Here is a 128,946-nt window from a genome sequence, read left to right as displayed (position 1 = left end):
GATATGATAATCTACAACAAGAGTTTACTTGCATTTGGAGAAATGCTATGTTCTTTCCAGAACATTGGTTAAACTAAAGCTCAGGTTGGATGCATGGAGTATGCATCGGAAGGGACCGATATTGAACTTTGACTTAGATTTATTAAACTCACCGTAAAATCTATTCAAGTCAATATCGTCTAGTTGATCCTAGATCAAATGTTCTTAATCCTGTTACGATTAGGCTCAATCTTGAAAGGCTATTCGTGTTCTTTGATTTGTTAGTTAAGCCTACTTTTAGGTCAGGGTGATACGTACATTTTGGGAACACGGTAGTGCAATTGAGTGGCAGCGCTAAGATAAACATGGAATCTATAGCTTCTATCTGGCGAATAGTAAGCAAAGGATGATCTCTTTCGAGCTTGACCAAACGAACATAAATGGTGGAGTACTCATTTCACATAAGGTGAAATATCATTTATACGGGGTCAAGTGTTTTAAGGATAAAATACATAGTAGGGTGTTACGGTAATCTAATCCCTTTACAGTGTAGATCATTCATATAGAGGACCATTGATCAAATTAGGATTATAACAATGGATAACTAATGATGCGTCTATATGGTGGAACATATAGAGCATTCTATATACTGAGAGTGCAATTCTAAGTTCTATGCGTGGATTCAACGAAGAATTAATAAGTTAGTGAATTTTAGTGCTAAATTCTTGATCTACTTATTGGAAGCTCGGTTATATAGACCCATGGTCCCCGCACTAGTTGAGATAATATTGTTTGTAAGACTCATGTAATTGGTTTTCATTAATCAATTATAATTCTCAAATTAGACTATGTCTATTTGTGAAATTTTCACTAAGTAAGGGCGAAATTGTAAAGAAAGAGTTTTAGGGGCATATTTGTTAATTATGATACTTTGTATGGTTCAATTAATAAATATGATAAATGACAATATTATTTAATAATTATTTATAGTTATTAAATAATTAGAATTGGCATTTAAATGGTTGAATTAGAAAATTAACGTTTTTGTGAAAATCAGATACAAAAGTGTTAAAACTGCAAAATTGCAAAAAGTGAGGCCCAAACCCAATAAGCCATGGCCGGCCACTTTTATAGGAGTTTTACCTCTGATATTTTCATTATTTTAATGCCAAATAATTCAAACCTAACCCTAGCGGAATGCTATAAATAGGTAGTGAAGGCTTCAGGAAAAATACACTTTTCATTCAGAAAAACCTGAGCCTCTCTCTCTACCTTGGCCGCCACCCTCTCTCTCTCTTCTTCCTTGATAATTTCGAAACCCCTTAGTGATTAGAGTAGTGCCCACACACAGCAAGCAATACCTCAATCATAGTGAGGAAGATCGTGAAGAAAGATCATCAGCAGAAGGAGTTTCAGCATCAAAGATTCAGAGAAAGAGATCCAGGTTCAGATCTTGATAATACTCTGCGACAGAAAGGATACAAGGGTTAGAGATCTGAACGGAATGAGTCATTTAATTCCGCTGCACCCAATGTAAGGTTTCCTAAACTTTATATGTGTTTATTTCATCGTTTTAGAAAGTTCATATTTAGGGTGTTAATCAACATACTTGTGAGTAGATCTAAGATCCTGGTAAAATAATTTCCAACAACTGGCCTCAAAGCCATGTTAATTGATTTGCTTGCAAGAAATTTGGACTTTAAAACGATTGTTTGATGTTTTAGATGGTATCATGTTGTATTGAGTGTTATTTGATGATTGATTGATGTTTGTGAATTTTCGTGAAAAATAATTGAATATCTGTTTCTGGAATTATTTTTATTGGATAGTATGGAAAAAATTAAGCAAGTTACTTTTTTACAGAACTCAATTTCGATTTAATTTGAATTAGTTATGATTTTTTGAAGATTTGAAAAAATATAAGGTTGCTGAATTTCCCCTGAGCGCGCGAAAATCATGCGTGAAGATTTTTCGTTTTTCTTCGTTTTTTCATGCTTTTTCATGGAATTAACTTCCGATTTTTTGTGTAGTTCTGTATTTATATATTTACTATTCCTAATTCAACTCTAATTATCATAATGAATTAATTTAATATTTTTTAAATTTAATTCATGATATTAGTGTAATTTGAATTTGAAATAGTCAATATCTATTTTTTTTTTGCTTAATTATCTATCTTATTTTTAAATTTGATTATATCTTATCTTATTTTGAATTTAAGGTGAGATTTTGAATATTTTAAATTAATTTTTTTTAAATAATTTGACCTTATTTAAATTTAAAATAAGATAACTATAATCCATTAATTTTAAATAGATGTAAAATATTTTGCTAACTTTTAAATTTTGTTATTTTATTTATTTAAATTACATTTAAAATATGAAAAAGATATTCATTTATCTTTTTTAATTTTTTATTTAATTTTAATTTATAAAATAACATTTAATTTTTAAGAGTAGTTAGCAAATTTTGAAATGATATTTAGGTTGGTTGAAACCTAATTTTTCAAAATTGTAGGTTTAATTTTAATTTTTTTGTTTAAATTTCGAAATTTCTTTTATTTTATTTTAAATTTCAAAAATAAATATTTTATTTATTTAATTAATTATTTCGAAATTATTTATTTATTTAAAATTAAATAAATCCTACATCCAACTATCCAGCTAACCTTGTTGCAGGAGTATGTGTTTTAGCTTGTTTGTAAGTTTTCAAAACCTATTATTACTTGATTGCAAATAGCCATTGTTACTTTTTGCCAGATCTAATGATCTGATGGCTCCCTTGGTCAAGTAAATAATTTGTAACAGGTATATTTACAATCTTCTTTCATCTGTGTATGACCTAGCAACATAATAGGACCCTTCCAAAGTGTGCCTGTGTGAGCCTATGTGTTTAATTTCATTATAGATGCATATAGGTTGTTGTTGCTAAATAAAATGTCATAGTTCTTGATAGATTTTATTTAGGCCCATTTAGTTTTTAGGCCTATTCAAATAATAACAGTTGTTCATTTTAAGGTTAAATTCCTCTCTTTTGAGCCTTGTGTGAGAGTTGGGAGCCATAGAAGTGGGTACGACATACTGAACCTAGCACCCCCTCACATGAACCACCCCAATTGTGAAGGCTCATTTGCCTGATTTGAACAACTGTACTAGATTAATTAAATTAGTTTAACCTAATAAAATTGATTAGCAACATAATTAATTTCATTTATTTTGAAATTAATTTAAGAAAATCATAGTTTAAAGAATTTTATATTCTAAGCTAAACTATATGTATTTTCTTGTATTTAATTAAATATAGAATTATAACCATCTAGATTCTTTCTGAAGCTTAATTTAAATTTTTCATTAAATATTCCTATTTAAGTTGATATTTAGTTATCTACAACTAACCAACTTAAATCTGAATATCTTTTGGATTTAAAATTTCAAAATTAAGTTGAGGAATTTTACGCATTGGTTATTAAGATTCTTTAGATATTTTTTAAGTTAATATCTTTTCGAATATTAACTTAAAATGGAATATTATAGATATTTTTTAGGTTAATATCTTTTCGAATATTAACTTAAAATGGAATATCTTCAAATTAAGTGGTTCCAACTTAATTTTAATTTAATTAAATCTGATTTGAAAGATATTTAAGTTGATTTTTTAGATTCTGCTAAAACAACTTAAACAAGATATTTTCAAATTTGTTCCAGTTATTATTCGAATTTATTTTTCGAATTTAAATTATAATTGAAATTTAATTAAAGTTGATTTTTTTTTAAACCAACTTTGATTTGTAATTTTTCATTATTATAATATGGAACTTGTTCGATATTTATTTGAATTTGTTTTGAATTAAATAATAATTGAAAATTAATTGAAGTTGATTTTTTATTTAAACCAACTTTAGTTTGTAATTTTTCATTATTATAATATCGAATAAAATGATTATACAAAATACATATATTATTTTAAGTAATGAGCTTTTAATCAAGAGACATTCGATCTCCACTGTTGGTTTTACATCGCGTTTGTTTTAGTGAGTAATCCTCCCTAACGGAGGAACGTTCATTAGCAATTTCGCACCGTTTAATCTCGAAAGATAAGTAGTTTGTAATTGTTTTGTATGGTATAGATCACCCTAATGGTGGCGACCATACTTGACTTGCAAATTATGAAACAATGGTGGAAGCTCATAAGATAGAACTGGCTTGACTCTCGCCTAAACGGGACAACGCTGAATTCCAATCTTGATCGAATAAAAGGTTGCTAGAATGGTTATCATTTTAGATGAGTTGACAACTCTATTCAATGGATGATGCTTTGAATCTCGCCTAAACGGGACACTGTATCAGTTTGTTGAAAGACCTTGGAAAATAAACTATGTTAGATTTAGTATTTCTATAACATATGTAATTACTTGTTATTTTCTGAACTGTGTATGAATTTATGAGCCAAAAGCTTACTTCTGTTTTATTGATGTGTTGTAGTGTCATTATGAATAACCCTCACCCCGATCCTCTCCTAGTTAATATCTTAGCAAAAGAACACTATAGTGTGATAATGCATCCTGGTAGTTGCATAAACTCGCACCTGTTGATGATGAATCTGAAGTTCCAAAAGGAAAATCTACTGGGAATTGATTTATCAAGAGAACAATGGGTCCAACTCATCCTTAATAGTCTTCCTCCGGAGTATAATGAATTTGTTATCTCTTACATGATCAACAATTTCAACTCCTCCGACATGGATAAGCTCGAAGCAGAATTACGAGCCCATGAACGGAATCTGATTGCAATAGGTCCCCCTGGGTTTGCAATTCATAATCAGAGGAAAAGGACTAGGTATGAAGGATCTAGCAAAGCTGCTTATTCAAGTACAATTATCAGACATAATCTTCTATGTTCGAATTGTAATGAAAAGGGACATCATGAAGAACGATGTCTCAGGCTTCTAAACAATTCAAACGAAGGTAATGCTTTTGTTTTTGAATCATGTGTTTTAGAGAACGACAAATCCGTCTGGATTGTTGATTCTGGGTCTACTAACCATGTTTGTTCTTCACTGCAGTTGCTTGAAACTTGGGAAAATATGCTTCCAGGAGAGTTAAAGCTTAAAGTTGGCAATGGCGAGTTAGTATCGGTCAAAGCTAGAGGAAAAGCTCGCATCAAGTTTCAACAAAGATTTTTAATTTTAGAAAATGTTTTATTTATTCCAAACTTTAGTAGAAACTTGATTAGTGTCTCATGTTTGCAAACACAATCTTATATATTGAATTTTTTGAGTACAAATTGTAGAATTTCTCGTAATGGATTTTAAATATGTGTTGCTACATTGGAACAAGGGCTATATGTTTTAAGACCGAATACTCAAATCTCACTAAGTAGTGAACTTTTCAATGTAGCTAAACCTAGAAACCTCAAAAGAAAAGAGATTGAAAATGATGATCAAACTTATCTATGGCATTTACGTTTAGGTCATATAGGCTTTGATAGACTCAATAGGCTAACCAAAGACGGTCCATTGAAAAATAACGTCTTAGGTGAATTACCAGTATGCGAGTCCTGCCTAGAAGGAAAAATGACTAAACGTTCTTTCTCTGCAAAGGGAGAGCGTGCCAAAATGCCCCTAGGGTTAGTACATTCTGATGTCTGCGGACCTTTGAATGTCAAAGCCCGAGGTGGTTATGAGTATTTTGTCACTTTCATTGACGATTTCTCTAGATATAGTTTTCTTTACCTAATGCAAAAAAAATCTGAAACATTTGAAAAGTTTCAGGAGTTTCATGCTTTGGCCCAAAACCAATTAAGTAAATCATTAAAGATCTTGCGAACTGATAGGGGTGGAGATATATGGATATGTAGTTCAAAGATCATTTAATTGAACTTGGAATTGAATCCCAATACACTGTCCCAAGCACTCCACAACAAAATGGAGTTGCAGAAAGAAGAAATCGCACTCTTTTGGAAATGGTTAGGTCTATGCTGAGTTATTGAACTCTGTCTACGTCCTTCTGGGGATATGCTATTCAGATGGCAAATGACATTTTAAATGTTGTTCCATCTAAAGCAGTCCCTAAGACACCCGTCGAACTTTGGAATGGTTGTATACCTAGTTTACGCCACTACAGAATTTGGGGGTGCCTTGCTCATGTCTTAAGAAAGAAAGAAGGCAAACTTGAATCACATACCGAAGTATGCATGTTTGTCGAAAATTCTAAAGAGACTAGGGGTGGAATGTTTTATAGTCACAAGGATAACAAAGTGTTTGCTTCTACAAATGCTACTTTCCTTGAAGAGAACTATATTAAAGACTACAAACCGAAAAGTAAAGTTGTTCTAGAGGAATTGCTATCAAATTTAAGTCCTTCCAATGTTCCGTCCTCCTCCACACGTGAAGAGGACAATCCCACTCACTCAGTTGAACCAACTGAGAAATCTACTACTAAAGTTTCTGTTCAGAAGATCACCGCACCTCGTTGTAGTGGGAGGGTTTCAACAAAACCAGCTCGTTATGGCTTGGATGGTGAAATCAATAGGGTCGTAGGTGACGGTATTGATGACGATCCATTAACCTACAAACAGGCAATGGCTAGTCCTCAACGGAAACGATGGTCGACCGGCATGGATTGAGAAATGGATTCCATGAAAAAGAACAAAGTCTGGGAATATGTAGATGCACCTGGCGACTATCATCTGATAGGATGCAAGTGGGTTTACAAGAAGAAAAGAGGAGCTGGAGGCGAAGTCGAAACTTTTAAAGCTAGACTTGTAGCCAAGGGTTATACCCAAAGAGAAGGTGTGGACTATGAGGAAACTTTTAGTCCTGTTGCCATGCTCAAATCCATCCGAATTCTTCTCTCCATAGCTGCTGCTTTCGATTATGAAATCTGGCAAATGGATGTCAAGACTGCCTTCCTTAATGGGCTACTTGAAGAAACCATCTATATGGAGCAACCAGAAGGTTATGTTCTTCCTGGGCAGGAAAAGAAAGTTTGCAAATTAAATAGGTCTATCTATGGACTTAAGCAAGCTTCTCGCTCATGGAACAAAAGGTTTGATGAAATCATCAAGACCTACGGCTTTCTTCAGAATGAAGATGAACCTTGTGTTTACCAACTCAAGGAAGACCAAATAGTAGTATTCCTGGTCCTTTATGTTGATGACATTTTGATTATTGGAAACAATGTCAAGAAAATGACTCACATCAAGGTATGGCTCAACACTCAATTCGATATGAAAGATTTGGGTGAAGCAGCCTATGTTCTTGGTATTCAGATTATTAGAAACTGGAAGAACAGATCTCTTGCTCTCTCTCAAATAACCTACATATGGAAGAACAGATCTCTTGCTCTCTCTCAAATAACCTACATAGACAAAGTCTTAGAGAGATTCTCCATGAATAACACCAATGGGGCAAACATGCCTTCTAGATATGGTATTCGTCTATCTAAGGAACAGTCTTCGACTGATCCCCAAGAGATAGAGGACATGGCGAAAATTCCCTATGCCTCTGCAGTTGGAAGTCTAATGTATGCAATGTTATGCACTAGACCTGACATATGCTATGCAGTGGGAATCATGAGCAGGTATCAGTCTAATCCAGGACATGAACATTGGAATGCAGTTAAGTATATTCTGAAATACTTGAAGAGTACAAGGAATCTTGTGTTAGTCTACAAGGGTGGTGCTTTAAATCCCATAGGCTACACTAATTCAGATTTCTAGGCAAGTCTAGAAGACAGGAAATCTACATCTGGGATGGTGTTTACTCTTGGGGGTGGAGCAGTGGTGTAAAGACCGCTTTGTTTAATTTGGAAATTAGCAGTTAATCATGTTTAATTATGAAATTATTTATAGCTATTTAAATAATTATTTATACTGTTATTATTGAATTCTGAGATGCATTCTTATGTCATTTAGTAGTTTTCATAATTTTGCATTTTCGGTGCCCGGTATCATGGAACTCAGTGTTTGGCTCAGTAAAATCACAACTTAGTATGTTAGTAGATTGGGACGGTTTATTAGACATTGGGAATGTCGGGAATGGCCGGGAATTTAGAATTTCCCAAAAATACCCCTTTAGTGTTATTTATGTGATTTTAGTGTGAGGGGACAAAATGGTCATTTTGCCCCATTGTTAGTTTGTCTTTTTGTGGCTTAATAAATTGGAAAATATATGTTTAATTAATGCTTTTGTTGGCTGAAGTAAAGGGTTATGTGGCATTTCTTTCATTTTTCCAAACTTAGTAAAATTAGAAAAAATTTCAAAAGGAAAACTCTCTCTCTTTTCCTCTCTCTTTTTCGGCCATTTGAGGCAGCAAGAAAGTGGATTTTCTCTTGTGATTCTAGTGATTTTCAGCAAGTCTAGTGTGATCCTTGAAGAGGTATTTCTTGTCTAGCTTTTCTTCCTTTGTTTTCTTGAAAAAAGATGAAAAAGATGTGGTTGCATGCATAGTTTAAGTGGTTGTTGCTGCTGTGATTTTATTGTTGTTTGCAGAGAATTAAGCATGTTTAATTGAAGTTATTTGAGCTGCTAGTAATGCATGATGGTTAGGTTGAGCGAGTTATGGTTTTTCTATGCAAAAGCTTGAGTTTTCAAAGTAAAATTGTGAGTTTTGTTGCTGTGTTTGTTGAGGTCGATTTCTTGTGTTTTCAGAGGTTATTATATGCATGTTTAGGTAGGTTTGGACTGGTTTGATTGCATGTTGGTAGTGTTTGATCAAGTTTGAGTTTAAAACTCAAAGCTTGATGCTTTAATGATGATTTTTGATTCTGTGAGTTCTGGGTGGTTTTGTTGCTTTAGAACTGTTATTTGGGACCTATAGAACATGTCTGGAAGGTTTGAGGTTGTTTGGATTTGTTTTGGTTGAGTTATAAATTTTTGAAATTCTGCCTGCGAGGAACCGGAATTCCGGTTGTGCATCCGGAATTCCGGATGGGTTTTGAAAATTCCCAGAACCGGAATTTCGGTTGGACAACCGGTCTACCGGTTGGGGAAATTTCAGGAACCCTAGATTTCCTCGTTTTTATGTTATTTGGGGTATTACCATGTTTTTTATCGATAGGGAAACTTTTAGTTCCTAGTTTAAGTCCCCGGGAAGTGATTTAGCGTATCACTTATAATGTTGTGATTTTTATGGTTTAGGAGCCTGTAATCCGCCGCGCAGATAGTTCCAGTCGGGTTGACCGGCACACCTGAATTTTGAATTGAGGTAAGATTAGTATAACAGTATGCATATGTAGATTACATGTTTAGCGTGCATGTAGGAAGCCTGTTAGATTACATTAGATATGTATGTTGGCTTCTAACCATCCGACTGTGTCACATTGGTATAGGCTGGAGTATGACCAGCAGCTGGAGTATGACCAGTATGACCGAGTATAGGCTAACACTGTATCACATCGGTATAGGCTAGAGTATGACTAGCAGCTGGAGTATGACCAGTATGACTGAGTATAGGCAGATACTTAGGTTGGTGGTTCCGTACTATTTGACGTATCACGTCGGTACAGGCTGGAGTATGACCAGCAGCTGGAGTATGACCAGTTCGACTGATTAGGCTGATACTGTAACACGTCGGTACAGGCTGGAGTATGACCAGCAGCTGGAGTATGACCAGTTCGACTGTTTAGGCTGTTACTTGTCAATAGTACCGTCCCTATGAACGTTCAGAACTCAGTACCGTGTTGGACACGATAGTTAGGGGGACTCAGTATCGTGCTGGACACGACAGTTAGGGTTATGGTCAGGGGTATGGGCGTCTGATCATGACCGGGATTTATTTATGAGTATTATTATGCTTTTCTTACTGAGTCTGTCGACTCACAGTGCTATGTTTATGTGTAGGTAAGGGCAAGGCTAGAGCTGGTGGACCATGAGCGAGCCGGTGAAGATTGTACATGTCGAGGCAGTTAGGCCTGAAGCGTGCGATCATCGGGACAGCGAGGCTATTTTTGTAATTAGTCGCTAGGCGACAAGTATTTTGTATAGACAGTAAACTTTTGTAAATAATTTTGTAATCGGGATCCCGAGTATTTTGTATAAATATTTTACAAGTTTAATTAAAAAGCAAAAATTTTAATTAATCACGTTTTTCCATAAACCTCGTTGATTAGCAACGAGCTGCACAGTATGTTTAAAGTCATGTAATACGCCTATGCTAGTTAGGGTGTTACAATTTGGTATCAGAGCCGCCAGGTTGTCTTCCGAAGATCGTCACGACATGTATAATTATCATCAGCAGTTAGCTCGCTCTACGGTTCAGTAAGCTTTTATTGCTTTAGTAGCTTATTATTTATTTTGAAATAAGAAAAGCCTGATAGGAAGCATGTTAGTAGCCTGATAGTAGAATAGGCGCATGTTTCGTTTTTAATTTCCAAATTAAGCGGCATTAGTGAGCTCTCCTTGAACACGACCTGATATGCCAACTCTTGGTTTTGCAGGCGGTTCCGACTAGATGGACGCCAGGCGGACTACCAGGAGCCAGGGCAATTCAGTGGGGTCGAATCAAGGTCAGGGAGCTCAGTTTCCCCCGCCAGCTAGAGGCCGAGGTAGAGGTCCCAGGGGCAGGGCTCGTGGTCGGGGTGTTGAGAACCCGCCACAGGCTGCCCAGGCTCCCCAAGCCGATCAGGGAGCCCAGAATTGGGAGGTTAGGTTTGCTGAAATGCAAGCCAGAATTGAAGCACAAGACCTCGAGTTACAGAGATTGAGGCAGTAGGGTGCTCCTGCAGTGCCTGTGCCACAAGTTCCAGTGGCACCCGCCCTTGCTGCACAGGCCGAAATAGTTGTGGCGACCAACAGAATGGAACCTTTGTATGAACGGTTCTGGAAGCAAGCACCTCCGGTCTTTCTGGGAGGTCCAGATGTGATGAAGGCCGAACAGTGGCTGACGGTGATCACCAAAATTCTGAATTTTATGGGTGTCACCGGGAACGACAGAGTGGTGTGTGCCACCTTCCAGTTCCAGGAAGACGCTCTTGTATGGTGGGACATGGTGTCTCAGATCCATGACGTCACTACTATGACCTAAGAAAGGTTCCAGGAACTCTTCAACGCCAAGTATTATAACGAGGCGGTCAGAAGCGCCAAGAGGAAAGAGTTCACCCACCTGACCCAGCGAGAGAGTATGAGCGTGACCGAGTATACTACTCAGTTCGACCGGTTGGCAAGGTTAGCCTCGGGAATAGTGCCAACCGACTTCAGCAAGAAAGAGAAGTACCTGGACGGGTTAAATGCGAAGATTAAGCATGACTTGATGATCACCACTGACGACAAGACCACCTATGCTGAGATGGTGGAGAAGGCACTGCGAGCTGAGGGCGCAGTTGGGTGTATGTCGGAGTCAGCTAGTATTCCGGCGAGTGGCGGGGCTCCTACCCCTCCTGCATCAGGCTTTAGCAGGGGGAGTAGTGGTTCGGCCATGGACCAGAAGAGGAGAGCATCCACTGCATCCGGTGGCTCGAGTCAGAACAAGAGGTTCCGGGGGAACCAGAATAGAGGTAGTCGTTCTAGTGGTGCAGAGACCCGGTTCTCCTATCCCGAGTGCCCCAGCTGTAAAAGGCACCATCGGGGTGAGTGCAAAGGTCAGGGATGCTTTCACTGTGGCATGCCCGGACACTTCAAGAGGGATTGTCCCCAGCTCCGCTCAGAGGCACCGAGGGCTCCGACGATACCCACTCCAGCTAGGGTGTTCGCCATCACTCAGGCTGATGCAAATGCCAGCCCCTCAGTTGTAACAGGTCAGCTTTCTGTTAATAACTCGTATTACTCAGTACTGTTTGATTCTGGGGCTACACAATCTTATGTGGTAGTCAGAGTCTTTAGTAAATTGGATAGACCGTATGATAGATATGAATCAGGGTTTGGAACCCTATTACCTGGCGGAGAGTTAGTTATCTCCAAAAGGTGGATTAGGTCTATGCCGATCAGGATAGATGGTAGAGAGTTAAGTGCTGACTTGATAGAGATGAGCCTAGTAGAGTTCGATATTATTTTAGGAATGGATTTCCTATCTAAATATTCGGCGAGTATTGATTGCAAAAGGAAGATGGTGATCTTCCAACCGGAAAATGAAGAACCTTTTGTGTTTGTTGGTTCAGTTCGGGGATCTCAGATTTCGGTGATTTCGGCCATGTCAGCTAGGGATTTATTGCATGGTGGATGTTTAGGGTTTCTGGCCGTGTTGGTGGACACCACTCGGCCAGATACCATTCGGCTAGAGGACATCAAGGTGGTTCGGGAATTTTTAGATGTTTTTCCCGAAGAACTTCCAGGGTTACCACCTCAGCGGGAGATTGACTTCGTGATAGATTTGGCACCAGGGGTGGAACCGGTTTCCAAGGCTCCATATAGAATGGCTCCAGCTGAACTTAAGGAATTAAAGATTCAACTCCAGGGGTTGCTTGACATAGGGTTTATTCGGCCTAGTGTGTCACCCTGGGGAGCCCCGGTTTTATTCGTTAAGAAGAAAGATGGAACTATGAGGATGTGCATCGATTACAGAGAATTGAACAAGCTGACAGTGAAGTATAAATATCCATTACCTAGGATCGATGATTTGTTCGATCAGCTTCAGGGGAAGACGGTCTTTTCCAAGATTGACCTTCGCTCGGGTTATCATCAGTTGAAAATCCGAGAGGAGGACATTCCAAAGACAGCTTTCCGTACTAGGTATGGACATTATGAATTTCTGGTTATGTCGTTTGGACTAACCAATGCTCCTGCAGCGTTTATGGATTTTATGAATAGAGTATTCAAGGATTTCCTCGATATCTGTGTGATTGTGTTTATCGACGACATCCTTGTGTACTCTCAGTCAGAAGAGGAGCATGAGTTACATCTTCAGATGGTACTGCAACGACTTCGGGAACACAAGCTTTATGCCAAGTTCAAGAAATGTGAATTTTGGCTGTCTCAGGTGTCCTTCTTAGGGCACATTGTTAGCAAAGATGGGATCAAGGTGGATCCCGGGAAGATAGAATCCGTCAGGGATTGGCCGAGACCGAAGACAGTGACAGAAATAAGAAGCTTCTTGGGTTCCGCTGGGTACTATCGTAGGTTCGTGGAAGGGTTTTCAAAAATTTCAATGCCCTTAACCGAACTTACAAAGAAGAATCAGCGGTTTGTCTAGTCAGACAAGTGCGAAGCTAGTTTTCAGGAGCTGAAACAGAGGTTGATTACCGCTCCAGTGCTAGCTTTGCCTTCAGACAACGAGAAATGTGTTGTTTATTGCGATGCATCCAGACAGGGTCTGGGGTGTGTGTTGATGCAAGCCGATCGGGTTATCGCTTATGCCTCCCGTCAGTTAAAGGATTACGAACAGCGATACCCGACCCATGATCTAGAGTTGGCCGCGGTGGTTTTTGCATTGAAGATTTGGCGACATTACCTTTACGGAGAAAGGTGTGAAATCTATACCGACCATAAAAGTCTCAAGTATTTCTTTACTCAAAAAGATTTGAACATGAGACAGAGACGTTGGTTGGAATTAGTGAATGATTATGACTGTGAGATTCTTTATCACCCTGGGAAGGCCAATGTAGTGGCTGATGCCCTGAGCAAAAAGGGTCCCGGGCAGGTAGCTAGCATGGTTCAGATCTCGCCTCAGCTAGCAGAGGACATGGTTAGATCCAGCATTGAGTTTGTGGTAGGCCAGCTTCATAACTTAACGCTGCAATCTGATCTATTAGAAAGAATTAAAGCCGCTCAGATGACCGATCCAAAGTTAGTGAAAATCAGAGAGGAGGTTTTGGCTGGTCAAGCCATGGACTTTTCAGTGTCAGCCAACGGGATGCTTCTGTATAAAGCTAGGGTTTGTGTTCCGAATAGTGTGGAACTCAGGAATGAGATCTTTGAGGAGGCTCATTCTACCCCGTATTCTCTGCATCCTGGCACCACTAAGATGTACCAAGATCTTAAACCGTACTTCTGGTGGAGCGGTATGAAGAAGAATTTGGTAGAATTTGTGTCGAGATGCCTCACTTGTCAGCAGATTAAGGCTGAACATCAGAGACCAGCAGGGTTGTTGCAGCCTCTAACCCTACCTGAATGGAAGTGGGAAGATATCACGATGGATTTCGTGGTCGGGTTACCTAGGACCACGGGTTTGTTTGATTCCATCTGGGTAGTGGTGGATCGATTCACGAAATCTGCTCATTATCTGCCTGTTAGAACAACATTTACAGTGGATCAGTTGGCAGAATTGTATGTCAGAGAGATTGTAAGACTTCACGGGGTACCGAAGTCTAGAGTTTCGGATAGAGATCCGAAGTTCACCTCCAAATTTTGGCAGAGTTTGCAACGAGCAATGGGTACAAAGCTGAAATTCAGTACAGCATTCCATCCTTAGACAGATGGTCAGTCCGAAAGGACAATTCAGATATTGGAGGACATGTTGCGAGCCTATGTTATGGATTTCGAAGGCTCTTGGAATAAATATCTACCGTTGATAGAATTTTCTTACAACAACAGTTATCAGAGTACGATAGGGATGGCTCCTTATGAACTGTTATACGGTAGGAAGTGTAGGTCTCCCATCCACTGGGATGAGACAGGGGAGAGGAAGTACTTAGGTCCGTAGTCAGTGCAGCGGACAAATGAGGCAATAGAGAAGATAAAAGCTAGAATGCTTGCCTCACAGAGTAGACAGAAGAGTTACGCAGATCCGAAACGCAGAGATGTTGAGTTCCAAGTAGGGGACCATGTGTTTTTACGAGTGTCTCCAATGAAGGGGATCAAACGTTTCGGGAAAAGAGGCAAGTTATGCCCTAGATTTACAGGACCTTTCGAGATTCCCGAGAAGATAGGTCAAGTGGCATACCGGTTAGCATTGCCTCCAGCTTTATCAGCAGTTCACAACGTATTCCATGTCTCGATGTTGAGAAAATACGTTTCAGATCCCTCTCATATACTCAGTTATGAGAGCCTTGAACTGCAGCCAGATAAGCCATATGAAGAACAACCAGTGCAGATCCTGGATAGGAAGGATAAAGTCCTTCGGAATAAGACCATATCATTGGTCAAAGTTCTCTGGAGAAACAGCAAAGTGGAGGAAGCCACCTGGGAACTAGAATCAGATATGAGAGCTCAATATCCAGAGTTATTCAGGTTAGATTTCGGGGACGAAATCCTTTTAAGGGGGGAATAGTTGTAAAGACCGCTTTGTTTAATTTGGAAATTAGCAATTAATCATGTTTAATTATGAAATCATATATAGCTATTTAAATAATTATTTATACTGTTATTATTGAATTCTGAGATGCATTCTTATGTCATTTAGTAGTTTTCATAATTTTGCATTTCCGGTGTCCGGTATCATGGAACTCGGTGTTTGGCTCAGTAAAATCACAACTTAGTATGTTAGTAGATTGGGACGGTTTATTAGACAATGGGAATGTCGGGAATGGCTGGGAATTTAGAATTTCCCAAAAATACCCCTTTAGTGTTATTTATGTGATTTTAGTGTGAGGGGGAAAATGGTCATTTTGCCCCATTGTTAGTTTGTCTTTTTGTGGCTTAATAAATTAGAAAATATATGTTTAATTAATGCTTTTGTTGGCTGAAGTAAAGGGTTATGTGGCATTTCTTTCATTTTTCCAAACTTAGTAAAATTAGAAAAAATTTCAAAAGGAAAACTCTCTCTCTTTTCCTCTCTCTTTTTCGGCCATTTGAGGCAGCAAGAAAGTGGATTTTCTCTTGTGATTCTAGTGATTTTCAGCAAGTCTAGTGTGATCCTTGAAGAGGTATTTCTTGTCTAGCTTTTCTTCCTTCGTTTTCTTGAAAAATGATGAAAAAGATGTGGTTGCATGCATAGTTTAAGTGGTTGTTGCTGCTGTGATTTTATTGTTGTTTGCAGAGAATTAAGCATGTTTAATTGAAGTTATTTGAGCTGCTAGTAATGCATGATGGTTAGGTTGAGTGAGTTATGGTTTTTCTATGCAAAAGCTTGAGTTTTCAAAGTAAAATTGTGAGTTTTGTTGCTGTGTTTGTTGAGGTCGGTTTCTTGTGTTTTTAGAGGTTATTATATGCATGTTTAGGTAGGTTTGGACTGGTTTGATTGCATGTTGGTAGTGTTTGATCAAGTTTGAGTTTAAAACTCAAAGCTTGATGCTTTAATGGTGATTTTTGATTCTGTGAGTTCTGGGTTGTTTTATTGCTTTAGAACTGTTATTTGGGACCTATAGAATAGGTCTGGAAGGTTTGAGGTTGTTTGGATTTGTTTTGGTTGAGTTATGAATTTTTGAAATTCTGCCTGCGAGGAACGGGAATTCCGGTTGTGCATCCGGAATTCCGGATGGGTTTTGAAAATTCCCAGAACCGGAATTTCAGTTGGACAACCGGTCTACCGGTTGGGGAAATTTCAGGAACCCTAAATTTCCTCGTTTTTATGTTCTTTGGGGTATTGCAATGTTTTTTATCGATAGGGAAACTTTTAGTTCCTAGTTTAAGTCCCCGGGAAGTGATTTAGCGTATCACTTATAATGTTGTGATTTTTATGGTTTAGGAGCCTGTAATCCGCCGCGCAGATAGTTCCAGTCGGGTTGACCGGCACACCTGAATTTTGAATTGAGGTAAGATTAGTATAACAGTATGTATATGTAGATTACATGTTTAGCGTGCATGTAGGAAGCCTGTTAGATTACATTAGATATGTATGTTGGCTTCGAACCATCCGACTGTGTCACATAGGTATAGGCTGGAGTATGACCAGCAGCTGGAGTATGACCAGTATGACCGAGTATAGGCTAACACTGTATCACATCGGTATAGGCTAGAGTATGACTAGCAGCTGGAGTATGACCAGTATGACTGAGTATAGGCTGATACTTAGGTTGGTGGTTCCGTACTATTTGACGTATCACGTCGGTACAGGCTGGAGTATGACCAGCAGCTGGAGTATGACCAGTTCGACCGATTAGGCTGATACTGTAACACGTCGGTACAGGCTGGAGTATGACCAGCAGCTGGAGTATGACCAGTTCGACCGATTAGGCTGTTACTTGTCAATAGTACCGTCCCTATGAACGTTCAGAACTCAGTACCGTGTTGGACACGACAGTTAGGGGGACTTAGTATCGTGCTGGACACGGCAGTTAGGGTTATGGTCAGGGGTATGGGCGTCTGATCATGACCGGGATTTATGTATAAGTATTATTATGCTTTTCTTACTGAGTCTGTCGACTCACAGTGCTATGTTTATGTGTAGGTAAGGGCAAGGCTAGAGCTGGTGGACCGTGAGCGAGCCGGTGAAGATTGTACATGTCGGGGCGGTTAGGCCTGGAGCGTGCGATCATCGGGACAGCGAGGCTATTTTTGTAATTAGTCGCTAGGCGACAAGTATTTTGTATAGACAGTAAACTTTTGTAAATGATTTTGTAATCGGGATCCCGAGTATTTTGTATAAATATTTTACAAGTTTAATTAAAAAGCAAAATTTTTAATTAATCACGTTTTTCCATAAACCTCGTTGATTAGCAACAAGCTGGACAGTATGTTTAAAGTCACGTAATACGCCTATGCTAGTTAGGGTGTTACAAGTGGTTTGGAGAAGTGCAAAATAAACCGCGATATCGGACTCAACTATGGAAGCTGAATAGATAGCTGCAGCCGAAGCTGCTAAAGAACTTGTCTGGCTTAGAAAGTTCTTCACCAGTATAGGTGTTGTACCGGGAATGGAAAAACCTCTGGTCCTACTTTGTGATAACAATGGAGCAATAGCAAACAGTAAAGAACCGCGAAGCCACAAGAGAAGCAAACACATTGAAAGGAAGTATGACATTATCAGAGAATACGTGGCAAGAGGGGATGTACTAGTTGAGAAAATTGACACAGAGGACAACCTAGCTGATCCATTTACCAAAGTCTTGGCCGTGACAGCCTTTGAAAAGCACCGTCAGAATTTTAGATTAATTGATATGTACTAATTAGTTTTATATTAGTGCAAGTGGGAGTTTGTTGGCTTTTATGCCCTAAATAAAACTCCATTTTAATGTAATCTATTTTATTCAACATCAATAAAGAAACAGAAGTATTTTTCATCCATTTGTGTATGTTTTGGTTCACTTTTTCAATTGCCTGTCTATTTGATTTATAAATTCATCTTAAACCCTTTTCACATACTTGATCCTGTTTATTGTGTTGTCATCACTTTGGAAAGTAAACATGACTATGTGAATAAAGTCTCCTAGATTTATCAGACACAGGGTTTTACTGATATGATAATCTACAACAAGAGTTTAATTGCATTTGGAGAAATGCTATGTTCTTTCCAGAACATTGGTTAAAGTAAAGCTCAGGTTGGATGCATGGAGTATGCATCGGAAGGGACCGATATTGAACTTTGACTTAGATTTATTAAACTTACCGTAAAATCTATTCAAGTCAATATCGCCTAGTTGATCCTAGATCAAATGTTCTTAATCCTGTTATGATTAGGCTCAATCTTGAAAGGCTATTCGTGTTCTTTGATTTGTTAGTTAAGCCTACTTTTAGGTCAGGGTGATACGTACATTTTGGGAAGACGGTAGTGCAATCGAGTGGGAGCGCTAACATAAACATGGAATCTATAGCTTTTATCTGGCGAATAGTAAGCAAAGGATGAACTCCTTCGAGCTTGACCAAACGAACATAAATGGTGGAGTACTCAGTTCACATAAGCTGAAATATCATTTATACGGGGTCAAGTGTTTTAAGGATAAAATACATAGTAGGGTGTTGCGGTAATTTAATCCCTTTACAGTGTAGATCATTCATATAGAGGACCATTGATCAAATTAGGATTATAACAATGGATAACTAATGATGCGTCTATATGGTGGAACATATAAAGCATTCTATATACTGAGAGTGCAATTCTAAGTTCTATGCGTGGATTCAACGCAGAATTAATAAGTTAGTGAATTTTAGTGCTAAATTCTTTATCTACTTATTGGAAGCTCGGTTATATAGACCCATGGTCCCCGCACTAGTTGAGATAATATTGTTTGTAAGACTCATGTAATTGGTTTTCATTAATCAATTATAATTCTCAAATTAGACTATGTCTATTTGTGAAATTTTCACTAAGTAAGGGCGAAATTGTAAAGAAAGAGTTTTAGGGGCATATTTGTTAATTATGATACTTTGTATGGTTCAATTAATAAATATGATAAATGACAATATTATTTAATAATTATTTATAGTTATTAAATAATTAGAATTGGCATTTAAATGGTTGAATTAGAAAATTGGCGTTTTTGTGAAAATCAGATACAAAAGTGTTAAAACTGCAAAATTGCAAAAAGTGAGGCCCAAACCCAATAAGCCATGGCCGGCCACTTTTATAGGAGTTTTACCTCTGATATTTTCATTATTTTAATGCCAAATAATTCAAACCTAACCCTAGTAGAATGCTATAAATAGGTAGTGAAGGCTTCAAGAAAATTACACTTTTCATTCAGAAAAACCTGAGCCTCTCTCTCTACCTTGGTCGCCACCCTCTCTCTCTTCTTCCTTGATAATTTCAAAACCCCTTAGTGATTAGAGTAGTGCCCACACACAGCAAGCAATACCTCAATCATAGTGAGGAAGATCGTGAAGAAAGATCATCAGCAAAAGGAGTTTCAGCATCAAAGATTAAGAGAAAGAGATCCATGTTCAGATCTTGATAATACTCTGCGACAGAAAGAATACAAGGGTTAGAGATCTGAGCGGAAGGAGTCATTTAATTCCGCTGCACCCAATGTAAGGTTTCCTAAACTTTATATGTGTTTATTTCATCGTTTTAGAAAGTTCATATTTAGGGTGTTAATCAACATACTTGTAAGTAGATCTATGATCCTGGTAAAATAATTTCCAACACTAATTTTATTAAATAATAAAATAAGTAAATAAATTTAAATATTTCAAACAATATAACTAATAAATTTGTTATAAAGTATCACTACTAAAACTATAATTCCGGCTGGTTCTTAAATTGTTTTTTTAGGACCATCGCTAATGAAAATTGAGTGTTTAAAAGTGTCGGCTATAGTAGACTATTCTCGATGTTTTTAGACACTCGTGTACTTTTCTTAACGGTTTAAAAGAGTTACAAGCTAAGAAAGGAAATAGGGTTTTAAAGGGCACCCCGATGGTTTAAAATCGTAAGCAAGGCGATAGTGTTATAGCCGACGATTTTAAACTGTCGACCATAGTATCTCCTACGGTTTTAAACCGTCAGGAAATGTGGTTTAAAAATCCTATCAATTTTTCAATTTAAACTCCCATTTAAGCCCTCATTTGATTCATTCGCTCAATTTTTAAATTTAAACCAGTTCTTCTGCTCTCTCTCTCTCTCTCTCTCTCTCTCTCTCTCTCTCTCTCTCTCTCTCTCTCTCTCTCTCTCTCTCTCTCTCTCGCTCCCTTTCCTCCAATCCACCACCACCATGTTGAAAACTTATTTTTATCAAGATCTAGATTTACTAACATGTATGCTGATTATAATTCTATAATCTAACATCCTAAATATAAAATTTCTAAAAACGATAAATAAAACATATAAGAGATTAAGAAATCCTTGCAGTGGTGGCGGTGGAATTTTATCTCATTCCATTTAGATTTCTAACCCTTGATTCCTATTTGTAGCAGAACATAATCAAAATCTGAACCTGGATCTTCTCATCCTTTGATTGTGTTCATCACAGTCTTCCACAAAGGCATAAGTATGACCTTGAATAGCGTGGGTTGATACTGTTTACCAAGATTTTTGGTAACCAATTATATTTAGATCTTAAGAAAATAAAAGATAATAAACAATAAACAAATAATTTTTTACGTGGTTCAGGCGTTAATGATCCTTAGTCTACGAGTCAATAGTATTGGCCTCTTTGGGAAAGTACTTAGGTATTACAGGTGTTTACATTAAGGGTTTCTCTACTCCTCTTGTTTCTCTTGGGAGAAAGCTCTCTAGGAATTTTAGCAAAGTATCTGTAAATGAAAAATTGTTCATCCTTTGCTCAAAGAAAGTAGGAGTATTTATAGGCACACATGCGGTAAAGGGCACATACCCTTTACCTACCTAGGGTTTCATACCCCACATGCTGCTAAGGCCGGTACTGCTAAAAGATGACCTGACCATTGGCTTATAAGAACCTTCTCCATCGTGTGGCGTACAACTTGCAATGAGGGTTTTCGTACAAAACCAGGACACGTGTCATCCAAAGGTCTCTCTTTTGTAAAATACTCTCCAACCAGGCTGTTGGGCGGGAAAAAAGCATGTCCAAAGGTGCGTACGCGCACTACCATGGTGTAACGTCATCGCTTCAAGCCTCCATTGGGCCCTTACACCCACGGAATGAATGACTCTTATACACGAGTACGTCACTTTGGCTGCTTCATGGACTGACGACTGACCCTACAGACCAACACGAGTGTTTCCAGCGTGCTTTGTCCTCACTCACACGCTTCTGGGAAGACTTCCCAGGAGGTCACCCATCCTAAAATTGCTCCAAGCCAAGCACGCTTAACTGTGGAGTTCTTTCGAAATGGGCTACCGAAAAACAAGATGCACCTTGTTGATATAGGTAGTACCAATCAATCCATTTAAGCCCTCTTCAACTGTGTAGTCCCATACCTACACAGTCTCAGAATCATCCCACTTGACCTTCCCCAGGCGGTGTGGGATTGCACAGCTTACCCGGTGTTTCCCCTTACGGATCACGGGACTACTAACTGTCACAATCACCCCCACTTACGGGGTCCGACGTCCTCATTGACCACACTTCCGGCTGGGTCAAGGCTCTGATACCATTTGTAACGTCCTTGCTTCAAGCCTCCATTGGGCCCTTACACCCACGGAATGAATGACTCTTATACACGAGTACGTCACTTTGGCTGCTTCATGGACTGACGACTGACCCTACAGACCAACACGAGTGTTTCCAGCGTGCTTTGTCCTCGCTCACACGCTTCCTAGGAAGACTTCCCAGGAGGTCACCCATCCTAAAATTGCTCCAAGCCAAGCACGCTTAACTGTGGAGTTCTTTCGAGATGGGCTACCGAAAAACAAGATGCACCTTGTTGATATAGGTAGTACCAATCAATCCATTTAAGCCCTCTTCAACTGTGTAGTCTCATACCTACACAGTCTCAGAATCATCCCACTTGACCTTCCCCAGGCGGTGTGGGATTGCACAGCTTACCCGGTGTTTCCCCTTACGGATCACGGGACTACTAACTGTCACACATGGCCTGACACGAGGGACAAGATCTGATCCTGTGTCAAATAAAGGTGTAACTGTCTATTGAGCAACTCTTGTATAACGCTAACATGTCCATCATCTACAAGACTGCTATCGCGCTCCAACTTTATCACTAATGGAAGTTCCGCCCGAGAGTCATCTGTCCCAACTACCTTCCAGGCAAGGCCGACCCTGAAACAAAGTGGGCCATAGGGAAAAAAAATTTTGGGCCCTTATGTTAGAAAAAATGTGGTATTTTTCAAAATCGGTAAAAAAAAATGTATAATTTTAAAAGAGAAAAAAAAATTTGGGCCCCTGGGCTGGGTGGGCCCTAGGCACAGGCCTAGCCCGCCTATGCCCAAGGCCGGGCCTGCTTCCAGGTCTGAGAGACATTCCTTGACTCATAGGTAATTTTGACTAATCTTTGCCGCTGCTATATTTTTCCCTCCAATCGTGCCACATGTCTTATGCATGAAAACTTGGATAACATTTACCCTTAAGCTTTTGAGACTCTTTAAATCGCAGGAGCTTGCTATCTTTCCCAATACTGACCGTTGACACGTGCCGATGATTTCAGTCGCGGATACATCTGTGAATGAGTTAAACTCTACCTAGGGCAAATACGACATTTACAAAGATCTGAATGCACTATTCCTAGTGGTTCTTTGGCACACTCTCCCTTTGTAGAGAAAGAATATTTTGTCATTTTTATTTCTAGGCAAGACTCGCAAACTGGTAATTCACCTAAAGTGACATTTTTTAATGGACTACCTTTGGTTAACCTGTGAAGTCTATCATAGCCTATATGACCAAGACGTAAGTGCCGTAAATATATTTTGTCTTCATTATCGATCTTTTAGTTTTTGTGGTTTCTAGGTTTGGCTATCTTAAACAGTGCGTTATTAAGCGCAAATGGTTCATCTGGTTTAAGAACATAAAGCTTTTATTCTATAGATGCAACACAAATTTGAATATCATTACGAGAAATGATAGAACCAGAACTCAAAAAATTCAATTTATACTGTTGCAACTGTAAACATATATCTACACACATACCTATATATATACACACATACATATACAGACATATCCATATACACAAAAATATACATATACATACATACATACATACATACATACAAATGTGGATATATTCATACCCGTATAAATAAAAATAATTAAAAATAAATATATATAACATTAAAATTCAATTTAAAGTTACCTTAAATTAGAGATGAGGATGGTGACTCCGATTTCGGCGGCTACAGTAGTGGTGGAGATGATTCGGGATTTAATTTTTTTTTTTTTAAGAAAAAAATTTAAAAGAGAGAGAGAAAATGGTAGTGGTGGAGATAGAGAGGATGGTGGTGAAGATGATTGGGAATGGTGGAGGTGGTGGAGGTGGGTGGTTATGGCGGATTTGGGTAGTTATGGTAGTGACGACGAAGTGGAAAAGAGGAAGAAGAAAAGAAAATGGGAAGAAAGGATTTGGTTTGAGTTTTATTTAGCTTCAATTTTCGCTAGAAAAGTTAGGCTCGCATGTTTTAAAACAAATAAAATATTAAAATAAGTGTTTAATTAACGTAAAAAGTTTTCTCAACAAGCTTAATTGCTCCGGCAAAACTGTTTCACTTAATTTTTATTCTCACATTTTTACTGTGCGAAAAATTAACCGTCTTTTTCTTTGGACTTTTGTCGATACACCTCTACGCCAACAAGTCTTTTTACTCGCCAAAAAATCGTACCTTTTGGCGCTTAGTTTCCTAACTTATGTTGGCAAATTATTCTCGTTTAAACAACTCACTAACAAAGGTGATTAAAGGGAAATTCCCTTATTTTAGCCGGCAAAACTAAAATTCGCCGGGTGATGACAAAAATTATTTTTGTTGTGGTGATGGTTTTGTTTTTTTTAATAAAAATATAATTTAAATAATATTTTTTTGGTAAAAATATTAAAAAAAAAAACAAACAGATAAATAGAAATGATGACTTATATATATAAAAAGATAGAATTAAGGAGTTAAAAGAAAAACAAATTTGAATTGATTTTAAAAAGCCAATATTACAAACTTATACCTTACCATTCTGTATATACATAATATAATATAATATAATAAATATGCAAAATATGATGAAGTCCCACAGTTGATGTTTCTTGACTGATAAAGATGCATGTGTCTGTATGTGTTTAGAATGAATTTCATGCCGCGTGTTTTACTTGGGAATATTATTACAAATGGATCCACGTAAAGAGACCTCCCGTTTCTTTAATTAGTTTCCTATCAAATATCGTTTTCTTTTTGTATACTTTTCCTTTGGCGGTAGGTTTACTTTCTTCTCTTTAATTATAATTGGACCAATTAAATAAGAAGTTGTATTCAAACTTTGACACATTGTAACAAGCTAGATTCCTAATAAAATACAAATCAACCATCCAAGAATAAAACTTAAAACTCATTCCATTTATACATTAATCACTTTGATGATCAATAAAGTATATATATACTTTTCAATGAGAAATATTTGCTCATTTTTTCAAAAATAAATCCCAGATATACACTCTCTGGCTTAATTACTGATAATCAAAACCAATCTAGTCACAAATAACAAAATCTGACTAATATACATGATACAGAATTGTCGACTAAGTCTATTTATATAATATATGTTTTCTAATTAAAAAGGATAAACCAATTTATATATATGTATATGAAGGAAAAGAAAAAGAAGTAACAAAATCATGAAATTAAATTTTAATTCCTACCAATTAATAGAGTTGGAAAATAATTTTTATCTTAAACGAATTGGCTCTTCTTTTATGGTCTCCAGCATAGGTTTCCTGGATCTGCATGCAGCTAATCTGTACTTAAATTCCGGCACAATTTGATCGAACGCTTCAAGTCCGTCAAAACTCAATGACGACGTCGTTTGCCCCTTCTCCTGATCTTCATCGCCGCCGCTCTGCTCAACAAAATTACCTACTTTTCCATTGCCGGCGCCGGACTCAGGTAAAATTCTAACTTTTCCGCCCGATATCCTTTTGGCGGCGGAGTTGGCAGCCATGAAAAACACAGCCAAGTCGGCGGCGGTGACGATGGAGTTGACTCTTCTCATCGGGAACATGACGTAGACATTACCGAATTCCAATTCCTCGTCTGCGGCTAGGGCGGAGAATCGTCTGCCGATGTGAAGAGACTTTGAATTGGCTAAGAAGAAATTGGGACATTCCAACATGAGCTCCGCCGCCTTGACGATCTGATCCCGGAGCTGTCGCACTTCGCCGCCTGGGAAAACCACTCTCACTGCTTTGGAATTTTTCATCAAAGGCGTCGCCAAACTGCACGAAACATAGTTCCCCATAATGATAATTAATAATAATCTTTCTTCTTCTTCTTTCTCCTCTTCTTCCAGTAAAATGTTTTGACAGAAAAACTAAGAAATAGATAAGAGAGAATACAAAAAGTGGTTTGGTTTTTAAGTTTGAGGAAATTTACGTATGAGAAAACAATTATATATAGGAAGAGAGAGAAAGAGAGATAGTCAAATAGAGCCGGAATATTTGAGATGTGGTTAAAATAATAATAAAAATCATGTGGGTGTGTGTGTAACGAGTTAAAAAAAATAAAGTGGTAGTTATATTTTGTGGGGTATGTTTTCGTTAATTAATTTGGTATAATATTTATTATTATAATAATATTTTCAAAAGATATTTAAATATTTTTAATTTTATTTGAATATTATAATAAATGGAATGCGCGTTATATATTTTTTTTGTTTGATTTGGTTGAAAATTAAAGTCAATTAAGCGAAATATTAAAGGATAGATAAATAGGAAAAGGAGAAAAAGAATTTGCATGTGTTTGATGCCCTATTGTCACGCCATTTTTAGCTGTAAATGCGTGTGGGACCACCGTGATGACTCTTCCAGCTATGGCTAGTGGTGTGTCTCTGTTTGGAAGCTCGGAAAGTTTCCTTTTCAATTTTCCCAGAAACTTTATATATTTTATTAAAAAGAAAAGACAGACAGATCCAAGTTTATCTGTTTTATATGTTTATCAATATGTATTGTTTGCTTCGTGTGACAAGTGGGGTTTGATAGTTTTGTTGTCCCTTTATTATATGATCTATCCCGTAAAGAGATTATCATGAGAGCCTATATCTTTTTTCTTTTGTCATATTTTGTAGTTTCTTTCTTCTGAGACGTTACAAGAAAAAGAAAAAAAAAAAATGAATAAAGAAATAAAGAAAGAAATTTCCTTAAAAAAAATAATAAAGAAAGAAATGACTAGAGATAAGAGACTAATTAATAGCCTTCAAGCTTCTCATATATCAAATCAATTGTTTGTGTGCATTGTTTTTTCGCAAGAAAAAATAAAAAATTGTTGTGTCGTGTGTACATATACATGTATAACATATGTTTCAAAAATATGTCATATATGTAACGATATATTTGTATTGTACACATATATTTATATTAATATAAAAATATAATTAAATTCTATTGATTTGCAATTAGTTATATATGCAAAATTATAATATATATAGTTTGATTGGACTCGAATCTAGGACTCAAAGTTGAAACCAGACACGGTACTACCTAATAAGTGCAAAACGACACCAAATTAAATATTATTTTCAGCATAAATAATAATAATAAGTTCGCCATAATTGCAATTTCTAGTTTAATTTGGTTCTCAATTCTCATCATATCATATATAGACATATTACCTAATTAAATATTCACCACGTGTATACACTATCTATGGCTAGCTCTTGGGCTTCACTCACATATCCACTGGCAAGGTGTATTTTATTTGTTCATACACAAGTTAAATTAACTTTACCCAAATTTATTAAAAAAAAAAAAACTTTATTGAAATTATGTTACTTTATTACAAATATATATGTTATTTTATTAGAATGTTTACACTAGATATACTAAAATTTTTAATTTATTTATTTTTATAAGCATTTTTTTATTCTGTATATTTTATATTGTGTACTATATTAAATTTTTACAGTTATTTTACATTTATTTTTTAGTTGTTTCACTATTTTTTTAATTATTTTGTTTTATTATTTACAATTGTTTTATATTTTTATAAAAAATTCTGTGTGACAGTAAAATTATTAACATTTGTTTAAAATTCAATATTTTTATAAAAACCCTATTTTATATATAGTTGTACGTAGATCACTTTGTTTTTTTTTTTGGAAGATATATATATTGCAACCACAAAGAAAGAGATACAAATAAAAGTACCGGTTACAATATAATTAGATAATCTCTGGAACTTTGCCATTCCAAAGAACCTCCCTCTCAAGCCTTATAGCAGCTTTAACCAGATTAAGAGACATTACATTATGATCCCTCAGCACTTGAATAACAGCTGCAGAAGGGAAAAAAAAAAGAGAGACACGATAGTATTTGTTCAACCACATCAGATAAAGCTGACTTATCCTTCCAACGATGCTTCACTCTATGCATAAGAAGCTGACAATCACTTGCAATGCAATGCAATCCAAAGGGAACCTTACGACCATGCACCGACGAAGAGCCCAAAGCAAAACTTTTGCTTCAGCAAATAAGGGGGATAGAATACCATCAAAAGGAGAGGACATAGAAGCCACAATATCACCCTTACTGTTAGTAAATACTGCTCCAATTCCAACCTTATGCTCGTGATCATTCAAGGCAACATCTACATATAATTTTAAATAACCTAGTTTGGGGATTACTGGTATAGAATTGTCAGGGCTGCAACCTAAAAACACTTTAGGAAGAGGGTGAGCATGAAAATCCTGGGCATCATCAAAATCTTGCAGCAGACCTGAAATATGTAAATCAGCAGAGGAAAAAGAAATCTTGCTTTTGTTAAACCGGCTGATATTACGACGGTTCCAAATTTCCCAAATAATTCTGAGGAAGAATCTGAGATCATTCTTAGATAAGTCTTGAAAACCTCTTAAAAGAAACTCACAAATATCACAATTCCTATTAAGCAAATATAAACCTTTAAATCTAGAGTCTTTCCACTCTCTTGAAGCTCTGGAACACTCTAATAGAGCATGGGTAACAGATTCAGGACACCTAGAGCAAAGAGAACACAAAGGGTTTGACAAGATTTGTTGTGTGGAAAAGATTTAAGGCAGTAGGAAGACTATGATGAAAGGTCTTCTAAATAAAATGTTTTATTTTTAGGGGCATTTTCAAATTCCAAAGAGTCGTCCACCATCTAACAAGGGTAGCATTACTAGAAGAAGTCGGTAAAGAACTAACAGATTTGGCCAAATGGTAAGCTGAACTCACAGTGAACAAGCCAGAGGAGTGATATTCCCAAATGAGAGTATCCTCCATAGAAACATGGACCACCTCATCATCAAAGTACGAAAATAATCTATCCCTATTCCAACAATATATCATCAAAGTTAGTTTTCTTCTGTATCATGTGATTCGTTTCTTGAATCTTGTTCTTGCAAAACTATTTTGGTAAAATTACAATATCTCTCTGAATATAATTTCAATTTCAAAGATTTTGGTATCATTGGAAATGGAATTTAATTTTTCTAAAACTTTCATGAGATATTATCTTCTAGTTCTGAACCATTCAATGCCAAAAGTTTATATTTTTGTTGAGTTGTGTAATTCGTTACTCCATATTCCTTCTCAAAAATAGTTTCGGTAAAACTATCATAACTCCCTCAATTTTTAATCCATTTTTTATGACCTTTATGTCATTGGAAAGATAATTGAATTTCCTATAATTTTTATGAAGACATCTTTCACTGAATTCGTGTAGTTTTTGGTCAAAAAGAGTGTTCTTTTTGCTGTACTGTAAGAGTGTAAATTTTAATATTAGGGCCCTGACCCATGTCTTATATTAGAGGTAGTAGTGACGAGATAACAAGTCTTAAGCAGTGAGATTTGAGGTAAGGAAAATAGATAGTTTTGTATGTATTTATCTGCCTAAATTTAAATTCTTTATGTATTGGAATGTGATTTATGATTTATTATTATGAATATATATATATGGTACTGAGAATGCGTGGTATGGACACAATATGAGTTTGTGAATTGTTATATAGATAATGGTTTTTTGACTTGTATATGTTGTATGTTGTATTTGTATATTGTAAGTTATATGTTATATATTGTATACTAACGTCTCAAGTAAAATGAGGGACCATGGTGGGGTATGATACGGGGTAAGGCTGTTGAATGTAGAGATACCCTACCCTGTATTTTTTTAAGTCGTGTATGAGATTGTTATGGTGGGATATGATACAAGATAAGGCGTTGAATGTAGAGATACCCTATCCTACATTTGTCTGATTCGTTTATGACATCATTATGGTAAGGTATGATATGACGACAGTGCTGTTGAATGTAGAGATACCTTATTCCATAACAATGGTAGGGCTAAATGTGCCCAGGTTATTATAGGGCCAGGTTAGGCCCAGGTTATGTATGTAGTGGCTATGATACGCCACATCATGGTACAAACATGATATGATTGAAATAGTTATTATATGTTATTACTATGATTGTGCTATAAGTATGATGCTAGGGTTATGATCTCTACATATATGTAATAGTTTCGTTCAGCACATATGTATATGATATAAATTTCTATATCTAGAGTTATTTAACTTATGGTTATGAGCTAAGGTATATGATATTGCTAAAACTGGAAACGTTAATACTGTAAGAAATAGTATTGTTGTGAATTTTAAAGTGTGTATGGTGTATTGAATGCTATTGTATGTGAAGTATTTCCTTACTTGGCTGTTAGCTCACCTCCTTACTTTTCCCCTACAAATATTAGATAGGGAGGTACGTATAGTGAGAAGGGTAAGTTTTGGTATGTATACTGTGAACGACTATGGACGGGCAAACGATCTAGAATGTCGGTGGTGTCTTAATTTTATTTTAAGCAGTTGATAAATCTAAACACAGTGGAAATGTATTATTTAAAATCATTTACTTATTGTATCTTGTTTTACAAATTAAGGATCCTTCTCAGTTGCATTTTGATTTCTAAAACCTACTATTGTATTTCAAGTATTTTTTTTTATCTTTTTAAATTATGCATTAAAATAGTATTTTTGTAAAGTAAGGTAAAATATCGAGACGTCACAACTTGTCTGCTGACTATTACAACCTTCTGAAGTGTTGTGGATGGAGTTGGATCACATTCCATCCTTCTATGCTCATTTCTTCCGTCTTGACTAAAGTATTTTTGGAATACTTGCACTGTAGTTGCAACATTGGCTGATTTTGGTGCAAAATTGTTACTTTCATTTGCTTTTACTATCCTCCTTACTTCGTCCAAAATTTATTTTCCTCTTTATACTGTCGCTATTGATTTCTCATTTGTTTAGAGTTCTGTGGTAATGCTACAGGCTGCATTTGATCAGATGTTTGCTGAGAATCTGACCCACTCGCATGCCCATGGTCATAATGAATTTGAGTTCTATTCATTTTAGCTTGCATATTAGCCATTTCAGGCATAAATTTTTTCATAGTGCGATTAACATCCTCTCGATACTGCCTGCTTTAGTCCTGATCCTATTTACGCTTTTCTTCAGCATCACATTGTTCCTGTTGGAATCTTTCCTCCGCAAGATGTCACATCTCTTCGTTGTGCTTGTCTCTTGCGGCCATTCTCTGATTCATTTCTCTCATCTGTAGTGCGAATGTTGTAGTTGGATCTAGGACTGGATTCAATGTATCTCCTTCACTCTGAGCTGTTTCTTTCTCTGATACCTTTCCCATCTTAGTTCATATTCTTAACTTTAACTTTTTGTTCAAGAGGTTCCCGCGGACAGCGCTAGCTGTTGAAAATTAGCTAAACAAATTCTTATTAAGACTTTGAATTCTTTATACCAAGTTCTATCTAGTCGAATTATATTCTCATTTGGTTTATAAAATTTTCCTCTCAATTCTCTCGATTGGGTATGAGTTGTCAGCTCTCTGAATTCAAGTATGAATTTGAGGGTGTATTATAAGAATTTCAGCTAGTTTGGTGTGATCAAGAATTCATCGTCTCCCTTTTTTAAATAATAGGGTCTTCTATTTATAGGTGGAAGGAATGCTCGATTCATTCTTCTTTCCTATTTTGATTTGCTCACGTGCGCTTATTTTCATCTGCTGCTCATTGCACCTTCTCTTCCTTTCTAAGCTTTGCTCCACATTTCTTCTTATGTAGAGCTCTGCTCTTCCACCTCGAGTTTCCTGCTCTATTTTCTTTTAATGAAAGGACGTGTTTCTCTTTATGAACTATGATACTATAAGATCAGCTTTTTCTTCTTAAATTTATTTTCTAAAATTATTTATTGACCATTAGGATTATTTTTATTCTTTATATATATGAAACATTTTTCAATGTATAGTACCTATTAATCCTTATTAAATAAATTTAACTATAAATATTAATTTTAAAAATATTAAACCATAAGATTTTAATCTATTGAAGAAGAAGAAAAGAGAAATTTATTTTTATATGCTTAATTTGACTAATTAATTAAAAAATATATAAAAAATATCTTTTTTTATACTATAACAAAAATATATTTATATACAATATATTTAAGTCAAACTTAATTATTTTTTTTATTTTTTCTTTAGGAAAAAACATTTTTTTTCTGCCAATAAAACAACTTCAACCAATATAATATAAAAATGAAATATTTTTCTATTTAAATAAAAAAAAATTAAACATAAAAACTTAAATTTTCTTTATACTACTTGCTTGTAATAATCATGGAGAGTCTTATATAATATGCTGACAGGGTTAAATAGTAAGAGATTGATCGTAAGTCGTAATTAGATAATAGACCAATTATTTAGTGAAAAATTAAAAGATGATTATTAGATTATTACCTAATCAGATGAAATTAAATGAAATATAGGTATTTAGAAATGTTGTTTTTGTCGGTGGGTTATGACACAATACACATGCCATTTAGCAGAGCTATGTAGTTGGGTTTGGCCTGAAGACAATATTGAAAATAAATAATGAGTACGTTTTTCAGAATTGAATAATGAAGTGCACGGTGTAGAGGACGGTCCAATATGGTTTACTACCTCCTTCAGGACACGTACCTTTGTCCTTAATAAGTCCTATCCTAATAAATAATATATAATTCACAATAATTGTGGCCCTCTCTTATACTCCTTTACTAGACACAACAATTATATACAGCAAAATGTATTTAGCTAATTCTAGTGGGTCTACTTCTTAATTATCAATAAAAGTGACTTTATTAGCCAAATTCAACAGAAATACCAACACCCAACCAATATGGTAAACCCAAGTATAAATATATGTTAGTAGGATGTCCTAATCAAGTATTAATGTCCTATATTTAATATACTCTTTATTTTCTTTTAGAAAAAATAAATAAAGAGTATGTTAAGTGCATATATACATTTAATATACTCTTATTTGATCAAGATATATATATATATATATATATATATATATTCAGTAAAATTAAGTGCATATAATATATGCTTTGGTTCGGCAATAAAAAAGATAAAAAAAAATTAAATTTGATTTAAATATTTTTTATATAAATATATTTTTTATTTGTGAAATGAAATATTTTTTAATTTTTTAGGGGAATAACCCTATATACTATTTTTTAATTTTTTTTTTAAAAAAAAAAATTATAGTTTGGATTGCTTCGGTAGTTGTTTTGGTGACTTCCATGTAGGTTGCTATATAGATTTTTGTTACGATTTATGTTGTTTCGTTGGTTGATGTGCGGATGTCCGTATAAATACAAAAAAAAAAAAAAAAAAACTACTTTTGAAGTGTAACAATAAAAAAAATATTTTTTTAATTAAATAACTAAATTAAGCATAAAAGTTCAAATTTTACTTTTATTATTCTCCATGGATCAAAATATAACGATTTAATATTTATAAATAAATTTATTTAATAACTATAAATAGGTAATACCGATTGACAAATATTTCATATACGTTGTTAAGCAAAAAATTGTACGTTTAAAGTATTAAAACAAATACAAAACACAATTTCATATATGCGAAATTTATAGCATAAAATTTTATTAATTTAAGTTCTATCCATCTAAAATTATAAGAGTAATCTCTTAATTACAAATTCTTTTATTTAATGAAAATACCTTTTGATTACAATTACGATGATATTAAATGTTTTGAAATAATTTGGAGAAATTGAAGGTGAATTTGGAATTGCGGCTAAACTCAATAATTTTGGCTAACTGAGCTGCCTACATACTTTTTTTGTGAAAGATCAAGCCACTTTTAGTTCGGAATATGATATTTTTAGAATTTGAATATAAGAATTTCGGTATGTGACTCTTTTTAGGAATTCTTTGCTATTTAAAAATTTAGAAAAACTCATCGGTGAATGACCTTTTATTGAGTTTTGAGATTTTTGTTTCATATCATTTTGTGGTACTGACGACTACACTTAGTCTTAGCATCTAAGTTGGCTACGTATCTATTTTTAGGAATCAAGTCAAACGTAGTTCCGAGAGTGTTAAAAGATTTTGTATCTTCGATAATTTTGTGGAGAATTAACTCACTTTGAGATTTTGAGATAAATGACTACACTTGAAATTTTTTTTGAGGTAAAAGATCTTACTCGGGATTTTTAAGGTGAATGATCTTATTTGGAATTTAATAAGGTGAATGACTTTATTTGGGATTTAATAAGGTGAATGACCTCATTTGAGAATTTGAGGATTTGTAGTTGTAGCTAATCTTTACAATTAGGTTGCTTACGTATCCTTTGGGAGGAATCAAATCGAACGTAGTTCATATAACTTTGTAAGAAATGAATTCTTTGGAGAAAATGAGTTTGTTTTTAATAAAACTAATATCACTTAAATAGATTTAGAGATCATTTGAATTACAATACTATTTTGATGGGAATTATAAAATGATTCAAATTAATTAGGAGATTTTGTATTTTTATAAAAGTAATTTGAATATTCTATTACGAAATTAAATCCCACAATATTTGAGAATGATATTTTGACAAGAATTATGACTATATTTTTTTCTATCATTTTGTATTTTGTCAGATATTAAAATTTTTATTTGACACATATAATTATAATTTTTTCTTATTGAATTAATTGTGCAATTCATACTTTAATGGCATAGCTTATATGTCCTTATTTGTTAGGGTTATTTATAAATATATATATATATATATATGTATGGAACATTTTTTAATGGGTATTATCCATGAATGATTACTAAACAAATTTAACTATAAATATTAATTTTAAAAATATAAAACCATCGAATTTTGATCTAATAACGAATAATGAAATCACAAATTTGAATTTCTATGCTTAATTTAACTACTTAATTAAAAAAAATATCAAAAAATATCTCTTTTTACACTATATCAAAAATATTTTAATACAAAAATATTTAACTCAAACTCAACTTTTTCTTTTCTTATTTTTCTTGCTTAAAAACTTTTTTTTAAAAATTTTTTTTACCGATGGAACAATCTCAGCCCATATGATATAAAAATGAGAGATTTTTTTAATTAGATAAAAAAAAAAATTAAGCATAAAAACTCAAAATTTTCTAATTTTACCCATTCATGGATAATACTCATTAAAAGTGCACCCTTATATATATAAATATATATATATATATATATATATACTTGACACATTAAACATTTTAAACAATATAAATTTATTTAATGGCTAATTGAATTTATACACAAACAGAATTAGTTAGTAGGCTAACTCTCTTTAAATATGTATACATATACACTACAACATTAAGGACCAATAGCGGCGGGCCCCTCGGCCGCTATTGGTCCCCAATCTGGCCGCTAAAGGGCAATAGCGGCGGACCTCGGCCGCTATTGGTCCGCCGCTATTGCTTGGCAGCTATTACTAGTATTAGCGGCCAAAAACAGGGTCCGCCGCTAATACTATTAGTAGCGGCGGAGCAATAGCGGCGGGACCCCGCCGCTATTGCCCCGTGTCGGTTTCGTGTTTCGAGATCGACACGGGGCAACAGCGGCGGGTCCCGCCGCTATTGCCCCGCCGCTAATACCCATTAAAATAAAAAAAAATAATAAATATTTATAAATAATAAATAATAAATAATAATAAATATATATTAATCTTATATATAAATAAATAATTAATTAATATACGAATATTTAAAAAATAAATCTAATTAATATAATTAAAACAATTTAATAAAATTTATTAATAATTTAAAATTGTCTCCAAAGTAATTAACTTTAACATAATAATCCTAATAAAATATTGTCTCAAAATTAAACTAAATTATTACAAAACATAAATAAATTATTCATTAACATCTTCATTCAAGTCTCTAATTATGAAGTCTTGATCTGGATTATTTTCGGTACGAGTCCCCGAAGCCCGTGGCGGAGAAGGCACATACGCTTGGTCTGATGATAAACCCAGCGTTAAATTACCGAGCTCAGCTTGGTTGAAAATGGGAGTTGAAAAAAATTGGTTCTCCTGCGATGAACTCCCAAATAATCCAAAATCAGCAAAGTTTGAGCCGAGCGGAGGAGACTCTGACGGTGTTCGGTATAAGAACTGATTTCCCATTGGCGGAGCAGACTGTTGTTGCTGCTGAGGAAATTGCTGAGGAAAAGATTGGGGTTGTTGCTGCTGCAAAAAATTTTCAAACCTATTATTTATACATCTTACACAAGGACATCGAATTCTTCCATCACAATCCTTGTGTTCTGATGCCATTGCTAAAAAGGCTTGTAGACCATTCCAAAATTCATGACAACCACGATTTCTGATTTTGGTCCAAGATTTATCGATTGTCGCCATCTACAATTTAGGCGACAATTAAAGTGTTACAAATTTGAATGATTTGTAAAGTGTTAAGAAATATAACAAAGCTATGGTATATATTTGTAAATATACCATAGTATTGAGATATTCTTTTCAACATTAATAAAATTTTATGAATATTTTATGAATTACACACATTTAAATAAAAATTTTATTCATTAAAATTTTTATGTTATTTATTCATTTATATAAAAAAAGTAATAAATTTAGTTTCTAGATTTAAATAATTATTTTTTTAAACAATTTACTAAAAATTTACAAAATTTAGTTTCTAGATTTAAATAATTAATTTTAAAAAAATTTATACATTTAATTGCCAATTGCTTTAAATTAAAAAAATAAAAAATTTCTTTTTACAAATTATTTATTTTTTAAAAAAATATATTATTTAAAAATTTATATAATTTATTATAATTTAAACTAATTTTTTATTTATTTTATAAAATTCAAATTTGATTTTTTTTATTTAATTTATAAAATTAAAAGTTTATTTTTTTTATTAAATTTATAAAATTAAAAGTTTATTTTTTTGTATTTAATTTAAAAAATTAAATGTTTATTTTTATAAAATATAATTAATATTAAATTATAATTTTTTAATTCTATTATTAATCTCAATTTTTAATAATAATAAAATTATCACAACATAAAATTCCATTAACAAGTTTTTTCTAAAAACCAAACATAAAAGTTTATTAATTTAATTACAATTTATATTAAAATTAAAAAATTCATTTTATATAATTTTTTAATTTTTAGTATTTATATTATTATGTTATATTATACTTTTTTATTTTTTTCATTCTTTTCATTTTTCTTTATTTAAAAAATAACAAATTTCAAAACTTACAACCTAAAATTATATTTAATAATTTTTTTCACTATTCTCACTATATTAAGATATTATTACATATTTAACATACCAAATAAACTTAATTACATCAAATAAAAATTATAATATAACAACAACAAATAAACAATAACAAATACATACAATTCCACAAAATAAATTAAAAAAGTAAAAAAAAAACATTAATAAAATATTTATATAAACTATACAAAATATAATCTTTTAGCATATATAATATTACCAAAATAATATATATATAATATACACTTACATAAACAAAAGTAATAACATTATTATATATAATATACAAACAATACACATATTATATTATATAATACCTAAATCTTATATATATACAAAATAATATATATATACCCTAATAAAATATATATATATAAATACACATTATATTATATGTATAAATATACACATTACATTATACCCTAATAAAATATATATGTATAAATATATATGTATAAATACACATTATATTATATATATATATGTTATATGAACAGTTAATAAATTATATATATAAACTATTTTTAGTAATAAATACTCATATCTAATATATATACACATATGATATTATATAATACCTAAATCTTATATATAAACACAAAATAATATATAATACTTATTTTTTATCAATTTTCGTCAAAATTAACCAATTATCTTCATGACCAAAATGTTCCTTTTTCTAAAAATAAGAAAAAAATTATAGCAGTGTAATATATATACCCAAAAATTATAGCAGTGTAATATATAACCAATTATCGTCAAAATTATCATTATTATATATTTTTTTTTCAGCAAACTAATACACAAAATTTATATATATACCCCAATGAAATATATATCTATATACACACATTATATTATATATATACTACAATCAACAATATTATACTCTTCTAACACAAAATAAAAAAAAAAAAAACCAATATACATACCACAGTAACAATAAATCACAACCAATCCAAAAAAAAATTCAAACACAAATAAAAATAAAAAAGTTTAGATGAATACCTGTATTGAAGGGCAGTGTGCGATTGTCACCAAAATACGAGCAGAGGCGGTGGGCGGAGGCGGAGGCGGAGGCGGTGGGGGCTGACGGTTCGGAGTGGGGTAGATAGTTTGGGAGTGGTCGGAGTGGGGTTTGAAAGGGGATTAGGGTTTGATTTTTTGATTTTTGAAGAAGAAAAGAAAAATGGTAAAGTTGGGGCTGATGGGGTTTTTATAGGCCTATTAGCGGCGGGGTATTAGCGGCGGACCCCGCCGCTAATAATAATTAATTAATTTTATTTTATTTTTTTTAAAAAACAAACTACTATTAGCGGCGGGGTCCGCCGCTAATACCTCGCCGCTAATACATTTAAATGTAACGGGCGGGAATTTTCCCGCCCACTCTTTAGCGGCGGGATATTAGCGGCGGACCCCGCCGCTATTACTATTAGCGGCGGGCATTAGCGGCGGAGAGCCCGCCGCTAATAATTTTTTTTTAAAAAAAATAATTCAGCCCCCCAATAGCGGCCACACATGGCCTCCGCCGCTAATACGACCATTATTAGCGGCGGAGGAGCTCCGCCGCTAATATGGCCGCCGCTAAAGACTATAATTCTTGTAGTGATATATTATTCTTGTCCATATATAAATAGGAGAGTGGCTACCATGAAACACAAACAAGATTTTCTTCAATTTATTTTAGAATTATTTTACTATGGACATATATATAAACTACTATAAACTACCATGCATATATATAGGGGTCAAGATGTAAAATGGCCTTAAATCTAACAATTAAGTTAATAAATGTCCTTTTTTATAAAAAAAATAACAAAATGTCCATTCTGTTAAAAGTTTGATGATAATATTACAATTATAACCTTGAATAATTAAGTGTTTGGTATAGTTATTTTGCACAATAATATATCATTTTTATGTGCAATAGTATATTAAAAAAAACTGAAAGGTAGTATATTGGTTTAAGATTGTGGTATATTACTTTAATGTGCTATGGTATATAATGAACGAAAGATGGAAATTAAGAAAATGTGGAATATTAGTTTAAGTTTGAGGTATAGTTATATTTCACAAGGAAATATTGTCTTTATGTTCATTAGTATATCATGAAGGAAACAAAAAAAAAGATATGTGGAATATTAAATTAAGTTTTTGGTATATATATATTTTCTACTATATTGGTGGTATATTAATTTTTCAGTGTAGTATTTATGCTTATGATTGCAGAATATAGTTTTTATATACTTGTATATTGTGGAAAAAAATTATTTAATAGTATATTAGTTTAAGTTTATGGTATATTCATATTGGTCTAAGGTATATCGTTTGTATGTAATATGGTATATCGTGAATGATAGAAAGAAAAAAAAAACTATTAAATATTAATTTAAGGTTTTTGTATTTTTTTTTTTATTTTGTACGGTATATCTTTATTATGTGCTATGATATATTAATAAATAAATAGAGTGGTATATTATTTTTATTTGCTATGGTATATCATGAAAAAAAAGAGGAAATTAGATTGTATACCCCTTTTAACTAAGCCAATTTAATTTTTAACTTCTTTTTTTTATTCATTTATATATATATCCACATTTATAAGTAATGTGCCTATTGTACCTTTCATTTATGTTAAATGAAAAAAATATTCATATATTCAATTTCTAACTAAGAACTAATTTTCATTATATGAATGAGATAAAAGATTATCTCTGTATATAAAGATTGAATGGACTCAGTTATAGGCTAGCTACGACTTCTTTGAGTTATTTAAACAAACACTTAAAATGCATTATATATTATCTACAAGCATATACAAAACAGAAGAAAATAAAAGATTGAGAGAGGGAGAACTAGAATTAAAGACAAACTAATACAACTTTAAAAAGACAATGTCAATGCACCCTCAATATCGAATAACTAGGTAACATACCCGCTCTTCGCGCGGTTATTCTTTAAAATGTTCTTAAAATATAATAGGAAAAAATTATTAATACAATTAAAATAATAATTTAAAACATTGTAATTACATGAGAACAACTCCTTAAAATTCTATAAAAAAAACTCCTTAAAGTAATTTCTATTTTCATTTTTGAAGAAAAATACGTGTTTTGATGTGAAAGAATAACTCTAAACATTAAAGCATAATATACTCAAATACAATTATTCTCGATAAATAAGTAAATAGTCAAAATTAAGAAAGAGTTTAATCTTGATAGTCTTTATTTATTCTTTGGACATTCACATTAGCTATGCTTTGTTGTTAGTCTTTTCTTTGCTGATGAAGTGCATTCCCTCGCAAAGCATCATCTCTACATCGTAATCATCTTAAAAAACTTTAATATCATCACCGTATCTCTTTTGATGTAAAGCTATTGTTGAACCCTCTATATTGCATTATCTTGTAACATATCTTTTATGGTCCATTTTGCCACAAACTTATTTATCCTTATTAATTAACCAAAAAAAAAAAACACACATACATTAAACAAATTATAAATCAAACAAATATTTTTAAAATAAATTCAAATAATCAAATCAAAATGAACCCAAATTCATATCACATTCAAATTATAAAAATATAATAAAAAAAGTTTTATCAGATTCAAATCATTGACTATTATTATTTTTTTCACAATAATTAATATGTCTTATATATTGATGATTTCAAAATTCACTATTTCTTTGAGAAAAAAGAAATAAATGATCAAATAATTCTATTTACGTATAATGTATAATTAAAATAGACAAATACTTATAAATATCTAGTTAATAAACATTTTATAAAAGATAAAAATAGAAGAAAGTTACTTAATATAAGGTATTTTTTATATGTAAAAAAAACTTATTTATTTGAGAATATGATCAAACTTATAACGTTCAAGTTATTTTTTTTATATATAAAATATTAAATATTTTTTTCTCTAACTATTTGTTCAAATAATATCATTAAGATTGATAAGTCTTTCTTTCAAAAAAAAAAGTAGGTGTAAATATATATTTATATATATATATATATATATATATGAGAAATAAAGAAAATTATAGCAAGTTTGTTCTTTTATTTTGTAATAGAAAACATGAAGAAGAAGTACAATATATGAGATAGAAATTAAATGACTTGTATTAATTTTTTTATTTTTTATTATTGTTATTATTATTATTTATTTTTTTTTTTGCAATGATAGCAACCATAATGAACTTTTCCATTTGTAGACATTACTTTTTCTTTTTTGTTGAATTTTTATTTTGTGATAATTTTGTAAAATATCATGTAAAAACAACACCAATAGATTAAATAAATAAATAAAGACAATGTTTTCAACTACAATTGATACATATATAGATATACTACTTAAATATTTTTTAATAACTTGTACTGTAAGAGAAAGAAAAATGTTCCATAAAATAAATAATAGCTAAATTATATATTCATATCTACAATAAATATATAATTAACTTGTTAGTAAAATATCATAAGATATTGTATGCTTTTAATAAAAATTAGTAAATATGAATAAATGGTATATTAAGAGAATTGGAGATGAAAAAAAAATTATATAAATAGTTGAAATTTAATATGTTTCTATTTATTAGTTAGCATATTAACATAACTAATATTTATGAAATTAAAGCTAGAAGGTCAATAATTTTTTTGTAATCTCCACTAAAATTAAAAGAAATTAAAAAAAAACATAAAAATAATAAATTTGATAGTAATGTGATATATGTATACATAGTTATTATTATGATTATTTTCTTTTAATGATGTTATTATTATGATTATTACTACTACTTCAAAGGTCACAAAATTATTATTTTAAATTTAAGTTTTAGTATAAATAGTAATAAATAATAAATTAAATATAAAGGTAAATGAAAAATTGAACAAATGAGGACTTGAAATAATTTGTTGGAAACACGCACAGGTTAATAAAGATTGCAAAGTCACATAATTGTATTTTTAATTAATAATTAGTAATGAATGATAAAAGTAAACTAATATAAAGACCTAAAACTATAAATGAAAATTTTGAAAAAATAAATAAGTATTTGTTGAAAACATGCATGGGCTAATTGAGATTTTGAAAATTTTGCATCATTATTATTTTTAATTAATAATTAATAATAAATAATAAACAATAACCTTTAACTAAATGAAAAATTGAAAGAAAGAAAAAAAATGAGAATTTAAATCAAATAGTAAAATTTATTATAACCTCACTTGCTTTGAGCTCACAAAATAATAAAATTAGTCCGTTGCTCTCTCACTTCTATTCACCTTTTGTTGGTTATCCCTACAATAATAAACATACATCAAATTTTTATATATATTTATATATATCATGAGGAGTATGAATAAAATAGTAATCCAACAAATACAAGAGTGTTAGCAAATTGAAAGAAAAAAAATAGATTTAATAACTTAATCACACAAAATTATACAATGTTGATAGATAAAAAAATATTAAAAGAACCTTATTACTAAGGAAATCTTCCTCCTTCAATTTTCTAGAGAACTCAATTTCATATATACAAATTATAATTGAAAGCAAATAAAAAATTGCTAGAACAAAACTTGGAGTATTTACAAACTCCTCATATGTGTATATATATATATATAACTCATTTGGCCATTACACATTAATCAATAAAAAAAAATATATCAAAACACAAATCAAAATATTATTACACACTCCAACAAATATATGTACATATACATATAGACATATGAAAGTAGAATGATAAATGAAATGCCATAGAAAAACCAAAAGTTGTAACTGATTTTTTATTGTCATTATTAATGTCATAAAAACTAAAAATAAAACAATATATACTCATTAGTTTTATAACTTAAAACTGAAAAATAATAAATTATAATTAAGATACAACTTTTTTTTTTCTTAGAAACTCTAAATAAATAAGAAAAATAGAGAAAATAGAAAAAATGGAACAAAACTCATACAAGATGCCATGTCACCTACCTTAACAACACAATTATATAAATATATAGATGTTGGCAGTTGCAAGTGGAGTTGTTGAACTGTATAGTGTTGATGGTGGTGGCAGAAGAGGTGGAAGGACATCGGCGGTGGCAGAAGATGCAAAGGGACGGTATCGATGGCTGACTCGTGGTAATGCTTTCGTGCGTCGGGAGGCGATGGCAAAATCTTAGTAGCGTGGGGAGTCAATGACTGATTCATATGGGAGACTTACTTAAAAGGTAATGGTATATTCAGTATTGGACTTATAAATGTGGGTATGTTTCAATGGAATCTAAAATGGAGGTATTTTTGGTTTGTTCATAAAAAAATCGGGCACTTTTCAATTTATCCCAAAAAAAACTTGTGGAAGCAAACAATAGAACAAATCGAAAAAAATGGAGTTGAGCTTCATCTATACAACCAAGGGCATTTTAGGTATTAACATTTATAAAAGGCGATTTACTTCATTTTTTTTAAAAAAAAAATGGACATTAACCTTCATTAGTGTGAGATTTAAGGCCATTTATTAAAATTATCCTATATATAAAGCTTTTTTTTTTGAGACAAGACCTGTAACCAACGAAGAACAACAAGAAAGCACCAGTTACAAGGATCTAAAAGTGACTAGAAACATAATTGTTCTAAACATGCTCATTGTCAGTTCCTAATGCAATTTGTGTTAGCTTATGCACAAGAGAATTATTACATTAGGGAGTGTAAATGATTGTTGCATTAGGAAAGGAGGACAAAGAGAGACTGATCTTCCAAATCAGACTGGAAAGGGCATTAAGATCCTTTTGCCCGTTTCAAAATTTTAGAAAAAAGAACTTGACAGCCTGTGGACACAATTTCGATAGGGAAATGAACTTCTTGGCTCAATTGCAATGCTCTAAGAAGAGCCTCTGCTTCTGGATAGATAGGAGGAAGTCTTGAGTTTGTTGAGGATAAGAAACATGCAGTTATTTTGTTTTGTGAGTCTTGGATTATGGCTCCATATCAATGCCTGTAATCCTGGCTCTTAACCGCAACATCAACACTCAATTTATACTTCCCCGGAGAAGGAGACAAGATTTTGTGACCCACTGATCAGAGTTGATATCTTGAATAGTGCTATTTAGTGATGATATAACTTTATCTTGAGCTTCTTTGTACTACTGCAAATAAGAGGTTATAGAAACTTTTATATCTATAAAGACCGCTTAACTTTAATTTGGAAATTAGCAGATAATTAGGATTTAATTATGAAACTTGCATGATATTTATGATTTATCGTTTTATGGAGATTTTTTTTAAATTCAGAATGCATTAGTTATGTCATACATGAAATTTTATGTTTTTACATGTTTCGTGCTCGGCAACATTGGAACGCGGCGTTTGGCCATTAGAATTACATTTTAGTATTTTATTAGTAGCGGGGCATTATAGTTGGACATTGGGAATGTCAGGATTAGTCGAGATTTTAGAATTGATAAAATTACCTCTAGGTGGTTTACTGACTTTTTAGCTTAAGTGAGGGCAAAATGGTCTTTTTCCCTAAATAAAAATTGTCTTTTGTGGGTTTATTCTAGGTTAGTAATTTGTATATATATCTTATTACTAATTAGATAATATCCTTTTATCTCATTTATTTTAAAAAAAGAAAACTAAGGAAAAGTCAAAGAACACACACACACACACACACACACACACACACACACACACTCTCTCTCTCTCTCTCTCTCTCTCTCTCTCTCTCTCTCTCTCTCTCTCTCTCTCTCTCTCTCTCTCTCTCTCTCTCTCTCTCTCTCCCTACATCAGCTAAGGTTTGGGATTTTTCTGCATAATTCAAGAAATTCTAGCAGGTTTCTTAGTGCCCCAACCCAAGGTAATCTCTCTAGCACTTTGTTTTATAGATTTCTTAAGCTTTAAGTTAAGGTTTTGCTTGATTTTTGTGAGTTTTGGTGTTGTAGCTTTTAGGGTTGTTTGAATTTGTTTTCTGGAGTTAAATTAAGGATATTCATGTTGTTTTGAGCTGGTTTTAGGGTGTTTGTGTTGTTTGAGCAAGGTTTGAGTTTATGAACTAAAACTTTGCTCTCCAATGGTGATCCTTGATTCTATGTATGTTGTGGTATTTTATTGCCTTTGATATGTTCATTGTGGTCTAAATAACAGGTCTGGAAGGTTTGATTAAGTTTGGGGTTGAATTGAAAGAGTAGTAAAATTTTGAAGTTTTTTTGCACTGAACCGGTCGACCGGTTCAGGGGCCCTATAGGAATTGGAATTCTGGTTAGGGAATCGGTCTACCAATTGGGGCAGTTTTGGAAACCCTAGTTTTTCCCATTTTACGATATTTAGGGGATTTCCATGTTATTTATCGATATGGAAACTTTTAGTTTCAAGTTTAAGTCCCTAGAAAGTGATTTAGCGTGTCACTCACCAGTTTTACGTATATTGTGATTTAAGGGCCTGTAATTTGTTGCGCAGCTGTTCCACACAAGTTGGCCAGCACACCTGAATTCGGAAACGAGGTAAGATTAGTATAGTGGTTGCATATGTTTATACATGTTTAGCGTACATGTTAGTTGTCGTCAGAATAGGCAAATCTATAGCCATCAGATTAGCATATCAAGCCAACAGATATATGCTAGGCTATCAGATAGTATGAGTTATCTGCTACCACATCAGTACGGCTAGGGTACTGAGTATAGGCTGGATTCGCAGTTAGTCATACTTTGTCAAGAACGTTCTTGACTCAGTTAGGGTTATGGTCGGGTGTATGGGCTCCTAATTATGACTCGAGTTATTGCTATGTTATTATTTATGCTTTTCTTACCGATTTAGTCGACTCATAGATATTGTTTGTATGTGTAGGTAAGGGTAAGGCTAAGGTTGAGCAGTCGTGAGAACGAGCAAATGGAGTGTACGATCTTTGGGACAGTAGGGCTTATTTTGTGTAGTCGCTAGGCGACAAACTTTTGTAACTTGCATTTTGAAACGGTTGTAAATATTTTGTAAAATTGGATCCCAATTTAATATAAGTATATTACTTTAGCGTTTATAATTAATTAAGTAAAGTTTTAATTAATCACGATTTTCAACAAACTCTTTGATTAGCAAAGAGCTGCACAGTTAACTTAAAAATCACGTTAACACGCCTAAACTAGTAGGGTGTTACAATTTGGTATCAGAGCCACCAAGTTTTCTTCCAAAGATCGTCACGACATGTACAATCATCATTAGCGTTCAGCTCATCTCACGGTTTAGTAAGCCTTTATTGCTTCAGTAGTTTAATTCATAGTATGTTTTAAGAAAAGTCTGCTAAGAAGCATGTTAGTAGCCTGATAGTTGAATAGGCACATGTAAAGCCCGCTTAGTTAATTTGGAAATTAGCAGTTGTTTATGATTAATTATGAAATTATTTATAGCTATTTAAATAATTTATTATATTGTTATTTATGTTATTCAGTAGCTTGCCTATTTTGTAATTCCGGTGCCCGGTATTTTGGAACTCGGCGTTTGGCTCAGTAGAAATCACAACTTAGTATGCTAGTAGTTTGGGGACGGGTTTTAGACATTGGGAATGTCGGGAATGGCCGGGAATTTAGAATTTCCCAAAAATACCCCTTTAGTGATTTTTATGTGATTTTGTGGTGGAGGGGCAAAATGGTCTTTTTGCCCCATTAGTGTTTTGTCTTATGTGATTTATTAAATGGATTAAATGTTTATTTTAAATGATTATCTTGGCTGAAATGAATAATGCTTGGTTAGTTTATTTCATTTTCATTTTTCACAAAAATACTAAGTTTAGAAAAAGAAAGAAAATTTCAAAAGAACTCTCTCATTCTCTCTCTCTATTTCGGCTGGTGCATGGGGTTTCAAAGGCTGGGTTTTTCCATCAAATTCTAGCTAGATTCTTCCTAACTTTGGGTACTCTTGATTGTGGTATGTATTTCCTAATTGTTCTCCTTTGTTTTCTTGAAAAAAATGGTGAAAAGTTGAGTAAAATGCATGCTTTTGTGGCTGTTGTTATTGCTGTGTTTGGTTGTTGATTTCTGAGGTTTAAAGCATGTTTAATTGATGTTAATTGAGCTGTTTGAAGCATGTTAGTTAGGTTGTTCAAAGCTTTGAATTTTCTATGCAAATATGTGATTTTTGAGAGAAAAGGTTATATTTTGTTGCTGTGATGTTGAGGATGTTTGCTTGAGTTTCCAGAGGTTATTTTGAGCTTGATTTTGTAGAACTAAGTTGGTTTGATTGCTTGTTAGGTGGATTTGCTCAAGTTTGAGTTTAGAACTCAAAGCTTGAGCTCCAATGGTGATTTTTGCTTCTGTGATTTCTGGGTTAGTTTGAGGACTTAGAAATGTTCTAGGGAAGGTATAGAATAGGTCTGGAAAGTTTGAGGTGATTTGGGGTTGAATTGTGCAAGTTATGAGAATTTGATGTTGCTGCCTGCGAGGAACCGGAATTCCGGTTGTGCATCCGGAATTCCGGATGAGGGTCCTGAATTTCCCAGAACCGGAATTCCGGTTGGGCAACCGGTCTACCGGTTGGGGAATTTTTCAGAACCCGTGTTTTCCTCGTTTTTATGTTTTTAGGGGTATTGCCATGCTTTTTATCGATAGGGAAACTTTTAGTTCCTAGTTTAAGTCCCCGGGAAGTGATTTAGCGTGTCACTTATAGCGTTGTGATTTTTATGGTTTAGGAGCCAGTAATCCGCCGCTCAGCTTCAGTTCTAGTCAGGTTGACCGGCACACCTGAATTCGGAATCCAGGTAAGATTAGTATAACAGTATGCATATGTAGATTACATGTTTAGCGTGCATGTAGGAAGCCTGTTAGATTACATTAGTTATGTATATAGGCTTCGAACCATCCAACCCTGTCACGTCGGTACAGGCTGGAGTATGACCGACGGCGGAGTATGACCGGCTCGACCGATCAGTCGACATTTGGTTGGTGGTTCCGTGCTATTGACCTATCCCGTCGGTACAGTGGAGTATGACCAAGCGGCGGAGTATGACCGGTTCGACCGATCAGGAGGATACTTGTCAATAGTACCGTCCCTGTGAACGTTCAAAACTCAGTACCATGTTGGACATGGCAGTATTGGCTCAGTACCATGTTGGACATGGCAGTAGCGGGACTCAGTATCGTGTTGGACACGGCAGTTAGAATCATGTATGATATTATTATGCTTTTCTTACTGAGTCTGTCGACTCACAGTTTACGTTTATGTGTAGGTAAAGGCAAGGCTATAGCTGATGGACCGTGAGCGAGCTTATGAGATTGTACATGTCGGGGCGGTTAGGCCTGGAGCGTACGATCCTCGGGACAGCAAGGCTGATTTTGTAACTGGTCGTTAGACGACCTTTATTTTTATGTAACAGTTAAACAGTTAAACTTTTTGTAAATATTTTTATAATCGGGATCCCGAGTCTTTTGTAATACTGTTTTATAAGTTTAATTAAAAAGCAAAATTTTAATTAATCACGTTTTTCCATAAACCTCGTTGATTAGCAACGAGCTGCACAGTACGTTTAAAAATCACGTAATACGCCTAAGTTAGTTAGGGTGTTACAAATTGGTATCAGAGCCGCCAGGTTGTCTTCCGAAGATCGTCACGACATGTACAATCATCATCAGCAGTTAGCTCGGTTCACGGTTCAGTAAGCCTTTATTGCTTTAGTAGTTTATTTTATTCAGTTATGAAAAAAGAAAAGCCTGTTAGGAAGCATGTTAGTAGCCTGATAGTAGAATAGGCGCATGTTTCGTTTCTAATTTCCAAATTAAGCGGCATTAGTAAGCTCTCCTTGAATACGACCTGATATGCCAACTCTTGGTTTCGCAGGCGGTTCTAATCAGATGGACGCCAGGCGGACTACCAGGAGTCAGGGCAACTCCGTAGGGTCGAACCAAGGATAGGGAGCTAAGTTTCCCCCACCTGCTAGGGGCCGAGGTAGAGGTCCCCGAGGCAGGGCTCGTGGCCGGGGTGATGAGAACCCGCCACAGGCTGCCCGAGCTCCCCAGGCTCGATCGGGGAGCCCCCGAATCGGGAGTTGCGGTTTGCGGAAATGCAAGCCCGGATCGAAGCACAAGACCTCGAGATTCAGAGGTTGAGACAGCAGGGTGCTCCTGCAGTTCCAGTGCCCATAGTTCCAGTGGCACACCGCCCTGTGCCGCCGTGCCGAGATAGTGGTGGCGGCCCATAGATTGGAACCATTGTATGAGCGGTTCCGGAAGCAAGCACCTCTGGTATTCCTGGGAGGTCCGGACGTGATGAAAGCCGAGCAATGGCTGACGGTGATCACCAAAATTCTGAATTTCATGGGTGTCACCGGTAACGACAGAGTGGTGTGCGCCACGTTTCAGTTCCAGGAGGACGCGTTGGTCTGGTGGGACATGGTGTCTCAGATCCATGACGTCACCACCATGACCTGGGAAAGGTTCCAGGAACTCTTCAACGCAAAGTATTACAATGAGGCGGTCAGAAGCGCCAAGAGGAAAGAGTTCGCTCACCTGACCCAGCGGGAGAACATGAGCGTCACTGAGTATACTACTCAGTTTGATCGGTTGGCGAGGTTAGCCTCGGGAATTGTGCCGACCGATTTCAGCAAGAAGGAGAAGTATCTAGACGGGTTGAACCCCAAGATCAGGCATGACCTGATGATCACCACAGACGACAGCACCACCTATGCTCAGATGGTGGAGAAGGCACTGCGAGCTGAGGGCGCAGTGGGGTGTATGTCAGAATCGGCCCGGTACTCGGTTAGTGGCGGGGCTCCTACCCCTCCCGCATCGGGCTATAGCGGGGAGTAGTGGTTCGGCCATTGATCGGAGGAAGAGAGCACCCACCGGCTTCGGTGGCTCGAGTCGAACAAGAGGTTCGGGGAACCGAACGTGAGGGAGTCGTCCCTGGTGGTGCGAGACCCGCTTCTCCTATCCCGAGTGCCCTAGGCCGCAAGAGGCACCATCGGGGCGAGTGCAAAGGTCGGGGATGCTTTCATTGTGGCATGCCCGGACACTTCAAGAGGGAATGTCCCCGGCTCCGACCGGAGGCACCGAGAGCTCCGGCGATACCCACTCCGACGGGGTGTTCGCTATCACGCAGCCGATGCGGATGCCGGCCCATCGGTTGTCACAGTCGGCTTTTTATTAACAACTCGCTATATTCAGTGCTGTTTGATTCTGGGGCTACACATTCTTATGTGGCGGCCAGAGTCTTTAGTAAATTGGGTAGACCCTATGATAGATATGAATCAGGGTTTGGAACCCCGTTACACAGCGGAGAATTGGTTATCTCCAATAGGTGGATTAGGTCTATGCCGATCAGGATAGATGGTAGAGAGTTAAGCGCTGATCTGATAGAGATGAGTTTAGTCGAATTCGATATTATTTTAGGAATGGATTTCCTATCTAAATATTCGCCGAGCATTGATTGTAAAAGGAAGATGGTGGTCTTCCAACCGGAAAGTGAAGAACCGTTTGTATTTGTGGGTTCAGTTCAGGGATCTCGGATCCCGGTGATCTCGGCTATGTCAGCGAGAGAATTGTTGCACGGCGGTTGCTTAGGGTTTCTGGCCGTGGTGGTGGACACCACTCGGCCAGATACCATTCGGCCAGAGGACATCAGAGTGGTTCGAGAATTTTTGGACGTTTTTCCCGAAGAACTTCCAGGGTTACCACCTCAGCGGGAGATTGATTTCGTGATTGACTTTGCACCAGGGGTGGATCCAGTTTCCAAAGCCCCGTATAGGATGGCTCTAGCTGAACTTAAGGAATTAAAGATTCAGCTCCAAGGGTTGCTTGACATAGGGTTCATTCGGCCCAGTGTGTCACCCTGGGGAGCCCCGGTTTTGTTCGTCAAGAAGAAGGATGGATCTATGAGGATGTGCATCGACTACAGGGAGTTGAACAAGTTGACGGTGAAGAATAAATATCCATTACCTAGGATCGATGACTTGTTCGATCAGCTTCAGGGGAAGACGGTCTTTTCTAAGATTGATCTCCGTTCGGGTTATCATCAGTTGAGAATCCGAGAGGAGGACATTCCGAAGACGGCTTTCCGCACTAGGTATGGACATTACGAGTTTCTGGTTATGTCATTCGGACTAACCAATGCTCCTGCAGCATTCATGGACCTGATGAATAGAGTATTCAAGGATTTCCTCGATATCTGTGTGATTGTGTTTATCGACGACATCCTCGTGTACTCTCAATCAGAAGAGGAGCATGAGTTACATCTTCAAATGGTACTGCAACGACTTCGAGAACATAAGCTTTACGCCAAGTTCAAGAAATGTGAGTTCTGGTTGTCTCAGGTGTCCTTCCTAGGGCACATTGTGAGTAAAGATGGGATCAAGGTGGATCCCGGGAAGATTGAATCCGTCAGGGATTGGCCGAGACCGAAGACAGTGACAGAGATCAGAAGCTTCTTGGGATTAGCTGGGTACTACCGTAGGTTCGTGGAGGGGTTCTCCAAAATCTCAATGCCCCTAACCGAGCTTACAAAGAAACATCAGAGATTTATTTGGTCAGATAAATGCGAAGCTAGCTTTCAGGAGCTAAAGCAGAGGTTGATTACTGCTCCGGTGCTAGCTTTGCCTTCGGACAAGGAGAAGTTCGTAGTCTACTGTGACGCATCCAAACAGGGTTTGGGGTGTGTATTGATGCAAGCCGATCGGGTCATCGCTTATGCCTCCCGTCAGTTAAAGGATTATGAACAGCGATACCCGACTCATGATTTAGAATTGTCCGCAGTGGTTTTTGCACTGAAGATTTGGCGGCATTACCTTTATGGGGAGAAGTGTGAGATCTATACCGACCATAAAAGTCTCAAGTATTTCTTTACTCAGAAAGATTTGAACATGAGACAAAGGCGTTGGTTGGAATTGGTGAAGGATTACGATTGCGAGATCCTCTATCATCCCGGAAAAGCCAATGTAGTGGCAGATGCCCTGAGCAGAAAGGGTCCCGGGCAAGTAGCTAGTATGATTCAGATCTCACCTCAGCTAGCAGAGGATATGGTTAGATCCAACATTGAGTTTGTGGTAGGTCAGCTTCACAACTTGACGCTGCAATCGGATCTGTTGAAAAGAATAAAAGTCGCTCAGATGACAGATCCGGAGTTAGTGAAAATTCGAGATGAGGTGTTGGCTGGTCAAGCCAAGGACTTTTCAGTGTCAGATAGTGAGATGCTTTTGTATAAAGCCAGAGTTTGTGTTCCAAACAGTGTGGAACTTAGAAATGAGATCTTTGAGGAGGCTCATTCTACCCCGTATTCTCTGCATCCCGGCACCACCAAGATGTACCAAGATTTGAAACCGTACTTCTGGTGGAGCGGTATGAAGAAGAATTTGGTAGAATTCGTATCGAGATGCCTCACTTGTCAGCAGATTAAGGCTGAACATCAGAGACCAGCAGGGTTGTTGCAGCCTCTAACCCTACCAGAATAGAAATGGGAAGATATTACGATGAATTTTGTGGTCGGGTTACCTAGGACCACGGGCTTATTTGATTCCATCTTGGTAGTGGTGGATCGATTTACGAAATCTGCTCATTTTCTGCCGGTTAGAACAACATTTTCAGTGGATCAGTTAGCAGAACTGTACGTCAGAGAGATAGTGAGACTTCACGGGGTACCGAAGTCTATAGTTTCGGACAGGGATCCGAAATTCACCTCCAAATTTTGGCAAAGTTTGCAACGGGCAATGGGTACAAGGCTAAAATTCAGTACAGCATTCCATCCTCAGACAGATGGTCAGTCCGAAAGGACAATTCAGATATTGGAGGATATGTTGAGAGCCTGTGTTATGGACTTTGAAGGCTCATGGAGTAAATATCTACCGTTGATAGAATTTTCGTACAACAACAGTTATCAGAGTACTATAGGGATGGCTCCCTATGAATTGTTGTACGGTAGAAAGTGTAGATCCCCTATCCACTGGGATGAGACAGGGGAGAGGAAATACCTGGGTCCAGAGTCAGTTCAGCGGACCAACGAGGCAATAGAGAAAATAAAAGCTAGAATGCTTGCCTCACGGAAAGCGGACGAAGAGTTACGCAGATCCGAAACGCAGAGATGTTGAGTTCCGAGTAGGGGACCATGTGTTTTTACGAGTATCTCCGATGAAGGGGATTAAACGTTTCGGGAAAAGAGGCAAGTTATGCCCTAGATTTACAGGACCTTTCGAGATTCTCGAAAAGATAGGTCAAGTGGCATATCGGTTAGCATTGCCTCCAGCCTTATCAGCAGTTCACAACGTATTCCATGTCTCAATGTTGAGAAAATACGTTTCAGACCCCTCTCATATACTCAGTTATGAGAGTCTTCGGCTCGACGGACATGACTTATGAGGAACAGCCAGTGCAGATCCTGGATAGAAAGGATAAAGTCCTTCGAAATAAGACCATAGCATTGGTCAAGGTTCTCTGGAGAAACAGCAAGGTGGAGGAAGCCACCTGGGAGCTAGAGTCAGATATGAGAGCTCAATATCCAGAGTTATTCAGGTTAGATTTCGGGGACGAAATCCTTTTAAAGGGGGGGATAGTTGTAAAGCCCGCTTAGTTAATTTGGAAATTAGCAGTTGTTTATGATTAATTATGAAATTATTTATAGCTATTTAAATAATTTATTATACTGTTATTTATGTTATTCAGTAGCTTGCCTATTTTGTAATTCCTAAGGCTCCGGTATTTTGGAACTCGGCGTTTGGCTCAGTAGAAATCACAACTTAGTATGCTAGTAGTTTGGGGACGGGTTTTAGACATTGGGAATGTCGGGAATGGCCGGGAATTTAGAATTTCCCAAAAATACCCCTTTAGTGATTTTTATGTGATTTTGTGGTGGAGGGGCAAAATGGTCTTTTTGCCCCATTAGTGTTTTGTCTTATGTGATTTATTAAATGGATTAAATGTTTATTTTAAATGATTATCTTGGCTGAAATGAATAATGCTTGGTTAGTTTATTTCATTTTCATTTTTCACAAAAATACTAAGTTTAGAAAAAGAAAGAAAATTTCAAAAGAACTCTCTCATTCTCTCTCTCTATTTCGGCTGGTGCATGGGGTTTCAAAGGCTGGGTTTTTCCATCAAATTCTAGCTAGATTCTTCCTAACTTTGAGTACTCTTGATTGTGGTATGTATTTCCTAATTGTTCTCCTTTGTTTTCTTGAAAAAAAATGGTGAAAAGTTGAGTAAAATGCATGCTTTTGTGGCTGTTGTTATTGCTGTGTTTGGTTGTTGATTTCTGAGGTTTAAAGCATGTTTAATTGATGTTAATTGAGCTGTTTGAAGCATGTTAGTTAGGTTGTTCAAAGCTTTGAATTTTCTATGCAAATATGTGATTTTTGAGAGAAAAGGTTATATTTTGTTGCTGTGATGTTGAGGATGTTTGCTTGAGTTTCCAGAGGTTATTTTGAGCTTGATTTTGTAGAACTAAGTTGGTTTGATTGCTTGTTAGGTGGATTTGGTCAAGTTTGAGTTTAGAACTCAAAGCTTGAGCTCCAATGGTGATTTTTGCTTCTGTGATTTCTGGGTTAGTTTGAGGCCTTAGAAATGTTCTAGGGAAGGTATAGAACAGGTCTGGAAAGTTTGAGGTGATTTGGGGTTGAATTGTGCAAGTTATGAGAATTTGATGTTGCCTTTCGCGAGGAACCGGAATTCGGTTGTGCATCCGAATTCCGGATGAGGGTCCGAATTTCCCAGAACCGGAATTCCGGTTGGGCAACCGGTCTACCGGTTGGGGAATTTTTCAGAACCCGTGTTTTCCTCGTTTTTATGTTTTTAGGGGTATTGCCATGCTTTTTATCGATAGGGAAACTTTTAGTTCCTAGTTTAAGTCCCCGGGAAGTGATTTAGCGTGTCACTTATAGCGTTATAATTTTTATGGTTTAGGAGCCAGTAATCCGCCGCTCAGCTTCAGTTCCAGTCAGGTTGACCGGCACACCTGAATTCGGAATCCGTGTAAGATTAGTATAACGGTATGCATATGTAGATTACATGTTTAGCGTGCATGTAGGAAGCCTGTTAGATTACATTAGTTATGTAGATAGGCTTCGAACCATCCAACCCTGTCACGTCGGTACAGTGGAGTATGACCAAGCGGCGGAGTATGACCGGTTCGACCGATCAGTGACATTTGGTTGGTGGTTCCGTGCTATTGACCTATCCCGTCGGTACGGCTGGAGTATGACCGGCGGCGGAGTATGACCGGTTCGACCGATCAGGAGGATACTTGTCAATAGTACCGTCCCTGTGAACGTTCAAAACTCAGTACCATGTTGGACATGGCAGTAGTGGCTCAGTACCATGTTGGACATGGCAGTAGCGGGACTCAGTATCGTGTTGGACACGGCAGTTAGAATCATGTATGATATTATTATGCTTTTCTTACTGAGTCTGTCGACTCACAGTTTACGTTTATGTGTAGGTAAAGGCAAGGCTATAGCTGATGGACCGTGAGCGAGCTTATGAGATTGTACATGTCGGGGCGGTTAGGCCTGGATCGTACGATCCTCGGGACAGCAAGGCTGATTTTGTAACTGGTCGTTAGACGACCTTTATTTTTATGTAACAGTTAAACAGTTAAACTTTTTGTAAATATTTTTATAATCGGGATCCCGAGTCTTTTGTAATACTGTTTTATAAGTTTAATTAAAAAGCAAAATTTTAATTAATCACGTTTTTCCATAAACCTCGTTGATTAGCAACGAGCTGCACAGTACGTTTAAAAATCACGTAATACGCCTAAGTTAGTTAGGGTGTTACAGCACATGTTTTAAATTTCCAATATAAGCGGTAATTAGTAAGTTATTCTTGATCGTGATCTGACCAGACTAGCTCTTGGTTACGCATGTTGTTCTAGTAGTATGGACGCCAGACGAAACACCAGGAGTCAGGGTAACTCGGTTGGATCCAGTGGCGGTCAGGGAGTTCAGATTCCTCCGAATGTTCGTGGTCAAGGCAGAGGCCCTAGAGGCAGGGCACGCGGTCAAGGTGATGTTAACTCGTCGTAGGCTGCCCAAGAATGGGAAAATAGGTTTACAAAAATGCAAGCCAGAATCAATGAGCAAGATGAAGAAATCAAACGCTTGAGACAACAGGGTGCTCCTCCGATCCCTGCTCCAGAAATGCAGGTAGCTCCTGCCCCTACTGTGCAGGTAGGACAAGTTGCTGTAGTGAACCGAATGGAACCACTGTATGAAAGGTTCCGCAAGTAGGCACCTCCAGTCTTTCTAGGAGGTCCTGATGTAATGAAAGCCAAGCAGTGGCTGACTGTTATTACAAGAATTTTGAATTTCATGGCGTCACCGGCAATGACACAGTGGCTTGTGCCACATTCTAGTTTCAAGAAGATGCTCTAGTTTGGTAGGACATGGTGTCCTTGACTTGTGATGTTACTGCTATGACCTGGGAAAAGTTCCAGGAGTTGTTTAACGTGAAGTCCTACAATGAAGTAGTTAGAAGTGCAAAAAGAAAAGAATTTACCCAGCTGACCCAAAAGGAGAATATGAGTGTCACTGAATACACAACTCAGTTTGATCGATTGGTAAGATTGGCCTCAGAAATTGTGCCAACCAATTTCAATAAGAAAGAAAAGTACTTGGATGGATTAAATTCGTAGATAAGACATGATCTTAAGATTACTACTGATGATAACACCACCTATGTTGATATGGTGGGCAAGGCACTGCCAGCTGAGGGTACAGTGGAGTGCACTCAGGAGTCTCGAGGGACTCAGGTCGTTGGTGGGGCTCCTAATCTTCCTACCTTTGGTTTAGTAGGGGTGGTAGTGGCTCGACCATTGATCATAAAAGAAAGGAACCAACTGCATCTAGTGGCTCAAGTCAGAACAAGAAGTTCTGAGGGAACCAGGGTCGAGGCAACAATTGGGATGGTTCCGAAACCCGATACACTTACCCAGAATACCCCAGTTGTAAAAAGCATTATCTGGGTGATTGTATAGGGCAAGGGTGCTTCCAGTGTGGAGTGTCAGGGCATTAGAAAAGAGACTGCCCATAGCTTAAGAAAGAAGAGCAGAAGACTGCTGAAAAACCCGCTCTAGCAAGGGTGTTTGCTTTAACTCAGGCAGATCCAGAGGCCAGTCCCTCAGTTGTAACAGGTTAGCTCTCGGTCAACAAGTGTTACCTCTCTATATTGTTTGACTCTAAGGCCACTCACTCTTATGTGGCAGCCAGAATTTTTAGTAAATTGGATAGACCGTATGATAGTTATGATAAAGGGTTTGGAAATGGTGGAGAATTAGTCATCTCAAAAAGGTGGATTAGGTCTATGCCGATCAGAATTGAGGATAGGGAGTTAAGTGCTGACTTAATTGAAATCGGTTTAGCAGATTTTGATATTATACTTGGAATGAATTTCTTATCCAAGTACTCAGTCAATATTGACCGTAAACAGAAAATGGTGATCTTCCAACCCGAGGGCGAGGAAAAAAAAAATCAATCTCTATAAAATCCACCACAAAACCCTTAAATCCATACGCATTAAAAAATCCAAACATTTTTTTATACATGAAAATAAACCTAGTTAGAAACCAAAATAAGATCTCATTCAAAGAAAAATTAAAAAAATAAGACACCCTAATCCTCATTAGCAACCTAAAATCCATAGCTGTGAGTGAAGCAATTATTTATCCGGACAGTGAGTGAAGCGCATGTAGTAACTGGAGTTCTACAATTAAAAGGCCTATACTCAACAAAAATAATTCCTCCTCTTGAATTAGTTAGTGAAGGAAGTTGATAATCTATGCAGAATAGTTATAGATGATAAATTAGTGAGAGAAGAAACCAAAAACAAAAAAGTCGAGGGAGAGAGGATGGGTGATGGAGAGAGAACTTGTAGTATGAGATAGAAAACTACATAAAACACAATTTCAAACCAAATTTTTTGGAATACAAAAGAAATATACATGTTAAAACCAATTGGAGAAGAACACACTTCCCGATTAAGCAGAAGGCGAAGAAGAGTTGAGGAGGCCGTTGGGGTTGGGTCACCGCCTGATTAAGAAGAGGAGAAAGATAATGGGTTGAAGGGTTTTTGAAGTGGATGAGATGGGGTCAAGAGGCTCGAGTGGACAGTTTCGAAGAGGGATGAAGGCTCGAGTGGATGGTTTCAAAGAGGACGAAGGGGCCGCCTGTTGATCGCTAGAGCAAGGTCAAAGAGGATGAGGGTTAGGTAAAATGGGAATAGTACATGCATTTGATTTAGGATTTAGGGATTTTACAGCTGGTTGTCTCGGTTTCTTTCTCTCTCAATTGTATTTAGCATCATTTTTAAACCTCACAAATACATTAGGCGAGTGTTACCAACAGATGCAAAGTGTAAAGTATTTTTAAAATTTTTTGCTTTATTGCGTCAGTTTTTTTTTACCATCGTTTAATCAAAAGACGTGAATCATATATTATTAGTGTCGATTTTAAATAGTCAGGTCCAATTATTTGGGCTATATTAACGTCGGTTAACGCTATGAACAGTAGTGTTGATCGACGTGAATAGTGTAATTTGTAGTAGTGGTTTCCTATTAATGTTTTAACTTTTATGACACCAATTGTTGCTTCAAAAATCCTAGTTTTATTTACTTCATGTTATGCTTGAGGTGTTAGGGTAATTATCTCATCTTGAACAAATCTTAAAATTATTATTGATGAACAACTAAATTATTTTAGGTAAAAAAATCAATCTTATAAGGTGAAAAAAAAAATATTTCCATGGTAATTTTTAATCTAAAACATAATTAAATTAAAATAAATACACCAATGTAAAACTCAATATATAATAGCACATAATTTTATGAGTTATAAGAAATTTTTCTTACCAATGTACTACGAAACATAAAGGAACGTACTCGGTACGTGATATTTTGTACACTAGTTTTACTAAACATCATGCAGAAACAATAAATGTACACGGTACATGATATACTGTACTCAACTACCATCGCACAAATACATAGAAGATATGAAGGAATGAAAAGATGAAAATAACCTCACTCTGACAACATGGACCCACTGTCTGCAGCACTTTTATACTGTTAACTACCACAAACAGTAACTTTGTTGTATCTTTTTGTACCTTAACTACCACAAATAGTAACTTGATTGTAGCTTTTCGTACATTTTTATTTTTTAATTAAAAAATCAAATTGACAATCGGTGAAGAAACCTACAACAACCGGTTGTCAAATAAATAAAAAAAATACAAAAAATAATTAAAATTTTAATAGAATGTGGGACCCTCCCTTCCGTACAACGGATTACATTCTGATATTTCAAATATTAGGCATAAAATTGGCTGCCTATGTATATATTCTTGCAAAAAAAAAAAAATATATTAGCTAATTAGTTCCATACAAATCGGTATATAAAATCATCAATTAATGAATAAGAATTGTGAAGAACCCTAATCAATATATAATATAAAGGAAAGCACAAAACATGTTAAGTGGCATCCTAATCTTCTTCTATTCTCTATTCTCTATTTTTTCCTATTTCTATTTTTTAATGCATATTTTTAGTTTTAGGTAATTAATTCATTTCAAATTCATGTCTAGCCTTAATACTATTAGCTCTTTAATTATTATGTATACTATTCTTAATTATATGTGTTATTTGAAAGGACTACCTATCATTAATTATGTAAATATTTTTTTTTTAATTATATATTATTGGTAATTTCACACTAATGTTTATAGAGGTATTCTTTATTTTTCTCATTTTTTTTAACTTTTTTAATTATTTATTAAATAATTAAATATAAAAGAGAATCAATATATATATCTGAGAATTTTAGGGAAAGTAATGTCACATCATATATGAGAGTTTTTCTATTTTTTAGTTTTTTCAAAAATTTTAATTTTTCTTATATATTTAGAGTTTTTAATGCTACTTAAAACAAAATTTTATAACTAAAAACTATTTGTATTCTTTGTATAACTCCTATATTTATGTTTATATATTAAGTCTATAATTAATTACTAAAACTATTTATATTTTTCTATTAAAAAAAAAAACTCTTTGTATTCTAGCTCTTATTCCTTTGTCTATATATATAAGTTAAAATTTTGTTGACATTCATAATTTTTAAGTTTTTCTTATGTTTTGTTTTGCTTTCTAACTTTATGCTTTATTTTTATATTTCTTAATATGGCTATTAATTTTTGAAGATTTTATTATGTTTTTCTTTTCATCTTTTTTCTAATTCTTAATGCTCTATTTTCAGGTTATTTATTGGCAAATCTCTTAAATAGATATTTTGCACCAAAAACTATTAGGTAATTTTTTTCTTGCTTTGAAAGATTATCACTAATCTTTATTTGTTTTTATTTTCATCATATATCTCTCTTTCTACTATTTTTTTTTTTTGCTCCATTCTACTCTTTCTTATAAATTTGATTTTCATAAGTTTAAATTTTTCATTTTCATCTTCTATTTTGATTTTTTGTTGTTTATATATATATATATATATAAACTATCCGAATCTCATCTCATAATAAGACATAAAACCATAATATCTTTAATTTGGATAACAATTGGAAGTAGTATTACAAATTCTATTTAGTTTATGAGGAAGATTTTCAATCTTTAAAAATAAAAAAGTCATAAAATTTAAGCAATTTATCAATATAATTAATATATAATGCCACATTACTTTTTTTAAAAATTTTCTTTACAGATATATATAGATAGATTGTAATAAAAATCTGCATACATTATTTAAATTTCTATATTCATTATATATTATATTATATAATTATATAAAAAAAGACAAATAAAAGTGACATGGCGAACTTTATGAATTTTTTTTTCTTATTTCTTGACATCTCAATTTTTCTTATTATTTAATTATTTTTTTAATAAATTTTTACTAAGTGTCCGTTTTAATTTAATTCCTTATTATTAGCCTACATAATTTACTTAATTTATAATGGGTTTATATGAAAATAAAGTTTAACATTATTTCATTATTATTAGCCTACGTTTTAATATAAATTTTCAACGTTAAATGACTAACCCTTTCTCATTCCCACTGTTTCATTTATTAAGAATGAAATATTTATGTTTTATCAATTATTATGATAAATTTTATCTAAAAAAGAAAATTATGACTGATTAATAATGAGTAATTACACATTTTGATTTAGATATATAAATATGTATAAAAATATAAACATTGTATACTTGTATATGGATATGTATGATATGGCAATGGCATCCTAAATCTTCTACAACTATTTATTTATTTCTAATTTTTAATTTTTATAGTATTGTCTTCCTTTTTTTATTATCTTCAATTTTTAATTTTTAATTATTACTTTTTATTTATTATCTTCAATTTTTTATAATAATAAATTAAAAATAATAATATTTTACTAATTCATTAAAAAAATAATAACATGATAATAATAATTTATAATAATGAACTAATGTTTTATACCAAGTTAACAATGGTAATAGTTAACTAATAAATAAAAAATTATTGACAAATAATATTAATTCATACTTTGCTATATATTAAAACATTGTCATTTGTCACTATAGAATTTATTGTCTTTCAAATTTCCTTAATTTTAATTTACATTATTTCTCACTCTTCCTCTCTCTCCCTCATTCTTATACATATTTGTAAGTCTTAACATTTTATTGCCAATTAATTTTCTAGCTTTTCTCTTTGTTTCATTTTGTTATTGTAAAACCATTTTGATGTTTATTTGTGTCATTTGTCATTTTTTTTTGTTCCCACTCCTTTTAATTAGTTTCTAAATAATAGTATTTTAATAATATTGTTCATATGTGTAAGATAGTCAATAATTTTTATTTTTTAATGTGTTTATTATAAATTATTACTTTCAACGACTTATAATTTAATATTTTCTTAGATGGATGCAAAAAAAAAAATGAATTTAGTTAATGTGATGAAGATAATAATTAATAATTTTCTAATTTTAGAGTGGAATAAAATTTCAAAAAACATATCATATATATTTTTTTATAAATACTTTACTAAATTTTGGTATTTTTATTTTTGATACTAATACTATATACACAAATGAGTCTGAATTATTTATGTTGAGAATTTCATGCATTAATTATCTATCACTCAAAAAACTTCAAATGTAATTATTATACATTAAGAAACATCATCTTCAACAAATTTTATAATTTTGTAACTCATTTGAATCATTTTACCTCTTATATCAGTACCATAATAATGAGTCATATTTTGCCAATTTTAATATGGGAGTAGATTTCAAAAGACAAATCATATATATATTTCAAATATTTGCGCTACTTTTTGGTATTTTTATTCTCTATACTAATACGATATACATAAATGACTATGAATCATTTTCATGCAATAATTCTTTCACTCAAAAAAAACTTCAAATATACTTATTCAAAATTAAGTAACATCATCTCCAACAAAATTCATAATTTGGTAATTACTCATTTGAATCATTTTTCTCTTATATCAATGCCATTTAAATCCATAACCTTTTATACTTATCTATGTTTTTTTTTCTTACAATATTTCTTTAATCTTACTTGACTTTTGAATTCCACTAACAAATTGCCAATCTCATATGATTCAAAGAAAATATTTATTGGAAGTAAAAAAATATATATTAATGACAAATATTATTACTTTTTTGTAATAATTAATATTCAGCTTAATTGAAACATAAATATAAAAGAGAAAAAAAAAAAAGACAAAGATACTGATGTTATTATATTCCAATATTTTTTCATATAACAATTAAAACAACATTAGACATATTATATATATAATATATATAAATATAACTGAATATATATATATAAATATTTCCACAAAGGTATTTTTTTTTTTAAAAAAAGAAATATAAGAATTAAAAGTGCATAAATCTCATATCATATATATTTTTAAAAATATTATTAACTAAATAAATATAATTTAATAAAAGTGAGAAGATGAGAGATACAATCAAAAAAAAAAAAAAATCAATCAATTTACATATATCCTTTAAAGAAAATAAAGATACATTTTATAATTAGTAACATAATAATTTTATATTTCAATTTTATACCTATCTATAAGTTAATACCAAACAAATATAAATAGAGTTACTATCATCTCTATTCATCATTGTCCATCATTCTCAAACTCTTGATCTTTCTACTATATATTTTTATTACATGTAAGCACAATATTTTTCTTTCCTAATTCTAAAAAAGAAAAACAAATAAAATTCAAAACATACAAGCAATTTGATTTTTGATTTTTTAGAAAGTACAAATTAATTAATAAGGTGGCATCCTACTTTTTATTTTGTGGTATTTATTTATTTTATTAAACTCTTAGTGAGTTTGTGGTTTTTTTATATAATTTTGTATACATCGAATATTAATATATCATCTTAGTAATTTGTTTAAGTAAAAATCTTACATATTTACAAATTATGTTAGGGTTATAAGTAGTATAAATCATTTCTTTATTGATCAGTTCAATTTGTCCAAAAATTAGTAGTATTTTTCTTTTATTTTATATAAGTGATTGAATACTTAAATCTTGCTCAATTAAGTGATTAAATTTAATAGATATCTAAAAAATTATTTTTACATTTTTTTTATACACTTGATAATTTTTCTTAATTATTTATAATTTTGTTATTTAATAATTAGTTTCTATATACATTAATTAGTGTATGTATATAAGTAAATAATTAAAAAAAATTGAAAAGTATTAGATTTAATTTTATTGATAATTAAGAAATAAATTTTAAAATATATAATTTCAAAAAAATTTATTAAAACCGCGCGAAGCGCGGATCCATTCCCTAGTTCTTAATAAAAAAAATTATGAAGAATCCTAAAAAAGCCTAGTAATGCTAGACTTTTTAAAATAAACTGCGCGCGCGTGTTGAATGTTTACTTTTGGAAGGGGACGTGTTGATTCATATATTTGACTAAATAACAATAATAATATAAAATGTGAGTTAATAGTTAATACTTTTCTAGTCAAACGAAAAACCATACGCAAAGCAATTAACCATAAAACTTTATTTTCGTTGACCATTCTTTATCCTTCCTATCGGCCACCAATTTGGGTACTCAATTATAGAAAAAAAAAAGAAAAAAAGAAGATAAAAGTAAAAAGTCCAACACAAGCCTCTCACTCTCTTTCTCTCTTTTTTTTTTTGTTTGCTTTTCCAAATAACCCTAAATTAACTATTAGAAGAAAAATTTACGGAGACTTCAAACAGAATTAACACATATGACTGTATGAGAGTTTATGTGATTTATTTTTGAAATTATCCTAATTAATAGCCTAATATTTTATGATCATATTAATGTATATAGTAATGATGATGAGGATGAGGAATTAAGTAGGTAGTAGTACATCTAGAGGGTCATGTAGGCTAGAGTTTTGATATTGACGGGTCTGATTCGGAGGGTGGTGCCTGTCCATAAAGCCTTGGAAATGATTTTGTAAGCGTGCTCGGTTGGATGGAAGTAATCCCAGAACAGATACTCTTCTGGCTTCTCACATATTTTGTATCCCTCTCTACCACATTGAACTTCTCCTCTTAGAACTCCCTCGCCGCAACATGCTTCTGACACATTTTTAAAACCTACGTGCATACTCAAAAGTATCAAACAATTAATTATATATATAATCAATTGACTTACATTACATATATAGACTCTTATATTATATATATATATAGATGATGCATTGCATGTGATATTATAATTATTATTTAACTTAATTGATTAACATTATTTTCTAGAGTATTATATATACTCAAAGGTAGGGGTGAGCAAAAAATCCATGAAACCAACCAAACCGAGTAAACCGACCGTCCGAACACCGAAAAAACTGACACCGAAAAAACCGAAAACCGAAAAAACCGCCTTTGGTTAAAACTGCCTTAACATGGTCGGTTTTAGTGTCAATGGCAAACCAACCGAACATATATATTATATATAATATATATTATTTTTGTACATATTTAAGATACAATTTTATTAAACTAATTTTACTTATATCTTTTTTATTTAAAGTCTCAATTATTCATTATTTTATGTTATTATAATTTGATGCAGTTACGTATTATATACACACATTCATAAAATAATACTAGTTTTTTAATGTAACACATTATCATATTAGTAGTACAAATAATTTGAACAAATTTAAAAAAGTTTATTTAACATTATTTATTTAACTAAGAAATTTTTATTTTTAAATTATATGATATTTGATACAATACTTTATTTTTTTGGTTTTCAAATATTTATAAAAAATTTAAAAACATATTTTTTTTAAAAAAAATAAAATAAAATTCGGTTTGGTCGGTTTAAACCGACCAAACCGTGGATTAAAACGGTCGATTTTTTTTATATTTTTATAATGGTCGGTCGGTTTTTGGATTAGAACCATAAAAACTGAAAAACCGAATTTCGGAATTTTTTTTAGTGTAAAAACCGACCAAACAGACCGTTGCTCACCCCTACTCAAACGAATTTTCTCAATAGTCCTCTAAGGCAGCCCAAAAACTTTGTATAGTATAATAAGTTTTTAGCAAACTTAATTATAAATCAACCAATGTATATGAATTAAGTAGGGTGTAGCTATATATTGCTCTAATCTTTACTATATCGTCTAATACTTTAGATATATACACATGCATTATTTAATTAACTAACCATGTTAATTTTGAAGAAATGTACGATTCAGTTGGCTAACGGTTGGTCAGTGTAGTTTACAAAAATTATTTTACCAACCAAATGGCCAAGTGGCTTGTGATATTAATTAGTTTTTTTTAGCTAGGTCAATGATAGAAACAAAACAAAAGAATAAATAAGAAACAAATGCCTGCAACTAAAAAGTAAGAGACAAAATTAGAAAAATTGAGAGATGGAAGGATGTTAAAGACACTCGCATTTATTTAATTGAGAGGATCTCAAGTACTGGAGGATTTTGTAAGGAGGAAGTCTCCATTGAGTCAAGCACTTTGTCCTTGTTTTATAACTCTATTCTGGCATTAATAAAGATAGTACCAACAATCATTGAAGGCTGCTTTCTCTCATGATCATCTCCCCGATTGTATACCCCAACCCCATAAGTTTTGTATTCACTTTGTTTATGTTTTATGTTCAATTTTTTTTTTTGGTATTTCATTCATTGATATGTTTAACATTGTTTCTCATGTTTTGTTTAGGTTCTTGTTCGGAGTTTGAGACTTCACAATTGGTATCAGAGCACTACTACAAAAAGAACTTGAAAAGAAATTTTTTTCTATCACTAAAAAAATAATACTATAGCTCTAAAAGGTTAAAAAAATATGTTGAAACCCTTTAGAGGCGCTTATTTCCATACAACCACCTCTAAAGGGGTGTTGCAAACTTCTAAATGGGTTTTAGGACATAAGAAAACTCGAATGAACCCTTATAAACCCTAACAAAATATTTAGCTACGTCAGCCACAAAAAAAAACCTTAAAAACCTTAAAGAAACACCCTCTCTCTCTCTCTCTCTCTCTCTCTCTCTCTCTCTCTCTCTCTCTCTCTCTCTCTCTCTCTCTCTCTCTCTCTCTCTCTCTCTCTCTCTCTTTGTTTGGCTCACAAGTCGTCGCACCAGCCGCCATAAAAGGTATATTTTTTTTGCTTCTTTTCCTCTCCCTCTCTTTTTATGTGTCTCTTACCTGAGCCACCACCAACCCTAGCGCCGGCGGTGCCTACCATGAAGAACCTACCATCGTCGGCAAAAAACTCTCTCTCTCTAGCACCGACAACACCCAACCTCGACAACCCAACCACCATCGAAGATCCCATCTCTTCTCTTTTCTTTCTCCGTCGTATTTTTCTTTTTGTGTTTTCTCTTACCATTTTATTTTTATTGTTTACGGGTAGTTCTGGCAGTTAACTCAAATTTGTGGTGAATTTTTTTTAGAAAAAAGTGTTATTTTGTACTGTTACGTTTAGATTTATAATTTCTTGGTTAAAATCAGACTTTCTCTTATTCATCATTCTTCGTCGAACTACCATTAAAATAAAAATATTTATAAAAAAAATACCTATGGAGGCAGTTATTAGCAAATAACCTCCTCCATAAGGTCCATTTAGAGGTGCTTATTTGTTAATAATTGCGCGCCTCTAAATGAACCCTTTAGAGTTAGTTCTCTTTTATCCTTTTAACGGCCCATGGAACTCAATGGGTTACGAATTTTGCCAAAACTTCCTCTAAAGGGTTGAAAAACAGTGAAGGCCCATTTGTAGTAGTAGAGCTGAGGAGGAGGTTCTCGTAATTTCAAAAATCAAAGGTGTTCTTCAAAGAACTCACCAATTAAGAATGTCAAACTCAAAATTTGAAATTAACAATTTCAATGGAGCCAATGATTTTGGCCTTTGAAGAATCAAAATGAGAGCACTGCTAGGGCATCAAGGTGTCTTGAAAGATTTGGATGAGAGAGCTTTCAAAGCCATTGCAGATAAGAAGGAGAGGTATGAGATTGAAACCAAAGCACATAGTGTAATTTTGTTGAGTTTAGACAATGAGGTATTAAGAGATGTCTTGAATGAGGAGAAAGCTTTAGGCTTGTGGAATAAACTCTCTGCAATATACATGAAGAAGTATTTAGAAAAAAAATTATACCTTAAGAAGAAACTTTACACTGTAAGAATGGATGACTTGAAGAAGTTAAAGAAACACTTGGATGATTACAACAAGATCATCCTGGATTTGAACAACATATGGGTTAAAATAGATGATGAAAACTAGACCATATATTAAGTTCATTGACAAGAGCGTATGAATATTTTGTTGACACAATTCTCTATGTGAAGGATACACTCACTGACTGAAGTAAAGGCACCCCTTCGTTCTAAATAGATTCTAAAGAAAGTGATGAAAAAATTGAAAACAATGGAGGAGGACTATTCACTAGAGGTAGAAGCATGAAAAGAAGTACAAGGGTAACAAGAATCATCATGGGAATAGGGGATAAAAACAAAGATCTGATTCAAGAACTCCATAAGGAAGCAGTGTTACTATTGTAAGAAAGAAGGTCATTTAGAGATGATTACCTTCCCCTTAAAGCCAATCTAAAGAGGGATCAAAATAAGAAAAACAAATCAAATGGAGAAGCTTGCATAGTCGCTGATGGTTATGAATCAGTTGATAAACTAGTTGCGTCAAGCTTGATTTCGTGTGAGGAATGGATCTTGGACTCGGGGTGCTCATTTCATATGACACCGAATAATTTTTTTCATTTCACTCTTAGAAAAACAAGGTGTAAATATTCTTGGAAATAGTAAGTCATAAAAAAATTGAGAGAATTAGAATTGTCACGAAATGAGGATGTATGATATATGGTGAGATCAGAACACTACAGTAAGTGAGGTATGTGCTTGAAATAAAAATAAATTTTCTTTATACTGGTGCTTTTGAAAAAAAAATAGATATACTGTCAAGATAGATGATAGGGCACTCAAGGTTACTAAAGGTTCTCTTGTTATTAGAAAAGAAAAACTCATTAATGACATTTGCTATCTTGAGGGGAATCTAGTCACTATATCAATTGCACTAGCTATTGACAAATCTATAGGAAATAGTACTAAGATTTGGTACCTCAAGCTAGGTCATGTAAGTGAAAGAGGGTTAACAGAACTTGAAAAACAAGGTATCTTCAAAAGTGTTCTTAAAGACAAGCTTAAATTATGTGAATCCTATGTATTGGTAAAGTGATGCAAAGTGAAGTTTCCTAAAGGCATACATACTACAATAGAGAAGTTAGGGTACATTCATTCTGATCTATGGGCGCCTTCCAACATTTAAACACTTGGAAGAGAAAATTATTTCTTAAGCATAATAGATGATTACACTAGAAAGTTTTGGGTGGCTATACTCAAGAACAAGAATCATGCATTCCAGACCTTTGTAAAATGGAGAGTAATTCTTGAGAAGCAAACTAGATGTTGCGTCAATATCCTAAGAACAGACAATGGGCTTTAATTTTGCTTTGATGAGTTCAACAGATGTTGTGTAAAATAAGATATTATAAGACATAACATAGTTGTGAATAATCCACATCAGAATGGCCTAGCAAAAAAGATGAACATAACTCTACATGAGAGAGTGAGGTGTATGCTAAAAATTTTGGGGTGAGGCACTCAAGACAACTTGTTATCTTATTAATAGGATCCCCTCTACAGCTTCAAACTCCACAAGAAATGTGGACTAGACATGTTCTAAAAGTATGATCTTATAGTCTTTGGGTGTACAACTTATGCACACATCAGACAAGACAAGTTGCAGCCTAGAGCCTTGAAGTTTTTATTTTTAGGCTATCCAAAAGGAATCAACGGCTAAAATTTATATTTTCTTGATCCCTGCTTCAAGAAAGGGATAATAAGCAGGGATGTAGTGTTTAGAGAGGATTATATAGCCATGAAGATGATTGAGGAACCAGTTGAAACTGCTGCGGTCAAAGATGCTAACACAGACAGTTTATAACTTGAGGTGGAGCAAGGTATCAATTCTAAATAGATTAGGAAAGTTTAGATTAATGACACTGAAGATAATTCAAATGAGACACAACGAGATCTCAGCAACTTTCAGTTGGAAATAGACAGAGAGAGGAAAGAAATCAAATTCCCAGACAGATTAGGCTATGCAAAATTTAGAGCTTTGTCCTTAACAGTTGCATATGAGATTGATAGTTAGTTACCATCAAGCTTCCATGAAGATGTGAACAGGAAGGCCATTCAAGAGGAAATGATGTCACTCAAGAAGAACAAAACCAGGTTGTTGTTAGAAAACTAGCTGGGAAAAAGATTGTTGTCTGCAAAAGGATATTAAGAGAGAAGGAAGGTAATATTGAGGATGGAACCAAGTGGTTCAAAGAAAGATTGGTTGCAAAGGGTTTCACACAACAAGAATGAGTGGATTTCAATGAAATCTTCTCACCAGTGGTGAAACAAGCTTCCATTAGAATGATACTTTCAAAGGCTACTAAATTGGATCTTGAAGTGGACTAAATGGATGAGAGGATAGCATTCCTACATAGAAATCTAGAGGAAGAAATATGTTATACCTATATTTTGAGCAGTAATAATAAAAAAGCTAACACGTGTAAGCTAGAATATGAACCATCCCCAAATTTATGCATTATTAAATGCACTTAGATAACTTGCCTCAAGAAATACAGTTAATAAAAATATTCAAACTCGCTGCTATATAGAAAATAGCGAGACAGGAATAATAACTATTGACTGATGAGATAGCGAGATAAATAGGTCCAACTCGGGATAAACAGAATATACAACAGAACCATTTAGACAAGTAGATAATGAGTTTGCAGCTCATTGATTTCCATACTCGTGATTATGAGTTTGTAGCTCATTAATCCACATACTTGTATGTTCAAGTAAAATCTCAATATTTATTCTCCTCGCTCTTGACGCGTTGGAATAACCATCTTACCTATACCTCACTCAATAACTAAAGAAGGCTGCGAGATGCATCGATCGTAACTCAACACTTAATACTTTCTCTATAAAGATATTTAAGAAAGACATCACTTAGAGGGTGAGAACAAGTGAGCACAATCAGCTTAACTGCCTATAGATAAATACAAAGAGTCGTTAGGCGGTTATTTATGATTATCTCATGTGCACAAAGATAAAACATGGAGAATGTTCACGTTTCATGAGCAGTTACAAATGATCACATCCTAGACAATAACTGTCATCCTAGACATCTGTAAATAGAGATAGAATCTAGGAAAGACAGGAGGTCCAATCTTTGGGAAAAAAATAGATAATATTGCTATTATTCATTCCTAAAAATAGTATCATTATATTCAGTATACAAACTTATAAATCTTGAATAAGATTGACTCTTGAATTATGAAGATTTAACTTCAAAACTACATAAAAAAATCTTCTTGTTATTTATTGCTTCCATATTATTAATTACTATACAATTAATTCCATAGTTTATTTAGTACAAAAAAAGTAATTATTTAGTTAACAAAAATCTAAGTTGACAAAATATATATGTAATAGCCTGAAGGGTTTAAGAGTGGGGATAACTTACTTAAGAAACGACATAAGCTCTTGTGTTCATTTTATTTATATTTTATGTTTGAATTTTTTTCTCGTTTGCGTATATCATTCGTTGATCCGTTTAACATTGTTTATGGTATTTTTTTAATATATCATTTTATTAATCTGTTTATAATTCATATATATATATATGTATTAATTTATATATATAGTGTAGAGATGATAGTAGTGTACGTACCATAACGCGATGGAACCATACGAAATCGCTGAACGATATCATAAACTGAGCCATAAATTGCAACCATGTTGGGGTACTTAATAGGAATGTCTTTGACCAAACTTTCCAAACCTTTGTTGTAATCCTTCACCATTTTGTTCATCTTCCCATAACATTTCTTGGTGGGGCCACCTATGAGCACTCGGGCGGGCACACACCCCACTGGCCCTAGTGAAAGCAGTCCAATCCGACGAGCCCCGAGTTTGTAAAGTTGTTCAACTAACTTACCAACCTCAGTCAACATTGTTTGGATGAACACTTCTGGCTTCTGTGATGAGTTATCAAATTGTAAGAAGTAGCCGTAGATGTCGTTGGATCCTGACTCCAAGAAGAATAACGAGTTTTTTATGCTCTTTTCGTCTGTGTGGTTTTGTTCCACTACCATTTTGAATTGTTGTAGTTGAACTTGGAGTGAGGTGACTCCCTGCGTTTCATCAAATTTATGTCGTTAATTTTCTACTTATAATAGATATAAATATATATACATACATACTACATAATTATTACACTATATTGTATTACACTGTATGTATGAATAATTTCTTCGTTTCAACTAGTTAGTTTATTTTATTAACTTGGCATGCTTATATATATTTTGATACTTATTAGCTAGAGTTAATTAGTAGTATAGCATTTCATTATTATTTTAAGTTTAAGACATGAATGAAGGTAAAAGAATATTGAGTCAGATTATTATAGGTTTCTAAATTAATTTTGAGATTAAATATTTATTTTGAAATATCTATATATCTTAAGTTCTAGTTTATTTATTCACGGCTTTCTATATACTAGGTGAATGTACGTGTCGAGCCACGTATTGCTAGTTTTATTTAAGATTTTAGTCTTTTTAAGATTTTGAATGTATTTTATTTTTAAAGATTACAAATTTTTTGTTTGAAAAAATTAAATATTTATATTTGAAATATTATTTAATAATGTATTAAAAATAATATTAGTGTAATTATAAAATTGTAAATAAATTTATTATTGGAGTAGTAGATTATTCTATTTACTTCTTTTTTTAACATAGCATTGTAATGTAAGTTTATATCTATAAATATTCTGTAAAGTGTTAATATTATATGAACATCTCCATTTATAAAGCTAAAAAGTGGGTCAATGACAAAAGTGGTATATCTGCAATCACACAAAGATAGAAGTGGTATTTCTGCTTCCTATGCTTATCCAGAGAAAACATTAGATAACGTGAGGTTAACTTTAATATATAAAGATTTTTCTTTTTTAAAAAATAAATAAAAAAAAATATTAATATTCTCCCAAGATAAGTTTGTTAGAGAGATATGTGGCTAAGATGATTTTTTTAATTTAAAAAGAGATTATTAATATTTAAAAGATTCTTTAATTTTTTGGGTTTAATTATTGGGTTTATTTGTTAACGGGAGATCAAACCTAATCGTTAAATTTAACAGAATATTCTTTTATTTTTAAGTATATTCTGTTAAACCAAAAATTGCCGTTAGATAGACACTTTTAATATATAAAGATATATATATATATGTGTATATTTATTCTACTTATATCACATGTAAAATTAGTTTTGAGCCTAATTAATAGAAGAAAAGCTAAGGGGCAACTTAGGTACAAAGCACTACACCAAAAGAGAAGTTGCTATTAATACAATTTAATATCAGCTCCTACGTATTATAATTTAATAAATAACATAAAAAAAAATCACTTAGCCACATCGACATAGTATTAAGCAATTTAAAGTGTCTAATAGCATTGGCAAACTGATAGTATTCTAAATTGACCGTTTATAATAATTACACAGAGGTATATTAGTACAATTTCAGGAATTTTTCAGTATTTATTACTAGAAAAATATTTATGGGAAAGTTATATTTAACATATTAATTTATTATTTTTTATAATATTTTTATCTTATGAATAATCCATATCTTATTACATACTGTAAGTGAGGACTATTGAAATATTTGACTTGATATATACTGAAATATAATTTATTATGACATGTATACTTATTGAAAAAAATAGGACTTGAACAATTTGTAATGACAATCTTCTTAATAATAAAATAGAAATTATAGTACATAAATGTATTCGATTAGGTTTCGGTTACTTTGATCTTACCAATTTTCTACAGTATTTATTTCTTTTTTACTTGTTAAACATGCATTTATTGAAAAAAAATATAAGTTACAAATCTTTAGTTGGTACTGAAGACATATTGTGGCAAGGCAACAAGGATCAATTCAAATCTATTGCTAATTTCTAAGTTCTTACAACATTTAGCAGGGGTATAAATTGCTTAGAGTTCACTGGGCTTCTATTGTTTGGAGCAGATTAAATGTGCCTAAGCACATCTTTATTTTGTGGTTAGCAGATCTAAAGAGGCTCCAAACAAAGACTAGAGTTCGGCGTTTTAACATCACATCGCCATAGTTACTAGTTTAGTCTTATTTTACTTTTTTGTTTTCTAATGAAACTGATTTTGTATTTGAGCTGAAATGGATGGTTTGGATGACTTAAATTAGCTATGTACTAGTTAGAAATGAGGAATGATGGATAATGGGTATTATTTTGGTATTATATTAACTTATTAAATCTATCTATTTGGTGATTGTATAACTGTAGGGATATTATTGTTCTTTTATATAAATGAGTGGTCTTGATTTTATTACTAATATTTTCTAATTAATATAAGAGTTAATCCATTACTTTTAATTTAGTATTTTGTAATATAAATTAAACGATCATTTATAAGTTTTATTATCTTACAAGGATCAAAGTGTGATATTTGACTATCCAAATTATATTACATATCTGCCACGGTCTAAGTTCGAGTCGTAACATATATATTTACAAATATATATGACATAATTTCAACTTCACGTACGTAATCTATATTTATTTCATAAACTGCTTTTAGTTAATTAATCACCTAGAAGTAAACAAGTAGCTAGTTACTATAAAACCATATTATATAAGAGAAATGTTAAAAGATATTAATGGTTCTTAACATTAAAGTCTTTGTGTAGTAAAGTATATTAACTAACTAATTGTAAGATGACATGAAAATATTAGACGTTACCCATGTAATTATGCTGATTATGTAATTATTAGAAATGTTGGATATAATATTCAATCCACTTTCCACAAATTTTTAACTAGCGATTCTAGCAAAATTGTAGGATAATATCCTACTCGAACAACAGTATATCTTCTAATTAATTAATATCATTGAGAAAGAAACATATTAGTTGAAAGCCACAAGGCCCAAAATACAGATTTAGCGAGGGAAAGATCAACGTCTGATCTGTAATATTAATCTAGCTGGACACTTCATTTTTTGTTGTGTAGTCTAGTAGTAGTATATTTAGCTTTATATATATTTATATATATACTAGCAAAAAATTACGTGCGAGGCACGTATACTAAATTTTATGCTAGGTTTTTTCTATGTTATTTGAAAGTGATATTATTATTGAATACTGAATGCAATATATTAGTGTTTAAGAAAGCTTAATGATTTAAATATGTTCTTAAGTTAATCCAAAAATAAACTAAAAATTGATGTTCCAATACTTAAAGAAACATTACTTAAATGAGGGTAAGATAAAAAGAAAATTAAAAATCAATCTCTAAATTATTGATAATTGAAAATAACATTAGTCTAAAAATTGTAGATAAGAAAACTAATGATAGTCATTGGTGGATTTCAATCTTCATTTTCTTTGATAGAGACAATAGTGTAATTTTTATATTTTGCACTTTTCATTTTAGCCGGGTCCGCATATATCTGGATTATCTATTTTTTCTTTGATAAATTAAATATGGTAGTGTCGACAAAGCGACGGTGTTCCTACAAAAAGTGATGTATTTTCATTTAAGATGATTAGACATGGTGTGCATAATTTATTTAATTAAAAAATGAACTTATGAAAGACATGTAAAACTATTTAATTTTTTAAAAACTACACCTCTGCAGTATATTTCATTAGTTGGGCAGCATTACACGAAAATATTTTTTCCACAATATCTGCGAACATGACAGCAGATAGGCTCTTTGTATTGTCATCAAGTTCAACATATGCTATAGCACTGTAAAATGCATAATAAGATTGTTAGTATATTTTTTTATTTTAACTTAATTTCAATAACATCATATGTTTTTTGTAATATGCCGTGGTGTAGGAAATCCTTCTTGGCCGCATGTTGGCTTATCACATATGATTTTTTCATCGTGATTGTATAAATCTATTTTTTTATGACATGCGTCACATGACATGTAATAAAAATTCTAGAGAGTATCAGTTATTTTTATTGCCGCCTCAATCCAAAAATATTTTTTCTACATCCAAATCAAATGGTGTTAATAATAGTAAGATATTGTTATTCTTTTGGTTGGGCCTGCTCTCATCAATGTCACTCCACCATCAAACGTCGATTTGAGGTTTGATATCGATCAAAAGGCAGAGAAGGCGAAGTGGGCAGTGCAAATTTTGATGGTATAAGCGAATATTTAATATCAGTTCAAATATTAATAGGATTTATTTTATTATTATTTTATTATATATAAATAATATTTTACTATTTTATTAAATAAAAATAAAAAGTCACCCATGAATTTCTCATAAACCAAGAATTTCAGTTATATAAGCACACTTTATATAGAATAGATATATTCGAGTCTGAGCTGCCGAGTTCATTTGCCCTTTTAAAAAAATATATTATTTCTATTTAATTTTAGATGAGTGTAATATATTAGTGTATGTATGATTGTATGTAATTTTGTGTAAATTGTGAGAAAAACATTTGAAATATTGTTGCAAAGTTCAAATTAAAGTTTTCACCTACATTTTTGTTCGTTTTCCTTTAGGTATATGAAAAGTTTACATTTATTTGAAGAAATGTTTTCACCAGATTGTCCATTGATTAATTTTTGTTTATTCAATTGTATACAAACATTTATCATTATTTTTTATATATATTAAATCAAAATAAAAACACAATATTTTATCTAATTATCAAAGAAAAATTGAAGGAGTGAAGGTAGCTAATAAATGTATACATATAGTTGAATAGAATTTTTACTTTAGTAGATATTTTTTGCTCCTAAAGGTTCTGCTAAAATTCAAATGGTAACATTCAATTGGTTAGAATTACATATTATTGGTGTCCTCGCTACCTAGTGAAACAAAAACTCATAAATAAATAAAGAAAAGTAAATAAAAATATCAGTTATATAAGATGGTATAAGGGAATATTTAATATCAGTTCAAATATTAATAGGATTTGTTTTATTATTATTTTATTATTTTATTAAATAAAAATAAAAAGTTACCCATGAATTTCTCATAAACCAAGAATTTCAGTTATATAGACACACTTTATATAGAATAGATATACACTAAATAAATATTACGTGTGAAAAGTCAGTATCTTAATTTTATTTTAGTTTTTAATTTTTTTTAATATTATAATTTTAAAATTAATAATATTCAATGTAGTGATAACTATTAAATTTTGAAAGCGTAATAATGATTTAAAATAAAACAAAAATTACTATTATACTTTGTAATAGTAATTAAAAAAAAAATTATTATTCGTCAAATTTATCTTCGCAATTAATGAAAATACTCACCTAGTTAAACTATTAAAACATTCAAATTTAATTTAAAATAATATTTAAAATTTAACTAATTCTAAATATCAAAATTTAAAAATAATTTTTAATAAAAAAAATAAACAATATGAACAAATTTATTATTAATTGCAACACTTTAGGTGGATTAATTATAGGGGAATTATTCCATATATTATTTTTTTTAACTTTTTTTTTTCAAATTTACGGTTTGCGTTTCTAAAGTGGTTGCAGCACTAGTTGCAATAGGGGAATCTGTACGATTTTCTGTTGCAATTTAGGAGTTTTTATGTAGAATTCCATAAAAATGCAAAAAAAAAAAAAACTTGTTTAAATTGTAAAAATGAAAAAGCCATTTAATTATATTTAGGTTTAACTAACTACATGTATACTGACTCTTTACGTGTCAACATCTAATAATTTGCTATTTTTTTTTTATTTTAAAAAAAAGTCACCTAATAAATTTTCATAACCCAAAATTGTGTTATATAGCCACAATTTATATGAAATAGATATATAAGATTTTATTGTGACGGCAAAATAGTTAATTATTCTAGTTTCCACTATACAATTAAAAAGTACGTTATTTGATCTCACAAAAATTATGTATGTTAATGAAAGACTATCTTCCCTTTTGCCCTCATTATTTGGTTTTTATGTATATATATGTATATGGTAAAGAATCTATAATGTAGATATATGATGTTTATAAGAAACCATGTATAAATATATATATATATATATATTATAAATGAAGATGGTGACATACAAAAATGCTGCCCGTGTCCCCCAAAACACCGCTGCCAGCGCTGGCAAAGTTGATTCCATTGGAGGGATAAGCCTTCCAAGTCCCATTGGAAACCGCCATCTGTGCCTCAAGGAACGGTTTCTGCAAATCAATCCCAATATATTCCGCTGCACCAGCACCATGTGTATACGTATACGTATTAATACTGCTATTAGTATTCCATTATTATTTTGAATAACATAAATGACAACTATATATATTATCCTTAGTGTATTTATATATATATATATAAATGTTATACCCACTTACAAATGAAATCGACAACCGTTCTGCCATTGGTGAATCTGCCGGTGGGGCGATGGAAGAAAGTGGAGCCGTAAGGAGGGAAATCAGCTTGAGAAGAGCAATTCTTGTTGAAGTGGTTGTTTCCGGCGTCCAAAAGGGAATCGCCAAAGCTGAATATCGTCCTTGATAAAACTTCACTACTATTAGTGTTGTTGTTGTTGGATAAAGAAGCAGCTAAACCAAACGACCACGGATTATTAATATTATTATTATTCCCCATTAATATACAAAGAAGAAGTGGTAATAGTAATGGTACATTAATGTAATTACTATTATATTTGTAAAACCTTTTTTGGTAATCCATTATATGTTTTATTATTAGCTTAATGCAAATATATGAGAATAAACTATACTAGTAGGAGCAGTATAGCACTGCTATTAATATTATAAGAGAGAGAGAGCATGAGAACGTAAAAGAAGGGGGACAAATAAAGACAATAATAATGGAAGAGAAAGCACGAGGCGATGAGAGCATGAAGGGCGTGGGTTGTCTTGGCCATCATCATCTTCCTCAACTTTTTAGCTATACTTAGCACTTAACAGATCACTAGACGACCGTTGTTTTCGTCTCTATGCGTACTACGACTCCCATGCTCACACGTACGCGCGTTCTCTTCTCATTGAATTGGGCTTTAGTACTGCTCCACTCACCCACACTGCCCATTCTCAGGCCCATTACACAGACAATGAGGGAAAAGCAAAAGGAGTTATTTCACAAAAATATAAAAACAACAAAAAAAATTACAAAAATACGGTTTTACGGAATTTTAAATATTTTTACGATTTTTTTAATTTTATTTACAAAAAAATACGGTATTTTTATGTTGTAATTTTGTTAATTAGTTGTTGATTTTTTGTTATCTGTATGTTATTTTTTGTTGTTATTTTGATGTTAATTAGTACTGCTCCACTCACCCACTGCCCATTCTCAGGCCCATTACACAGACAATGAGGGAAAAGCAAAAGGAGTTATTTCACAAAAATATAAAAACAACAAAAAAATTACAAAAATACGGTTTTACGGAATTTTAAACATTTTTACGATTTTTTTGATTTTATTTACAAAAAAAATACGGTATTTTTATGTTGTAATTTTGTTAATTAGTTGTTGATTTTTTGTTATCTGTATGTTATTTTTTGTTGTTATTTTAATGTTATTTTATGTAGTTTTCTTGTTGATTTTATGTTGTTTTCGTGTTATTTATTAGAAAACTGTAAAAATGTAAAAAAAAATATTCTTTAAACGTAAAAATGTAAATATTTTACAAAAAATAGTGTCTTATGTAATTATTCCAGAAGCCAATTAACTATTGAAAAAGAAGAAAAACAAAGGCACACATGAAACCATACACATATTATTATTATTAGTCCTTTATTTTTTTCAAAAAAAATGGAACGTTAAGTTAGTTTTTATAAATTTTGACAGAAAAAAAAAACAGCCGACGAATATGAATAGTTAACCAAAAATAAAGTTTAAAATATGAATATTTTCATAAATTATAGAATAAAAATTCTATGAGCGTAGATATTATTTTTAAACCGTGTGTTTTGTAAAAATTATAAGTTAGACCCCTATTTTGTTAAATAACAAAACAAATTCTATATTTTCAAAAATGATACAAATAAGGATCTTGAGCACAATTTTTCAGAATTTTTTTTAATACAACTTGAAAACAATTCATAACACGAAAAAAAAAATGTAGAAAATTTAACCCCCGTTTTGTCATAATACTTCTAGGTTGAATTATATATTATTAAGTTTTATTTTGACAAAAAATCAATTCATGGTTCTATTTGTTTTTTTGGAAGATACAAGACCAATTTTGTCATTTAACAAAACAGGGGGTCCAATTTATAACTTTTACAAAAACACATGATCTAAAATGGTATTTACCCATTCTATAAACAAACTTATCTAATCACCACATTATTTTTCATCTATTTTATTACATTTATATTTTTCATCAACCAAAGAATAAATAGGATCACCAAGAAAAATTATTTCACAGAAAAATTGTCGAAGTTATCATTACCGCCAGAAAAGTCGTTGCAATTGGCATTGCCAATGAAAAAGTCACTAGAAAAATATCAATGGAATCATCATCACCGCCAAAATATCATCAGAGTTATTATCGTCATTGGATAAGACTTTAATAATAATGGCACGTCCAAGTGAGGCACGACATAAAGTGGTGCCAATAAAATACTTGTAATGGGCTGACACACCTAATGTCGTGCCCATTTTCTCATTATTTTTTTTAAGTTTTAGGGGCGCGGGGGCGCGACATCCTAGACATGGGATATGACAGGTCATATCCCCATTATTTTTTAAGTTAGAACATCAATTCAGGCAATAATTTTCCCGCATTTATAGTTGGGCACGACACTGTCAGGCCCCCTGCCCTGACATGGCATGCCAATTGACATAATGGGCACGACAGTGTCGGCATCATGTTTTCCCCCCCTTTTTTTGAAAAAAAAAATAGGCTTGAGGGAGTCATCTCGTCTAAACCCTTTACCCATTCACTCGTTCTCTCTGTCTCTCTACTCATACCGCCAGTTCCTTCTTCTCAAGCCCTCACACTATCGGTCTTTCTCTTCTCAAGCCTACCCCGATGATCTTCTTCTTCTCAAACCCTCACACCGCTAACAATGACAAATCATCAGTAAGTTTTTTCTCTTTCAGGTCTCTACGGGTAGCTCCAACCGGCCATGGCATGGGTAACACAAAAAGTTAGTTTCTTCATTTTATTTTCTTGAGATACATTATTAATTTTTAATCTACACTTTGAAAATCGAAGACTAATTGGTTATTCATAATATACATGTTTTACTCTTGAATTATTTTTCATGTTTGATTTTGTTTTCTAATTATTTTTTCTTTCTCATTTGGGTCTCTATGATTTACAGAGAAGACAAATTGATTATTCATAATATATAAAGACAATTAAACTACTACAAATATGATATTTTGTGTCGATTTTGATGTAAATGAAATTAAAAAATTTACGCAATTAATTTGTGGTTGAATTTTGCATCGATTATGTACTGATGCAAGGTTTGTGTCAGTTTTGAAGGCATTTGTGTTGGTTCACAACTGATGCAAAAACTACACTATTTGCGCCAGTTGCGAACCAACGCAACAAGCTATGTTCACTCGAAGCAACAAGTTAGGAAATTTCATGTTACTTTTGTCTATGGATTCAACTTCAGTAATTATATTAGTTTACTAAAATATCATTTATAGGTAGTTAAGTGTTTTAAGGATAAAATACATTGAAGGGTAGAACGGTAAATTTATCCCATTTGATGTAGATCATCTATAGAGGATCTTTGACTATTTGGATTGTAACAATGGATAATTATAACGTATTTATATCTTGGTACATATAGAGCATTCTATACAGCTAAGAGTGCAATTCTGAATCTATAGTGGCACAAGGAGGAATTAATAAGTTAGAGAATTTACTTTGTGAATTTTAGATCTACTTATTGGAAACTTGATTATATAGGCCCATAGTCCCCACACTAGTTGAGATAATACTGCTTGCAGACTCAGTTAATTAGTTTTAATTAATCAATTATAATTTTAAAATTAGACTATGTCTTATTAATGAATTTTCACTAAGCAAGGGCTTAATTGTGAAGAAAAGAGATTTTGGGGTTTATTTGTTAATTAAGAGACTTTGTATGGTCTAATTAATAAATAATATAAATGACAATTTTATTTGATAATTAATTATAATTATTAAATAAATACTTTTGACATCTATAGTATTAAAATTAGAAAATATGATATTATTGAAAGAAGAATAAGTGGTTGAAATAAAGTGACAAAATTGTAACTAGTGAAGCCCACATAGTGTGGCCAGCCACTTAGTGTATTTTTACCCATTATTTTATTCTTTTTAATCCTAAACCCTAGTTGAAATACTATAAAAGGAACATGATGCTCTCATTCTCATCCAACACTTTCAACCAGCCAAATTTAGTTTCTAACTCTGTCAAACAACTAGTAGATGAGAGATACCTTCTATAGAGATTTGAACCCTCCTTCATTGTTCTTCATCAATTCACCCATAGTGATAGAGTGTCATGCCCACACATAGCAAGTCAAGTACTCAATTATAGTGCGGAAGACGGTGGTAACCAACCCGAATGAGAGAAGGAGATCCAGGCTCAAATCTTGTATTACTCTACAACAGAAAGGAACAAGGATTAGAGATCTGAGCGGAAGGAGTCATATTATTGTTGGGTTTTATGCCCTAAATAAAACTCCATTTCAATGTAATCAATTTTATTCAACATCAATAAAGAAACAGAAGTATTTTTCATTCATTTTTGTATGTTTTGGTTCACCTTATCAATTGCTTGTCTATTTGATTTATAAATTCATCTGAAACCCTTTTCACATACTTGATCCTGTTTATTGTGTTGTCAACACTTTGGAAAGTAAACATGACTATGTGAATAAAGTTTCCTAGATTTATCAGACACAGGGTTTTACTGATATGATAATCTACAACAAGAGTTTACTTGCATTTGGAGAAATGCTATGTTCTTTCCAGAACATTGGTTAAAGTAAAGCTCAGGTTGGGTGCATGGAGTATGCATCGGAAGGGATCGATATTGAACTTTGATATAGATTTATTAAACTTACCGTAATATCTATTCAAGTCAATATCGCCTAGTTGATCCTAGATCAAATGATCTTAATCCTGTTATGATTAGGCTCAATCTCGAGAGGCTATTCGTGTTCTTTGATTTGTTAGTTAAGCCTACTTTTAGGTCAGGGTGATACGTACATTTTGGGAACACGGTAGTGCAATTGAGTGGGAGCGCTAACATAAACATGGAATCTATAGCTTCTATCTGACGAATAGTAAGCAAAGGATGATCTCCTTCGAGCTTGACCAAACGAAAATAAATGGTGGAGTACTCATTTCACATAAGCTGAAATATCATTTATACGGGGTCAAGTATTTTAAGGATAAAATACATAGTAGGGTGTAACGGTAATCTAATCCCTTTATAGTGTAGATCATTCATACAGAGGATCATTGTTCAAATTAGGATTATAACAATGGATAACTAATGATGTGTCTATATGGTGGAACATATAAAGCATTCTATATACTGAGAGTGCAATTCTAAGTTCTATGCGTGGATTCAACGAAGAATTAATAAGTCAGTGAATTTAGGTAATAAATTCATGATCTGCTTATTGGAAGCTCGGTTATATGGACCCATGGTCCCCCCACTAGTTGAGATAATATTGCTTGTAAGACTCATATAATTGGTTTTGATTAATCAATTATAATTCTCAAATTAGACTATGTCTATTTGTGAATTTTTCACTAAGTAAGGGCGAAATTGTAAAGAAAGAGTTTTAGGGGCATATTTGTTAATTACGATACTTTGTATGGTTCAATTAATAAATATGATAAATGACAATATTATTTAATAATTATTTATAGTTATTAAATAGTTAGAATTGGCATTTAAATGGGTGAATTAGAAAATTGGCGTTTTTGAGAAAATCAGATTCAAAAATGATAAAATTGCAAAATTGCAAAAAGTGAGGCCCAAATCCATACTGCCATGGCCGGCCACTTTTATAGGAATTATCCTCTGATATTTTCATTATTTTAATACCAAATAATTCAAACCCAACCCTAGTGGAATGCTATAAATAGATAGTGAAGGCTTCAGGAAAATTACACTTCTCATTCAGAAAAACCTGAGCCTTCTCTCTCTATACCTGGCCGCCCACTCTCTCTCTCTCTTCTTCCTTAAGATTTCGAAATACTTAGTGATTAGAGTAGTGCCCACACACAGCAAGTGATACCTCAATCATAGTGAGGAAGATCGTGAAGAAAGACTTTCAGCAAGAAGGAGTTTCAGCATTAAAAAAGGAGAGAAAAAGATTCATGTTCAGATCTTGATAATACTCTGCGACAGAAAGGATACAAGGGTTAGAGATCTGAACGGAAGGAGTCATATTATTCTGCTGCACCCAATGTAAGGTTTACTAAACTTTATATGTGTTTATTTCATCGTTTTAGAAAGTTCATATTTAGGGTGTTAATCAACATACTTGTGAGTAGATCTAAGATCCTGGTAAAATAATTTCCAATAATTATTCTGCTGCAATCAATGTAATAAGATTTTCTAAACTCTTATGTGTTTAATTTCATCGTATTAGAAATTCATATTTAGGGTGTTAATGAAACATACTTTTTTGTATATCTAAATCCTAGTAAAATAAATCCCAACTGTAACATCCCTAATGAACTTCCTGAACTCCATGACAACAAAGAGATAACAGCTTATATTAAGGTAGTAAAACAAGATTCAAGTGAAGGATGGAAATTCAACATCACTTCATTCCTTAATACAACTCCAGTCTCAAATGAAGAATTAATCTCTAATGCTTCAAGTTCTCATCCTAATCAAACTCTCTTCTGACTCTTTCTGAAAAGAAACACAAACTTACATTTGACAATGAAAAAAAGAAACATAAAGTTACTGACAAAGATGAAAAGAACCACAAGACTTCTAATGAAGATCAAATGTAGTAGAAAGCTTCGCAGTGTATCTCTTCTAAATAGGCTTGCTCTTTTAAAAGTTATTTTGAAAGTTTCATGATGGAATACATATGTAAATAGGCCACTTGTTGGAACACTTATCATAGACTTCCACTTTTGAAAGCTCCATCACTACTAGATGGAATAAGTATGTAAATAAATAGGCCACAACTTAGGAATACTTAAACAATCTTTTAAGTTTCATTACAACTTGAAATGGATATATAAGCCACAACTTTAAAAGCTACTATCGTGTTGGAACATTAAAAACTTTTGTCTCCTTAAATTACTATGAAGTAAATTATTATAATGTCAACATTTTATAGCCTCACTAGTATTGGAAAAAGCCTAATATTGGTTTAAGTTAAAAAAAATAAATAAATAGATATATCTTTATATATTAAAAGTGGTTATCTAACGTCAATTCTTGGTTTAACGTTTTTATTTTTCTTTCCCGTTAAATTTTAACAGAATATTCTATTATTTAACAGAATATTCTAATTAGAAAACCATTAATTATATCTCATTAATATCACCTTATAAATACTCACAAAATTTATTCTAACTAATTTCTCAAAAATTATAGTAAAATTCGATTATATTATTACTTTTCACTTCTATTCCTGCAATTGAATGTGAAAGGGGTGAACTAATTGCGAAACTATTTTATAAACCCATAAAATGTTGGAAATTATTTTTCCAGTATCTTAGATCTACTCACAAGTATGTTGATTAACATCCTAAATATGAACTTTCTAAAACGATGAAATAAACACATATAAAGTTTAGGAAACCTTACATTGGGTACAGCGGAATATAATGACTCCTTCCGTTGAGATATCTAGCCCTTGATTCCTTTCAGTAGCAGAGCATTATCAATATCTGAACCTGGATCTCTTTCTCTGAATTTTTGATGCTGAAACTCCTTCTTGCTGAAAGTCTTTCTTCACGATCTTCCTCACTATGGTTGAGGTATCACTTGCTGTGTGTGGGCACTACTCATACACTAAGAACTTCGAAATTTCAATGAGGAAGAGAGAGAGAGTGGGTTCGGCCAAAGATAGGGAGAGAGAATGATCAGGTTTTTCTCTGAAGGAAAAATAGAAAATTTAAGTGTCATTTTCCTGAAGCCTTCACTATCTATTTATAGCATTCCACTAGGGTTAGGTTTGAATTATTTGGCATTAAAATAATGAAAATATAAGTTTTAAAATTCAAACCAAGTGGCCGGCCATGTACAGTAATGGGCCTTACTTGGATTTTGCAGTTTTCTCAATTCTGCATCTGATTTTCTCAAAAACGCTAATTTTCTAATTCAACCATTTAAATGCCAATTCTAACTATTTAATAACTATAAATAATTATTAAATAATATTGTCATTTATCATATTTATTAATTGAACCATACAAAGTATCATAATTAACAAATATGCCCCTAAAACTCTTTCTTTACAATTTCGCCCTTACTTAGTGAAAAAATTCACAAATAGACATAGTCTAATTTGAGAATTATAATTGATTAATCAAAACCAATTACATGAGTCTTACAAGCAATATTATCTCAACTAGTGCGGGGACCATGGGTCTACATAACCGAGCTTCCAATAAGTAGATCAAGAATTTATTACTAAAATTCACTAACTTATTAATTCTTCGTTGAATCCACGCATAGAACTTAGAATTGCACTCTCAGTATAATAGAATGCTCTATATATTCCACCATATAGACACATCATTAGTTATCCATTGTTATAATCCTAATGTGATCAATGATCCTCTATATGAATGATCTACACTGTAAAGGGATTAGATTATCGTAACACCCTACTATGTATTTTATCCTTAAAACACTTGACCCCGTATAAATGATATTTCAGCTTATGTGAAATGAGTACTCCACCATTTATGTTCGTTTGGTGAAGCTCGAAGGAGATCATCCTTTGCTTACTATTCGCCAGATAGAAGCTATAGATTCCATGTTTATGATAGCGCTCCCATTCAATTGCACTACCGTGTTCCCAAAATGTACGTATCACCCTGACCTAAAAGTAGGCTTAACTAACAAATCAAAGAACATGAATAGCCTCTCGAGATTGAGCCTAATCATATCAGGATCAAGATCATTTGATCTAGGATCAACTAGGCGATATTGACTTGAATAGATATTACGGTAAGTTTAATAAATCTAAGTCAAAGTTCAATATCGGTCCCTTCCGATGCATACTCCATGCATCCAACCTGAGCTTTACTTTAACCAATGCTCTGGAAAGAACATAGCACTTCTCCAAATGCAAGTAAACTCTGTTGTAGATTATCATATCAGTAAAACCCTATGTCTGATAAATCTAGGAAACTTTATTCACATAGTCATGTTTACTTTCCAATGTGTTGATAGCACAATAAACAGGATCAAGTATGTGAAAAGGATTTCAGACGAATTCATACATTATGTACATATAATCATGAAATAAATCATGTGAACCATGGAACATTAAATATTATTTATGATCTATATTAATAAGTAAATCTGATTATATTGAAATGAGTTTTATTTAGGGCATAAAACCCAACATAAAATTCATCCGATTGAGGTTTGAAGTGCATATACAAGATAAAGATGGGGAGATATATAGCAAGCAACAAAAACTGAGAACAATGAGTATGAACCAATCCAAAAAATAACAACGAGAGCTTATCCGTAACCAGCAACAACCTTAGATCTCAAACTTTCCTATTGTTCTGAAACAACACCTTGTCAGAATCAAACCCATCACCGTCTCCTGCATCTTCGTCATCTAGAACCGGCCAACAACTCCTCTAAATTTGAAGTTTCAGGATCTAGGCTCACCCACTAACGACAGGATCTGAGTTCCTTTGACGTTTGTTTTGTCTCCTTCAACGACGTCGGTCTTCTTTGTTCAGACTTTGCTATTGTTGTCGAGGACAAAACGACAATGATAGCGGTGATAAAACAAGATAACCAGAGGAAAATGCTTTTAGATCTAGGTTTTTATAAGACTTTAGGATTTAATTTTAATTATATTCATTTTGATTCTCCATTTTTTTTCATATGAAACTCTAACCTTTTAGATATGGGTTTTTAGAAAAAAAACGAGTGGAGAGTTGTATTCTTTTATTTTAATTTAAAATAGTCATTTATTAAAATATTTTTTTTACTTCTTTCTCTTCTTTCCATCTCTACTGCATCCCTCCATTGTTTCTCCTTCTGTCAAGCCGATGGAGCCACTAATGGTCTCTGGTCGTTGGACGTTGAAGTGTGTAAGGAGATATTTTTTTCGGCAGATCTGGTGTTCCATGGTTGTTCAAGCATTATTTTTTTTTTTTACTTTCTCACGAAAAATTATTTGTCAACTATTCAAAATTCTGGGAATCATGATAATTACGAGTAATCTTCTAAGAAATCTAATATTCTTATTTACCTTTAGACTCAAGTACATAATTGTTATTTTCACAAACAATTTATTGCCTATCAACAAATGGGCTGATTTCGATATGGAATATTGATTTTTTTTTTAGTGTTATTAATCTTTCAAGATGGATTGAGTCATTTTGGAATTTTTAAGCTTTTTTTTTTCCTCATAAAGAACGGTGGTACATAGAACTCATGATGAAAAAAAAAACAAGAATCAAATTGTTGATTAATAAAAAAAAATTCGACTTGTCATTTAAGCTTTGTGATTGGATTCATGTTAAATACTGAAATAGGATTTAGTGTGTTTGAAAAAGTCTTCTAGACGCACAGATGCGATAATGAAAAAGGAAATAAATACAATGTGTTTTAGGTTTTTTTTTTTAATAAATTAAATTTACTTAAATTATTTTTAATCAAAATGATTAGGTAGACCAATAAACTATCAACATGTGACACTCTTGAAAAGAATTAACGGAGCACTCAAAATGAGTATTAATGGAAAAGTAGAAAATGAACTTTTAAGTATTTTTGTGGCATTTTTTAAATTTGAGTATTTATTAGCAACAAACTCAATAAATCAGGTATTTATACTGTAAATTTTTTAATTTTTATAAGTACTCTTAAACTAATCAAAACTTTTTAAAAAACGTCTGTTTGATTTTTTTTTGAAAATTTTTGTTTGCTTAAACTAATATAAAACATCTTTTCTCATTTAATATGTTTGATTTAGAAAATAATTTTAATATTTAATTTTACAAAAATATTTTTTAAATATATAAATAAAATAATTAATTGATCATTAAAAATATATAAATATAAATAACTACATATAAAACTTCATATTAATATTCACACATACACCTATTATATGAAAAAAGGGACCAAACTAATCCTTGAATGCCCTCGAGGAGTCGAGAAAGTGACAAGAGACACTAGTCTAACTCTAACATAGCTATTGGTCCATTGCGTTACATTACTGCTCCCCACTTCACTCGTGGTGGTGTGTGTCCGAAACTTGGAAGTGTAGAGCCATGAGCGGCGAACCGAAGAGAGAAGATCCACTGGCCAAAGCCACCACAGCAGCCGATGATCTCTACCATCTCCGAGATACGTACTTTCCCCCAAATCCAGATGACAAAATCTCTAAGCTTCAGCTTCACTCCGATCTCGCTCTCAACCTTCTCGATTCTATCCCTTCTGGTAATTTATTTCACTAAAACCTAATCTCGTTTTACTTATTTATTTTTTCATTTTGATTGCTGGGTTTTGTCTATTTTGTGGTTTGTTTGCTTATAACAGTTGTTGGTTGTCATCGTTCTTATTCACCAATTTGCTGCAAATACTTTCTGGGGTTTTGAAATAAAGAAGCAGCTTACCTATTTTGGATAGTGATTTTGTAAAAATGATTCAACATTCATGAATTTGTACTTTACTGAAAACTGGGCCACACTCACCTTTATTGCCAACTTATAGTTGTTGCTGTTCGAAAGCTCATTTCAAGTCGAATAACATGAAACCCAATTGAAGTTTTTGAATTGGACTGATTAATGTTTCAAGGAAACTGTTCGTCGGTCTCTTGAAAACAAATAGCATTTCATCACTTGGTTGAGAAATGTTTATGTGAAGCAAAAGTTAGCGAGTCTCACTTTAATGCTAGTTTGTTCACGGGGGATGTATGTACGTATTTATTTTACTTGTGGTGGGCTGTTATTCTTGCTGAGTTTGAGTACTGTAAAATTTGAAGATGTGCACATTCTATTCATAATATGAGATGAAGGATATTTCCATAAAATTTGTTTTTATTTATTGCCAATTTCTTTATTTTTTGGGTACCATTTATTTATTTGCTTTTTTTTTATTATTATTTTCTTCTTGTCAAATATTATGTACCACTTATAGAAGAAAGAAAACTTCCTAGTCAACGAGCAACATATGAGTATTTGAAGGGAAAGATACTAGATGTATTTTCTGACTATAGTAAAGAAGCAGAGGACCATCTCTCAAAAGCTGTAAGCAAGAACAAACTTTAGCTCCATCACTTGTCGTATTTGAGTAGTTTTGCTGAGTCTCATTTTTATGAATTTATTTTTTACCTTTTTCAGGTTAAGTTGAATCCATCGCTTGCAGATGCTTGGCTGTGTTTAGGTAATTGTATTTGGAAGAAGGGAGATTTATCTGCAGCAAAGAATTGTTTTACTCTTGCATTGAGCAAGGTCATTGTTTGTAAGACTATTGTAGTTGTCTCTTCTTACTAGGAAGACAATTGTCTTCATCTCTTCATACTATGAGACCTACTGGGAATGTGCCTAAATGATTGATACTTGCTTTGTGTCTCATGCAGGGTCCTAACAAAAAGATCCTTTGTCAATTGTCGATGCTTGATAGAAAAATGGCTCAAGGTAAGTTGTGGTAGTTTTGTATTCGTTTTTCGTGCTATACTCATTACTAATCAGGTAATTGCTTATCCATTGTGAAGGGATATTGTTTAGTCTATTCCTATACCAAAGCTTTGACTCATTAGTTTCTCATCTTATATGCTTGATATTTGAGAAACTAGAACCATTACAGTAAATATTAGTTGTCAATGATAGGCAAACAATGCACTAAAAAGAGGTGATGTACCCTGCACAATGGAGCTGTAGCACCATAGGACAGAAAAACCTGAAGATATTAATGGAAAGAACTTCACAGTACCGAAGCTTGTAGGTATTCAGGAGACCTATACTCTCCCGATGCAAATACTCAACACTGAATTTCTGCATACCTCATTCTCATTCCCCGACCCACTTATATTCTTGTTATCTAACTAACTCTGAAATTACAAATATACTCACCAAGATTCTGAACAACCCTGTCCAAACTACCCTCAAGCCACAACCTGCCCTTTTCCCCTCCTAGCATAGGTGAATTAGATTAAGGGTCTAACAAATGGGAGAAGAAGTAATGATGATGTGCCTTGCCTTTCTCTACATTCGTTTAACTTTACTAACTTTCATTCTATCACTTTCAAATCCTCTTCGTTGGTTTAATCTTTTCTTGCATTGGAGGATGATGTCTTTGTGGACACAATTATTACTCTTTTTTTTTTTCTCGTTCATAGTTATAAGATTCTATGGGAGTGTCTGTTTTTCCATGCAATGTGATAATTCTATTTGGCATATACCTTTGCTTTCATGAAACCATGCAACTTTACTTGAACTTTTCTAGGTAGTGAGAATCAGGAAGAACTTGTAGAGGAAAGCATTCAACATGCCAAGGCTGCTATATCTTTAGATGTTAAGGATGGAAATTCTTGGTGTAAGAATTTATTATTTAATCAATAAAATGTCACTTCTAAAATTGTTATTATGCTTACATATCTATTCGTTCTGCTATATCTAATATAACAAGCACATTTACAGATAATCTCGGAAATGCATATTTTACTAGTTTTGTCATGACTGGTGCTTGGGATTACAGCAAACTTCGGCAGTCTTTAAAGGCATACCAAAATGCTGTAAGTGTGCAGAGTAAGAACTGTTCCTGGGATTCCATTTTGTTACTGCATATGGATTCCTTGTGGTATTTTGGTACTGCATTTGAGCTTCTTGATTTTTCATTTCTGTAAGACTTGTTTTGTCATGATGATTCATGCAGGAGAAGGATGAAAGAATGGAGTCCAATCCAGACTTATATTTTAACTGTGCCACTGTAAGTTCATATATTTTCCTTATTGCTTGTTAAGCAGGAAATTATGAAGATAGTGCATTTTTAATTTTCACCATAAGAAGGATACAATTTAATGCAACTAATAATGAAAATATTAAGGCTGCCATGAAAGACTCAAATGTGCTACGATCCTTTCTAAATGAGGAAATTTGTGGACCGTTTAGTGTTGTGAGAGTGAGAGTTAGAGCATAGGCTAGAGAAGTCAAGCAACAATGTAAATTTGGTCTCTTGTCTACCTGGGTTGTAGCTCTTCTAATCTCTTATGAGGTGTTTATCATTTTGAGGAATATCTGTCAAGAAAATCTTTCTTTAATATTCTTTGTTTCCGTGATCATAAACTCTGAGTTCTCATTTTAGTATTAACTCATATGAGAATGTAAATTTCACAGCTATCATGCTTTTCATTTGAGATTAAATTAAAGATAGTGCTTTCAAGTTTTGTGAAGTGGTTTTCTACTAACTTAACATGTGTAATGGCTTGTGTTGATTACCTTTTTTCTCTCTTTTGATTAATGTTTTTCTTACAAAAGAAAAGAGCACATTTATGGTTAAAGTACTTCATTCTTGAGGTGAAAATTGCAAATTATTGCTTAATTGCCATTTTTTTTTTGTTCAATAATCATTTTGAGTCTCTAACAGGTACACAAATATCTGGAGAACTATGAGAGGGCCCTCACTGGCTTTGAAGCTGCTGCTTTGAAGGATCCTGGTCTCAAGGCTGCCGAGGAGGTTCAGCAGATTGTTAATCTTCTCGATAAGATAGATAATATGTTGGTAAGGCATTTCTCTGTGCTATTGCAGTACTATAGGGTCTTTAATTCTCTCTCTCTCTCTCTACACATACATAAAAATAATATATATTTGACATTTGATTAATAAATTTAAATTATTTAAGAACTGGATTCCAATTATAGTTATTGAATACAAACAAGGTAAGCTAGTGATAGTGAATGCAGTTATGTTGGAGCAAACCAGGAGGGACTCAACAAGGTAAATAACTATAATTATGTAGGTATCCAGGAGGGACTCGAACCTCAGATCTTGTTGGAGCAAACCGCATGCCTGACCATTTGAGCTTCTTGGGTTTTGGAGAGTTATACTTGGATCTATCAATATCTTAATCCCAATGTTTGAAATTGCGTTTTTGAGGCGCGCCTCATTGCGCGCAATAGATTGAGGCGAAAGAAAATCGCTTTATTGCGTGTACCTTAGTTGGGAGAAGAGAGGCGTACGCTTCAGCCATGTGAGGTGGTTAGATATGGCCTGAGGCGGTACAAACAGTGAGGCGCACACTTCAATTAAAAAACCTGAATTTTAGGGCTTTGTTTAACCCAAATTCATTCAGCAACTAAAAAATAGCCCAATAACATTTAATTTTTACAAAGGCCCAATAAAACACAATAAGAAGCCCAAGAAAACTCAAATAAACTTGGAAAAAAAGCGCAATTAAACATACACAATTAAAAAAAAAAGAAAAGAAAACAACATTTTCTTTCTTAAGGTTAGAATAGAATAGCCAACACGAACCAGAAAAGAAGAGAAAAAAAAATGAAAAAGTGACAGAAGCTTCCTCCTCCTTCTACACTAGAAAAAATTTGTTCTTAGGATAGTAGAATATCATTCTAGTTCTAAAAACAAAAATTATAGGTGGCGTTTGGTAAAACTTTTACTTTTTAATTTTAAAAACAAAAAAATAAAAGTAAATTTTTTGTTTTTAAAATTTTATTTTTAAAAAACAAAAATGCGTTCTACAACCACTTTTGTTTTCAAATTTTAAAAACAGAAAATAAAAGTGTGTTCTGCAATCACTTTTGTTTTCTGTTTTTAAAAACAAAAAACAAAAGTGTGTTCTGTAACTATTTTTATTTTTTAATTTTAAAAACAAAAAACATAAATTTTGATTTTTTTTTTTTTTTTTTAATTAAAAAAAATTATGAATATCATTTATTTTTATTTTTAAATAAATATATAATTATAAAATAATTAAATAAAAAATACTCATTAGCATCTTAAAAAAATTCAAGTAATTTGAAATCACGAAACTCATTATTTATAATACAAAACTGACATAGTCATAATAAAATATGAACTAATAATTATCCAATCTTGAAAAAAATTATTTAAAAAGTTTTAATTATTAATAAATTTCACTCATTATCTTCATCGTCGATTTGCTCTTCATATATGATCAGCAATTTCATCACGGACATTAGCCATTTCACGAATTTGATCTCTTGAAATGCTAAACTCAACACTATTATTCAAAGTTTAGTGGGTGCTTTGTATAGTAGTATCTTGTATTTCGGGAATGTCTTCATCTCCATCTAAATATACATCTTTTTCTGCATTCATCTTTATACGCTTCCACGATTGCTTTGTAAAGGTTGTAGTATTCCTATTTCCCTTCAAAACTTCTTCCATAAGTTCAATAAAAATTTCTTCATATTTTTCAGGCCAAACAGAAGCTTCGCTATTATCAATAATAGCCACCTCACTATTTGTTCCTGCCATCTATTCAATCTACAAGTAATTATAAAACTAATCCTAAAACTTATATATAAAAACAATAAAATTAATTTAAAAAGTTACAAACTAATGCAAACTAATGAAGCATAATAAAGTGTTGGCAATAAGTGTTGGATATCAATATATAAAGCTCACTAACATTCAAGCAGAAACTAATCCAATCCCATTCCAATAAAGTAACAATAGAATTAAGAAAAAAAATTTACAATCATTGTCTTGTCTCTAACAAAATAAAAATATGCACAATGATTTTCTCAATATAAGAATCATTTGTCAATAAAAATATTAAATACAGTGTGAATAATTTCATAGAGAACATAATTGATGCTGCTCTAGTCCAAATGCATTATCTTCATGTAGCATTTACTGAGACCTTAAGGCTATACCGTGTAGTCCCTATAGTAAGCTCTTTAACAAATATTATTTACTGTTTTAGATAAGCCATTATCTTGTAGTTGGATAAAATACATAGAAAGAAAACAAAACTAATTAATATCAACTAAATTTTACTTCAAGACATGAATATTAGTTTTTAAGAATCATTTTACTAATTGTGATATACACGACATCCCTTATGGTCCTCAAGAATTGGGTGCAGATATAGATGATACTCTTCCTGATGGCTTTAAAGTAAAAAAAAAAGAGATGGAGTTTACTACATTTCCTATGCTATTGGAAGAATGAGAAACTAATAGTAATGTGAACTCACTGAGACTCTCACCAAAACCATGAAAAGCTAATGATAATCTATATACCACAAGGATAAGAATAAGCTATTTATTGATTCATCAGTAGAAGGATTATAGCTTTATATATGTACTCACATATTATACAAATAAAAGTTATTAATATTTTTTTATCATAATCTGATCAAAACAATGATCGGTTTGATCAAAAATGTTCTCCTTGTTTTGACACACAAGACATGATGGTGTTGAGCCTATAATCAAATCACATTGTATATATAAAATTCTATTACAACAGTCAAGAAGGAACACATACATATGGACCACCCACTAGCTGCCACAGTCATTATTTTCCTGACACAGTGAGGAACAAATGAAGGGCTAGATTCATATTAGAGAGTGTATCTAATGGCTAGAATCAATCAATTTCAATCTTGACCAGTAGAATTTCATAATAAGTTTTTGTAAAACCAACAACACCTGAGGATACTCCCTCTGAGTATATATCTCTCCCACTGAGTATCATATACCCCATATTAGAGAATGTATCAGGTTTCTAATATTATGCTGCAATATAAATTCATGGGAACAAAATAGAAAACTTGAGACAATATATGTAGTAACACAAACACTTATGTTGAGATATGAAAAATCTTCTACACATTGCGAAATCGTAAAAGAAAACAAGGTAATAAAATAGACTAATCAAAGCTCGAAAGCCATTCCACTAACAACTAAATGCTAGAAATCCAAATAACATAACCTAAATAAGTATAGCAACAACCACTTTTCTCAGCCCAAAAAACCCAAACCCAAAATCCCATTGAACCTAGAGAAATAACATCAAACCCAGAAAATGGCAATCCAAAATCAGCCTCGGCATTGAGATATCAAATCCCAAACTAATTTGAAAGATTAAATCCAAAAACCTAATAAAAGCTAAGAACAAATTTTCTCAAACAAAAATCCTAAAATCAAAATAAAATACAAGAGAAAAGAGAAAATCGTACCTGTTCTAGCCAAAAAATCTTTCTCTCTAGGAAATTACTTTTATTGTCATGCTCTTCTCATTTTTTCATTTCAAATCTGAGAATGAAGGAATAACAAAAAAATCTGAGAAATAGGGAGATAGAGAGAGAGAGAGAGGCGAGATATATAGAGAGTGGAAAAGAGAGCTATATAAATATACAGAGAGAGATAGAGAGAGAGATAAAGAGAGGAAGAGATTTACCTGTAATGGTGAAGATGAAGCCATGGAAACTCCTCTGAAGGTGGTGATAAACGAGAGAGAGAAGCACAAGTGATAAAAGTGTTTTTAAAATTTTTTAAAATCATCCAAAATCTGTTTTTAAAATTCACTCTATTCTGTTTTTTAATTTTAAAAACAAAAAATAAAATAGAGTTATCAAACACAATTTTTATTTGTATTTTCAAATTTTTAATTTTAAAAACAAAAAACCATTTTTAAAATGGTTACCGAACACAGCCTTAGTTATTAAGTTTGAGTTTTATTTTATTAGACATCTGATGCCATGCTTTTGTTTTATGAGACATTTTTTGGTATGATTGGTATTAATAAGACATTAATTATCTTTGGTATTTTTAGTTACTCTAAAAATTTTATTTTAATTAAATGCTTACGCCTCAATGCGCCTTGAGGCTTACGCCTTGCCTCACAATAAAAATATGCCTTGAGGCTTAAATCCGCAATTTTTTAGAAAATAAAATAATATTTATATGGTTTCTTTCCCTAAAATATACTGGCTGAAATGTCCTATTATAGTTTTATATTATCCTGCAAACCACTTACTACTACATTGCAGGATTAGTTATTTGTTAAAGAAGCATTATTCTTGGTGTGAACAGTTTACATTATCATTTCCATACTCTCGATATATTGTAATGGTTAGCTATTAAGAAGGCTTATAATATCCTTTAGTGTCTCTTACGAATTAATTAACCTCTTTTCAAAGGCATGTGAGGATTTTTGATATAGTTCATTTGACAGGGATATGCTAGAGCTAAAAGACTTGCTTCTATTGCAGCATCTCTGACTACCGTTATTAGTAAGCTCCCTTACTCTTACTTTATGATTGATAGTGAATTTAGACGAGAATTGTCTTTTTTCTTTTTCCTTTTTTTTTTACATCATAATACTGAGTTCTTTCACCCCTCTTTCTTTCTTTAAGTAAATTCCTCTTATAAAAGAGGTACTATAGATCTTCTTCTGGAAGGTCTTAACAAAGAAGTAGCACTAGTGGGAAAAGTGCTATTCTTCATCAAACACGAGCATGCTTCTCCCTCGTAAGTTCTTTAGTTGAGAATAAAATTATGGTCTTTATATTCATATTTTGACCACCCTTGTTCCTGTAAAGTTATTGTGAAGCTGGGTTCTTTTTTTATTGCATCATTGATATCTATCCTAAGAGGGTGGGGGGAGATTGAACCTTTGACCTCCTCGAACCTCTAGGCTAAGCCTAAGACCACTTATGGATTCACTTCCACATGTTTTGTTCTTTGTTTTGCTTTTGTCTATTTATATTAATTTATATTATTATATCCTTTTTCTTTAGCAGGTACTATGTGATTTGTGACTCGAACAAGACATGCTTTATTCTATCAGTGTATGGTCTACGAAATGATGCGGTAAGAGATGGCGACTTCCCTTTTGATTTCTATTTCAACAGTTCTCTTCATTGAATAATCTGAGTGATCTATGAGATTTCGCTCTTTTTGAACGTGACTGCAACTTTTCAGTTTTCTGTTACGTCCTTGGGTGCAGCAGCTTATTAATTAATACAAGTATAAAAATCAGAAGCTTTTTCTTATTAATATTTATGCATAATAAGTTCTGCACTTAGGCCTCCATAATAATTGAGATGGTCTTTGGCAGTCTTTGACTTCATGTATACACATATACCATGCAAAATATCCTGTTTAGTAATCTCGAAACTACCCGAAAATTGTTCTTTTCAGATCAAAGAAGGAGATCAGGTTGTGCTATTACAACCCTTTTACCGTCACACCGATTTTTCTTGGAGAGGGAAGGTACTGCCTTTGTCACTAGACTTTTATACAATATCTTGATAAAAAAATTTGACTGAGCTTTGTTAAATTATTCTCTTTGTTAACAAGTACTTTGTTCCCATGCATGTGATACCAGTCTTACCAGTTCAAATCAATTCGTGTGGATTTCTTGGAACAAATTGTTGTGAATGGAAAGGCTCTGTCTCCCCAACAAGCTGTGCATACCTCGATTATTGCTCAACATAAACCATAAGTTGTTGTATCGGGTGGATGTTGAATTTTCAAGATATTTGTTTTTCTTTCTTCTATAGACTTGTCATTTTTTAAATAGGAAATTCAGGTTGCAGGAAAAGGTGTATTTTGGCACAAGTTTAGTGATTAGAAGAAGCCAGCAGTTGTGGAAAGGAAAACGGTACATTCAATGGAGTTTGTTAATGTTTGATTAAATTTTGTAAGCTGTGCTTCTTTGGGATTCTTATATGATTTTTCTAAAAAAACAAAAAAGAAGAAGAAGAAAGAACATTCTTTGTGGAGGATCCGTTGTTTGAGCTTCTTGAATAAAGGAATTATTATCAAGGAAAATTTGATATTTATGTATATTTTCACTTACAAACTATATTTAGATGTAAACATAACAGGTATGTTAACTTCTGCACTACCCTGCATGGACAGGTAAGATGCTTGAAAATAGTATATGATATATTTAAATATATATTCCTCTTACGTTCAAGGAAGAAGGAAAAAAATTCTATGTACTGGTCCCAATACCCATGCAACCCAATATTTATTCAATGGTCTAATGGTAATGCTGATACAGTTCATTTAACCATTGTGATCAAGATTATAGCACAATTATTTCATTGCTTGCAGTCTCATTCAGAGTTGTGTAATCTCTTGCAATTTCAGTGAGCTAATTACCAGCCAGTCAACACTGAATACCAGAACCCAAATCTATTATCACCTACCAAACAAACAAATACTACACTACCCAGAGACGTGAGAAGGGTTTATCCTAAAAGTATATGCTTTTGGCACTTGACGAATATACCAAGAATATACTCGTTTAAATTTAATCATATTATTAAAGAGACAGACCCGTATTGTATTAGTAAAGCTTTTATTTTTTAGCTGAAAATTGGTCCATATATACTTGTATTGGCTTGTTTTTTGTTATTAGCTGTTTCTTCACATATATCATATTGGCTGTTGCAGGCATGGCATGGTGATGGATATGTTTGTTGATGGTCATGTAACTTAAAGTGTAACATCATCAACATACTACTTAACATGTACACTTTATGGTTAGATGACCATCAACAAACACTTTCATGATACATATGATGCAATAACAACAATATCTTCCCAACTCTTCCTTTAATTACCATATATCATTGGGTCTTCCTCTCTTTTAATTTGTAGTATTCTACACTTTTTTACTTTACTCATAATTACTTTTTTGGTTCAATTATATTTTCACTTATTCATTGATTTCGTGTGATATGTCCTCATTCTTTGAACTTTCTCATTTTAAGTTGCAAAAGCATGGTAAGAACAAGACAGATCTGTTCAAGAATGTAAATATTGAGGAATCTAACTTTTGTTTTTGGCAGTTTATGTTTTCGAATATTTTATTGTTTTTTATTTGTCTTTAATGGCTGTGATAAACTCTCGTGACTCTTCGATAAAAAGGCTGAGCTGTGTTACAGTTTGGAAATTCGGTAGATTATCACAACTTTTCTAGACTTCTTGATTTGAAATGTTGATTGAATATTGTATTGTATGTCCTGTTTAATTGAATTTCATTTCCGGATGAAATATAATATTACGCCAGAAATGATAAATATATAGAGAAGAAACTAAAGCAAAGTAGGACATAATCAATGTAGAGAGAGGAAACTACGACTATGTTTAACCAATTTAACAGTTTGGTTTGGAAAAAACTCGAATCATTCAAGTATTTCATATAAATTAGTACACGATAAAAGAATATATTTGTCCCTTATTTTTTTACAAATCTAGAATACATCCCCATATTGGTTTGATGTAGTGTGATATCTAATGATTAAAAACAGTTCTATCCATTCCATCAAACCCAATAATGAATTGCATATCTAAATGATTTATGGTGCACAGCCTACACAGGAGAAGATGAAGGTGCGGTGACTTCTAAAGCGGACCAACCTAGCACCACTAGGAGGAGGCGACGTTGCCGTGGCGCCACGGCCAAGGCCAGCTACCGAGTTATGGCGCCGCAGCTTGGAGTTGTAGCGATCAGTACTACTGAGATCTGATGAGATGTTGTCGTTGTAATTGCTCTGAGCTGAACCAGACGATAGATGCTCGTATTGCCTCCTTGTCTTGTTCTTCTTCATTGACTTGTAAACCATTGGCAACAACCCCTCCATTGTATATTCTTATTTATGCCTTAATTTCTTCTGTTATAGTAGTAGTTTTTGAGAGGTTTTTTTTTTCGATGAAAATTAGAATAGGAAGATATAGGAAAGTTTATAATTTGATGGATATATATAATCTCATTCCCATTTAATTTACATTCTCATTTTTATTTTCATTCTGGACCCTATTTGGAACCTACCAGGGAAATACCAACTCAATTCAAAACACGTTTGTATTGTTTTTGGCTTTTGTAATTAAATTATATTAGGTTGAAAGAAAATCGGGGTAGGGAAGTGGAGAGAAGTCCATAGCTAATTTTTATTGACTTGGGAGTTTGGCTGGTCAAAATAACAATTAGTAGTAGCACTACTAATTATGGTTCTAGTAGCACTACTCAATTATGTGTACGGCGGCTCTTTTGTTGTTGATCGAGCTGTCATGGACCAAGACCAACCGAGTCCATGGTTTAACTACTCTATTAGTATTATATTCCAAGGATTTAATATGTTTTTAGCTTATTTGAACTAATAGTAGTGAAATATTCTATTTCATTCTCAATTTAAACGAATGGAGTGTTTGATGTTTAATTCACTAAACATATTCCATCAACTTACTTTTAAAACATTAGTATCTTATTATATCTAAACATTTCTTTTTTGATGTTTTTATTATTAGTACAAAGTAAAAAAAAAAAAAAATTAAAAAGTGATCTTCTAAAATAAAAACATTAAACAAAATTCAAAAGTCCACATCAATAAGAAAAAAGGGTGATCTTGTTCACTAAGTTTTGCCAAATAATAAACTACTTTATTTCTATCACAGAAAACAAAATGACATGAACCAATATGACAAATATTCATAAAATATTGGCTGTCTCGAGTAATGATGTCGTCCACAGAATAATTGCACTGAGGTTGTATGGCCAAAATAACATTCAAGCAATCACTCTCAAAGGTGAAAATAAGAAGGTTCTCCCGATAACACGAATAAGAGTCTCCAATATAGCCACAAGTTCAGTAGTAAGTGACAACATTTCTGATGTGCCGTAAAAACACCTAATCCACCGTCCCTTTTCGTATCAAACCTCCTAGGGTATAATTCTTTTCTCCGTCCCTTGCTTTATTTTCCCCAAAGTAGAGACAACTGTTGGGATTTATTTTACCAGGATCTAGATTACTAACAAATATATTTCATTAACATCCTAAATATGAATATTATAATACGATAAAATTAAACATATAAGAGTTTAGAAAATCTTACATTGAATGCTGTGGAATAATATGACTAATTTCCCTCACATCTCTAACCCTTGTTCCTTTCTGTCGCAGAGTATTATCAAAATCTAAGCTTGGATCTCTTTCTCTCCTTGGGGTTGGTTACCACTGTCTTCCGCACTATGATTGAGTACTTAACTTACTATGTGTGGGCATGACACTCTATCACTATGGCTCGAGTATGAAGAACAATGAAGGGGGCTCGAAATCACTATAGAAGGTGTCTCTCATCTACTAGCTGTTTAACAGAGTTAGAAACTGGATTTGGTAGGTTAAAAGTGTTGGATGAGAATGAGAGCTTCATATTTCTTTTATAGTATTTCAACTAGGGTTTAGGTTTGAATTATATGGATTAAAAAAGAATAAATTAATAGGCAAAATCAACACAAAGTGGCCGGCCATACATGGGCCTCACTAGTTACAATTTTGCCACTTTATTTTAACCCATATTTTCAATTTCAATCCTATAAATGCTAAAATTATTTATTTAATAATTATAATTAATTATCAAATATAATTTCCATTTATTTTATTTATTAATTAGACCGTACAAAGTCTCTTAATTAATAAATAAATCCCAAAACCTCTTTTCTTCACAATTAAGCCCTTGCTTAGTAAAAATTCATAAATAAGACATAGTCTAATTTTAGAATTATAATTGATTAATTAAAACAAATTAACTGAGTCTACAAGCAGTATTATCTCAACTAGTGTGGGGACCATGGACCTATATAACCAAGCTTCCAATAAGTAGATCTAGAATTTACAAAGTAAATTATCTAACTTATTAATTCCACCTTGCACCACTATAGATTTGGAATTGCACTCTTAATTATATAGAACACTCTATATGTCCCAACAATCCTAATAGTCAAAGATCCTCTATATATGATCTATACTGAATAGGGAGAAATTTACCATTCTACCATTCAATGTATTTTATCCTTAAAACACTTAGCTACCTATAAATAATATTTCAGTAAACTAATATAATTACTAAAATGAGATCTCAATCATTTATTTCTATTAAGCCAATCTCGAAGGAAATCATCGTTTCACTTCTATATACTTGTGAAAGCTATAGATTCCATATCTATAATTAGCGGTTCCACTCAATTGAACTTCCATGTCTTTAATAGGTATGTCACGAGAATATCCAATTGGTCGACTTTAATGAACAAATTGAAGAACATAAATAATACAACTAAGATTGAACCTAACCATATCAGGATTAAGATCTATAGACCTAAGATCAACCAGTGATATTGACTTAGAAAGATATAACGGTAAGTTTATGATATCTTATCCAAGATCAATACATCCGATACTTGTATACTTTGCCAATACCCTGGAAAGGACATAAAACTTATCCAAGGTGTAAGTATACCTTATTGTCGATTATCATGTCAGTCTAAATCCAGTGTACTAACATATCATAGGACATAAACTTTTGAACATATTATCATGATTATATTTCACTGTGTTGACGACACTATAATCATGAAAGACATTCTGTCTAAGAAAAGAAAGATGGAAGACTTTGAGACGGTGGCATTGATGGAGGAGTGTAGTGTATCTTACAAAAGAAGCTCCCTCCTAAATTGAGAGATCCTGAGAGCTTTACTATACCATGTACTATTGGAAGACTAGAGGGTATCAACTGTTGGAATTTATTTTACCAGGATCTTAGATCTACTCACAAGTATGTTGTTTAAACACTCTAAATATGAACTTTCTAAAACGATAAATTAAACACATATAAAGTTAAGAAAACCTTACATTGATGCAGCGGAATTAATGTCTCCTTCTGCTCAGATCTCTAACCCTTGTATCCTTTCTGTAGCAGAGTATAATCAAGATCTGAGCCCAAATGTCCTTCTTCTTCAAGTTTGATCCTTCACAGTCTTCCAATCTATGATTGAGTTACTGCTTACTGTGTGTGGGCACTCACTCTTTCACTAGGGTCGAAATTGATGAAGGGAAAAGAGAAGAGAGGGTTTCGGCCATGTATAGAAAGTGGGGAAGGCTCAGTTTTTCTGAAGAGAGAAATTTTTGTCAGAAAGGCTTGTGAAAACTTGTGAATTGACTGCGCCATCACTTTCTATTTATAGGCAACTACTAGGTTTAGGTTAGGAATTATTTGGCATTAAAATAATGAAAAAATCAATTTGAAACTCCACAATAAGTGGCCGGCCAAGGTGTAGTACTGGGCCCCACTTGATTTTGCAATTTTATCAAATTTTATTTCTATTTTCTCAAAAACGCCAATTTTCCAATTCTAACCTTTTAAATGCCAAAACTAATTATTTAATAACTAAAATAGATTATTAAATAATACTGTCATTTAATTTAATTATTAGTTAGACATATAAAGTCCATTAATAAATAAATAAACCTAGAAACTCTTTTCTTTACAATTTCACCCCTGCTTAGTGAAAATTCATAAAATTAGACATAGTCTAACTTTAAAATTATAATTGATCAATCACGAATCAATTAATGAGTCTTACAAGCAGAATGTTATCAACTAGAATGGGGACCATGGATCTATATGCTGAGCTTCCAATAAGTGAACCAAATTTACAAAGTAAATTCCTACTTATTAATTCTTCGTTGAATCCACTCTTAGAACTTAGAATTGCACTCTCAGACTTATATAGAGCATATTATATGTTCCACGATATCAATATGCTATCTCATTTAACCATTGCTATAATCTTATTGTGATTTAAAAATCCTCTATATAGATGATCTACATCGAGATGAGATTTCTTTACCGTTCTCACCCCTCAATGTATTTTGCCCCTTAAAACACTTAGCTACCTGTAAATGATGTTTAGTGATCTAATAAATAGTCAGTTAAACAAGAGCTCATCCATTTACTTCTATTTGCTAAGCTTGAAGGGAATCATCACTTGACTTCTATACACCAGTAGAAGCTATAGATTCCATATTTATGTTCAGCACTCCCACTCAATCATACTATCATGTTCCCCAAATATACGTATCACCCTGACCTAAAAGTAGGCTTAACTAATAAATCAAAGAACATGAATAACACTCCTGAGTTGAGCCTAAGCATATCAAGATTTAGATTCTTTTAATCTTAAGATCAACTACTGATATTGACTTGGAAAGATATATATAACGGTAAGTTTGTAATATCTTAACTTAGTTACAATATCGGTCCAGTCCAATGTATACTCCATACATTCGAAACTAGTATACTTTACTAATGTCCTGGAAAGAACATAACACTTACTCCAAGTGTAAGTACAACACATCGCTGATTATCACATTAGTGTAAATCCAATAACACTGATGAAACAGGGACCAATTCTTTTGATTCATATGATCACAATCACATTCCACTGTGTTGACGATACTGTACTTGTGAATAAACATATGATCTGGATTTAACTGATTTTGTGTGTAAATGTAATAAACATATTTAAACCATTAGCATGTAGAATTCATGCAAACATCAATCACTTCAAATTTCTTATATTGATAACTAATCAGATTGTAAAGAGTTTTATTTAGGGCATAAAACCCAACATCAACACCTTGTGTGATTTGGGGGAAAGTATCCCAATGCCCTTGTCAGTATTCAAGAGTTTACAACTTAGAGAAGCCAAGCCAGCAACTGTGACATTGAAACTAGATGATCGTTCTTTGGCTCATCCAAGGGGGGGTAATAGAAGATGTCCTTATCAAGGTGGACAAGTTTATTTTTCCAGCTGACTTTATAGTTCTTATCTTAACATGGAGGAGGATAACAATGTTTCCATTATCTTTGGGAGACCCTTTTTGGCGACAGGCTAAGCTTTAATTGATGTGCAAAAGGTTGAGTTAAAGCTGAGAGTATAAGAAGATGAAGTTGTGTTCAATGTACTCAAGGGTATAACTTATCCTGAAGCTAGTGATAGTTATTTCTCGATTGATGTGGTGGACAAGTTGGTGGAAACCAGGAAACCCAATGAAGACCCTCTTAATCTGACTTTGGTGAGAGAGGATATGGTTGACCAAGATGGAAAGGAGGCGATGGATTATGCTTTTGTGGATTGATTCTTATGGGCCATTGAACAAAAAGTATTTTGAAGAGCTTAGAGTGATTCCAACAATGTAAAGCCCGCTTAGTTAATTTGGAAATTATCAGTTGTTTGTGATTGATTATGAGATTATTTATAGCTATTTAAATAATCTATTATACTGTTATTTATGTTATTCAGTATCTTGCATATTTTGCATTTCCGGTGTCCGGTATTTTGGAACTCGGCGTTTGGCTCAGTAGAAATCACAACTTAGTATGTTAGTAGTTTGGGGACGGGTTTTAGACATTGGGAATGTCGGGAATGGCCGGGAATTTAGAATGTCCCAAAAATACCCCTTTAGTATGATTTATGTGATTTTATGGTGGAGGGGCAAAATGGTCTTTTTGCCCCATTAGTGTTTTGTCTTATGTGAGTTATTAAATGGAATTAATGTTTAATTTAATGGTTTATTATGGCTGAAAAGAATGAGTATTTGTGACTTGTTTCATTTTATTCCTTTTTCTCAAAAAAAAAAACACTAAGTTAGAAAGATAGAATTTTCAAAGAAAAGCTCTCTTTCCTCTCCATTTTCGGCTGGGTATTGGGGATTCAAAGGCTGGGTTTTTCAAGCTTGATTCATCACATTTTAGAAACTCTTGATTGTGGTATGTATCTCTTACTTGTTCTTCTTGGTCTTCTTGGAATTTTTGATAAAAAATGAGTTAATGCATGTTAATTTGAATGTTGTTGTCTTCGAGTTTGATTGTTGATTTCTGAGGTTAAATCATGATTTTTAGATGTTAATTAAGCTACTTGTGGTGTATGATTCCTAGGTTGAGCATGCTAGAATTTTCTTATGCAAAAGTTTGGTTTTCAAAGTAAAAATTGAGAAATTGGTGGCTGTAGTTGTTGCATGAACTAGGTTTTGTTTTCTGCAGTATTTCTATGCTTGATTATGTGATTCTAAGCTAGCTTGAGGCTTGTGAGTGAGCTTTAGCCAAGTTTGAGTTTTTACTCAAAGCTTGGAGCTCACATGGTGAATTTTGTTTCTGAGGTTTCTGGGTTAGTTTGTTGCCTTAGATTTGTTCTTTGGGGTGTTTAGAGCAGGTCTGGAAAGTTTGGAACCAATTGGGGTTGAATTGGTCGAGTTATGAAAAATTTGGTTTGTCGCTCGCGAGGAACCGGAATTCGGTTGTGCATCCGGAATTCGGATGAGGGTTCTGACTTTCCAGAACCGGAATTCCGGTTGGGCAACCGGTCTACCGGTTGGGGAAAATTCAGGGACCCTAGTTTTCCTCGTTTTTATGTTTTAGGGGGTATTGCCATGCTTTTTATCGATAGGGAAACTTTTAGTTCCAAGTTTTAGTCCCCGGGAAGTGATTTAGCGTGTCACTTATAGCGTTGTGATTTTTATGGTTTAGGAGCCAGTAATCCGCCGTCACTCGGCTTCGGTTCCGGTCGGGTTGACCGCACACTTGAAATCGAATCCGTGTAAGATTAGTATAACAGCTGCATATGTAGATTACATGTTTAGCGAGCATGTAGGAAGCCTATTAGATTACATTAGTTGTATGTTGGCTTCGAACCATCCAACCCTGTCACGTCGGTACAGGCTGGAGTATGACCAAGAATGAGTATGACCGGTTTGACCGATCAGGCTGACACTTGGTTGGTGGTTCCGTGCTATTGACGTATCCCGTCGGTACAGGCTGGAGTATGACCAGCAGCCGGAGTATGACCGGTTCGACCGATCAGGAGGATATAGTAACACGTCGGTACAGGCTGGAGTATGACCAGCAGCCGGAGTATGACCGGTTCGACCGATCAGGTTGTTACGTGTCAATAGTACCGTCCCTATGAACGTTCAGAACTCAGTACCATGTTGGACATGGCAGTAGTGGCTCAGTACCATGTTGGACATGGCAGTAGCGGGACTCAGTATCGTGTTGGACACGGCAATTAGTATTATGTATGAGTATTATTATGCTTTTCTTACTGAGTCTGTCGACTCACAGATCTACGTTTATGTGTAGGTAAAGGCAAGGCTATAGCTGATGGACCGTGACCGAGCTTATGAGATTGTACATGTCGGGGCGGTTAGGCCTGGAGCGTACGATCCTCGGGACAGCATGGCTGAATTTTTGTAATTGGTCGTTAGACGACTTTTATTTTTATGTAATGGTTAAACAGTTGAAACTTTTTGTAAATGATTTTATAATCGGGATCCCGAGTCTTTTGTAATATGGTTTATAAGTTTAATTAAAAAGCAAAATTTTAATTAATCACGTTTTTCCATAAACCTCGTTGATTAGCAACGAGCTGCACAGTATGTTTAAAAATCACGTAATACGCCTAAGGTAGTTAGGGTGTTACAAACAAAGTCAGTGCCATCCATTGAGAAGCCGTCAGAATTGGAGTTAGAAGTCCTTCCTGATCACTCAAGGTATGAGTTCTTAGGTGAGAATAAGACACTCCCAGCTATTGTGTCAACTTCCCTTTCTATGGTGGAGACAGAAAAGTTATTAAGGGTAGGGCTGAAAATCGAGCGGGTTTATCGTGTTTCAGCTTCGCGAGTTTCGGGTTTAAAAAAACAAAATTGAATAGGGATCGGGTTGGCGGGTTGGCAGGTCACAGGTTAGCGGGTTTCGGTTGGGCGGGTTGACCCGGTCAACTCGTTAAGAAAAATTAACATTTTATTCAATCTTGCCATATTTTGATGCTAAGAATGTCCAGTTGTAGTTATCATTAAAACATACTAGTTTATAGTCAAGTTTTGAAGATTTTTTACCTTGAAAGGTCAATTGTATCTTATTGAGTGAAGGCTTACTGCTTGTTTAAGAGTTTTCTTATTTCAAACACTTGGCCAATGTGTATTTCAGCAACATGAGTATTTGAAATTAGTTGATTTGGTTCGTAGCTTTCTTCCATTGATTTTTGAGTTTGTTCAATCACATATTCTGCCATCTTTCTTGCACATTCTGTTCTTGTTGGTAGCAGTTCTCTTGTTTGTAAACTAGTTTCCCCAATATAGGTATAGTTGATTCTAGCATTGTGTTCTGTTGTTGATGTTGAGATGTTAACCAAAATAGGATATTTAGTTTCATCATCAATTTTTCTTCGTATTTGTTCATAAAACTTGCATCCACCATCATCTTTAATTCTTATTGGAGGTATGTCTTCTCTTACTTGAAATTGGAGATCAATCTTATACTTGTTTTTGTCCAACTTCAAAGCTTCGTATATTATGGGAGAAAGTTCATAATGTAAACAATCAGATGGAATTAGTATACCTTGAACTTCATAGTCAACGTATGTTGTTTTGTCAATCCAAGTTTCATTGTAAAAAAAAAATTACTGTTCTAACATCCATATTCTTGCGTGATTTTTTTTCGTAAATTTTTAGTTTACTCATATTAGTTTTGTATACAGTAAAAATTTGTTCATAGTATACAATCTGGAAAAGTAAAATAATAAACATGTGATATGAATAGGTGTAGTATGAATAAACTAAAATTTACCATATACTATAAAGTCGATATTCAGTTGTACAAATGAGCTGCATACATTTGAACTATAATAATGGAGCAATTACAATTATTAAGGTTTATAGTTTATTGTTAATGTAAAAGTACTTAGTACTAATTAGTTAACTATTAGTACTGATTACAATTAGTTAACAATTTGATTAGTACTGATTATTATTAAATAATCGTGTTTAACAAAATTAACAAACATCATATTTATTTATTTTAAAAAAATCATTAACAAAGTATATATGATTGCACAAAGGGATTTCATTTTAATGTGATGCATTTTTAACTGTTTTTAGAAATCGAACTGTATAATGTGTTATAGTCTATGAAGCAGTAGTATGTATCGAAGTTGAATTGTATAATGTGTTAGAGAGATGACGATTTGTTTGTTGTATACAACAAAAAATTAGAGAGAGATGATAACCGATTATCCAAATTTTAGATCTGTCGAGTTCTCCGTCAATAGAGTTTTATCGTTTAGTTTCTTTTGGTTTCTATTTTTTGAATTCGTGTATTATTCCTATGATACATATAGCTTTCCATTTTAATCTTGCAAACCACGCGCAGGGAAGGCCGAGAAAAGTGGAGTTGTGGGCGGGTCTCTTTCATTGCCGGTGGTTCTAAATTAATGGCGGTAGTAACGGTACGCTTGTTGACGTGTCGTGGTATATTAAGACATGGTTTTTATATATCGTTTTGTTTTGTAATATTAATGTATATTTATTAAAGTTTTCCTAATTTTAAAGTGTCTTATAAATGAATTTTTCTCTTCTAAAATTGTGGGTAGTTGTGGTTTTGGTGTGTATAGTTAATTTTTTTTTATTATTATTATTTGAGAGAAACTTAAAAAAAAAACAATTTTCTTTTAAAGCAAAAAACGAAATTGTTAAATTAAAGCTGAGGCTGAAAAATGATGAGTCTGTATGGATGAATGATTGTCCTCGATTTATTTGTTCTCATGGACGAAAAATTTCTTAATGAATGTGTTTTCTCACTACTAGAAAAACCCCCTTTAGAGGCAGTTTTTCACGAAATTCGCTATCGACGCTAATCAGGGCGACGCTAAAGGGTTTTTAAAAACTGACGCCATTTATGCCCCTATGGTGTCGGTTATTAGCTAATAACCGACGCTATCTATGGCGTCGCCATAAGTGGCGTAGGAACCGACGCCAAAAACGAGTATTTTTCAGTTTTTTTAATTTTATATAATTTATTTTAATCAAATATTTATTAATTTATATATTATTTTATTTAATTTAAATTACATATTTATTTTTTAAATGGTAAATTAAATATTATTTATATTAATTTTAAAATTGGCTAAAATACATAATTTCATTTCATAAAAGTAATTAAATATTACACAAACACTTATGTAAAATTAGTCAAAAGTATTAATAAGTTAATAAATCTAACTACAAGTTAATCTTTAAAAATTACATAATGAAGAAAAATTCTTGGACCTGTCAACCTCAATCGTCACCGTGAATCACCGCCATCAATCGTTCTATCCACTTTCGCTGTAATGGTATTCAGTTTTTGGATCGTATTGGTTCTTACCCCCAAACTGTTAAAAAAATTAAAAATTTATATTAGTTTATATATATGTATATTATAATAAATATAATCAATAATTAAAACTTACAGCTTTTTGATCTTGTATGTAACGGCTGGGGTTTGCACGTGCGACGATGTCAGTGATATATTTCAAAACATAAGAACCACATTCTTGGCTTTTAGGTTGTCTTGGACAGTTTGCTTGGTTAATTCCTAGCCACGGGCCAAGATACTCATGTGCGTCCCCTATATACATGAATGCCCTGTTGAAAAATTATATTAGCATTTTCAATTCGGTAGTTAATTTAAATTTGTTACATAAGAAGTCATTAAATTATTACCTTCCGATCATTTGTTCTATTTCTTCGGGAATTGGGCGGCCACGTACAGGGTTTAAATGGATAATTTTCCTTGGCGTAACAACCACTAGCGTCCAATGCGCACTAGAAATTTATATTGGAATATAAGTAAGATAGTATAAAAATAATTTGAAGTCATAATATAGAAATGAACAATTAGCACTAAAGAATTAAATAGAGTTTACCCGATATTCCAAGGAATAAAGAACATTTGGTGGTTGTTGTTCATTAATGATAACCAATTAGCCAATCGTCTTGCCGAATCGTCAAAAGACTGACTCTTTTCTTCATTGGTGTTCCCATGCACTACGAGAAGCTCTGGGTCGTAAAACTGTTGGGTTTTATGCCCTAAATAAAACTCATTACAATATAATCAGATTTACTTATTAATATAGATCAGAAATAAAATTTAATGTTGCATGGTTCACATGATTTATTTCATGATTATATGTACATAATGTATGAATTCATCTGAAACCCTTTTCACACACCTGATCCTGTTTATTGTGTTGTCAACACATTAGAAAATAAACATGACTATGTGAATAAAGTTTCCTAGATTTATCAGACACAGGGTTTTACTGATATGATAATCTACAACAGAGTTTACTTGCATTTGGAGAAATGCTATGTTCTTTTCAGAGCATTGGTTAAAGTAAAGCTCAGGTTGGATGCATGGAGTATACATCGGAAGGGACCGATATTGAACTTTGACTTAGATTTATTAAACTTACCGTAATATCAATTCAAGTCAATATCGCCTAGTTGATCCTAGATCAAATGATCTTAATCCTGTTATGATTAGGCTCAATCTCGAGAGGCTATTCGTGTTCTTTGATTTGTTAGTTAAGCCTACTTTTGGGTCAGGGTGACACGCACATTTTGGAAATACGGTAGTGCAATTGAGTGGGAGCGCTAACATAAACATGGAATCTATAGCTTCTATCTGGCGAATAGTAAGTAAAGGATGATATCCTTCGAGCTTGACCAAACGAAAATAAATGTTGGAGATCTCATTTCAAATAAGCTGAAATATCATTTATACGGGGTTAAGTGTTTTAAGGATTAAATACATTGTAGGGTGTAACGGTAATCTAATCCCTTTACAGTGTAGATCATTCATATAGAGGATCATTGATCAAATTAGGATTATAACAATGAATAACTAATGATGTATCTATATGGTGGAACATATAGAGTATTCTATATACTGAGAGTGCAATTCTAAGTTCTATGCGTGGATTCAATGAAGAATTAATAAGTCAGTGAATTTAGGTTATAAATTCTTGATCTGCTTATTGGAAACTCGGTTATATGGACCCATGGTCCCCGCACTAGTTGAGATAATATTGCTTGTAAGACTCATATAATTGGTTTTGATTAATCAATTATAATTCTCAATTTAGACTGTGTCTATTTGTGAATTTTTCACTAAGTAAGGACGAAATTGTAAAGAAAGAGTTTTAGGGGCATATTTGTTAATTATGATACTTTGTATGGTTCAATTAATAAATATGATAAATGAAAATATTATTTAATAATTATTTATAGTTATTAAATAGTTAGAATTGGCATTTAAATGGTTGAATTAGAAAATTGGCGTTTTTGAGAAAATCAGATGCAGAAAAGATAAAACTGCAAAATTGCAAAAAGTGAGGCCCAAATCCACTTTGTATGGCCGAACACTTTTGTAGGGAATTTAAACTGATATTTTCATCATTTTAATGCCAAATAATTCAAACCTAACACTAGTGGAATGCTATAAATAGATAGTGAAGGCTTCAGGAAAATTACACTTCCGATTCAGAAAAAACTGAGCCTCTCTCTCTCCCTATCTTTAGCCGCCACTTTGCTCTCTTCCTTCTTTCTTCAATTTCGAAATTCTTAGTGTGAGAATAGTGCCTACACACAGCAAGTGATACCTCAATCATAGTGAGGAAGATCGTGAAGAAAGACTTTCAGCAAGAAGGAGTTTCAGCACTAAAGAATCAGAGAAAGAGATCGAGGTTCAGATATTGATAATGCTCTGATACCAGTTGTTGGAAATTATTTTACCAGGATCTTAGATCTACTCACAAGTATGTTGATTAACAACCTAAATATGAACTTTCTAAAACGATGAAATAAACACATATAAAGTATTAGAAACCTTAAATTTGGTGCAGCGGAATAATATGACTCCTTCCGTTCAGATATCTAGCCCTTGATTCCTTTCTGTAGTGAGTTTTATGCCCTAAATAAAACTCATTTCAATATAATCAGATTTACTTATTAATATAGATCAGAAATAAGATTTAATGTTGCATGGTTCACATGATTTATTTCATGATTATATGTATATAATGTATGAATTCATCTGAAACCCTTTTCACATACTTGATCCTTTTTATTGTGCTGTCAACACATTGGAAAGTAAACATGACTATGTGAATAAAGATTCCTAGATTTATGAGACATAGGGTTTTACTGATATGATAATCTACAGCAGAGTTTACTTGCATTTGGAGATATGCCATGTTCTTTACAGAGCATTGGTTAAAGTAAAGCTCAGGTTGGATGCATGGAGTATGCATCGAAAGGGACTGATACTGAATTTTGACATAGATTTATTTAACTTACCATAATATCTATTCAAGTCAATATCGCCCAGTTGATCCTAGATCAAATGATCTCAATCCTGTTATGATTAGGTTCAATCTCAAGAGGCTATTCGTGTTCTTTGATTTGTTAGTTAAGCCTACTTTTAGGTCAGGGTGATACGTACATTTTGTGAACACGGTAGTGCAATTGAGTGGGAACGCTAACATAAACATGGAATCTATAGCTTCTATCTGGCGAATAGTAAGTAAAGGATAATCTCCTTCGAGCTTGACCAAACGAAAATAAATGGTGGAGATCTCATTTCACATAAGCTGAAATATCATTTATACGGGGTTAAGTGTTTTAAGGATTAAATACATTGTAGGGTGTAACGGTAATCTAATCCCTTTACATTGTAGATCATTCATATAGAGGATCATTGATAAAATTAGGATTATTACAATGGATAACTAATGATGTGTCTATATGGTGGAATATATAGAACATTCTATATACTGAGAGTGCAATTCTAAGTTCTATGCGTGGATTCAACGAAGAATTAATAAGTCAGTGAATTTAGGTTATAAATTCTTGATCTGCTTATTGGAAGCTCGGTTATATAGACTCATGGTCCCCACACTAGTTGAGATAATATTGCTTGTAAGACTCATATAATTGGTTTTGATTAATCAATTATAATTCTCAATTTAGACTGTGTCTATTTGTGAATTTTTCACTAAGTAAGGGCGAAATTGTAAAGAAAGAGTTTTAGGGGCATATTTGTTAATTATGATACTTTGTATGGTTCAATTAATAAATATGATAATTGACAATATTATTTAATAATTATTTATAGTTATTATATAGTTAGAATTGGCATTTAAATGGTTGAATTAGAAAATTGGCATTTTTGAGAAAATCAGATGCAGAAAAGATAAAACTGCAAAATTACAAAAAGTGAGGCCCAAATCCACTTTGCATGGCCGACCACTTTTGTAGGGAATTTAAACTGATATTTTCATTATTTTAATGCCAAATAATTCAAACCTAACCCTAGTGGAATGCTATAAATAGATAGTGAAGGCTTCTGAAAAATTACACTTCTGATTCAGAAAAAACTCAGCCTTCTCTCTCCCCATCTGGCCGCCCACTCCCTCTTTCTCTTCTTCCTCTTGAATTTTGAAATACTTAGTGTTAGAGTAGTGCCCACACACAACAAGTGATACCTCAACCATAGTGAGGAAGATCGTGAAGAAAGACTTTCAGCAAGAAGGAATTTCAGCACTAAAGAATCAGAGAAAGAGATCCAGGCTCAGATATTGATAATGCTCTGCTACAGAAAGGAATCAAGGGCTAGATATCTGAACGGAAGGAGTCATATTATTCCGCTGCACCCAATGTAAGGTTTACTAAACTTTATATATGTTTATTTCATCGTTTTAGAAAGTTCATATTTAGGGTGTTAATCAACATACTTGTGAGTAGATCTAAGATCCTGGTAAAATAATTTCTAACAACTGGCGTCAGAGCCATGGTAATTGATTTTCTTGCAAGAAATTTGGACTTTAAAACGATTGTTTGATGTTTTGGATGGTATCATGTTGTATTGAGTGTTATTTGATGATTGATTGATGTTTGTGAATTTTTGTGAAAAATAATTGAATATCTGTTTCTGGAATTATTTTTATTGGATAGTATGGAAAAAATTAAGCAATTTACTTTTTTACAGAACTCAATTTCGATTTAATTTGAATTAGTTATGATTTTTTGAAGTTTCAAAAATATTGGGGTGGTGTCGCTGCACCTCGTGCGCGCGCGGAAATCATGCAACCGCCCCCATGCGCGCGCGGACATGTATGCTCAGCACACTGTCCGTACATTTTTTTATGCTTTTTCATGGATTTAACTTCCGATTTTTTGTATAGTTCTGTATTTATACATTTACTATTCCTAATTCAATTCTAATTATCATAATTAAATTAATTAATATTTTTTAAATTTAATTCATGATATTAGTGTAATTTGAATTTGAAAAATAGTAAATATCTATTTTTTTTTGCTTAATTATCTATCTTATTTTTAAATTTTATTATATCTTATCTTATTTTTAAATTTAAGGTCAGATTTTAAATTTTTATAAATTAAATCTTTTTTTTTTTTAAATAATTTGACCTTATTTAAATTTAAAATAAGATAACTATAATCATGTAATTTTAAATAGATGTAAGATATTTTGCTAACTTTTAAATTTTGTTATTTTATTTATTTAAATTACATTTAAAATCTGAAAAAGATATTCATTTATCTTTTTTAATTTTTTATTTAATTTTTATTTATGAAATAACATTTAATTTTTAAAAGTAGTTAGCAAATTTTTAAATATATTTAGGTTGGTTGAAACCTAATTTTTCAAAATTGTAGGTTTAATTTTTAAATATTTTTTAAAATTTCGATTTTTTTTTTAAATTTTTTAAATTTTCGAAAATAATTTTTTTATTTTATTTAATTAATTATTTTTTTGAAATTATTTATTTAAAATTAAATAAATCCTACATCCAACTATCCAGCTAACCTTGTTGCAGGAGTATGTGTTTTAGCTTGTTTGTAAGTTTTCAAAACCTATTATTGCTTGATTGCAAATAGCCATGGTTAACTTTTTGCCAGATCTAATGATCTGATGGCTCCCTTGGTCAAGTCAATAATTTGTAACAGGTATATTTACAATCTTCTTCATCTGTGTATGACGTAGCAACATGATAGGACCCATCCAAAGTGTGCCTGCGTGAGCCTATGTGTTTAATTTCATTATAGATGCATATAGGTTGTTGTTGCTAAATAAAATGTCATAGTTCTTGATAGATTTTATTTAGGCCCATTTAGTTTTTGGGCCTATTCAATTAATAACAGTTGTTCATTTTAAGGTTAAATTCCTCTCTTTTGGGCCTTGTGTGAGTGTTGGGAGCCATAGTAGTGGGTACGACATACTGAACCCAGCACCCCCTCACATGAACCACTCCAATTGTGAAGGCCCATTTGCCTGATTTGAATAACTGTACTAGGTTAATTAAACTAGTTTAACCTAATAAAATTGATTAGCAACATAATTAATTTTATTTATTTTGAAATTAATTTAAGAAAATTATAGTTTAAAGAATTTTTATTCTAAGCTAAACTATATGTATTTTCTTGTATTTAATTAAATTTAGAATTATAACCATCTAGATTCATTCTGAAGCTTAATTTAAAATTTTCATTAAATATTCCTATTTAAGTTGATATTTAGTGATTTACAACTAATCAACTTAAATTTGAATATCTTTTGGATTTAAAATTTCAAAATTAGGTTGAGGAATTTTAAGCATTGGTTATTAAGATTCTTGAGATATTTTTTAAGTTAATATCTTTTCGAAAATTAACTTAAAATGGAATATTTTAGATTTTTTTTAAAGTTAATATCTTTTCGAATATTAACTTAAAATGGAATATTTTTAAATTAAGTGGTTACAACTTAATTTTTGATATTTAATTAAATTTAAATTTTAAAATATTTAAGTTCTAGATTTTTTCTAATCCAACTTAAATTAGATATTTTTCTCAAATTTTGTGGAAAGGATACTTAATTAAATAGAAAATTATTTTAAGTTGAAATTTAATTTTTTAATTAAATTTAAATAATTTTCAAAATATATTTTTCTTTATTTTATTAATCAAATTTCAAAATTGCATTTCTTAAATGCTGGAATTTGGAATTTTATTTGAAAAATAGATTAAAGTTGTAAATTATTTATTTTAATTTTGGACCAACTTAATTCAATGATTTTTTCATTAATTGATTAATTGAAAATAAATGAATTAAAATATATTCTTAGAAATTAATATAATTAGTCAAATGAAAATCTAGATAGATATTATCTGTTTTTGCTTGAAGTATTTTTCTAGTGTATTTAATTAAATAGAAAATTAATATTTAAGTTGATTTTCATCATCATACTTAAATATTTGAAATTTTTCTTATAAATTTAATTAAATAGGAAAATTATATTTTTTGTTGTAAATTAATTTTATTAATTAATTTTGGGCCAACATTAAATTAGAATAATTTTTCCAGGATTTATTTTATTTTAACATGCATTTTTCGAAAATTGTATCCTTGAATACTTTAATTTTTTTCGAAATGCAATATATATTTATAGAAAATTAAATTTGAGTTGTAAATTAATTTAAATTAATTTTGTAACAACTTAAATTGAATATTTTTCTAAATATTTATTGGAAATTATTACTAAGATGGAAATAATTCATATTATTTTCATATCCATCTAAGTAAAATTTATAAATATTAAATTAAAATTTATATGTAGAATTTTTCATTCTAAATTGGAAATTTTAATTAAATAAATATATATTTAAAATAAATAGATTCAAATGAGAATCAAAGAAAATACAACTCTCTTTAAATAATGAGCTTCATTATTATTAGGACATTCGATCTCCATTGTTGGTCTTACAATAGTTAAATGTTTTCAATATAACCTCGAGACGCTAGACTTCGTCTCCCTATGGATGGTTATTCGTTGAACGCATTTAATACCGTAAGATCTCATTTGATAAGTGTTTTGTAAGTTTTCGTCTCTATTAGACTCTCCCCTACGGTGACTACTTAGAGATAAACTTATAAAACATGAAACAATAGTGGAAGCTCATAAAATGAGAATAACCTTGACTGTCGCCTACCGGGACAACGTTGGATTCTTATTTTGATCGAATAAAAGGCTGCTAGAATGGTTTCTATTTTAGATGAGCTGACAACTCTATTCAATGAATGATACTTTTACTCTCGCCTATCGGGACACTGTATCAGTTTATTGAAAACCTTGGAAATTATTTAGGATTGTATGTTTTAGTATTTTCACTTGTCCTTCCTACTTGCTATATGTTTAATAATTTCTGAATTATGTATGAATTTATATTGAACCATGTTATTTTCTATTATTAAATTGTAGTTTAATTTCGAATCTTCATTGTTGGTCTAACATTATTTGTTTATCTAATGAGATAAATCCCTAAGGATTTTCACCATTAGACATACATAATAGTGTTAGATCTCAAAAGATAAATATTGTATATGCAAAATCTAGATGTTCATCAATTGATGACACCTTAGACTAGTATTTTTACGATATGAAACAAGAAGATTATATATATATATATATAAATAAGATTACTTTGACTCTCGCTAATCGAAGCATCGTTGGATTCTTATTTATAAACGAAATTATCCTAATTCCTCTTAGCTTATTCATTTCGAATTAGCTCAATAACATATCATTGGATGAATGGTCTATATATCATATCATGTCATTCTATATTTTCTCTCAAGAAATTAAATGACGCATATGATTATAATCCCGAAATTCTATTCCCAATTGATATAAATCCTCAATCTTAGAAATCTCCTACTTGTATGGGCAAATCAGACTTAGAGTTAAATTAGTAGTGGTGGTCCAAGATAGACTTACTCATTATATTTGGTATAAATTTAAGTCTTTGACTTTAATTTTAGATTCCAAACAGAAATTTTCTTATATTTCTAATTCAAGGATGCAAAACAGTTACACCTTCACAAGGGTTTAATATCCATCTTCTATTAATGGATTCAAACTGTGTGGAATATGAGTTTGGTATTCTGTGACCAGGATCCACTTGCACTATTCTAAGAACTCTTTGATGTAACTAAACCTAAGTCATCAAAAAACACTACCACATTTTTTTAATCTATAGCATCTGTATCTTGTTCATAGTGGATTTGACAAGATCAATCTCTGCAAAGAGTTAATATGCCTATATTCACTGAAAGTAGTTCATCTCATTCGCAGATGGATGTACATTCAGGGATGGATATGAGTTTTTCGTTGTATTCTTAAAACGATAACTCTATATTATACCTTTTAGCAAGAAATTTGAAATGTTTGAAAAATTTCATTAATTTCTAGCAATGGTTAAAACCATTAAGGTAAGTGGTTAAAGATCTTGCGAACTGATAGGGGTGGAGAAATAGTTAGTAGATATGCAGTTCAACGATCATTAAATTGATTTTTGAATTATATCCAAACTTACCTCCCCAGAAATTTCGAGTTGCATGTTGATGATTAGTTACTAGTCGTTGCCTAATTCCTTCCATGGTAATACAATTTCAGAATGATGTAATGGTTGTATACTTAATGTAAATCATTACTAGATTCATGGATGACCTAATCAAAATCTTAAGAAAAGCTAGAATTGTTAACCATGGTTTGTTAGCTATTCTAAGTGATTAGGGGTGGACCATCCCATAGTAAATTGATAAGAAAATGTTTATTTAAACAAATACTACTTTTCTAAGATAATGACTAAGTCTGAAAATAAAGGAGATATTTAATTCTTGATTCCAAAAGTGTTCTATCATCTTATTTGACATATGATGATCCCACTGCCTCTGTTGTCTTGTCACAACCGAAGAGATCTATACCATTTAGTTTTCTTAGACATAATTCACGGTACCTTGACGTAGTGGGAGAGTTTCTAGGAACTCACCTTCTTATGACTTGGGAGACACTAGTGATTAAAATCCATTGTGAGTTTAAACAAGTAATGGATTGTCAAGATAAGAAACTAAGAAGAAAGCCAAGAGAACTATAGTTTGATCCATTCACATGGAGTAACCTAAAGTTTTCTATTACAAGGACATAAAAGGAAATTTTAGTTAATAAGTCTATTCCATGGACTTAACAAAACTTCCTGTTCCTAGTATTATAGGTTTGAGTTTATCTAAACCTATGGCTTGTGGTATACCTGGTAATTACTTACTCTAATGCAAGCAACTTACTTTAGTAAGCTGCTGAAGCATTTTCTTTCTAACGGCAATCCATAGAAGCTTCACAACTTCTTAGGCATAGATTTTATTTATCTAAGGAAAAGTCTCAACTATTCCAGAAAAGATAAAGCCATGAAAGAATTTCTTATATCAACAGTGAGAGGTCTTAGGTATACTTTTGTATGCCTTAGACCAGACACCTGCTGTTGAGTGGGAGTGATGAGTAGGTATCAGATTAATCCAGGAGAAGAACATTGGAAGACGATCAAGTAAATCCTAAGATTAAGAAGAGGAACTATATGTTAGTCTATAAGGGTGTGTTTAAAACTCTTAGACTACACCACATCAGATTTCGAAATTTGCCTTTGTGCTAGAAAATCTTTCTAATAAGATGGTGATTACTCTGGGGGTGGAATAGTAATTTTGGAGAAGTGTAAAAACCTATCTGAAGTCTCTAGGTCTACCAGGAAGGGACTGAATGTTAAAGTTGCAGGAAAGGTACTTATTCAGTCTAAGGAAAGTTCTATACATTTTTGGCACCATTCTAAATTACCTAAACTACTAGTGTTATTTCTTGATTAACCAAAAAGTAGTTGCCAAAGGTATAAAATCAAGTATCCCAAGAGAGTAGACATATAAAGAGGAATTTCACATTGTCAATAATTTTGTGATTAAGGAAGAGTAATGGTGGAGAAAAGGTTGTGGTTAATTCAACCATTCAGATCCTATTACGAGGAGTTTACTACTACTACACTTGATTTGTATATCAAGGTGTTGAGATTATATGAAATGCACTTCTTTGTTTTATATTAGTGCAAGTGGGAGTTTGTTGGGTTTTATGCCCTAAATAAAACTCATTTCAATATAATCGGATTTACTTATTAATATAGATCAGAAATAACATTTAATGTTGCATGGTTCACATGAATTATTTCATGATTATATGTACATAATGTATGAATTCATTTGAAACACTTTTCACATACCTGATCCTGTTTATTGTGTTGTCAACACATTGGAAAGTAAACATGACTATGTGAATAAAGATTCCTAGATTTATCCGACACAGGGTTTTACTGATATGATAATCTACAACAGAGTTTACTTGCATTTGGAGAAATGCTATGTTCTTTTCAGAGCATTGGTTAAAGTAAAGCTCAGGTTGGATGCATGGAGTATGCATCGGAAGGGACCGATATTTAACTTTGACTTAGATTTATTAAACTTACCATAATATCTATTCATGTCAATATCGCCTAGTTGATCCTAGATCAAATGATCTTAATCCTGTTATGATTAGGCTCAATCTCGAGAGGCTATACGTGTTCTTTGATTTGTTAGTTAAGCCTACTTTTAGGTCAGGGTGATACGTACATTTTGGGAACACAGTAGTGCAATTGAGTGGGAGCGCTAACATAAATATGGAATCTATAGCTTCTATCTGGCGAATAGTAAGTAAAGGATTATATCCTTTGAGCTTGACCAAACAAAAATAAATGGTGGAGATCTCATTTCACATAAGCTGAAATATTATTTATACGGGGTTAAGTATTTTCAGGATTAAATACATTGTAGGGTGTAACGGTAATCTAATCCCTTTACAGTGTAGATCATTCATATAGAGGATCATTGATCAAATTAGGATTATAACAATGGATAACTAATGATGTGTCTATATGGTGGAACATATAGAGCATTCTATATACTGAGAGTGCAATTCTAAGTTCTATGCGTGGATTCAACGAAGAATTAATAAGTCAGTGAATTTAGGTTATAAATTCTTGATCTGCTTATTGGAAGCTGGGTTATATAGACCCATGATCCCCCCACTAGTTGACATAATATTTCTTGTAAGACTCATATAATTGGTTTTGATTAATCAATTATAATTCTCAAATTAGACTATGTCTATTTGTGAATTTTTCACTAAGTACGGGCGAAATTGTAAAGAAAGAGTTTTAGGGGCATATTTGTTAATTATGATACTTTGTATGGTTCAATTAATAAATATGATAAATGACAATATTATTTAATAATTATTTATAGTTATTAAATAGTTAGAATTGGCATTTAAATGGTTGAATTTGAAAATTGGCGTTTTTGAGAAAATCAGATGCAGAAAAGATAAAACTGCAAAATTACAAAAAGTGAGGCCCAAATCCACTTTGTATGGCCGACCACTTTTGTAGGGAATTTAAACTGATATTTTCATTATTTTAATGCAAAATAATTCAAACCTAACACTAGTGGAATGCTATAAATAGATAGTGAAGGCTTCAGGATAATTACACTTCTGATTCAGAAAAAACTGAGCCTCTCTCTCTCCCTATCTTTAGCCGCCACTTTGCTCTCTTCCTTCTTTCTTCAATTTCGAAATTCTTAGTGTGAGAATAGTGCCCACACACAGCAGGTGATACCTCAATCATAGTGAGGAAGATCGTGAGGAAAGACTTTCAACAAGAAGGAGTTTCAGCACTAAAGGATCAGAGAAAGAGATCCAGGTTCAGATATTGATAATGCTCTGCTACAGAAAGGAATCAAGGGCTAGATATCTGAACGGAATGAGTCATATTATTCCGCTGCACCCAATGTAAGGTTTCTAATACTTTATATGTGTTTATTTCATCGTTTTAGAAAGTTCATATTTAGGGTGTTACTCAACATACTTGTGAGTAGATCTAAGATCCTCGTAAAATAATTTCCAACAAAAACTTGAAAATTTTTCTCAGACCGTTGATGCTCTCCCAGATGCGTCTGCCAAAAAAAGTGTTAGTGTCTTATAATAATTTGACTAGAATTTGATATATAAGGTTAATTAGATTAAAGAAGAGTATACATCATTCCAAACAACATTCCCTGGTTGCCGATGAAGTCACACGTAGCAACCTGCTGCAAATCCTCTCCAGATAACGTGATCTGGGTACGCGGTGCAATGAATCCTCGGGGGACAGGAATTGTGATTATATCACGTTTATCTTTGAGCCTCAGGAATTCACGAATCATCCATTTTAGCGAATTAGGGATCAAGGCCATCTTCTCTTTCGAGAACAAGTCATCTTCCCGTGCACCACCGCCTTGTGGAGAAAGCATCGGAGCTTTCCCCTTCGACGCATCACGTCTTGAGGGCGGTTGAGCGAGTGGACCCTAAACATAACGGAACATAATATATCAAATTTTATCCAAATTCTACCGAAATTTTGGCAGCATAACGGTTGTAATTGAATGCCCCCAAAAATTTTAAACATGCCTGTATAATGACAAATAACACATATATAACAGTAGTTTGTTCATCCATCCCACCGCAGCACATATATTCGCAGAACCTACTTCACTACAGATGAATATTGAAGATATTCAAACTCCACTAATCATTAATAATTAATTTATAAGAGAAGTTACCTCGGTTGTTAGAATTAAGTGTTTAGGCCAAGGAAGGAACATCTGTGATACGTCCCTAACATATCTGCACCCTTCAATTGGGATTGGGATTTCAATATCCTCTTGCAGGATTTCTGACACCAGAATCCGGGCATGTGAATCATTGTAGTCCTGGCAGTGAACTTTGATTGTACCAACATGCTCGTCCAAATACCCTCGGGCCACAATGTTGTCGATGTTTGTCAGAGCAGAGATGTACTTGCTGATTAAGGGCCGCATGGTCATCGAAATTGTACAGGAGACCTTGGTGGTTGAGGGAAATAAACTCCTCAGCATAAGTTTGTGGTTGTACCTCATTCTCAGGAGCGTATGGTTGTGGAACATACGCCTCACCAGCCACCTCTCCTTCTTCCTCTTGTTCGTCAGCGTTTCTCTTCTGCTTAAGGGATTGGACTTTGGCTTTTAATTTTTCAATCTCCTTTGCTTGTCGAGCCACAACATCAGACACTTTCTTTTTCTTCCTGCCGAACAATTGAGATGCCCAGGTTAGGAACCTACCAATCATAAAATGCAAATTAGCTACGATTTTATTTGTTTAACTAAATAAATAACATTTCAAGTAATAGCATACCCAGCAGCCCTGACACGTCCAGGATGCTCTGGTGTCCCGAGCGCCTGCGTCAGGATATCGTTTTGGCCCTGGACCTGAATTTGTCCCTGACTAAGATTCTCCTCTAATTGAGCCTAATGCACACATATATTCAAGCAATTAGTATATGAATTATATACACTAACTCATGAGTAGAACTCAATTAAGGATTAATATATACTTACTATCTTCTCTGCAATTTCCTTGTTGTAATCAGTGACAAGTTTTCGACTCTTGGTGCGAGATTTAATCCAAACACAGTGGCGGGGGGGATCTGCAACTTCGAGATCCTTTTTCTACATCACTTTATAACAATTAAATGAGTACCAATTAAATTTTATAGCACATTATAGCACATTAAATTTTAAGCATTACTTACCACAGCTTCCCGTACGTTCACCATTCCACTCCGACCACTTCGATGTTTGGATTGGATTTTTGAGGAACGTTCACGTTGCACCTTACTCAATTCCTACAATGCCAAAAAAATACAATAGATACATGTATACTTGTATTTAAGAGTTTATCTTAGTGTTAATATAATAACCGTACCTGAAATTTAGGAGTTAGTCGACTTTCAACAAAAGTGCACCAATCAGCAACGTCGATCTCGGGGTGCTTTTCAGGGACTTGTGGCAGTCATCCCAGATCCTTCTCTTGCAAAGCGGGCATTATGATGTCTTTTGTCATCCTATTCTTGAAGTCTTTCATTAACTTCCCAGCTAGGATGAGACAATCATGTTTGAAGGAGTCCGACACAATGAACCCCGTCTAGTTTGAAGGAAAACAAACATGGTTAGAGTGAACATTTGAATTAATAGAAAAACAAATCAAAATTCTAACAAATAACAGCTTACTTGTATGTCTTTCCAAACTTTATTTTTAAGAGTCGGGTTGACTTCTTTCCAGTTTTTATAGGACAACCCTATCGTTTGCCGACTTCTGACTCCTAGAGTGGATGCGAGCTTGGCATATTGTCCTTTGTCATTAACCTCGAGGGCCACTCTTTTGCCTTTTGGATATTTCATTCATCTGCGTAGGCCCTCGTGTAGGTATTATGGTTGGACACTCTGCCTCTACGCCCACTACAAGAAAAGCAATTTTTGCCGGCGCAGTTGACCAATTGCGCCGGCAAAAGTTGTCAGCATTAATGAGATGCTGAATTTGGGATTGGATTCAGCTATACCTTTTACCGGCGCAATGAAATGCGCCGGTAAAAGATGAATACTGAACCGCCAAATGGCGCGAACACATGTCCAATTCTGTAAGGCTTTTACCGGCGCACAATTGCGCCGGTAAAAGTTTCCCAAATTTTGGTGGGAATGTTAACCGCCCTCGTGAAAATTTGGGGGGGGGGGGAAATAAAACGCGTGGTAGGTGGGGTTACTTTTACCGGCGCATTACTGCGCCGGTAAAAGTGTTAGTGAAACGCGCGTTTCACTCCTAGGTCAGAGTAAATTTATTAAAAAACTTTTACCGGCGCAATTGGATGCGCCGGTAAAAGTAGTAATATGTATCAGGGGGCACGAAGCCCCCTTTCTTCCCCATTTCATTTGCAGAGCCTCCATCGCCCCCTCTCTCTCCTTCTCTCTAGTTCTCTCTCGTTCTCTCTCTCCTTTCCCTCTCAATCTCTATCAAACTCTCTCAATCTCTCTTAATTTTTTCTCAAAATCTCTCTTTCCCACTCAATCTCTCTTTTTTCATCAATTTTTTCCCCAAAAAAAAACTCCGACCACCACTCCGTCCTCACCACCGCACCGCCGCCGTCCACACCACCGCACCCCCAAACGCCGGCTGCAAGGTATTTTTTTAATTTTAATGTATTGTTTAAAAATTTAAATTTTTATATATGTGTATGTGTATTATGGTATATATGTATGTATATGGATGTGTATGTATGTATGTATATATGTGTATGTGAGTGTATATACGTATATGTGTATGTGTATGTAGGTATATATGTGTGTATGTGTATGTAGGTATATATGTGTGTATGTGTATGTATGTATGTATATATGTATGTATGTATATATGTATGAATAAATATATGTAAAATGTATGTGTATATATGTGTATATGTGTATATGTGTATATGTGTATATGTGTATATATGTATGTGAATATATATGTATATATGTGTGTATGTGTGTGTGTATAAGTGTATGTGAGTGTATGTGAGTGTATGTGGTTGTGGTTGTATGTGTTGATATATATTTAGGTATTAAATTTTTAATTTGATTTTACTATTTATGGAATTAGGTCCGTGTTCAACCGCTCGGGATTACCGCAAGCTGCCACAAGTTGTTATTTTTGCACTCGATTCAGGTATATTTTTTTGCTTTCGCTTAGTACGTAGTAGTTTTTGATATTAGTTTATATGTATATGCATGTTAGTGAAGTAGGTCCTGTGATAAAATTGACTGCTGTTGGATGGGTGGATTATTTTTTTGTTTATATATTGTCTTGCAATATTTGTTTGTGTTGTTTATAGGTTTTGAAAATTTTGGGTTTACAATTTTTAAGCCGTTATGCTGCCGAAATTTTAGTAGGTAAAATGTGAAATTAATTAATTGTTTAAAAAAAAATTAAGAATAACTTAATAAAGTAATTGTTGATAAAATAAAATAAATAAAGTAAAACATAAAATTGAAATTGGAACATGTAATTTAAAAATTTAGTGAAGTAATTTTATTTAAAAAAAAAATATTTTCAAATAAATAATTAGAAAAATATTTAATTAAAAAAAATATTAAAAAATGTAATATATAAGTTAAAATGTAATAAAGTGGTATTAAATGTTTTTAAAAAGTTAGTAATTTTAATGTAAATAATAAATGATTAAAAAATAATAAAAGTAAAAAATAATGTAATATATAATTTACTATATATTAAAATTTTTAAAATGTTAGTAATTTTAATTTAAATAATAAATGATAAAAAAATAATAAAAAAAAAAATGTAATATATAAATTAGTATATATTATAATCTATAATATGTAGTATATATTATAATCTATAATATGTAATCAATTATTTTTTATTTTAAAAAATTTTTAATCTTTAATTTAAATGAATAAATGTGAAAATTATAAATTACTACTTATTGTTTAATTTTAAAAAGTAAGTAAGTGATATTATTAACTTTAAAAAGGTTGTAATTTTTAAGTTAAAAAAAATAGAAAATTATAAATGAATATTTATTGTTAAATTGAAAATGTAAGCAAATGATATTTTGAAGATTAAAAAGTTTGTAATTTGTAATTTAAATAAATAAAATAAAAAATTATGAATTAACTTTTATAATAAAAATTAAAATTTAATCAAGTGATATTTTTAAAATTTTAAAACTTTTATACTTATAATCTAAAAGTCAAATAAAATAAAATTTTAAAGTAATTATATTTAGAATTTAATCAAGTTATCATAAAGTAAGTACAAATGAGCATAAGATATTAAAATAGCATAAAATTAAATTGTTTTTATCTTTTCTTCATCTCTTTGGTTATACACCAAAGATAGGATAGAACAATTTGTATTATCACATAGTGATAATTTAATTTTTTTTCAATTTTACACATGCACGATTTACCTTAGACCCGTTTGGAGAGGCTGAGTCAGTAAGGACTCTTAAATACGCTTCTCCAAATTATCCAGGACTGTTTGTCCGCATGGATAGTTTGGGCTTGTTTTATACTTATAGTATGATCTATTGCTTAATTGATTATTTCATTAGTAGATATTTTGGTACAACGTCTTCTTACACGTTCTTGTAAGTCGGCAAACTTAATTACTACAAGTTTGCTAACTTATAAGAACTGTGGGGAGGTGCTGCCGAAATTTTTACAAAAATGAAATAATCTTAAGAGCGTAGATTGCACTATATGTATATTACAAACCTGAATGGGATAGGTTCTTTACCCTTTTAGTAATGGAGTGAGAAGGTGGATTAGGACACTTGCACATTTTTTGTTTGTTTTTAAATTGTTTTTGTTAAATACTTCGTAGTGGAAGATGCCTGCCAACCGAAGTTGGATGAAGGCGCACCGGCGCTCTGCAGAGTTTCGAAGTGGCGTTGACGAGTTCGTTGCGGTAGCAACGAACCACGTGAACGCTGACGGATTAGCTCGATGCCCATGCATGCGGTGTTTGAATGTGAATTTTCACGCACCTGCAACTATAAGGGTTCATTTATTTCTCAGCGGGATCCAACCTTCGTACAACCCCTGGTATTTCCACGGGGAGACTTTCTCTCAACCCGCAGTTGAACTTCCTGAAAATGACGAAGAGGAAATGGCAGATGTGTTGGCGGACATGTTAAGAGGGGACCCTGGGTTTGACGAATCTGCTAACACTACTGATTCTTTCAATGAACCCCCTATCAACGACAACAACAAGTTCGATGACTTGTTTAAGGAGATGGAGGCTGAGT

General features: G+C 32.8%; 3 protein-coding genes and 1 long non-coding RNA gene across 7 annotated transcripts; 1 reads left to right on the top strand and 3 right to left on the bottom strand.

Moving 5' to 3' along the window:
• Positions 1-24,610: 24,610 nt before the first annotated feature.
• LOC115715087 (uncharacterized) lies at positions 24,611-25,770 on the bottom strand. The gene has a single exon (XM_030643886.2). It carries the CDS (start codon positions 25,527-25,529, stop codon positions 24,960-24,962), a length of 570 nt encoding a protein of 189 aa, XP_030499746.2. The 5' UTR covers positions 25,530-25,770; the 3' UTR covers positions 24,611-24,959.
• Positions 25,771-64,133: 38,363 nt separating this feature from the next.
• On the bottom strand, positions 64,134-78,442 carry LOC115714602 (GDSL esterase/lipase 6). Its single transcript, XM_030643347.2, has 4 exons — positions 77,904-78,442; positions 77,616-77,761; positions 71,182-71,644; positions 64,134-64,505 (listed from the first exon to the last, which is right to left on the bottom strand). Exons 1-4 carry the CDS (start codon positions 78,241-78,243, stop codon positions 64,276-64,278), a joined length of 1,179 nt encoding a protein of 392 aa, XP_030499207.2. The 5' UTR covers positions 78,244-78,442; the 3' UTR covers positions 64,134-64,275.
• A 10,375-nt stretch (positions 78,443-88,817) lies between these two features.
• Positions 88,818-100,393, top strand: LOC115713931 (uncharacterized). 4 transcript variants are annotated; one of them, XM_061113420.1, is made up of 13 exons: positions 88,818-89,159; positions 89,862-89,968; positions 90,062-90,172; positions 90,301-90,358; positions 91,167-91,256; positions 91,361-91,455; positions 91,596-91,649; positions 92,307-92,441; positions 96,888-96,945; positions 97,069-97,183; positions 97,456-97,525; positions 97,856-97,927; positions 98,043-100,393. In XM_061113420.1, exons 1-13 carry the CDS (start codon positions 88,991-88,993, stop codon positions 98,157-98,159), a joined length of 1,251 nt encoding a protein of 416 aa, XP_060969403.1. In that variant the 5' UTR covers positions 88,818-88,990; the 3' UTR covers positions 98,160-100,393. The 4 variants fall into 4 exon arrangements, with proteins under 4 accessions (XP_060969403.1, XP_030498275.2, XP_030498274.2 ...); XM_030642415.2 differs by having other exon boundaries at positions 97,453-97,525; XM_030642414.2 differs by having other exon boundaries at positions 89,859-89,968.
• On the bottom strand, positions 93,675-96,375 carry LOC115712370 (uncharacterized). The gene is made up of 2 exons (XR_009687290.1): positions 96,111-96,375; positions 93,675-95,965 (listed from the first exon to the last, which is right to left on the bottom strand). It is a non-coding gene; the product is annotated as an uncharacterized LOC115712370 (long non-coding RNA).
• Positions 100,394-128,946: the final 28,553 nt, after the last annotated feature.

This window comes from Cannabis sativa, chromosome 4 (genome assembly GCF_029168945.1).
Source record: "Cannabis sativa cultivar Pink pepper isolate KNU-18-1 chromosome 4, ASM2916894v1, whole genome shotgun sequence".
Classification (NCBI taxonomy): Eukaryota; Viridiplantae; Streptophyta; class Magnoliopsida; order Rosales; family Cannabaceae; genus Cannabis; species Cannabis sativa.
This window is presented reverse-complemented; position numbering and strand designations above follow the sequence as displayed.

Coding starts and splice junctions, on each gene's coding strand:
- LOC115715087 (XM_030643886.2), bottom strand. CDS start 25,529: ATGGGGAACTATGTTTCGTGCAGTTTGGCGACGCCTTTGATGAAAAAT.
- LOC115714602 (XM_030643347.2), bottom strand. CDS start 78,243: ATGGATTACCAAAAAAGGTTTTACAAATATAATAGTAATTACATTAAT. Junction 77,762..77,903: donor AACGGTTGTCGATTTCATTT/GTAAGTGGGTAT, acceptor GTGCTGGTGCAG/CGGAATATATTGGGATTGAT. Junction 71,645..77,615: donor GGGACACGGGCAGCATTTTT/GTATGTCACCAT, acceptor GATGAAACGCAG/GGAGTCACCTCACTCCAAGT.
- LOC115713931 (XM_030642413.2), top strand. CDS start 88,991: ATGAGCGGCGAACCGAAGAGAGAAGATCCACTGGCCAAAGCCACCACA. Junction 90,359..91,166: donor TGATAGAAAAATGGCTCAAG/GTAAGTTGTGGT, acceptor GAACTTTTCTAG/GTAGTGAGAATCAGGAAGAA. Junction 97,526..97,855: donor ATGGTCTACGAAATGATGCG/GTAAGAGATGGC, acceptor TGTTCTTTTCAG/ATCAAAGAAGGAGATCAGGT.